The following is a 140309-nucleotide window of genomic DNA, read 5'->3' on the forward strand; positions in this document are numbered from 1 at the left end:
TCCTTTTCCAGCGGGGGATCAAAACAAACACTTGTGTGGGGAAGTGCATTGCAGTGGTGCTCGAAATAAATAACTAATTTCTCCCTACATGATCTCAAGGAGCAGGAGAGGCGTGAATAGCAGGCCCCGGTGTCGGGCTGACTGGACTCCCCGGTGCGGTAATTCAGAGGATGACAAACATAAGCCAAAGAAAAATGTTGAAAAATGGGCACTTCCCGCAGCCCTGAGCAAAGGAGCTATTGCAGGGTTTGGAAATAACGAAGGCAAAGAGAGGGAGAGAGGGGAATTTTCTCATTGAGACCAAGTGAAGTGCCAAACAAGCTGCTATTATGGTGGCTTTGAGAGGCACAGGGAGGGGGTGGTGGGGAGGAGAGTAGGGGGAAGGAGAGGAGGGAGGTGGGGGAGAAGAGAAGGAGAGAGGGCTGGAGGAAGGGAGAAGAGTGGGGGCCGTGGGGAAGAAGGAGATGTGAGGAGCCAAAGGTGTGAGGTGACACAGGGCAGATGGAGAGAGCACCAAGGTGTGTGATGGTGGCAGGGCCACCACATGCCAGCACCCCACCCCTCACCCCGGGTCCCCCACATCTCCCCATCCTCATTCCCAGTCACCTTCTACCCCCCACAACCACCACCACCACAAGGGAGAGGAAAAAAAAAAAAAAAAAGGAAGAAAAAAAGATGGAAAGAAGGAAAACAAAATATCTACAGTTGTCGAGACAAGGGGAGAAAAATAGAGGCAAACATCCATAATTTTCTCTGTGGGGCTTTGCAGTAATTGAGCCATTTGGATAAAAATAAAGGCAGCAGGCCCTTTAGGTAAGAGGAGCTTTTGCAATCCAAGAAGCCTGAATTATGCGTCTTGTATCACTTGAAACCCCCCACCACATCACCCCCCTCTGCCTCCCCCGTGCGACACCAAACCACTTTCCCTTTTCTTCTTCTTCTCCATCTTATATTTTTTTTTCCTTCCCTCCTCCTTTTTTAAGTACCCTGTCAAACAGCATCCGATGAGTGGAGAATTTCAGCTGTCACAACTAATTTCAGCGCGTGTGTGTGCAAAGGTGTGTGTGTGCCTCGGGGGGAGCCGGGGGATGGAGGCGTAGAATCACTCCCTTGCTTTTTTTTTCTTTTTTTTTTTTTTTTTTTTTTTTTATTCCTCAAAAGGAAGATTTACATCAGAAATTTGTTTCTGAACGTGTTTAAGGCCTGTAATTTCCCTCTTTTCAATCGCTGCCTGATGTCTTCTTCTTGCCAGCTCCAGCACTGAGGCTGGCTGTCACCCTCCCAGCAGCCTGGTCCCTCAGCTAGTTCCTCCCCAGTGCCAAGGAAGCTTTTCTGTTTCTTGCCAGGGCTTGAGGCTTCCAAAATGCAGCTCCCACAGCCCTGAGCACCACGCTGGGTCTGGTAGGGAAGGTTGCAGCTTCACCCTGCCCTTGTCCCTGCACTGGTTTTAGGCTCCAGGTTTGGTCGGTCACCTTTGCAGCCACTTTGAGACTGACATTGGTTGGAGCATCTTGGGGTGGATCCTGCTCAGAACAGGGCACCCCTGAGGGCCGAGTGAGGCAGCTGGGGTGACCCCCCAGCCAGAATAAGTCTGGGGAAAGGGGCAGCTGGAGAGAGGCTGGTGCTGAGCACATTGAATCTTCACAGCCAGAGTTAGGAGGGGAAAATTCCCTGAATCCAAAGTCTCTGGGCTGTTTCCAAGAGAAGAAGAAGCAAAGCCCTGGGCCTGGCTGGGGATGTTGCCTCCATCATGTTTGGGAGATGATGGGATGGCTGTGGTGATACAGATCATCTTAGGTAATGAGGTGTTCCAGGCCAGGCTGGATGGAGCTCTGAACAACCTGATCTAAAGGAAGATGTCCCTGCCTGAGACAGGGAGGTGGAACCAGCAGAGCTTTAAAGTCCCTCCAACCCAAAGAGTCTCTGATTCTGTGGTTAAAATCCTTCCCCCATGGGCTGTGTCCCTTTTCCTAAAAAAAAAATGGACTTTCTGCTTATGAAAATGATCCCAGGTTCTGAGAGGAGGAAAGGCTGGGGATCAGCCAGCCCATTGGTGTAACTGAGGTGACCAGCAGCAGACTGCACTCCAGTGAAGAAGGTGTTCCCTGCTCTTGGAAAGCCACCAGATAATTCCCTCTGCTCAGCAATTCCTGCCGACTCACGTAGGCACAAATGAGATGCACAGAACTGGAAAGAGCAAGAACCAGCCGAGGAGGAGCACAGAGCTACCTGGGACATCACCCAGGTTTTGGGTTTCATACTCAGGGCTTTGGGAAACAAGCTATGGGATCAGTGAGGCTTGGACTACTCCAGGTTCAGTGTGCAAACCCAGCCAGGCCAGGAGCTGGGTGCAGGCTGCATTTTGGCAGGTATCACTCAGAAATGACACTCAGAAAAAGCAGCAGGAGGGGCTGTGTAGGGCCCTGCTCAAGGAACAAGGTTTGCATATTCTTTGCATTAATCCTTGACTAACTGGTCCTTGCATCATCCCTGGGTCTCCTGCTGTTCCACTGTGGCAGGAGCGATGTGACTGGGGGCTGGACCAGACCTGGGGGCACCTTCCTGGCACAGCTCCCCAGAGCACTCCAGGCCCAGAAGCTTTGTGAAAAGTTTCACCAACACCATGGCTGGATCCAACCATGGCCATGTGAGTCAGGAACATGGTCCTCAAACTCATGGACCAAACCAGGCAGGGAATGGGAACTATGAGAGCTGTACTCCAGGGAGGGGTTAAGTCAGGGTTCTGATGGGACCCCACAGCAGGGATAGAGGGGATGGTACAGCCTGGCATGGGGTGGCACAGGCAGGGATGGGATGGCAGGGATGGAATGGCATGGGCAGGGATGGGACAGAACAAGCAGGAATGGGATGGAATAGACAGTGATGGGATGCAACAGGCACGGATAGGATGGAACCGGCCAAGACACGGCAGGAATGGGACAGAACAAGTGTGGATGCGATGGCACGGTGAGGAATGGCACAGAACAGGTGTGGATGGGATGGCACGGTGAGGAATGGGACAGAACAGGTGTGGATGGGATGGCACGGTGAGGAATGGGACAGAAGAGGTGCGGATGGGATGGCACGGTCAGGAATGGGACAGAAGAGGTGTGGATGAGATGGCACTGCCAGGAATGGCACAGAACAGGTGTGGATGGGATGGCACGGTCAGGAATGGCACAGAACAGGTGCGGATGGGATGGCAGGGTCAGGAATGGGACAGAAGAGGTGTGGATGGGATGGCACTGCCAGGAATGGCACAGAACAGGTGTGGATGGGACGGCACGGTCAGGAATGGGACAGAAGAGGTGCGGATGGGATGGCACTGCCAGGAATGGCACAGAACAGGTGTGGATGGGACGGCACGGTCAGGAATGGGACAGAACAGGTGCGGATGGGATGGCACGGTCAGGAATGGGATGTCGGAGGCGGGGAGGGGTTGGCAGGAGCAGAGCACGGTCCGGGACAGCGGTGCTGCCGACCCCCGCCGTGTCCCCAAGCCCGTCCCGGGGGCGGGCACGGGGGCCCTGGGGGCGTGGCCTGTCCTGGCCCCGCCCCTCGCCCCCATCCCCACCCCACGGCGCGCGAGCGGCCCCGCCCCGCGGCGCGAGCCCCCAGCCCCGCCCCTCCGGGGCACTTCCGGCGGAAGCGGGGGGCTCCTTCCCTTTCCGGGCGCGGGCCCCGGGCGGAGCGGCGGGACGGGCGCGGGCCATGGCGGAGCTGGCGCAGGGGCAGAGCCAGAGCGCGGCGCCCGTGGGGATCAAGCCCGAGGGTTTCGTGGACGCTCTGCACCGGGCCCGGCAGGTGAGGTGCCGGCCGGCGGGCCGGGGGCGGGCGGGAGGAGGCCGCGGGGCGCCGCTAGGCCGCGGAGTGGAGGCGAGGCAGGGCCGCGGCCCCGCTGCCCCTCTGCCGGGACACCGGAGCTCCGGGGCTGCGCCCTGAGGAGGCGGCGGGGCTCTGACGGTCGCGGCCGTGGTTGGTGACAGCGCAGCAGCGCTGCTGTGCGGGAGGGGGCGGCCCGCAGGCATCTGGCCCTGGGCACTGGGTGGGTGTGAGCTGGTGGTGCCAGTTCGTGTTTCAGACGGGGCCTTGTGCGTGGGCTGAGCGATGGAGCAGCCAGAGATCGGCAGCGAAGCTGGGGAAGGGTCTGCGGTGTGTGTGTCCTGTGAAGAGCAGCTGAGGGAGCTGGGGCTGCTCAGCCTGGAGAGGAGGAGGCTCGGGGGGATTTTACACAGTGTACAGCTACCTGAAAGCAGAGTGTAGCCAGGTGGGGGTCGGACTCGTCTCCCAGGCAACCAGCGACAGGATAAGAGCACTCAGTCTTAAGCTATGCCAGGGGAGGTTTAGGTTGGACACTGCGAGGAATTTCTTCACAGAAAGGGTAGTTAGACATTGGAATGGGCTGCCCAGGGAGGTGGTGGTGTCACCGTCCTTGGAGGTGTTTAAGGGAACACTGGATGTGGCACTCAGTGCCATCCTCTGATTGACAAGGTGGTGATCAGTCACTCTTTGGACTCGATGACTTCAGAGATCTTTTCCAAGCTGATTGATTCTGTGAACACAAACCTTGGCAGAGCAGGAGCTTGGCATTCCCCCTAGGGAGAGAGAGAGAGGGGGGAGCGAGGTGCTTCCCAGAGGAATCCATGAACTTACAGAATGCTAAAATGGGAAGTTTCAGTGGAAGTGCCCAGACCTGCAGGAATTAACACCCTTGACTTCAGTACAGGATATTCCAGGTGTTTGTGCTCCTCTCTTTGGCAGAACAAGAAGCTGCTGCTCACATCATGGATGCTGTGGCTGTTGTTCCCATCTCTTGTTCCACATCTGTCACAGGTGTTTGTTCCATCTCTGAACAGGTTGCTCTTGTGCTCAGGAGCTGTAACACAGCTGAGTGCCAGAACCAGGGCCCACCTGGTGCTCAAAGACCCTGACTTTATTCTCTCCAGTTTTACAGGCCAGGTGGGAGAAATCCCCTTCTGTTGCACAGACTTTGTCATTTCACTGACAAACTTCTGAGGAAACTAAGCTGGACCCTGAGACCTCTCAAGTGCTCTGTGTGGTGGAACTGAGGTGCTCTCCCCTCACTCTCAGCTTGCCTGGGAACCAGTGTGGCAGCCAGTCCACGTTCTGTGCAGTCTGCAGTGACCTGCACAGAGGCACCTGGTGGTGTAGGTCCACACCCTGCACCTCCCACAGCACCAGGAGCTGCTCTGGGGCCATTGATTTCCCTCTCAGCACAGGTTGGTGGGGTGTGAGCTGCTCCAGGGTGAGCCAGGCCGTGCTTCTTTCAGTCACTGTGGGAAGAGCAGTGTCCTTGAAATGTCTGAGCACCCAGACAGGGTTGTGTGCTTGATGCAGTTAAATGGAGAGGTGCTGCAGCTGTGTTTGTCCTGACCTGGGTGTATCTTTCTGAAGGCCTCTCACTGCAAAAACATCTTATTTAAACATCTGATCGTGCTACCAGCTGTTAGCAGTTGAATAACCCATTTATGTAAAATAGAATAATTATTTGCTGTTGTGCAGCTTGTTGAAATTACATTGTGGGTATTTCAAGTCCCGAAGAGGCCATGAAGTTGATCTGGAGCACCTGCCCTGTGGAGACAGACTGAGAGAGCTGGGGCTGTTCAGCCTGGAGAAGAGAAGGCTGAATGGAGACACCACAGCATCTTCCAGGATCTGAAGGGGCTGCAGGGAAGCTGGAGCGGGACTGGACTCTTCATCAGGAACCGTAGTGTCAGGACAAGGGAGAATGGGTTCAAACTGAAAGAGAGGACATTTAGGTTGGATATGGGGAAAAAATCTTCCCTGTAGGGCTGGGCAGGCCCTGTCACAGGGTTCCCAGAGAAGCTGTGGCTGCCCCATCCCTGGAGGTGTCCAAGGCCAGGTTGGACAAGGCTTGGAGCAGCCTGGGATAGTGGGAAGTGTCCCTGCCCATGGCAGGGGGTGGAACGAGACAATCTTTGAGGTCCCTCCCACCCCAAACCCTTCCGTGTTGAAGGTGCAGCTGTGTGTGCCACTTGTGATCAGTAACAGGTTAAAGTGTAATTCCTCAGAGGATCCTGGGCTCCAACACAGCACTGACGGCACATGGAGCTGCCTGATTGTTGTCATCATGTTTGCAGGGTGAATCTGTGAGGCCTCAGCCCAAGCATGAGGGAGATGGAATAAATAATAAACAATTCTGTACTCTGGCTGTGGTCACTTACTTCATTTTGTTCTTAAGTTCCTGCTGCAATGATTCTGTACCTGCTGGATTTCCATAAAACTTGAATTAGTCTTGATTCCTGCAGCAACCTTCTGGCTTTCTCCCAGCCTGGAAACAAGTGTGCTGTGTGTATTTGTGGGAGAGCAGTGTCCTGCATTTTTGTGCAGTGACTTGTTTGCTGCCTGTTGAATATGATTTTTTTTCTCTTAGTGTTTGTGGGATGAAAAGAGCTGTTGGAGGGTTAAAATATTTCCTTCCCCTTGGAAGTACTTGATTTAATCGAGGTCTGTAGTTAAGAGAGCGGATGGTCTTCTCTTGCACAGAACTGAATTGTCACTAGTGATTTGTTGCCAAAAGTCACTGAAAATGCTCTGCATTGCTCAGGTGATGGGTATTTGCCTCACCACCCAAGCAATCTGTGATGGAACTTCCTGGCTGAGAATCAGGGGCAAATGCAAAGGCAGCTACATCCAATATTTCTCTGGAGGTAAAGGCAGAGCTTTCACCAAGGGTGTTTGGTGTTGTATTTGCCTGAGCTGTACTGATCTGGTACAGCTTTTCTTCTGGTTTTGGCCTTTTTGGAGTATTCCTTTTGCTCTAAGGGAATGAGGGAGTGAAAATTCAGCCGTAGTTCTTCCATTATGGGTTGGTCATCCCTGGCTGGATGTTTGAATCTTTCAAGGTTTTGTGTCACATGTAAGACCAGTAATCAAATTTACTAAATTCAGATCTCATGAGAGCCATAATGTAGTAATCAGGCTGTAGAATACAGTGCTTGGTTCTGAATATCTAAACAAGGACATAACTTCAGGACAAAGAAGATTTCCCTGAGTGAAGGAAAGTAGCTGCCTTCCTCAGAGTCTCTGGGATGTGAGATGATTATAGGAATATAAAATAGAAACCTGGAATATATTTGAAAGAAATTACTTTACATGGTTTTCAATGTTTGTGCTGGACTTGCCTGAATATTTTTTTGGACTGTGAAATATTTAGGATTTATGAATAATTACTTTCTCAAGGCAGTGCTGGAGCTTTGAGCTGCTCTGTCCTGCATCTTCTACACCACATCTCAAGTGGATTGGTGGCTCTTAGGGGTGGGCTGATCTGTCCAACTGCTTCCAGGCAGGGTGGCTTTTCTGTGGCATTTTGGGTGGGTGAGAGAGAGGATGTTTGCTCTCTTTTTGAATTGTGGAGTCAGAAAATAAGCAGAGCTCCTTGTACTCACATTTTGGCTAAAATGGATTTCTCTCAGGCCATCCTTAAGTTTTGTTCTTATTGAGCAAACAGTGTCTTGCTGGGTGTCCTGGGAATGCTGTGGAGAGGAAAGGCTGAGGCTTGGTGAGCCTGTGATGTTCCATCCTGGCTGCCTCAAAAATGGGGAATATCCTGAGACTGACTGGGAATCAGCAGGCTGTGTGTTTGAAATCCCTTTCTGTATCAGGCTCTAATTTCCATGGTGATGGAGGGGTCTTGGGCAAACTTTTCTTTACCCCCTTGCAGAGTCCTTTTGCAGGTCATCCTCAAATAGATTTAGGCTTTGCCAGATACTCTGGTGTTTAGGAAAACCACCTGTGATGTGAAGCTTAAATGGTTGTGGATGGTTTTATTGCTTTCTGCAGAGCTCTGGAGAAATGTCTGTCACCTCCAACTCAAGTGTTCTGCTGAGTGCACAAAGGCAGCACAAGGACCAGAATAGTCTGAAGGGTCAGATGACAGTGCCTTATTGGGTTTTTTAATCTTGCAAATACCTAGAATTGGTGATTTTATCTGTTGCAGCTTTGCAGGGCACTATGGAGAGGTTTTTCTTAGAAGCTGGGCCTGTTCTCTTGAAAGCTGAGTTCTGCAAATGTTGGTGTTTGAGTGTGCCTAGCAAAGAGGCTTCATGTTTAGAGGTGGTTTTGTATTACTTTGTATTTTGTATTTTTGTTTTTCTGGCTGTTAAAGGTATAGGAGAACAGAATTGCAAGGTATAGGAAAACTTGTATCTCTCACACAATTTAGTGGATTCATTTGTTTTCTTGGCTTTACAATTGCAATTTTTCACTGGGGCTTGTGTTGTGTCCATTAAAGTCTTCGTTGGAGAGCTTTATTTTGGGAATTTAGTTGCAGAAACAGTGATGCTTTTTCACCATTGTGTTTCAGAGCTTGATAAAATGGTTGTATTTGGTTTGGGGGTCATAAATAGAGAAAAAAACCCTAAGGCTGACATAGAGCAGGAGAAAAGCAGTGGCTAACAGCAGTACATTTCTCAAGGTCATTTAGGCAGATAAGGGCTAGGTCTGCTTGTTTTTGCCATGTCCTAATTTTTGTGCTACCTCCCTGCTGAACCTGTCATGGAAACTGAGCTTCCCATATTGAATTGAATATGAGATGTTAAAACGTATTTTAGCTGCTACATGTACTTTAAAAGCTCAGCTCTTCATTTTGCAGGGTGCATTTTCCTGCTGTGGTGAGGTGCCACTGTTGTCTGCCTGCAATCCACTGGCAGCTGGAAGGCTGTAGAGATAAGGGTGCAAGTTTAAATAAAGAAGGCAGGGGGGAAGGAAAATATCCTAAAAGCTGATAATGTAAAAATTGCTTTAACACTCTTGCTTTGCCCTTTACTCGGAGGATTCTGTGCCAGGGTGATTGATCACTGTGTGCTCTGTGTGAGCAGGGGTTCACAAAGCTCCCCTGAGTTGGGAGTAGGCAGCCTTGGTGCCAGCAAGGTCCTGAGCACCTTTGTACTTCAGGTTGCCTTCCTTCCCTCAGCCAGCTTCTGCTATCCACAGACTGGTTTTTTCTTTTCCTGGAATTTGTGCTGAGTGATTTTTACCTCTAAAGGATTGTCCATAACTTTTAAGTCATGGTAAATAACTACTTAGAGAAACAGAGTTCTGGGAGGGGATGTTAAAATCAAATGCCCCAAAATAGGTCAGGGTATGTTATATTTGACACTGTTCCTTTTGGTTTATGTTGTAAGTTACTGTATGAAAGGAGTTAATAGATTGCTGTAAAATGTATTTTAAAATTTATATTTCAGCTTTGAAGTAGTCAGAAAACATCTCTGCTCTTTGTATTTCATTAAAATTCTCTTCATCCCAAACATAAGGGGAAGGTATGTGAGGACAAAGGGCTGAATCCATGGATGCAGTACAACATTTAACAAGAGAGTAAAGCATCACCTGACCCTCCCTCCTGGAGAGGACAAGGTGTGTTAATGCTTTCAGAACCAGCTTTCTGGGGACTTACTGGAGATGTTGATGTACAAAATGTTTGTCATGAAAGCTTCACTACGGGATTGCAGCTGGTCCCAGTAGAAGATTTTATCCTCTAGCTCTGACATTTCTGACACAATGAAGTTACTGGCTTTCCAAAAGGAGACAGGACAGAATGGACTGTAAGGAGAAAATGGTCCAAACTTGGAGCCCTTTTCATGGAAGGCATTGAACAGAATGTTTCCTATTCTCTTTCTAAAAGCATTGCCCTCAATCTTTCAAGATTATTTCAAATAGCTTTTTTCCAGTACCCTGTGGTTCTGCATCTTGGGCAGTTGTTTGTTCCTCTGCAGCAGAAGATAGTGTCAACAACCAGAGTTACTGTAGATGTCTTCCTGTTGCAGAGAAACACAAACTTTAGAAATCTTTGGATATATTGGTCATTTTAAACATATCTGTGTAAAATGCACTTTCATCTGCTCCTGTTGCTTATTCTCTGGTGAAATCCAGTTATAATGGAATGAGATGAGTCTCTTGGTAAAGAGTCCATTCAATGATTTTCTTTTTGCAGGAAAAGGCAGCAAATCCTGTAGCATACCATGTACTTTACATTTGTTCTGTAACTACTTTGTTCTGCACTTGCTTATTACAGCAAAATACCTTATGTAGGCACGGGGAGCTGTGAGACTGCAGTTTGCCTGTCCCTGGGAAGGTGTTAACTGGGGTGCAGCACCCAGGGAATGCACCTGGGTGTTTCTAGGGTGGGTTTCCTCCAGTGAGCTCAGTGAGCAGCTGGGAGAGCTCATGTCAGCACTCACCTGTACACTGTCCCCCAAATGTCACTAGAGATGAGCTTAACTTTTCATTTGTATTAAGTGATCTTTAGGTGTGTGTGTGTGTCTCAGTTTATTTGCTTACCTTAGTTGATACCTGACTGTCTCCTCTTTCCTGTGAATAAGCTCCTTTTATCCTGGCTCAGCAGGGAATGGCAGTTTCCCCTCTGGAAGGGTTGGAAGCAGAGGCTCAGGCAGCATTAGATGTGTTTGTGCTGTACTGACCACTGCAGGAAATGGGAACTAGTTCTGGACTGATAATTTGCCCACTGGCTTATTCCTCACACAGTAAACAAATGTGATCCAGTCTCTTTGGCAGGGAGTTCCCAAACCTGTCCTTGGTGCTGTGTGTTTTCACTCTGTCCCTCTGCTCCCCCATGGATGTGTGAGTGTGTATTTCTGTGTGTCTGGGTCTGCAGGGGTGCAGGAGGAGGCACATGTCCTCCCACACACACCTCTGGTGGTGGCAGCTTCTCCAGGACAATGTTGGTGGGTTAGTTTGAACCCTTCTCTTAGCAAGATTTATCTTGTCAGCTATCCACTGAGCAAATAATCCTGAATATAATGTTCCAGGGAGTAAACGTCTACTTATGATCAGGAAGAGGAACTGGGTGAATGTGATCTTTAATTAAGCAAATATTAAAAGCAAGCAGAAAATTGTTTGCTTTACAAATGAAGCACCTTGTTACAAATCCACCTATATAGTGAATACCTGAGAGAAGATTGGCCTGGGCTCCGTGCTTTATTGGGAGGAAGAGTGTTTAGTTGTGGTGGCTGAAACTTCAGCTGTGCTAATAATGCTTTTATCTCATTTTTATAGATTGCTGCTAAAATTGGAGATATTCCTCACTTGAATAATTCTACAACACTTGTGGACCCGTCAGTCTACGGTTATGGAGTGCAGAAACGGCCCCTGGATGATGGAGGTAAGCTGCCTGTGGTTAGTCACTCTGGTGGATGCAGCTCCTGAAATTCATCCATGGAGGCAGCTGTCTGTTTTCAGGATGGAAAAACGCAGCTTTCTGTGTGTAGACATTTTATACAAGATGCCCTGTGCTGTTTACTCTTACCTAGATTGCACCAATGCTTGGGCATTGGTATTAACGTGAAGCAATTCTTTGTTAGTTCATGACCTTTGGGAATTAGCAAACAAACGATGTCATTTAAATCTTGGTCTGTGGTAGTGGAGAGAGGGAGGAGGATTTGCTTATTGGGCCTGTGCTGGAGCCCACATACAGAGCACCAGGAGTACACAGGACATGTTCTTCCTGGTGGCCCTGATTTTCTGAGAGCAGGCAGTGTGTGGGGCCAGTGTTATACGTGTTCTTTCCATCTGTGACAATAGTCACAGCCCAGGAGCTGAGTTGCTGTCAACTTCTGGTTGCTTTGTACGTGAATTCTAAGGAGAAAAGTTATTTATGGAAGATGATGCATGTTGGAAGGAAACTTCTGTATTAGCTTAAGCTTTCTCCATTATTATTTGAGAATTTTAAAATCTCTGAAGAATTTAGAATTGGCCATAACCAAAGGATAGTTCATTGCATGGATCATAACTATAGTAAAATATTGTATGAATTGTTACAATTTAAAATTAAGCCACTGGTTTCTTGTCTTTGGTGGAACCAAATGTTAGAACAAACAAAAATGTTAGAACAAGAGTTTTTTAGGTTTTATAAGTCTAATGATATGGATTGTTACAAGAAGTGTTTAAACTGTATTATCTGCTGCTGTATAGATGCAAAGAGCTCACATTTTCTTGTGAAGAAATAAAAAGCATGGCTATGTCTTCCTTTCTGCTATTCCCTCTGTTATTTTTCCTGACACTCATAGCCCTGCAGGGTGATTCTCTCTCCCCTGGATGTGTTCAGGAGTACTGAGGAGATAAGCCAAGCTGCTGCCTAGCACTTCACTTAAAAAAAAAAATTCTGTCTGATACAAAGGCTGAAAATAACTGCACGTCTGCTCCTCAGTCTGAAAAAACATGCTGGTGCACGGGGAGAAGTTTTTTTCATGTGGAGCTTCTGGCTTGCTACCATTACTGTTTTCTGAACAGATGCCACCACCCACTTCTGTTCTCTGCTCTTGGCTCTCTTTGAGCAACAGGTTGCTGCTGCTCCTTTGGTTTGGGATTTCAGGAGAGAATGGATTTTTCTGAGTGAGCCCTCACACTTTGTATCTTGGACAGGAGCATCCTTTTGTTGAGAAGCCGGAGGTGTGGCATTGCTGGTGTGTTGGGGAATGCTGAACAGCTCTGAGCTTGGTCTGAGTAGCTTAGGGACATGGCTGTGTGTGAAAAGGAATAAAAATAGCCTTCTGGGAAGCAGTCATTCACAACATTCACCCTGCGTGTGTTTTTCATTGATTCGTCAGACTGAGCTCGAGATCTGGCCTCTTGACAAAATGGGTTTTGTGAAATGGTCGTGGTGCTTTAGTGACAGGTTGGACTTTGTTCTTAAACGTGTACTGACGAGCCCTAGAACTTGGTGATCCTTGTTTGTGTTGACACAGACCGTGTCAATACAGTAGCAGTCTGGGCAGTAAAAGTGCATTACTGCTGGTTTCTTGTGCTGTGTAGATATCTCCATGGAGTGGGTATTGTTCCTGGGAGGACCTCCCAGGGTGGCTATTCCTGACTCCTGGATCAGGAGTTGTTCTGCTCCCCCTGTCCTCACCACTGGACCTTGTCTGTAATTGTTTTTAAAGTAGCTCCAATGCTGTGTTTACCCTTGGGTTGTTCCTATACATTTGTATATAACTCTGTCCAACTCTCCTCCCAAAAATTTGGTCTGTGAGATCTTTGAGGAGAAGAGAAATGACAGAAGTAATGTTTTAAAGGGCTGGGATGTGACAAAGAAGGAATTGTCAGAGTAGGGATAAGGTTGTAGCACTTCTTTCAGCTTGGGTCACATTGGGTTTTATTTGCAATGGTATTAGCAGGTCCTGTACTGAAAGCAGCCTTGTGGTGAGTTCCCCCCTGCATGTGGGATCCTCCTGGGCTGTTCTTCACCTGCAGCCTGGCAAAGCAACTCCTGAAGCTGTGGGTGCTTCTTGCTCTGTTGTGGTGTGATCCATATCTTAGTCTTGGGCTACCTGCTCTTGCTGCCATGTAATTAAGTGTCTGTAGTGCAGCTTTAGCTTTAAACGTCTGGGAGATGGAAGTTGCTTTTAATAGGACACTTAAATTAGGAAAGCATTTCCTATTCGGGTGGTTCTTTAGTTCTCTGTTAGCTGCAAACAAGGGGTGTTGGAATTGCATGCCCACACTTTCCTCCATTTTCTGCTTGTCTGTGAACCCCAGTTTGGAGATGATGTTGTCGAGAAGGGATTATGTTGTTACACGTGCTCTAGAAATGTTTCAGTGTATGGATTTGGATACATTCTACTGCTCTGGATGGGCTGGAAACAAATCTGGTGGGAAATTTCCCCCTGTATACTGCAGGCTCACATCTGGGTGCAGGTCTCATTGCTTCCTTATCCCCACGCAGCTCTGGGGAAATTAATGCTGTTCCTAATACTGCTGAAAAAAATGTCTCCAGGGGAAGCATTTAAGGTGACAGGAGAACTGTCTGTCTCTCAGGACAATCTAATTCTTCCCATCTGGTTTTGTAAACAGCTGCTGCTGTGGCCCGATGCCACCTGAGGAAGTGGTCTTAAGGCAGGTGTCAATGTGTTGATCAAAACAAATTCAGCTGCTTTTAAAACATTTCCAGGAAAAAGAGATTTATTGTAGTGTCAGAAACCAGGATGTGTGAGTGTTTTTTGCACTTCCCTTAACATCACCCTCATCTGAACTGAGGATCAGCAGGATCAACCCTGGTAACCTGGTTCGTTGGTGTTAGATGGAGCTCGAGACTGATTATTTCTCTTTTTCCTTGCTTCTTTTTTTGCCTTTTCTGGAAACAACTTGAAAGTAATCCTGCAAACAGCTGTAGTGCAGGGAAGAGATCAAGTTTATTTGTACTTCTCCTGGGAAGTCACAGCTGGCATTTCTGTGGCCACTTGCAGAGGTTAATGTTTCTCAGGGAAGGGGAGCACTAGGGACAGGTGAGTCTGAACTGCAGAGAGACTTGGTGGCACCTTGCCTGTGGCTGCTGCTGAGGACAGACCCCCAGCTCTCCTGTTAAGGGCCAACTGCTGCCCCATGCCTCTATTTTAATTAAAAAGTCCCTCAAATTATCAGCACAGATTAAGTAGTTTGTTAAATGCTAAATAACCTTTAAAGAAGCAGACTCCTTTTGTTCAAAGGAAGCAGGGCTCTAGTATGCTGCAGAGACTGATGGACAGAGCATTACCCTTTGTTTGCCCTGCTCTGGGCTGCTTTAAAGGAGTGTCCTGTGAGATCCATAGGATTAAGCAGCAGCATTTACAGCTGAAGGCTGGGGCATCCTTTGAGTCTGGGAAAACAAAGGTGAGAGACCTTGGAGAAGCCTCACATCCCCCTCTCTCCACTCCTCTCTCCTCCTGAAGCTCCTTTGGTACATCCAGATCTGAAGATGACCTGTTCTGATGTAATAAAACTTGATTGTAGTAGAACCAAGGGCTCAAAAAGGACATGATCCTGCTGTACAGAGTACTTTATTCCGTTCCTCCAATGCGTTTTCTATGAAAATAGCAGTGGGCAGAAGAGAATTTTGTTCCTGTCTTACTGCTGATGAAAGTCAGTACTGATGCTCTTTGACATATCTGCAGCAGTAGTAGGATCAGGGCAAAAGTCCAGATCTCATGGCAAAAGATTTTGTTTAATGCACAAAATACCACTGTTCTTCACAATTGTAACTTTACAGATGGTCACTTTTTAAAATAAGATGGTTTAAGGGAGGGGAAAAATCCTCCAAAGATTTGCAGTGAAGTCAGACACAAAAAAATTAGGATCTGACTATTTAATTAAAGAAAAACCTATTGATATTTAATGATGGAGAATTAGGGTAACTAACTTTGTAGCTTTCTAAAAATTACAGTGATCCTAATTTGGCTCTAAAGTATGAAAAGCAGCCCTTTTCCACTGCTCTCAAGGAGATGTGTTGCTCTGATTTTATTCTAGCCATGAAGATATTCCTGAAGAGATTGTATATTCCCATCATGCACATTAATTTAGTGGGAAGCACTGCTCTGTTTTATGGGGTGGAAGAAAAATCCGCATTTGTTTTGAGTGTCTGTTAGGTAGAATTCAGTTAAGGTGAAGCGTAAAGCAGAATGAAGAGTTATCAACCAGCAGGTGCCATTAATAGGAAATTGTGCTGGTTTTATTCAGTGTTTTTCCTTATTTGCAGTGAAATGACTGCAGTTACAGTTAAATTGTACTGAATAGATGTAAAAGGGGGAAGTATGTATGTGGCTTGTCAGAGTTCAGCTCCCTCCTTGGTGTGGAGGGAGGCAGTGGAATGATGCATCAGCTTCCAGTATTGTGGCTGCCCCAGCCCTGCCTCTCTATTAGTCCCTGTTTTTCAGAGAAAAAGGGGCATGTTGGAGAAGGAATGGACCTTTAAGTTGCTGGAATTGGGAGCCACATCACTTTCCCCCCCAAAAAACGGGGAGATCATAACTGACTTGAAGTAAATAATTTCCATTTCTCTCCATCTGCCTTCAATCTCAGTTTTGTGAGATGTTATCGGTGAACTGTGGAAGGAATGGTCTCTCACATGAGTTATTGTGGTGTAATTTCTCCACACTAATCTGTACAATGAACATACATTAAGGCTGATATCTCCTTGTGGGGGTGAATGGCTTACCGTGTTTGGATAGTACTCAGAAAGGGTTGGAGAGACATTGTTGCCTACATTTAAAGTATTAATTCCCTGGCTGATTTAACTTCCTGTGCTCATACAGGTTTTCCCTCGGAAGTTGTCTTTTTGAAGTGTAGGATTGTGTTACAAAATGCAGGCTCTTCCCTTCGGTGCGTGAACTGGGGAAGTTGATTATAGGATGTGTATCTGTCTCATAATTTGTGGGCAGCGGCTGCAGCGGAACAGATTGCTAAGAGAGCTGTTCTGGTGAATTGAAATGCGAAGTGGAGATTTAAATACAGCCTTTGCAGAGTTAAGACCACTCTTTCTGGCATCTTGATAATGAGTGGCTTGTCTGTGGCAACCTTACACTGCACCGATACCACCAGACCTGCTGTGTGGAGTTGAAATATTCTGAGTGCAGTTCAGAGGAAGATTCCGAGTTTGGTTGTATTTGCTCAGCTCTGTGGTAGAAGCTTATCAGCTGAAGCAAATATTCCCCATTACATCACCCACCTTTTTCAACTGCAGTATTCATAGTTATCAAATTAGAGCTTTTCATGTTCAGGGTGAGAATATGCAAAGACAAATCTAAGGGAGTCAATTAACACAGCAGTTGTCTTATCGCTGAGCTGGGGAGAGTAATAAAATAGATACGCTGTCGATATTTTGGTCCTGAGCTCTCCTGGAGGTATTGACACACAGCAGAAATATGCTGTTGGCTTTCTTTGTCTGTTTTCTTGGAGTAAAGTGTTTGGTCACAAACTTGATGCATTTTTCTACCAGATTTACAGAGTGTTGGATGCATCCACTTTCTATCCCTGCCGACTGATTGCCAATTTATTTCAGGTCAAAGAATGTGCAGCTTGCTGCAAGGTAGTTTGAAACAGCATCTTTATTATCACAGCTCACATGTTGGCCAGTTTCATTTGTTTTGTTCCGTGCCCTCCAGGCATGCAATATAATCTTTCAACTGGTTGTTAGCACCAAATGGTCTGGTTTTTAGCTGGTTTGCTGCAGGCAGAGTCCAGTAGGAAGCCCAGCAGGGCTCGTGTTCCCACTTTGCATGAGTTGGTCTAATGATATTTTCCCTATTAACATTTGGAAGAAAGATCTAATCTGTTGGGGCTGGGGGGAGAAGTCTGTCTCAGGGTTGTCAGTAGGGAGATAATTGCTAATCATAGATGGACCACCAGCTAACATGGCAGAAATGCCTGGAATGTGTTCAAGAACATGTGTTTTGTTGGGTTGAAACACTGTTTGGGTGCCACGAGGTTACTTAACAGCCCTATTCCTTTAACAGGTCTCCGTGTAAGTGGGCTCCATGGAGCACAGATCAGAGACACAGAGAGAAGTATGTGCCAGCCGTGTCTAATGCTTGGACTGAGGGAATCTCTGAGGCTGCTTGGCTTTTATTCTTGTTTTTTTAATACACACTGGTCTCCTTCAAATTTCTCTCCCTCCTCCTGCCTCCCCCCTTTTCCCTTTTTTTTTTTTTTTTACTACTTTGGGCTTAATTTGGGAATGGGGGAGGTTAGTTGCAGGGATTTGGATTTGGGCAGGCAGGATTTTCTCCCATGACTCTCAGCATGGGGAGACGTGGATCAATTCCCTATCCTGTGTTCAGCTGGACACTGGGCTGTGGTGTGTGTTGATCAAGAAATCCCCTCCTGTTTTGTACCACATAACGCATTCATTTCAGCCACTGAACCTAAATTACTGTTTTGCTTTTCTTTCTTTTTTGATGAAACGGTAAGAACTCTCTTTCTATAGGGATGAAGTTAGTTTATCCGTGCTAATGCTTTGATTTTTTTCCCTTTTTTCTCTCTCTGCCACAGTAGGTAACCAGTTAGGGGCCCTGGTACATCAAAGGTAAGCAGTGGGTTATGTTTTATTATTTATTGATCAATTCTAATTGTTTATTGATCCACCATCTGTAGTAGTGTTAGGAAGTCAGAGGTTGAGAATGTGGAAAAACTGTCAGCTTGGGTTTTCTCCAGCCTGGGTTGTTTGTTCTGGTGAAAAAAAAGAGGAGTTGATGTGAAACTTGGGGTCTCTGCAAATCTGCAGGACCAAAAAAAATAAATTCTCTTTCCTTTCCCTTCCCCTGCCCTGGCAGGGGCAGGAGAGAAAAAAAAAAGTAAAAAGATCTGGCATTTTGGCAAAAGGTGGAAGTATCAAACAGACACATATTACTGTTGTTATTATTTAGGTTTTTTTGGTGTAATATGACCTGGGATGACTCCTTTGTCAAAGATGGTTTGGGAAGACTGAAGCAAGTATGAGTTGTCATCCAGCATGTCTCAGCATCCAATAAAAATGTAAAATTCTCAGTTCTTCTCAAATCCTGCTCTTGAGGAGTTTTCTGTGTTGTTTTGAAGGGAAGACCATTTCTAAAGCTGGATTAGCCTGAAGGTGAATAGTAGTGCATTTCCATCCTAACCAGCTGTTTGGGGCCTCAGCAGAAGGGACAAACAATGTGCATGAAGGCTGTACAACTTTAAATTTTTAATGGTTAAGTTAAAGCTAATGTCCTACTAGAGCATCTTAGAAAGGGGTAGGCAGTGTTAGTACTTTATCTGCAACTTAGCTAGTCAAGTCTAGTGTGTATTTTATACCTTTTCTAACTGATCTAAAGCAAAAAGAAAAAAAAAAAGGGAAGATTTTAATGTTCCTCCACACAAAATCTGCATTGAACTTACTGTGCAGGTATTTTATTGCTTTTGAGATTGCTGAACAAATTGTATATAATGCATATTTGCCAATTCCATATTCATGCTGCTGTATTTTTTACAAGGAAGAAACAGCTAAACAAAAAAATAATGCAAGTTAATTCCTTTCTACTTGACTGTGGTCAGGTTTTAAGAAACTGCTTTGAGTGATTTGTTTTGAAGCAGACAAATTGAAAATATCCAAAGAGCAGTAGTTATGGAAGTCTTGAGATAATAAGAATTCAGAGGATAATTGAAGACAATTTTTAATTCCAAGGAAAAGAATGATAAGGACAAGCAGATGAAAAAAAGAGTCCCAAAACACCAAACCTGTGAATATCAGAAGGCAGATTTCATGTCAGGCCTGGCTTTGGTTGGTGTCTCCTGGGAAGAGAATATCCAAAAGCACTGGGCAGACACTGCTGCTTGGAAGGTCCAGGCTCAATGATAAAGAAACTTTGTGGTTTTTTTGGTTAAATCTGTCTGGAGCAAGAATGACAAAAAGAGCTGCTTCCATCAGCTCCATTCAAGATACCAGAGATAGACTGGAAATGGATCCAGCACAGGAGAAATTGTTGTGACCATGAGAGGTCCCTTCCAAAACAAATGATTTTGACAATGATGTGCTTTTATGTGTGCAGAATCCCTGTGCTGAGCCCAGGCTCCATGGCAGGGGTGTAGTTTCTTCCAAATTGTTCTTTGTAATGACTTTGATGGGGTTTTCTTCCATTTTTTTTTTTTTTTCCCCTTTAGGGCTGTAATAACAGAAGAGTTCAAAGTGCCTGATAAAATGGTTGGATTTAGTAAGTACCTTGGATGCTTTTGATGCTTCTTGATGTGTTTTCTGTGCGGGAATGCTGTTAATTCTGACACGAGTTTTTGTGCTTATTAGCCTTGGATAAGCCTTATTTAATGCTGTCTCCTTGAGGAACAGAGGATGAGTGTTTAAAATCCAGATGCAAACTTTGTGTAAAAGCTTGGTGTCCCAGTAATAAGAACAAGAATGTTTGGTATAGGTTACTGAGCATTTTAGTGGTTTTCTCTTTTGAATTCCCATTAGCACAGTACATAAACAAGTCAAAAGTTAATTTATTTCCCTTCATTGCATCATTTTACTTTAAGTATGCAAAACTGTGAGAATGGAGGAAGGAAAACAACATTTCAATGTTAAAATATGAGTTGACTAAAGGCAAGTTAAACAGAATTTTAAATTTCTCACACATTTGCTGCAGGGAAACTCAACCAGATGAGAGTTTTTCCTAGATTTGCATTCCTGATACTGTTCTCTTTCAAGCTTGATCCTAATTTCTCTCTTCCTCTTAATGATCATTACTCTGGCTTTCAATGGCACCTCCTGCTGATGTGTTACTGCAGTGATTGCATAGACTCTTCCACTGCTGGGTCTCTGTGTATCCCTTCCAATTTGATATATGGAGAGTAAAGAGGAAAATAACAGCCCGTGGTAATTACCCCATAGAGCGCCAAGTTTTGTCCCGACTCTAAAGACTCTGTAAGACTGTAACTCAAACTCCTGCAAAGGAAAGGCTCCCTCCTCTCCTGCCACACCTCTTCATTTACCAGTCCTGGTGCTACACATGGAGGATGTTGGCCCTGGGAGAGGGGAGCTTACAGGCATCATCTGTGTCTCACCCTGGTTCAGGGGCAGACAGATATGAGGGGATGCAATCCCACAGCTGAGATGCTTCTTTGGGAGCATCCTGAGCCAGGAATACCTGGTTGACCTGACAACTTTGCTGTTTTTGCAGTCTGGGAAAGGTAGGAATGATGATTGGCACAGTCTGTGCTCTGGGTGTCTTGTTGTGAAACAGTGATGTGTCAACTCTGAGAGTAAAGGGAGAGGAGTATTTGTGTTCCCTGGAGGTTGATAGAGCATTTCAGGATGTGCTTCTGTCTGAGTGCAGACAGCCAAATAGGATGTCCATTCAAAAATGGCAGTAAAATAGGAATTATAAAGAAGCTTTTTTTTAGTACCCTAAGTAACTGGCTTATTGGTTCAGGCTGAACAAGATGTACTTAAATAACTCTCTTGGCATCACCCAGACTAGTGCCTTGTCTCTTCCATACTTACTTCTTTCCATTCCTGTGCAAGACAGGCTTTTTAGTTTTGTTTTTCAAAGCAAAGAGAATAATGTTCAGCAGTATTTTAATGTTTTTCTGCTTTGATAAATTTGGTCATGCTGTGGATGCTTCTTCTGCAATCCTGGAGTCAAACTGTTCCTTTATAGTTGCAGCAGAGTAAAAGGGGAAGGTGCTCTGCAGTTTCCAGGAAAAACAGTTTGTTCTGATGCTTGTTGAACTCATTTCAGTAATCGGCAGGGGAGGAGAACAGATCTCACGGATTCAGATGGAGTCTGGCTGCAAAATTCAGATTGCTCCAGGTAAGCTCCTCTTTGTGTGGTGTATGAACAGGTTTTAATGTCAAAGGATGCTGTGTCCATTAGATCAGGCACTTCCCATGCTCACGGTGTGTTGTCACCATTAACGTGGATACAGACAGCCATGGGAGAGCTGTTGTGGGACCCACCTCCCAACCAGGGTAGAAAACAGGTTTGTCAGGTGGTTTGGGGAATGGGACAGTGAGGGAACTGGCTTTAAGCAGCAGATGGTTGCAGAGCAAATGAACAATCCGTGCTGTGCTTAGACCTGAAGCTTTTGAGGTTTCTCACTTTGCTCAGCTCTGTGGTTTGACTGGTCTGGTCAGCTGCAGCTCCTGGCAGAAGACATTTCAGAAGGGTTGGCAGCAGCTCTTTACACAGCTTGCTTTGCATCATAAAAAAATGAGACCATTTGTCCAAATGGGATCATTTGGTGCCAGTTTGCTTTGGGTACAGCAGTGTACAGCACTGTGCTGCAGTGCTGTACAGGGAACTGTTGATCAGTGTTATCTGAGTTTTTACCCCTCCCTTTAATTGGTGGGAAAGGCCTTAAAAGAATGCAGACATCCAGTAAATAATTTAAAATATGTTGATCCTGGATGTCTTTGAATTTTTTAGCATGCTGTGTGTGCAGGTGGGTGGTGCTTCCATTGGTGCTTCATGGTCACTGAAATAGCTGCCACATTTTTAATTCCATGTATCACAGGTTTTCTCTGTGTTTTCTTTGCAGACAGTGGTGGGATGCCTGAGAGACCCTGTGTACTCACTGGGACACCAGAGAGCATTGAGTGAGTTCTGATTTCATTTCTCTCCTTTTTCCTTCTTTCTCTTCTCCCTAATGCTGTGCTCTGTCAGTGATGCTACTTGGTTATTAGCCACACCAGCAAATGTTGGCCTAGAGAAACTTGAGGGTCTCTGGAGCATAGAACCTCTTGGTCTGATGCTTTAAACTGTGCACCTCAAAGGCTTTTTTTTTTTTTTTTTTTTTTTTTTTTTTTCCACTTGCAGTTTGAATCCTCTGCAGAAATTTCTTTGGAATTCCCCTCCGCAGGGTGAGGTTGCTCTTAGGGCACCTAGGATGCAGTTTTGTAACTGCAGCTTTCCAGGGTACTGAGCTAAGCTGTTGAAGGGCACTTCTCTTCTCCCCTTCGCTTCCCTACTCCTATTGAGACGAGCATCCTTCCAGCTGAAGAAGGGCTGCATGAGGCCTCTAAAGCCTGTGGGTGCCACTCCAGGATACCCTGGAGGTGTTGGTGTTGTTGCAGAGCAGCATGAGGCCCACTGGGTGCTTGTCTCTGCATCGCTGCCAACAAGAAGCAAAGGACTGAACCCAAGTCTTGATTCTGCTCCTTGCATGGTAGAGACACGTGGCCAGCCAGCAGGGATTTCTATCTTTAGACCTATAGAAACTTTAGGGACAGTGTTTCCTCCCTCCCCCTTCCCAGGAGCTGAGTTTGAGACTCTCACAAACCAGTTGAGGACCTCCTGCTGGAACTGGATCCAGGATCCTCAGGCTTACAGGAACACACTTAACATATGGAGCTGCTCTTTCTCTCCCCAGCCTTTGGGTAGGTGGGTTTTTTAAAATCCATCTGGAAATCTTTGAGTTGCGTTTGAAAATACATTGGTGCAAAGACTGTCTCTCTAAAGAGAAGACACACTCATCATTCTTCCATTCCTAAAGAGATCTAAGGGTACTTACATCTCCTTATTCTACCATAATACTGCAAGCAGTGAGACAGAATAAATATATTGGCAAACTCACATTATAGGGCAGGCAGTGTATTCTCGCTGATATTGAAGTGGTTTTCCCTCTTTAGCAAAGGATATTTAAGAACAAGAGCAAAACAGTAAAAAGCTGGGCTGCCTCAGGAGATGCAGTTGTGGGAAAATGGGGGACAGGTTTAGTTAAGACTTTGTGGTTCTGAAATCAGCAGTTAAATGTACTTGTGTTCAAGGCTGTCTTTAAATAAAATGTGAGTAAATTTTAAAAGTGAGACTATTAAATTTGAAAAACAGAACATGGACATGGAATTGAGTTCAATTTAATTTACTTTTGTGGTAAAATTCTTGACCAATTGGTTGTTTGAACTGTTTTTTTCAGGCTACTTGTAGAAAAAGGAAGTGAAGTAAGGAAACCAGTCTAGGTGTCAGACTTCTTTGAGAAAGGTTTTGTGAAGAATGTTTTCATTAGTTATATCCAATGACACACTAATAGGGTTAATTTCCAAGTGACCTCTTCTCATCTGAAATATGTTGTGTATTAACTGTTGTGGTCTCTATATTGTCACTAAAAGAGCTTTGCACAAAATAGAAAGGCAGGTGAATAAAACTTCCTAAGATTTTTCTAGAATATTTGAAGTGGGCTTCCAGAAATTCCATCTTTTCCCTTTTGTTGTGAGAAAGTCAAGGGCAAGCAGTGCTCTGCTCTGAGTGCAGCCTCAGAGCACCACCCTCTGAGCTGCCTTGGGGGAATGTCTGCTTACAGGGATGACTTTTTACTGGTTCTTCAAATCTCCAGAGAGAATTCAGTCATTCTTAGGGTGCCTGATACGGCTTGGTGTGAAGTGGAGAGAGGGGAAGATGCTACATTAGGCTGTACATGGAACCAGTGAACTTCTGCTTTCAGAAGGGTTGTGGGACAAGGGCAGGAATGGGATGTGCTGATATAGGAGTCTTGAAGATGAAGGAAAAGCCTGCCAGTTACCTCTGACATGCTAAAGATTTTAGAGAAGGGGTCTTTAATCTCCCAAATGCTTCTTTGTGTGTCTCTTCTCACCAGGAGTAGAAGAACCCAGTCTTTCACTGGTGGCTGCTGCAGTATCCCTGCCTCACTTCGTGGTGTAGCTTCAGCACCTACTGCTTGGAGCAGAGGCTGTGTTAGGACAGTGTTCTGGTGCTGCTGGTAAGAGCAGGTAGAGAAGAGCAAGGCAGTTGCCTGTGACTGATCAGAGAATGGTTAATCCATGGGCTGCGGCAGTATCAGAGCAGTTTCTGTCTTTTTGTCTTGACTGAGGAGGACAGAGCTTGAGTTTTATTATTGTATATGTGTTAGAAAAGTTAAAAACCTAGAGCGTCTTCATTCAAAGTAAGCACCCCAAATGCTGTAGTTCTACTATTGTCCTTAACTTCCTAAGAGGTCAGAGCATGCTGCTGCTCTTCCTTTTCTCTTCCCTTCAAAAATCAAACTGCTTATAAGTAATCATGATAGGGGAAAACAGACATCAGAGAGTTTATTTAAAAAAAAAAAAAGGCAAACATTGTGCTGACTATGGTTTCCTCCATCTTTCCACTTCTCCTCTCCCCGATCGCTCTCCATTCCGATGGTTCCTGGTCTCTTGGTCGCGTGGAGCAATGTTGTCTAATGGTTGTTTCCCTCGATTCTTTTCCAAAGACAAGCAAAACGGCTACTGGGGCAGATTGTAGATCGCTGTCGGAACGGACCTGGTTTTCACAACGATGTTGATGGCAACAGTACCGTTCAGGAGATTTTGATTCCGGCATCCAAAGTGGGTCTAGTCATCGGCAAAGGAGGTGAAACAATAAAACAGTTGCAGGTGCGCAAGATGCATTTCCTTCAGGGCTCTCTTCCCTACTGCAGCTTCTCTAGATCCACTGGAACAGGCTGAAATGGAGAGCCTTGAATGCTCTAACCTTCTCCAGCAGGGACTACTCTTCTGCCTTCGGAGATTGGACGCCAATCCAATCCTGTGTTACAAAATCAGCGTGGCCCCAGCTACACAAGTAGTGGAGTTTTGCTAGAACTGTGACAGAAACCCTTGTGCTGTAGATAACACTTGGTGTGTGCTGTTTAGGAGGGGATCCCTGTAGCCAAGGAAGGGCCATGTCTGCTCTGCTCTGCAGTATTTTTAATGCCAGCCATGCTCTTGTAGAGTGCTCTGCTTCTCTTTTGTTGCTGATCTGTGGTAAAGCTGCCATGTGTCATCTTTTTTCCTCATCCCACCCCTTTCTAATTAAGTGTTGTGTTATGTATAAACTGTGTTCCTGGATATTCTTTATTCCTCCATCTGGTACAAGTTTTTAAAGAATAGAAGGTTCCAGCAAAACCTGTAGGGTCAAAAATGGAGGGGTGTTGAGTGCCCTGATTAGACCTCTGTCATATAGTTTGGAGGCTGTTAATAACTGTTCCATGCAGACAGCTACAGATTTTGGAAATGGCTGGAAGGTCAGTAGTTGAGGTGGAGGAGGTTTTTCTTGCAAGGATTTCAGCTGTTTGAGAACCTCAGGAGCAGCACAATTTCTGGCACTCCTTTACACTCGAGGACTGTTCCTGAATTTGTGCATTCTGAAATGGTGCTGGTTTGACCTTCATAATGTTTAGTCACCAAAATCTAGTCCCTTGTTTTAGGGACTCTGCTTAGAAAATTGCTCTGTGCTTTTTCTTCAGGAGCGAACAGGTGTGAAAATGATTATGATCCAAGATGGTCCTTTGCCTACTGGAGCAGATAAACCTCTCCGTATTACTGGAGATGCATTTAAAGTACAGGTATGTAACAAAAGCAAACTGGTTGCCCAAGAGAACTGAGGAGAAATTTAAAACCTGAGTGTATTTGTGAACATCTAATGGAGTCAAATCCAACTATAAATGTAATAATCTTTCCTTCTTTTGTTTGTTCTGTAAGGTTGAGTAGAGCAAGTTAAAACACCAGAGTAGTTTGTTATACAGCATGACTTAGGAGCTGTCACTCCACATAAATACTGCACATGGGTAGGAGTAGAGATGAGGAGAGGAGGGTTTGGAGAAAGTAGTTTTGAAATGCTTTCCAGTCTGTGTGACAAAAAATGAGAGCTCTGTCACTCGAGCAAATGGTTTCTTAGTGACTGACTGAGTCACACGTTTGAGACAGCGAACCTTTCACAAAACTGCCTCAGACAGCCAATCGACGCAGGTAATTAAAAAACAATCCCACAACAACTCCTGAAACCAAGGGGTTTGCTTAATATTGGTGCCTCAGTCTCCTTGTGTGAGGGTTCTGCAGATGTGGATGTACCTGCAGTACAGAGAACAACCCCCATCAGCTGAGGCTGGGGGATTACAGCATGATGGGAGTGCCTGAATTAGAGCATTAAAGTTTAGCCACGGCGTGTTCCACTTCTCAGCAAGTGCCTTTCATACCTTGCTAAGTACTTAAATCTAGCTTAGCATTCCTGTCTCCAATAAAAGTAGTTCTGTTTCATAGGGTCTCCCTAATCATAAATTGCTGCAACAGTTGATGTTGCTCAGGCACAGTGTTTGGGTAGTATTTTTCAAAGCTCTTATTGCAAGTTTCAGAGTTTCTCCCCCCTCAAAATTCTTACTTTAAAGGTATAGCTGTGCAAAAGGAGTTTAAATCCAGTCTGGCTACTTTTAACCAAATCATACTCCCAGTGCTGCCATGTGGCTTCTGTTTTGCAAGATTTGCTGTTGTCACATCTTCCATTCAAGAAGACATGAAGACTGCAGAGGCTGGAAGATGTTTGAGACACTTAAAGCTGAGCACACTTAGGAAGTGTTAAGGAAGTGTGATGAATCCTTGGGTTTGGTGGGATTCTGTGGATCCTGCAACAGTGTTTCTTAACTCTCTCAAATCCCTAGGAAATCTCTCCATCACCCGTATTTCTGTCTTGGCGTCTCTGAAATGTCTTGGAGTTGTTTCTTTCTGTTAAAAATACCTTGAGGACATGGAAAATACGTAAAAAATGAAAGGAGAGAGATTCACCACTGTCCTCAAGCTTGGAAATAAAACCAAGATGTCAAAGGCTTGACTGGTAGTGGAGAGAAACAAATGCTTGGGTTTGACATGTAGGCATTTTTTATTTTGTTGGTGACTACTGTTGGTTGATTTGCAGGGTACACTTCCACTACCTGGCTACATGTAGGCTTGTGAATGGCCTTGAGTGCTGCCAGTAGATAGGAAGAATGTATTCATTTGTCTCAGAAAATGTCTTGCTGGATTGCTGCAGACTTGGGCTTCACTTCTCAGAGTCAATAAGCTCAGTGCAGCCCAGCTACCAACAGCTTTACCTATATTGGTTTCAGTTCCATCAGTAGGAAAGGGCCTTCACTTCCTTTAATTTAAAAACAAAACAAAAAAAACCCAAACATATTTTAAAAGTTAAAGAGCTTTTCTGAAAGACTGGAGGAAGCAATTGCACCCAAGAAACTGCCATCTTGTGCAGCTGGCAGGTTTTGTCAGGCGTGGAAGATGCCATCAAGAACAGACTGGTAAAAGAAGTCCTAAATCAGACTGCTGTTCCCATTCAGCACATGGAGATCCCTCTGCCTGAAGCCTGACCATTACCCACTGTTGAGGCCCTAACACCAGGAGGGCAAGCAGAAGAATTTGAAGCTAACTGTAACTTCTTTCCTCATGTAGCAAGCGAGGGAAATGGTACTGGAGATCATCCGAGAGAAAGATCAGGCAGACTTCCGAGGCGTACGCAGTGATTTCAGTGCTAGAATGGGAGGAGGCAGCATAGAGGTACGTTTCCTTTACAGTACTCTGCTAACCTCCCTGTGGGATGGGTAGTGGGGGGACTCATCCAACTGCACTTGTAACCTGTAAGCTCTTTTTTTAATGTGTTGTGTTCTTTTGCCAGAAGAATTGAGTCTGGCTCTGCAAAGAGGAGGAGTTCTTGTGGACTCCCAGATGGCAGTTCATAATTGTCTTTTTTTTAAGCTGCATTCTTGTAGTGCAGAGTTCATTTAGTGGGGAAGGAATTTGTGGCCACGTGTTTGTTTTTCTCAAGCGATGCAGTTCTGTAGCCTGGAGCTGCCTAACATGGCCCGTCCTCAAAGTTAAGGGCATCTCCTTGTAAAATCAGAGTCGTTCAGTCTAGTTCTCTGCACTTTCATACTCCTTTGCCTTTCCCATCAGGTCTCTGTGCCCAGGTTTGCTGTTGGAATTGTGATAGGAAGAAATGGAGAAATGATCAAAAAGATTCAGAATGATGCTGGAGTTAGGATTCAATTTAAACCAGGTTTGTGTGAGGATGGAGAGCCGTTGCTTTCTGACCAGTGTTCCACTTTTGGGTTCCAGCAGCCAGGCTTTCCTCATTTACAGGTGCATTGTGTCTCTTTCTGAAACCCATTTAAATATGATGTGCTGCCTCCTCATGCACTTCCTGGTTTTCAGAGAGTAAGATTATACTCAGCTCATTTGCAAACATTAGATGTCACAACAGTCATGTCTTGAGTGGTAATTATACAGATAAATAAAATAACAAAAATCTTTTATTTCCTGTTAAAGAATTCTCCTTCAGGACATTAAAGCCTTTGGGGATCAGGAGTTGATTAATTCTGAGTAACTTTCTCTGGGTCCTTGGCTGTCTGATCACCTATCAAAGCTGCTTTTTTCCTCTTAAAATTATATCAGTCTCTTTCATGGCTTTTTGACATTTGAAAGTGTTTTCTTTTGAGTGTTGTTCCCTCTACAGTGTGGGCTGGGTTTTGTCTTCTTTCAGTCCAGGGAAGAGGGGCTGAAGGTGGAGGGAAGCAGTAGCTCCTGGGATAGTTCTGTGGTGTGCAAATGCTGCCAGCAGTGGTGGTGCTGGAAGGAAGCTTTTGTTGATGAGTGGATGTTTTCTGCTTTTAATTTAGTCTTTGCCCCTCTCTCCACAGATGATGGGATTAGCAGTGAAAGAGTGGCGCAGGTCATGGGGCTCCCCGATCGGTGTCAGCACGCAGCACACATCATCAGTGAGCTCATCCTCACGGCACAGGTGGGTTCTGGAAGGGCTTTTGGGGAAGGTAGGCTGCATGCAGGCAGCTGGATGGAGGGATGGAGGCCATCTTCTGAAAAGCAGCAGCGTTCTGTTTTCCCCTGGTAGGCCACACATGCTGCTGCACAGAGCTGCTGGATTTGAGATTGGTTTGTTTATGGTGGAAGTCCTTTTAGTGTAATGTGGGATAACTGAGCTGTGGGAAGGTCTTTATTCCCAGCTCTATGAAGCCTCATTATAGCTCCACATCTATCTCCTGTTCAATTGATAAGTTTGGAAACAGTGACCTGATGGAATGGAGTCCATCAGCATCAGACTGTGACTGGAGGATCTGCTGGGACAGCAGAACATTGCCAGTGCTCAGTGGTGCCTCATCTTCAGACTCCAGCCCTTTGGTCTGGTGGAGGCACAGGAAGGTGCTGAATTGTGTCACTGTGCTCTAAGACACACCAACATATTGCATTACACAAGAGCAAGAAGTACAAAGGTGGGTGAAGTACTAGGGCAGACTTTGGAAGGAGGTTCTATATTCCCTTTGTATTATGAGGAATTAAAACTTTAAGCCATTTCAGAAGCCTGAACATAATCTGTGCAACAAGGTCCAAAACTTGTCCATCTTGATATCTCTTCCAGCCCCAATACCTTCTGAATACTTCATAATTTGCTGTAGTGATTCACTTAAATGTTGAGATCTGCCATGATAGCCTCTGACTGCCCATGGCATTTGCTTTTGGAAAATCACTTACCCAAAATAGGTATGTCCTTTAAGTGTCTTTGAACTTAAAAGCTTCCTTTGGAAGTTTTGGAAAGTGTGCATTTCTGCTGAGTAATTGCAGCAAGGTGACACTTGAAAGGGTTTGAAAGCAACTTTTGTGTGTGTCAGTGCCAAGATCCATTGTTTGCTCTAAAGAGACCCCCCCATCACAAACTCAAAGTCCTTAAGTAGTTGATGCTTATTTATAGATTTACTTCAGCAGATGTAAAGGCATGCATTTAAAAATAAAAATACCTTCATGAATCAGAAAGGCAACTGTAACCTACATTACTTGGCATTTTTCTAAAGTGCTTCAAAATCTTGAATGTGAAACTGAGGTCCAGAAATATCTCCTTTCAATGCCGTTGATGATGAGGCAGTTTAACTGACCTGGCTTTATTTTGTTTTTCACGTGCATTTGGGCCAGCATAAAAACACTGATGCACATGTTTTGCCTTCTAAGGAACGAGATGGCTTTGGAAGCATGGCTGTAGCCCGAGGACGAGGTCGTGGCCGTGGGGACTGGAGTGTTGGAACACCTGGGGGCATGCAGGAAATCACCTACACTGTTCCAGCTGACAAATGTGGCCTCGTTATAGGCAAAGGTGGGTTTGGTTTCCAGATACCGCAGCTTGCAATCCTTCTCTCAGGGTGGTCGTGTTCTGACAGTGAAGCTTTGGGGTTTTCTGTGATTGTAGGTGTTTAGTGCCTGGTGAATGCAGCATAGGAATAAGCTGTAAGTGCTTTGTGGTTGTTTTCTTTGTGGTGTTCCCACTCATAACTGTATTCTCCAGGCCCTTGTTCACAAGCTCTAAGAGAGGCTCTTAATGCAGAGCTGTCAAATAAGCTTGTTATAACAAGCAGCTGGCAGAGAAAAAGGCAGGTTCATTTGTGGATCCTTTTTACAGAGAATTCCTTTGAAAGACGGTTTATCAGGGACAAGCAGAAGCGTCATTTCATCGTGCTGGATTTGTGTGAGTGCTGTGTGAGGAAATGGAAGGTCTCTGAGTGTGGTAATAACAGTAGCTGCTTCCAGCCCTGTACCTGAAGTGTGTGATGAGTGAAGTAGGAGGATTTCTCTGCCTCTCTGTGGGCACCTGACCTGGCACAGAAGCCTGGTGCACCTTGTGCCACTTGGATGAGCGTGTTCACTGCCATGGAGGCCCCTTGGCAGCTTGGCCAGTGGATTTCTCCATGCTAAGGAGATGGATGAGGAGTCCTCCTCTCCACTAGAACAACCCTGTGATGGTTATGAAACTGAGCATCAGCAGCACACTCAGTTTGTCACAGAGCAAGTCAGTTTGCACGTGGGGCAGTGGCAGGACTTAGTGTAGAGCCAGGAGCAGACAAACTCTAGCTCTGAACTGCTGAGATGTGTCTGAGCTAATGCACTGACCTATCTAAGGCAGTGTTTCATTTTTCTATCTGCTGATTTCAGAAAGAATGACATATGCCTGAACTGGTATTTAAGTAATCACAGCTGGCTTTTAGCCTCAGCAGAGAATAGCCTAGAAATAGATAAGCTACAGCAGAAAAGGAGGCAGAGGCTTGAGGGCATTAGGCCAAGTTTCAGTGGCTTTGAATGTTCCCGGCAGGAGGGAGCTTGTGGTGAGACTTGTTGTGGCCTCTTTTCCCTCCTGCACATCCCTGCTGTTCCCTGCCATGGGCCTGTCCCCACAGCACCCTGAGCTCCTGCCCTGTTGGATGACCAGGGACACGGGCAGGTCAGCCCTATAGCTGCAATTAGTTTTAGATGTTGTTTTCTGCCACAAACCCATTGACAAACCTGAAAACTTTTTTTTTCAGTATGAAAAACCACCTGCTTTCCCCATTATACAGAAATTGCAGTGATTATGCTTGTCCTCACTGAACAGACCAGTTGGCCAAAAGATCAAGCAAAGTAAATTTTAAGCCCACGAGTGAGACTTGTATGTATGGAAAAATCAAATTATAATGAAACTTTATTGCTGTATCCATTAGTCATCTTTAATAAAGGATCAGAAAAGGTCACTTGTTGTTCAGCGGTGCACTGAAGTGGAGCATTTGTGACTACAGAGAGCAGTGTGTGCTGAAAAGATAAATGCAGGTAGTGGAGTGAATGTCCCAGCATTCAAGTGCAGGCCTGGCAAAGCCTCACTGGGGGGTGAAGGGTGGCTTTTTACCTTTGTTTCCACAACAGCAAAATAGGGATTCTTACTTGGCCAGATCAGAAGCTTTCTGGAGTGACTAATTACTAGTTGTATGGTGATTTGAGTGCTGGTAGCATTGTAATACCACCTTGTAATCGGTGTTCTCACAGTGCCTGTGCTCTTAGGCTGTTGTAGCCTTCACTTCTGTCAAGTGAGTGATGGCTGTAGCGTTGCCTTTTTGGGTCTGGACCAGCATGGATGTGCTACACACTCCACACATTGATGCAAGACAGGCAATTCTTGTTATTTCCTCCCCTGCTGCCTGTGGGGCAGTGCAGGGCAGGGGGAATCTTAGTGGGGTTTTCTTAACAGTGACCAATTACAAAAGCTCTGTGCTCCCTGACAGTTTTTGAGCAGTTTCCAGCTGCTGGGTGTTTTTCCTTGCTGTGATACAGGATGGGGCTGTTGGCCTTCTCTGTAAAATGTAGCTGAGGACTCTGAGCCATCAGCCTTGTCTCGAGATCAGCACCCGGGTAAAGGGTGCTGACCCAAGTGCCCTGGGCACCCAGGTGTGGTGTGTGTGATCTCCTGTGCTCCCAGCTCCATGTGACCACTCGAGAAGCAGAAAAAAGAGGGAGGCTGGGAAGTTTCTCAGCTCAATTCCTGCAGCATATGTGACAGAAGATCTGGTGCCCTTTTCTTGTGGTCGTCTCTTCTCGGCTTGTCAGCATGAGCCTTTAGGAGCTGGCAGGGCTCCCTGCCGATCCTGCACGTGGCTTTTTCCCCTAGAGCCTGGATAGGTGCAGCTTTTCTTTCCCAAAGGCCCTGAGGAAGGGTGGAGGCGAGCACCATACACATGTCAAAGTCTGTCTGTGTTTGGTGGTGCTTGGAAACAGCCGCCGCCTCCCTGGGCCCCCCTGGATTTCCATGATAAATACGGCAATCCTGACAGATACCGCGCCCGGCCTGGCTCTTGTCAGCTCGGCCTTTGAGCAGGTTTGATTAATTGCTTTAGGATTTCACGTCCAGCCGGGAGGCCGCTCCTGGATCGCTCCTGCCCCCCATCAGGTGGAAGAATGGAGCGGGATGAATGCTCTATAGACAGCCACCATGTGCCGAGCGGGTCACCTCGCCGTGGGGATCGCGATTCCTTCCGGCACCTCGCTGCCTCCCGGCATTTGCACGCTCCGGAGGCTGATGGGGTAGCTTGGGTGGGAGGGAGCACTTTGCCATCTACCAGGCTGCAGGGTGAAGAGGACAGGGGCACTGAGCCCTTCTGGTGTTGGGGTAGGAGCTTGCAGGCTCCCACTGAACCTGGAGAGGCAGCTAACTTAATTCCGCTGTGTGATGTAGGAGGGAGCTGCTGTAGAAACAGGCCCAACAACCCACGGGGTTGGTGCTGAATGCTAAATGGGGCAATGATTTGAAATCTGTATTCTCCTTGCTTCCAGTTTGAGAATGCTTCGATTTTTAATCCTCTTTTGGAAGGAGAAACTAGTCTGCAGTGCAAGTAGCAACCTCTGGTTGTGCTTCTGTCACCCAGTAAAGAAGTTGTGCCACTCCTTCAAATTGTGTTGCCTGAAAGGATCCTCTGTTTTCACTAAGCAGATGAAATGGCTGTTGATTCAGATCTCACCTCGATATATAAAAACCAGAGCTTCAAACAAATCTGCATCAGACAAAAGCATGACACAAAAAAAAAAAACCTTCTTGGTTTTGAAACTTCATCTTACTCCTTTCCCATGCTTGACTGAAAGTAAGTGGGTTGGCTTTTGGCTGCACAGTACAATCCCTGTTGTCTGCCCAGGGATGTGACATGATTATCTTTTGTTAAATGCATCTTCAAAAATTCATTTAGAAAGAGTTAATTGCCCTTTGGCAACTTTTCCTCCTCCCTTCCCCAAGAAGGCTTTAAAATGTTAAAAAGGTCACGAGTCCATTACAATGAAATGAACAAGTGTCTGCAACATCCACAGTTTGTTTTGAAGTTGTGCTGGATGTATAGAGATGGAAATGCGAGCAAAATTGAGGCCTTTATTTTTGGAGATTCTTTTTAATGAAAACCAGACAAAAATCTCTGGTTAGTTTCCTTTGCTCTCCATCCTGCTTGCTGTCTGTCCTTTGAGCTGGTGATTTTTTGGTGTGTGATTTTAAAGTTGTAAAACCCCTTCCTTCCCCACACCCTTTAATTTCTCCAGTTGAGTGGAGCTGGTCTGTAAGTTGTGTGAGCTTCCAAAAGAAGAATTGAACCATTGTAACATTGGCTGAGGCTTTTGTTAAGCAAATTTTATGAAGAGACCAGGACCTAGCAGGTCTTGAGGAAATCAGATACACTTTGACTGGCCCTGCTGCATCCTGCTGGAAGCACTCCTGTGCTCTTGTGCATCCAGATGGCAAACGAGCCAGACATGTTCACTGCATGCACAGCTAACTCTGAAATAGCAGGAGACAGACTGGGATCGTGTGCTGCTGTGGCTGTGGAGGGATGTGTGGCTGCAGGGTGAATAGGAAACCTTGTAAGCAGAAGCTGCTTTAAGGCAATAACCTCTCAAACAGCTCATGTTTGGGAGAAGGCTTAAGTTTTGTTATGTAGCTGGTGGCTTTTTGCCTTAGTGATGGAAAAAAAGAAGAAAAAAAACACATCATGTTTAGGTTGCAGGTGACCTTCATTTCCTGGAGGATTTTAACAGCTGTGCAAAAACAGTGGCATTCAGTCAGTGCAGGTTTTGCATCTGTTTTGTCAAAGTGTGTCCCAGTCGTGCTGCATCTTGTTGGGAGTCTGGCAGTGGGCACTTGGCAGGGCTTGTGTGTTCTTTAAGCAGCATCATCCATGACCCCAAAAACTGTTAGAGTAGCTCAAGGTTTCAGGTTATTTCTGTGAGGTAGGTTAAAGGAGCAGCATGAGCTCAGGTGCTGCAGTTTCTTTTGCTGTTGCCATCCTCAGCCCACCTCTCCTGAGGCACAAAACCTGACTTTGATATGATCTTACGGAAAGAGAGGCTGAATATCCCTCCTTATGTCTTGCCTTTCTTCTCTTCAGGTGGTGAGAACATCAAGAGCATAAATCAGCAGTCGGGAGCACACGTGGAGCTGCAGAGAAACCCACCCCCAAACACAGACCCTGGCGTCAGAATATTCACAATCAGAGGGGTCCCCCAGCAAATTGAGCTCGCTAGACATCTCATAGATGAGAAAGTTGGTGTAAGTTCCACCTCTGCTCTCTTGCTCTGTCCCTTTCAGTCGTGCTGTTGTCACTCTTGGGTACATATAGGCGTGGACTCACAGGATGGCACAGAATGCACGTGCTTGCATTACTCAGCTTCAAAACCATTTGCCTCTAGCAGCTTGAACTTGCTGGCCCTCCAGCATCCATTTGGTTAGTTTTTGCCATGGTCCCGGAAGGATTTGACTGTTGACATAATCCTGGGTAGTGTACACAGCTACATGAGAGGGAAGAACAGCAATAAGAAGGTATGAAAAGGCTGTCAAAGGAGTTTTTCGAAAGGAAGACCATAGTGTCACTGTGTGAGAATGACACAGTGCTGGCAGCATTGTCCTGAAAGTGAAACTCTCAGCTCCTTGCTCAGTAAAATCAGGATGACTTATCTTACACTTAGTGCAGTGCTGTGGTACTGAAGCTTAATCGAGTCAGGCTGCAGTACTACTGAATGGGGAGACTTTGTTAAAAAAGTGTGGAAAATACTGAACTGGAGCATGGCAAAGCTGAAAAGCTGCCTTCATGCTGAGAGGAGAAGGCTTGACACCAACCTCAGGATCCATGTGTCCCAGGCTGTCTTCTCTTCTTTCTTACTACTCATAGTAGCTGCCTCCACCCTGTACTTGGAGCTGGCATTAAATATTTGTGGATTCTGTGACAGGGTACCAGCATGGGTGGACCTGGAGGATTTGGTCAAAGTCCGTTCAGTCAAGCACCTGCTACACCTCATCAAAAGTAAGCTGCTGCATCTCCTCACCCATGGGCTGGGGGGAATGGCTGGGAGCTAGAAAGTGCTGGGAGAATGGTGGAGGGCCCTGAAGGGGTGGGGTATGAGTGGAGCCTTTTAAAGATTGGGCATTCAGAAGCAACAGCAAGTGAGCTCAATCCTTTGAGCTTGACTACAGGAAAGATTTCATCTCTTAAATGATGCACCAGGTAGGTATTGGCATCTCTAAAATTCCTGTCTGTAGTGCAGTGAGAGCATGGGAAGAAGCCTGAACTGTGAGAGCACAAGGAGTGCTGTTCAGTGTGATGTATTTTCACCTTGGCTTCATGAACAGACTGACGCCAAGGCAGGACACAGCAGTTCACACCTGCACAGCTTTCCTTTTGCTCCCGTGTTGACCTGTTTGTTCAGCAGCTTCTGACTATAAGTGACAACTTCTCTTCTCTGGGCAGTTTCATGTCTGTGGCCTGGTAAGTATTTTATTGTCTACTTGAGCATGGCTTTTTGTCCTCTGCAGTGGTCCTCAGGCGTTCATGACGCAGGGCTGGGGCAGTACCTACCAGACGTGGCAGCAGCCTGGACAGCAAGTCCCAAGTAAGTGCCAGGACCTGGGCTGGAGAAGGGTTGGTGTTCCCTTGTTCCTTTGCAGTCTCTGCTTCGTGCCTGCAAAAGGCAGGTTCACCCATGAGACCACGTGTGTGAAAACAGCAGAGTGATTTCCTGAGCAGAAGAGGTGTGGTGGTGGTTGAGCTCAGGACAAGCTGAAGGCCAATGGAAAACTTCTGCTTTTTGTGTGCTTAACTGCTTATTGCCTCTTTCTGCTCTTTGGGTTGAAACTTGGTCCTTGATGTCTGGTCCTCTCTAACAAAAACATTCCTGCCTCTTGCTCTCCCAGGATTCTCCAGGCAAACACTTACCAACCACACTTTCCCCTAACAGGCACATGTTGGTGCTGAGCCGTCCCATCCCTTTGTTCTTGACCTTATAATTTCTTGCTTATTTTCTTATTTAATTGCTCCTTATAAGCTTTTCTCACTGTTCCAATTCCAGATTGATGAAATGACAGGGGAGAAGGATGCAGGAAATGGAAGGAAGGTTAGGCAGTGCTCCTGTCTGTCATTTTTTCCTGAAAGCCTGCTGAGTAAAATTGAGCAGTTTGGAATGCAGAGTCACTTTTTTGGAATAATTTAAGTAGGAACTGCCGGCGGTGATGCTGTAGCTTCATCATCCTGTGTCTCCAGCAGCCAGAGGAATGGTTTGCCCTGGACAGAGCAGATTCATGTCTGCTTGGTAATCTCAAAGCTCATGTGATGGTGGCAATGTCCAAAGGACTCTTGCAGTCACAAATTTTAAAGAAATACGAGTTTTTGAATGGTCTAGTCTTACTAAACTAAAGCTAAGCACCAAAAGGGAGCTTGGGGGGCGGGGGGTGGAATTTTAAGGGGTTTTAATGGCAGATGCTTTTCACTGCTAAGGCTGATTTAGCAATGAAGTAGATTACAAACTTTGGTATAAATTCCCACCCTTTGAAGTAGAGGAATCATTGGAGAGACAATGCCTGCAACTGCACTTGCAATTCCCTGTAACACTGATCACCTTTGAGTATGTATAAAATGGTGAATATGTGAAATTTGGAAATCTCAGTGCTGCTTTGTTAACTTGGTGCACTTCTGAAATGTGTGCTGTGGTGGCACATGGCAATCCTGCATGGGAAGTGTGTGTTAAACTCTGTATCAGTCCTGCCTCTTAGCAATTACAGTCTAGAAATGATGACTTTCCCTTTGAGCTCTAGGGTCTTGGAGAAGGTCAGCAGTTGTTCTGGTTTCAGCACATTAAAATGCAGTGGTGGGCTTCAATGGACTTTTCTTCTGTACAGGAGTGAAATAATATGGTACTGAAGAAGAGTCTTTTCTCATTAACTTGTTTTACAGGAAAAATTGTTATTCCTTTGTACCCTCAAGGGCTCTAAACTTCCCTGAGCTCACCCCTCCTGGCTTTGGATCCTGGTGCAGGAAGCACAGCCCCCTTGAGCCCTCTGATGACCAATAATGCAGCTCATACCCCAGTGATGACAGTTTTACACTGTCACATTTCAGGTGGCTCCCAAAACCCCTGGAGCTTCCTGCCTTGCCATTGTCCTTCCCCGTGTGGGTTTAGTCTCACACTGCTGTGTTTTGGAGGCAGGTGTTTTATTTCTGGTGTAGAGCCTGATGGAAAATATTTGCTCCCTAGTTCCTTGTTGTGCTTAGGATGCTCCTTGTTCCTGTTTGAAGGCAGGCTGGGAGAGGAGAGGAAAGAGGAAACACACATAATGCTTTAAGAACCTCCACCACTCTCCTCTGCTGCAGTGGTGCCCAGGTGGAGCTCACCAAGGCATAGGAGGGGTATTGTAAGAAATAGGTAAATACCTGCTTTTGCACTTTTTAATTTGAAAACAGCCTCGTGCAGGGTCCCTTGCCCGAGTGCTGCAGCCTGTGTGTCACGGCTCTGACAGCCCTGTCACAGCGTCCTGGGGACAGCCTCGAGTGCCCTCCTTGTGGGAGGAGGGGCAGACCCCCACCCCCTACACATGTATTTAGATTTTAATTACTTCCCCCATCTTAAATAAATTAACTGGCCGGGGAAACATTTTGCTGTGAAATGCATTTAGCTGCGTGTCCTTTCAGCCTGCTGCGGACTGTAATTCTCCGAGAAGAAAAGGCATTGAAGGAGGTCCTTTGTTGGCATTAGCAGGTGGACAGTTGAGGCAGCCTTGACCTCTGCCAGAAAAGGTCCTGACTTGTAGCGTTGGTCAAGTCTTTTAACCCGCTTTTATGCCCCTGGACAGGACACTGCTGCCCTGTTCCCTCCACCCACTTCACCCTTGCAGTGTATTATTTTCCCCCTTCCCCCCTCTTCAAACCCCGGCGTCGGGGCTGGGCTGTGCATGGAGCTGGGCTGGGATGGGCAGGGCTCTGCTCCACGCGTGTCCTCTGTCCTTGCTGCTCTCCTTGTCCACAGTGGCTCGTGCTCCCCACTCCTGCTGTGCCTCTCTGCAGCTCCCAGTTGCTGTTTGCTGTTTGTTTGTCCCGTGTCTCACTGAGGTCTCTGTGCTCCCACTGGGATCCAGGGAAGTGTGGGAAGGGCAGGTATCCTTCCTCTGTCTCAGCTGGCCAGCCTCTCCCTGCTGTAACACTTAGATGTGCTAGGTTGAAGGTTTCTTAGTGCCTCAGAGATGGGGAGTCTGTGCTGGGTGGAGCCCAAGGTGTGGGATCTGTGAGGAGATCCTCATTGGAGCAGTGTAGGAGCCTGGAGATGAGCTGTGGCTGTTTAGGGATGTCATGGCTGCCTGTTCAGTGATGCCTGGGCTGTGCCCTGTGGGCAGAGCTGGCTGTGCCCTGTGCAGGGCTCCTGGCACCTTGAGGAGCTGAGTGGCTCCCTCAGAGCTGTGCAGGTCCTGTGCTGGAGGCTCGTGTGTGTGCAGGGTGTATGGAGGGGGCATTCCCCACAGGGGTCTCTCAGCTCTGCTCCACTGAGAAGAGCAGAAGTAAAGGATGCAGCCCCTGAGAAACAAGTGAGGTGACTCAAAACACGGCCATTCCCTTGGCAGCTCTGTGGAGGTGACAGGTCTCAGCTGTGTCAGGTGTCTCAGCTCTCCTGCACTGAGTGCAAGCAGACTGGGAGCCCAGGGTGGCTGATTGCAGGCTGGGCAGCTCCCAGCCACGTGCTTTGGCTTGAGCAGGTCCCAGCAGAGTGACATTTGGCTTCATGCCCTTCAGCAGATGAGGTAGATCAGGAGCTCAAGCTTTTCCTCAGCTTCCTCTGAACTGAAGATGCCCAACACTGTAGAGGAGTGGAAACTGAAGTGTCAAGTCTGGGCAACTGGAGTAGACCCAGGGCCTGTCTAGTGGAGAGGTGGATGTCACTGGCTGGAAACTGTCACCTGTTCCATACTGACATGCCCCTTGTTGTCATCTTTGCACAGGCCAACAGAGCCAGCAGCAGAACAGCCATCCCGATTACAGCAAAGCATGGGAGGAGTATTTCAAAAAACAGAGTGAGTGAAACAGGCTTACTGGAGATGAATCAGCTCGTTACAAGGAGTTTAATCTGATGACTTGCGTCTCCATCCCTGCTATTTTTAGCTTCCAGTCCTTTCCAGATGCCCTTTGTTTCTGTCCTGTTGGTGATGGTGCATGTAGTGCTGCCATGGAAAGCTCTTGGTTGTGCTGTCTGGGGAGAGCTGCTCCCCCTGACCTCCAGTCCCCTCGTGCCCACGCTTGCAGCCAGCCTGAGAAACACGGAGCACGCAGGAACTGATGCTGGCAAACTCCAGAAAGCTGGAGCTGGGTTGTGAGAGGGTAGGAGAGCTCCTGGAAAGTCACAGGCCTGGCTCTCTCCACTGTCTTACAGAGTGCATGATCGCGACCTCTGGACTTGCTTTGACACGGAGCTGCTGCAGGCTTTGTGCCTTTGAGGATGAGGGGTGTGCAGGCTGTCAGCCTGTCCCTGCAGCTGCAGGAACGCTCTGGGTGCTTTCTGCCTGCTCTTGGCTTGTCCCTCACAGTCCAGCTTGGAGCCCGTCCTGCCATCCCACACAGCGGAGTGTCGCTCTGTCAGGTGTCTGCAGCAGCTGCAAGGGGGCTGGCTCTTCTTTAAGCTTGACAGAAGGAGATCCTAAGACTGAGCTTGGACTTCTGCAATTGCTTATCTCTCCCTTTTTTCTTCTTTCCCTCCAGGTCATGCTGCCAGTGCTGCTTCTCAGGCAAGTTCCCAGCCGGACTACACGATGGCTTGGGCAGAGTATTACCGACAGCAGGCTGCCTACTACGGGCAGACACTAGGGCAGGCTCAGGCCCACAGCCAGGTCTGTATTCACCTTCCCCAAACCCCTCTGCTCCTTCTCTTGGGCAATTTGGTATATTGTATTCACCTTCCCCAAACCCCTCTGCTCCTTCTCTTGGGCAGTTTGGTATATTGGTCTTGCCTTAGTGTAGGGACTCCCCTTCAGGTGTGGATGGTGGAGCAGGGATGCTTTGTGGCTGAGGAAGTGATGACAGAAGCGTTGCCTCAACATCAGTCTTATTTTCCTGTACAGGGTGGGTGAGGGATTTTTAGGAGAGGACTGTGAGGTTATTTGTTTCTCCTGGGAGCCTTTCCTTATAGTCCCCAGGCAGCTGTTTGACTTTGGGGAATTAAAAAGGATGATGAGGCCAGGCTGGTGAGGCAGCACAGCACTGATACATCCCAGAACTGTGAGCGTGGCTGCTGCCTTTTCTCTCATGCTGGGACAGGAGCTGCGTGCTCACCAGCTCCCTGTCCTGAAAGAGACCAAAAAAGAGACTGTTGAAAAATAAATTTGTATTAACCTGCTTTTGAGTAAAATCTCCTCTCAGCTGTCACTCAGCCCACCGGAGAGTTGTGTGAGATTTATCCTGATCACGCTCGGTGCTTTCCCACGCACCGGCTTCACGGAGCAAACAAAGCAGCAAAAAGTTTGTGCAAAGCACAGGGGCACATTGCTGCGGTCTGCCACTTGTCCCCAGGGCTCCACGTTTATCTCTGGCTCCCGGGAGCAGAGGCTGCTGTGGCTGCTGGCCCCCAGCAGCTGCTCTCCCCGCTCACACCGGCGAGGTGGAGCCGGGTGCCGGCGCTCGCCGCGGGCGCTGGCCAAGTGTGACCTGCACACGGTGATAAAAGGGCTTCTCTTCATTCCTCCCAAGTCTGCCCTGCTGGAAAGAGAGATCGTGTTTGGTGAGGGGCAGGAGAGCTCTGGGACAGCGTTAGGGCAGAGGGCTCTGGTGGCAGCTCTGAGCATCCTTTGAGCTGTTCCCGCTCGGCTGCAGCGGGGACAGACCTGTGCCGGGGGAGGAGGGCTCGGCAGCTTTGATAATTTGCTGCTGCTCAGTAACTTTTCTTTTTCTCCCCTCTCTTTTTTCTTTCCAGGAGCAGTAGAACAAGGTCCTCGTGGCAATTTTTTTTCCTTGGAATCGTTGTGGAAGAAAACCTTTTTGTAACAGAGGTTTCTAGATTTGCAACATTTTGATGAAGACTTTTCTGTTTGTGAAACACTAGCTGTAGGATAATCTATACTGAACTTTTCTAAGAATCAGGAACAATTAGTAATGTACTAAACGTATGGACATGCTGGTAATTTCGTTTCCAAATTTATATTAAAAAACAAACCTCCGGGATTCTTTTTGGAGAGAAGCCAGAGAATTTGCAGGCACCAAAACGCACCCCAGAGCTGTGACATTTCAACATGTGGGTTTTTTTGTGTGGTTTTTTTTTTTTTCCTTTTAATTTTCGATCTTTTCTGTTGGAACAGAAAGAGTGGCTTGGAAGTCTTAGGTGGTATGTAACAAATCTTAAAAAGAAAAAAAAATTTAAACAGTATTTAAATATTCTTAAATATGTAAATTCATTAAATGTTTTACTTCTAATTTCTTGTATCTTGGCTGTCTTTGATTTTATTGCATTTTTAAAAAACTGAACTATGGTATGTATTGTAATTAATGATATGATTTCTGTATTTGAAACAGTTACTGTTTGCAAGTTCGGGGGGGGCATTTTGTAGGGTTTGTATAATTTCTAGAGTCTAAAGGGGTAATATAAAAACGTGTTAATTTTTTTAGCAATACATGTTTTCATGTTTTCATTGCTAGTTGCATTTATGTATCTAAGACCTCCAAGCTTGTTAAAAAAAAAGAAAAGACAAAAAAAAGAAAAGAAAAAAAAACTTCTTCTATGCTCTCAGAAATATAAATACTGTTATTTTTAATATTAAAATGAATCTGCTATTAGTACCTTTAACAAACACTGTGGAACATAAAACCGTATAAAAGGTAGTAACTATTTTTTAATTCCAAGGTGTTTTCTGCTTTTTCGTTTCTTTTAAATATTTTCTTATCTAATATTTGTCAAATTACCTAGAGAAATAAATGAATCTAGTATTAACCACAGTATGCGCTAAATAATTTTGATTTAATAAAAGGGATAATATGATTTCTGATGTTTACTGTAGTGTTTCTTGTACAGATAACAGTGTATTTTTAAAGGAAAAACGGAATTGAAGCTATTTTTTCTTGCATTTTTAATTGCCCTGCGGGACATTCCGTTTTTAAATGTACTGAATTTACTGTTCTTGGGTTCTTTCCTTATTTTTCCTTATGCTTGAAATGTCTAACTATAAAGAACTGCAATTGGATAATGTTGAGCATGGTGTTAAAAAAAAAAAAAAAGTGTTCTTTTTATTTGACTGACAGTTGCATTTTACACTCTATATAATAAAATTTCCACAAGGTGTCTTGTGGGCAAAGTATTTCCCGTCTGTTGGACTCCGTTGTTCCCTCCCCACGCCGCATCCCGGGGAGTTTGGGGTGGCCACTGAGGGCAGCAGCAGCCTTAATTCTGGAGGAACTCTGTCACTGTCACCTTCTCCTGGCGCTGTGACACCGAGGATTCCCATGGAAATTTCTGTCATTGTCACTGTTTGGGCCGGAAGGATCCCAGGAGGATCTGTGTTAATAACACCGGTTTCCTCGGCAGCCCTGGAAAGGTTTTAATACTCTAAACTTGTTGCTCTTCCCCAACTTTGTGGCTGAATCCATGCAGCATCCATCCATGGAAGGGGGTTGCTGGAGCAGCACGGACTGGGAGGGATGTGGCTGCAGCCATTATCGGGTGTGTTAAGGGCATCAACCTGTAGTTGTGCCCAGGCCAAGTTTGGCAATAACCGTAGCCCCTTCAGGAATCTCTTTCTTGTAAAATGTGAGATTTGAGCTCCTCCAAGCCGAGGCAGCTCCGTCCCCTGTTCCCAGGCAGCCGTGGGGGTTTGTGACGGGGGAAGGGAGGAAAGAAGATCCCATCTGCAAAGCCGGGAGCGGGAGGCACATTGAGAGCCGGAAGAAAAGGAGATGTAGCATCTCTAAATATACCTCCAGAGAATCAAGAGAGACAGTGAAAGATGGGATAGTAAAAGCCACTTGGAAAGAGGGGAGAGGGGGGAAAAAATGACTAGAGGAGGGCATAAAGGCTGCTGATGGGAATTGGGAGCGGGCATTACCGAGAAGACTTCCTTCTAATTCATCTTCCAAGCTCTGTGCCAAAACAGCATTTGGCATGGTTCACAGGGAGCAATTGTGTGATAATGAACCCTAAGGTGTCCCTTAATTGAAGACTGAGGATTACAGATTGTGCCAATAGTCGTAAATGGCGCAGGATTGTGGGAGGATGCATTTTCTTAAATGTATCTGTAAGTACAGATGAGTGAGTCTCCCCAGTGAAATGCCCGTACTATAAATTATGGAAATATCTCTTTCTGATGCAACCTTTTATTGAGGGGGTGGGGCAGCACCACAAGAAATAGTTTGCAAGCCTTTGAAATTTGGCCTGTCATTAAGATGGTGCCTGCAAAGCTGGGGTTTCATCAGCAGTCTGGTGTCCTGGAAGGATGAACTGCTTGAAACGTTCCCAAGTTCACCAATTTGTTTTCCATTATTGCTGCCTGCTCTGGGCAGAGAGGCCACGGATGTCGAACTGTTGCGAGTCCATGATGGGCTGGAGAGGGGCAGGGTTTGAGACAGAGATGCCTCAGCACTTCATGAGGAGCTGGTGGCCTCTGGGTTCCTCCAGCCCTGCTGCTTTCCTGGTCTCTGTCCATCCAGGGGGCTCTGGGACTTGTCTGATGGTCAGTCCCCCCAAGGCTGGCCAGGGCCCTTCACCTTTCACTCTGGGGTCTGCAGGCAGCTCCTCAGGCCCCCTGGCTCAGGTGTGTGGTGCAGCCCAGAAGCTGCTGTGGTGCCTTCGAAGCCAAGTCTTGATGTCCAGGAGAGGAACCAAATTCTCCTGCTCAGCTCGGGGTAAATTTAACTCCCAGTGATGTGGATTAAGCCCTGGCTGAGCTGGGTTTTGAGGCAGGGAGGGTTTGTCTGTCCCTTTGGCAGGAACTGGATGCTGCGTGGAGCAGGAGCAGTCCCTGAGGGCTGGGCAGGAGCTGGCAGGTGGGACACATTTGGGACTTTGGGGTCCATGAATGGTGATGGGGATGGTGCAGCCTTTTCCTCCTCACAGGGAGCCAGAGCCCAGCATGGGCCGTGCCAGGACAGTATCCTGAGGGGCACTGAGGTGATCCCATCAGGAGACCTTCAGTTTGGAGAAGGCTCAGCTCCAGAGTGGAGCGTTTGGGAAGAGTGGGACTGGAGTCAGTGGCCTGGCAGGAGGTGCCCAGCCCTGTCCTTCCCTACCTTGGACAAAAATTCTCCTTCCCTCAATGCCTTTCCAGAGCCCTTGGCTGAGGCACACGATGTCTCTGCTCCCCCCAGAATGAATCCATCTCACTTTTCCCCAGCAGCACAGCTTTGCTGGGTGTCTGTGGGTGTCTGGGCATGTCCCACAGGAGCCCTCGAGCTGGCAGCCCCCACCCTACTCTGCAGGCAGAGCCTGGATCCTGAGCAGACATTAACTGCGGTCCTTCTGCAAACCCTTTCTGAGCAGCAGCCCAAAAACCCTGCCACTAAAGCATCTCACCGAGTCCAGGATGACCCTGCTGCTCTCCCGTGCTCTGTACTCAGTGAGCCTCAACAGGAATGGCTCTTTAAGGAGTGGCAGACTTTGAGATAGTCTAAAATACTTCCTTTAATTTTGCATGATTTGAGAACAAACTACATTATGGCCATTGCAAGTTACACTAAAATGACTGTTGAAAGAGACAAGAAGATGTGGGACCTGTTTTTTCCCCTTCTCCAAGTATTAAATATTTAATTGCATTAAAGGAACGCTGTATTTACAGTAATGGGCAGAGTGGTCAGAGCGAGAGCTCCTGCTGTTTAACATGGAGCTTTCCAACAGGATATGAATGTTCACAAGGTCCCACCTGCACTGCTGCTTCTCCCCTAAACTCACCTGGTTCCTCCCACTCTCAGGGGGGTTTTCTGGGCTGTTGGTGTTTGTAGGACTGTGGCACAGGGCAAGGAATTGCGATCTTGCAGTGTCAGTGTATCCTGTCAAGCAGCACGTGGGTGTTTATTCCATGCAGGAAGCTGTTTATCCTTCGTTTGGCTGGTTTGGAGGGTTTTTTTGCTGGATTTGCTGTGGGTAGCAGCAGTGCAGAATGCCCATGGCAGGCAGTGTTTCTCTGCTCTCATAAGACTGAAAAAGACACAAAAGAAACCTTCCAGCGTTTTAACGGTGGAAATGAGCAGAAACTGGTGTTAGGTGATGTGAAGATGAGTTGAAAGAGCCAAGAGCCACAGCTCCTGGGTCAGGAGGAGATAGTGGCCCCTGGAGCTGAGAGCAGTGGGAGGGCAGCATGTCTGGTCAGCTCCTCAGTGGTGCTGGGTGTGGAGGAATGGCAGAGGGTAACCAGCCATCTCTGGGATGAAGGATTTGGGACAGTGGATGCCCAGATCTGCCCTCACACTTCCCTCCAGGTCTGGGGCACCACGTTCAAGGCAGGTGACCCAAAAGAGCATCTCTGGGGGTGATGAGGGGGCAGCTACCAACACCCCCCAGATCATCTTCCCACCCTGCCCTTATCACTTGAGGAAAATCCTATTTCAAGGCCGCTCTGATGAAGCCTCTGATCTTTGCAGAGGCCGGTTTGCTCCCCTTTAATCCCGGCCGGGCCGGGGTGCAGGTGCCGCGGGCCCGGGGATTAGACGGTCCGTGCCCTTTGTGGGAGCCGTCACTCAGCGCAGCCTCCTTGTCCGCACCATTCGCCAGGGAATATTCAACCTCGCTGCCGTGGAGTCCTCACACGGGGAGGCTGGAGCTGCTGCTCTGTTTGTTTGGTGGGGGAATAGGTGAAGGGCAGGAGCTGCCGGAGGACCCCTCAGCCTCACTCCGGGGTCACCTGTCTGCCGTCCCTGTCACCCAGCACTGTCCTCCTCCTCGCCTCGTCCAGCCCCGCGGGCCTGGGGACACTGCCCGGCCGTGGATCGGGGGAGCTGTGGCTGAGATCCCGGTCCTGCCCAGCCTCAGCCCGGCCGTGGATCGGGGGAGATGTGGCTGTGAGATCCCGGTCCTGCCCAGCCTCAGCCCGGCCGTGGGTCAGGGGAGCTGTGGCTGAGATCCCGGTCCTGCCCAGCCTCAGCCCGGCCGTGGGTCAGGGGAGCTGTGGCTGAGATCCCGGTCCTGCCCAGCCTCAGCCCGGCCGTGGGTCAGAGAAGCTGTGGCTGAGATCCCGGTCCTGCCCAGCCTCAGCCCGGCCGTGGATCGGGGGAGCTGTGGCTGTGAGATCCCGGTCCTGCCCAGCCTCAGCCCGGCCGTGGATCGGGGGAGATGTGGCTGTGAGATCCCGGTCCTGCCCAGCCTCAGCCCGGCCGTGGATCGGGGAAGCTGTGGCTGTGAGATCCCGGTCCTGCCCAGCCTCAGCCCGGCCGTGGATCGGGGGAGCTGTGGCTGAGATCCCGGTCCTGCCCAGCCTCAGCCCGGCCGTGGGTCAGGGGAGCTGTGGCTGTGAGATCCCGGTCCTGCCCAGCCTCAGCTGTCCTCTCCCAGAGCCGGCTCCTGCAGCTCCCCTGGTGCAGCCGGCCCGTGGGTTTGGCAGCTCCCGGAGAGGCACGGCCGGCGTGGCCCCGGCTGTGGGCAGCAGAGCAGGGCAGGGCGAGCAGTGAGGCTCACTCACAGCCCCACACACTGTCCCCTTGGCACCTCTCCCGGCTGATGTCGCAGTCCTCACTCTGGGTCACAGCCCGGCAGCTGGATTGGAGCTGATGCTGCAGGAGGGATGTGGGACAGACATCGGTGGGATGTGACTGTCCCATCCCCAGGTCACTGCCAGGAGGGAGGGAAAGGCGCAGAGGTTTTCCTGTCTTTGCAGTCCACATCCCCCTTTCCCCCTCCGGCCAGCCCGTGCCACCGACCCCCGGTGCCGAGCCGCGGAGGTGGCCGAGGAGTCGCCACCGCGATTCGCCACAACCGAGTTCCCTTTCGAGACTGCTTGAGCTCGGACGTAGCTGGGAAAGTGATTTTCCTCCTCTTGCTCTTGCGTGCCGTGACACCCTCGCCGAAACCGTCCTGCAAATAATACTTAAAAGAAAGGACGGGGGGAAAGAAAGGCAAGGAAGCGAGCGAGAGCGGAGCGGAGAGCACTCAGCATCCCTCTCGGCTCCGCGGCCTCCCGCGGAGTGAAATGGAGGCAAATAATGCCCTAAAGCTCCTTCCCCGAGCACCGCAATCAGCCCGCGGCTCCGAGGGGCTGCCGTGCCCTGTGCCGGAGCCTTTGCCGGGAGGATCGCGGCTTCCCCGCACCAAACCTCCGTGCCCGGAGCCGCTGGGCACCGCCGAGGGGCCGGCGCCGCTCGGAGCACCCGAACCCTCCCCACTGCTCCCAGCCCCCTCGGAGGGCAGCGGGGACGGGTTAGCAGCACACGGTTTGGAGGGAAACAAGGGGCCGTTCAGCTCCATCCATGGATGTGGCACCTCGGGGACGGTCACTCTCTTTTTGCCCCCGGGGAGGTGGCAGCGCATCCTCCTCACCACGCACCTGCGTGTGCCGTGTCGGCACTGGGATGGGGGTGCCGGGGGCTGCTCTGAAGAGAGGGGTGCACCCATGGGGACCCCTCCTCGGTGTCCCAGCCCAGCCACGGCCCCTCCGTGATGAAGCTCCCCAAGTGCTGATGCTGCGTGGGGTGGGTGAAGGCACAGGTGGGAAGCCCCACCCTGCAGAGGGAACATGCGAAGGATGCACCGGCCCCCCTCAGCCCAGGCTCCCCCTGCGCATCGCCTCGTCCTCCTGCACTCCCTGCTCCGCTGGTGGGAGCGTTCCCGGGCGCAGGTAACATTTGGGCACATTCCCATAACCGAGTGTCACCAACTGCTGCGGCGGCAGGGCCGGAGCCCCTCTCCAGCGCTGCTGTTTGCTTTGCAGCCTCCTTAGCCCCCATTGAGGCTTTTCAGCTCCAGCCCCTTCAGGGGGTTTAAGTAGGTAAAACCTGAGGAAGAGGCTATTTTCCTCCCTCCCTTTTGAGCCCTGCCTTGTGCCCAAAAGGCCCCCTTGTTTCACGCGTGCCAGTCACCTGGCTGGGCCCCCAGCCCCTTTCTCTCCTAGCCTCCCTTTTCTTTCTCCTTTCTCTCTTTTGACTTTTCCAGGAGCCCTCGCTCTCCAAACGAGCTTCAGATTGGATCCAGATTGAGGTCTCTTTGTCTTTCAAGGGTTGTACTAAGCTAATTAAATGTGATCCCAACAAATAAACGCAGATCTCCCCATTACATTCAGGCCTGCCTTTCAGGCAGCACCGGGCGGCCCCTCGCCCCCGCCCGCTCCGCGCAGGGTCCCCCTCATTGAGTCCTGGCCATTGAAAGCACTGCCAGGATTTCTTTGTGCCGGGGTCTCCGAGCCCTTTTTCCATCAGAAAAGACCCCCAAACAGCAGCTCGGCCTTTGTGAGTTTGCAAGCAAACGCCAAAGAAAAGCCCCCTGAATGCTTTAATAAATGGCACATTTAGCAACTTCGGAGGCGCCTGGCTCCTGCGGCAGCCGCAGGGGTGCGATGATCCCTCCTGCCCCGGCTCCCCCGGCTCCCGCAGGGGTGCGATGATCCCTCCTGCCCCCCTTTCCCTCCGGCTCCCGGGGCATTTGCAGCCCGTGGAGGCGCAGAGGTTGCGGCCGGAGCAGCTGACCGCCTCGGCTCCCAGCCCGGCTCTCCGCCGTGCCCCTTTCTCGGCGCTCGGGGGTCGCACGGAGCAGGTGATGGGGTCGGCCCGGCCGCCCTGAGCCGGCACCGGGCACCGGGGCAGCGGGCAGCGGGCAGGGCGCGGCGGGGCGGCCGGGGCCGGGGGGCTTTTCAACTCGGACCCCGTGGTCCCTTCGCCTCGTATTAGCGCCGGCAAATCCAAAATCGGTTTTAATTACACATACCACCCCCTCCACCCCAGCCCGGATCGGGGGCTGCGCTGGACTTTTCTCAGCTCAACTAATATCTTTTTAATGACTTTGGGAGGGGGCAGAGCCCGGCTCTGCCCTAGAGCCTGGATTGCTCCAAACAGATGTTAGGGTAGAGGGAGGGGGATGCTCTTCCCTGCTAGGGACTTTCTTCTAAAGTTCAAACGAGAGGAGAGCTTTCAATCACCGCTAAAAATGTATTTCTCCCCATTGAACAATGGGCTCCTTTCTGCGCCCGAGGGGACTCGGCAGCGATCGCGTTTCTGCTGCCGGAGAGGAGAAACCTCCGGGTTTAGGGCAAGAAAAACTCAGCTTCGAAAAGGGCTCTTCCCTGAGCCGGTTATTTTCGTAGCTCTGCATCCCTCCTGCATTCATCCTCTATTGAAAAAAAAAAAATAAAATACAAAATTGTACTAACGAAGCACTAATCCTCCTTCCGCGCTGCAGCCCTTCCCCGCCGCACAGGAGCCGCCGCAGATCTTTGCAGTGAAGCCGGGCAGTGAATGCGGGGTTTGAGGAGAGAATCGCGGCTGCACCGGCCCGGGGCAGCGGCGGCTCCGTCCCCGCATCCCGGCTCCATCCCCGGCGGCCCCACAAGAGTTAAATTTTAAAGCAAATCAAATTCCCATTGGCCACTGTATATTATCTCAGCAGTCTTCATTTGATACCTCTTTAATACAGAAAGGAGCTTTTCAAACCCCTTTTCTCTCTTTTCTCCCGCCACTCTTTAAGAGCAATAAATGTTCAACTGCAATAACTATAAATCAATCTCCGCTCTGTTCAAATCCTATTCATGCGAAGGGCTGGAAGAGGGGAGAGAGCTCCCCCCTCCCCCCCCGCCCCCAAAAAGCAGCTGCTGGGCTCTAATCTCCTTTCTTGCACTGTCATTCACCCTCATTTTTCCTCCATCACCCCATCCCTGCAATCTTTTCTTGTTTTGCTTTTCTTTTCTCTCTTTGCTGCATTATGATCCCATGTCTCCCCTCATCAGACCCCAACCTTGTCCAGATCCTGACCATCCCCTTGTAGGCTGTGAAAGAAAAGAAGAGTCCATGGATGTCAAATTGGTCTCAAAAAGACCATGAAAGATTGATTTGCTCCACTTTTCTTCTGCCTGACATTATTTCTGAGGGTCCTGAATGGGAAACCAGAAAGTCTGGGACTGGAATAAGATGTTCTCTCTGTAAGGGGGAGACGGGGGGGAAAAATGCCCATTTACCTCCTGGCCCATCAACCCTGCAAAACAGAGCAAAAGAAAAGAGGACTGTGGCTATTCAGAGTCAGACCAATATGTACACCTCCCAACAATATGCCAATATACTGAGGGCTTCTCTATTAACACCCATGAATATTAAAGTGCTCACTAAACGCTCAGAAGGAACTTTGGGAATATACACATGAAAATACAAGCAGCATTGTGCGGGGCTCAGAACAATGGGGCGGCGATAATGGCCCTTCTCTATTAACAGCCATGAATATTAAACTTGTTTCCTCTTAAATGTTAAAAAGGAGGGATAGCTGCGATATTAAAAAGAGAAGTGAGTAGGGGGTGTGTGTGGGGGGAACACACAGCAAAGCACCTTCCTAGGACCGGGAAGAAGCTTTGGGAAACAGCTGGGGATATTTAAAACCCCGCAGAAAATGGAAGGATTTTTTTGTATTTTCCACCTTTTTCTGTCACTCCTCCCCCGCACCGCGGAGCCCCCCGCAGCCAGGAGCGGGGTTCAGCGCAGCCCGCACCGGAGCCACAGGGGGTTCAAGAGCATCTTATTATTTTTTTTTTTTGTCCCGGGATAACTTGAAGGTTGAAGGGTTTTCCTGGGGGAAAAAAAAAAAAAAAAAAAAAAAAAAAAAAAAAAAAAAAAAAAAAAAAAAAAAAAAAAAAAAAAAAGGCAATCCGATGGCTGGCTTGTCTCGGCGGCTGAAGGGAGCCGGTGTTGGGAACCTTCCACCTGATGCGTTATGTTTAGCAAGGCTGAAATATCCTGACGGCTCCTCTAGCCGAAGTCCAGAAAACAAAATAAACTTATTTTTTACGCTCATTAAACCCCAAACCAATCCCTAGAAGGTTGTTAACCTCCCCTTTCCAGGACAGCGCTGCCTCTCGCCGGGCAAAGCCGAAGTAAGCGCAGGTTTGGGTGGGTTCCTGACATCTGCGTTGCCTCTTGATTGGATTAACAGAAATAATTGCACATGGGTTGTAGCATCATTTCACCCAGGCCAGAAGACACCCCACAGCTTCACCCCATAAAACACCCACCCAGGGGGTAGAGTGGGGGTTTGGGCTCTGCTCGGCTGCTGCCCCGCGCACGGTGAGACCCGGCGGGGCTTCCCCGACTCCGGGGTGCGGGAACCGGCCTTTGAGCGCCTGAGGATCTTGGGGGCCCAGCCTTCTCCCCGCGGCCCTTTACAGCCCCTCGTCCCCATGAAAATCAAAAGAACAAGGCTAAGGAGAGGGCTCTAAGCTCCGACACAGCAGGACTGGGTTTAAATCCGGGAAAGATTAACCCTTTGCTGAGCCGCCAAAGCTCGGGCCCGGAGGGGAGCGCTGGCTTTGGAGGCACCGCTCTGATGCCACCTTGCTGGGGAGCAGAGGTGGCTGCGGAGCTCCTGGGCTCGGCAGGGCGGGGACCGGCGCAGTGTCTGGCCGGGGAATGCCTTCGGGTGCGGGGACGGGGGCGATGCGGCAGCAGAGCCCCGGAGATACTGCAGCCTCCCCGGGGTCGGGGTCCGGCCCTGGGGGGACACGGCAGGACATGGTTGCTATTGCAGGAGACGGGGGATACACGAGCGGTCTCCGATCCACACCTGGGCACAATTCCCACGGGGATGTGAGCCTGGGGCCGGCCGGGCTGGTGGCGGCAGCCGGGTGAGCGCTGCCTTGCAGTCGAGCGGGGATCAGCCCCGGGAGCGTGTCCCACCCGCCCCGTGCTTGGGGACCCTGTCCCGGCATTTGGGGGAGCAGCGCCGGAGCCTCTGGGTGCCGCCGGTGCCAGGCGGGGAGGCGGGGGGCAGCGGGGAGCCCAGCAGGGCCGGGGCCAACTGCGGGAGCCTCAGCCCGTTTCCCCGGGGCTGCGAGGGCCAAACGCCGCACAGCGCCGGGAGCTGTCGGGCTCGGGGCCGCTGATTTCGTTGTGGTGCTCAATGACCCCAAAGCGCGGCGTTTCAGTCCCAAAACGAGCGCGGGGGCCAGGTGGGCAGCGGGACCGTGCCCGAGGGTGCGCCCCGTCCGTGGGACATCGGCGGGGACATTTCTGCCCGTTTCGCTGCTGTTGTGCCGTGCCCGGGGACAGGTGCCCGGGTTCGGGTTTGCCCGGGCCGGGAGGTGCGGGGGGCCGAGGCGGTGCGTGTATCCGTGTGTATATGTGCGTGTGTATCCTGCGTGTATGTATCCTGTGTGTGTGTTTGTGTGTGTGTGTGCTCGCCGTGTCCCTCCCTCCAGCCACCCCACCCCCGGGAGGGGAGGGAAGGAGGAGATGGGAAGGGGGGGCTCCGACGGCTCGCCTCGCTCCGGCAGCCCCAGTCTCTCCGCCAACGTCAGGGAGGTCATTAATAACCAATTAGGAGGGTCAATGAAGCTCATATATAGCCGGGCGGGAGCCGCCGAGCCGAACGGAGCCCAGCCCGCCGCCCACCGCCCGCCGCGCCCGGCCCCGTCGCGCTCGGCCCCGCCGCCTCGCCCCCATGATGGGCTCGGTGCTGCCCGCCGAGGCCCTGGTCCTCAAGCCTGGGCTGAAGCCGCAGGGGCTCTCGCTGGCCGAGGTGATCACCTCCGACATCCTGCACAGCTTCCTCTACGGCCGCTGGAGAAACGTCCTGGGCGAGCAGCTCTTCGAGGAGAAGAGCAGCCCCAAGACCGCCTTCACGGCCGAAGTCCTGGCTCAGTCCTTCTCCGGAGGTGAGAGACCCCCCCCCGGACCCTCCCCGATCCCCCCGGGTTCCCCCACGGGCCCCGGGCCGGCTCCCGGTGCCTGGCGGCGGGATGCGGTCCCGGCGCCCCGCTCTCCCCAGGCGTGGGACTGGGAAAAAAGGGCTTTAAATTCATTTGGTTAACTTGGGCTTGACCTGAGAAAGTTCCCACTTAAACCGCGGGCTGGGGGGGGCCGGGGCCGTCCCGCATTCAGCAGCCCGGGACAATATCTTTTCTCTCGCCCCGGCATCGCCGGGGCGTCCCAGCTCCCTTTTCCCCCTCTCGGATTTCTGTTCCTCTCTTAATTTACCATGAAGGCTAATTCCATTTCCATTCACGATATGTCAACCATCTCATCTCCCCATTTTGTAAGAGGAATTCCTGGGCCCTTTTAAACAAGCCCTCGCGCCATTCAGGCACAATGTACCGCTACAGCATTCCTAAAGGACTAATGAATTTAGAATTAGCAATTTCTTTCTAGTTGAGTTTAATGAATGCAGATCACTTTAACAGCATGACAAATTGCTGGATGGGCCGAAATAGACACCATTTAACCTCCTTTCCCAGCCCCGCTCCCTCGCCCAGCCCGGGATGCTTTTCCCAGGTACCTCCTCAATGCCCCGGGGGAACCTTGTACCGCTTTGTGGGAGCCCGGCTGGGCGTTTAAAAGGCTCAGCCCCGGGCTCTGGGCTGGGGCCGGGGTTGGGCGGGGTCCCCTTCGCCGCCGGTTTCCCCCCTCTCCCCTACCCCTGTCCCTTTCTGAGCCATCTCCCCCCTCGCAGAGGTGCAGAAGCTCTCCAGCCTGGTGCTGCCGTCGGAAGTGATAATCGCCCAGAGCTCCATTCCCGGGGAAGGGCTAGGCATCTTCTCCAAGACTTGGATCAAGGCTGGCACCGAGATGGGGCCGTTCACGGGCAGGGTCATCTCCCCCGAACATGTGGACCTGTGCAAGAACAACAACCTCATGTGGGAGGTAACGACCCCCCTGAACCCTGAGCCCGGACTGGTCTGGGGAGAAGCAGGGACGGGGTGCTGGGACTGTGTCCCGTGCTTGGGCACCATCCTTGTGCCTCAGTTTCCCCGTCCATGCAAATATCTGGGCAGGTGGGTTAGGAACCAGTCGCAGGAGTAGGATGAGGTTTCCTCAGCCCTCGCGGTGCAGCCAGCCGCCGGAGGAGCTCTGAAATGCTGTTGCTCATGTCCTGAGCAGCCAGATCATATCCTGCCCTGCCCATCCCATCCTGGTGGAACACCCAACTGGTTGCTGCCTGCACTGGCCACAGTGGGCAAAACCAGCTCTGCCCTGTCCTCTCCTCCATGCTTTGCCCCAGCCTTGGTGAAGTTAATCCTAAATGAAACTGTGGAGTTTGGGGGATCTGAGATTCCAGGACATTGTGCATTAATGCACAGCCAATAGAGAGGGTATTTCCAATTTTTTTATTTGTTTGACTCAGACTTGCACTTCTTAATTATTGTTAATTATTATTGTAATTTTATGCCTATCAGAAACTTGCCTCATCTTTCCTGGCACCCTGCCAAGCATCTTTCCTGGCCTGGCATGCACTTTCCCCATCCACCCAGGGATTCTCCCGCCCCCACGGCAGCTGTAGGATGCTGAACAGCCCCTTCCCCTGGGGCTGAGCTGCTGGTAGGGCTCTGATGGGAAGGGAGATGGAGGAAAGGAGCTGGATTATCCAGGGAGATAGGGGCTGGCAGGATTATGTCAGTGAGAGCAGGGCACATTTCTCAGCCCCGCCGAAGTCCAGCACCACAAAGCAAGGAAGGGTTTGGCATCTCCCGGCTGCTGTCAGGATCTCAGCCCCGATGCTGTGCTGGCTTTGAGCTTGTCCCTGTCCAGAGGCTTTACCTCAGAGGCAGGAGGTGGAGGGGCTCAGCCCACAGTGGCAGCATCCCCACCAAAGTGCTCTGTCCCCTCGCAGGTCTTCAACGAGGACGGCACAGTGCGGTACTTCATCGACGCCAGCCAGGAGGATCACCGCAGCTGGATGACCTACATCAAATGTGCCCGGAACGAGCAGGAGCAGAACCTCGAGGTGGTCCAGATAGGGAACAGCATCTTCTACAAGGCCATTGAGGTAAGTGGGGCTGAAGGCAACCAGGCATCTGTAATTGAGGAGCAGGGCGGTGAGACTCTCCCTTGTTCTTTGGGTTGTTGGTGGGGTGTCCATGGAAGGACATGGCAGCTTTTCCATCCTTGATGTTCAGATCCACCAGCAGAGGCAGAAACCACAGGGAAGGCCCATTGCATTGGCTTCAGGGAGTAGTAAAGGTCCCTTCTCCTCTCTGCCCCCTTTCTGTGGGCTCATGGAGTGATGTGTGTTGAACAGGAGAGTAGATCCTTCTTTGGGGTATAAAGCATGAAAAGAGCCGCAATTCTGGCCCGTATGGGGCTTTGGGCAAGGACAGGGCTTGCATGCTCTATTGAAAAAGTGGGGGTTTGTGCAGAACCTGCACAGAAGGTAAAGTATCTGCACAGCAGGGTAAAGTCTGGGGAGTTCTGCTGAGCACAGGGTGTGCCTGACTCTGCCCTACTTTGCCTGGGCATCACACTCTGGTTGTGTAGGGAACAGGGAGCCACGGAGAAGGCAAGGAGTGGTGCTGGTGCAGTTGGGCTTTACACTGTGGGGAAGGGGCTCTTCCTGCCCCCTCATCCCTGTGCTCCTGTATGAGGTGCTGGTCTGTGCTGGTGTGGCACAGCAGCAGGGTCCCAGGGGTGGCACAGGCTGCTGTGCAGTGGGGTGAAGGCTGAAGGGTACCCATAGCTCCCTACAGGAGACTCTGGGATGGAGGTGGGTGTCTGTCTCCCTGGCATTATTGATGACATATTCATACAAATCACAGTGCCAGAGTGGGGTGGTGGTGGGGATCAGCCCTGCTTATGTGTAGTGTCCCTATAACCCAACTCTATGGAAGGTGGAGAAAGGTGGTGGCTTGGGGAGATGGCCCTGTGCAGTAGCTTTGTCTTATAGAAGGGACATGTCCCAATCCATCCCAGACCAGCACGGTGGGATTGTCACCCCTAGTATTGGGTTCAGAGCCTCACCTGAGGAGTGTTTGCAGCTGTGAGAGGGTCTCAGCCAGAAATGACTGGGAATGCCTGCAGGTTCTGTGGGCACAGGCAGCTCTCCAGATCCATCCAGGCTCCTGCACTGGTTTGAGCGTGCTCCATGGCTTATGGAAATTCTCCATGGCACAGGACCACAGCCCAGCAGGGCTGGGTTAGGGATTGCTGCTGTGAGGTGGCAGAGCAGAATGGGTGGGTAGAAAGAGGATCAGATATTCTCTCCTGCTGCAGGAGAGTCCCGTGTGCCCCCCTGGGCTCTGCCACCTTTACCAAGAGCTCCAAGAACTTCCCTGTTGTTCTCATGTCAGACACCTCTCCGCAGGCTTTGGCTGTTTCTAGTTTTAAGACCTGATATTTCTGTGGGCAGCTGTGCCTGTTGAGCTTTTTTACTATTTTACTTTAAGTGCTTTTTACTATTGTTCTTAAATTATGTAAATAAGTAAAATAATTCCAGGTAGCTATGGTGAAATTTGGAAAGCAGCTGTGGTTTTTACATATTGTGCAGGCACGGACGAGAGGATGGGTGAGTGAATATTTGGGTATAGCCATGATCTAGCTGTGGACTTGTTCCTGGGGCTGGAGCAGTGGAGCAGGATGAGTTTAATTCTCCTGGCACAAGCAGTGAATTTGAGATGCTGAGAGTGCTGAACCCCAAGTGATGCGTGGGAGGAGGCAGGCATGAAGGGTCTCTGCTGTGACACTGCTCCCCAAGCTTGGCAGGACACTCACACACTGACATGAACTTAAGTGCTGCCCTGCTCAGCACCACAGGTGTGTGTGGCCATTGTCACCCTCCATCCCCTACCAGCCCTGGTGGCTTCCCCACCTCCTGTTCCCCTGCACAGCCTCCTGCTCATGTCTGCTGTGCCCCTGTAGCTGGTAGCACGGTGAGCTGCCCAGTTCCTATTGCTCTGCACCCACCCCTGCGGCACCAGGGCTCCAAAAGCATCTCTTCGGATGCCTTTCTCACCTACATGTCAGAAAATCAGATTTATCTGGTGCTTTTTTTTCCCTATTTATATTTGATATTTTAATGCGTTTTGCCCGTTCCTGCCCTTATTTGCCGTTTTGTTTTTCCCATCCTCTTTCTCAGTAATACCAAGTTGCTGCTGCTGGAAAATAAAATGAAGGCAGAAAGTTCTGGCCTTTGATCTGAATGCTACAAGATTCCTGGGGGGCAATTTGAATTTACTTTGGGGTGTATGCACATGGGTGCTCACCTGCTGCTGGCGTGGCTGCAGCAGTTTCAGCAGAATAAAACACACACCCATGTATGCACCCATGCAGATTGCTTTATCCTTTCAGCAATATTTTATTTGCTAGAATTAAAATTTACTAATTTTCTCTTAAGAGTAAATAATGCCAAGAAACAGTGTCTTCAATTTGGGATGCAAAACGATAGCGGCTTTCTCTGCCTCCCAAATTCCTCCTCTGCAGCCCAGTGAGGTCTTTATGCAGATGGACAAAGATATAAAATCAAATTCCTATCGATTTCAGATGTTTAAAATTCAACATATTTTCAGTGTTGAAGGGATTGAACTTAGGATCTGTGTTTCATGTGGATGATGCTTTACTTGGATGCAACACACTCAGCATACAAAAAACCATCCTCCAAAATGCCGGACGTTCCTATTTCTAAATTAGGTTGACAGTAGGGACTGCTAGGGAAAATAAGTATTTTTTTATAAAGTGATATTGTTATCAGTGTTGTTTGAACTGGTCTGAGAGGATCTATCTTCCCAGCCACGGCTGCTGCAGGAGTGGAGCCTTGAGCCAGGCATTTCCTGGCTGCTGGCCCCGGCCACGCGGGAACATGACAGGGATCAGCAGGGACAGGAGAAGTGCCATCACTTCAGAGAAATGGGAGCGTGGGTGATGCAAAACCCCAGTCCATGTCCTGTCCTGTCCTTGGGCTGTTGCAGGTACTGCAGCTTTGGTGGAGGATATAAGCAGCGTTTCACACCTGAGCCATGGTTTCTTATAGCAGCCCCGAGCTCTCCTCTGCTGCGCAGGCTGATGAGCCCTTTGCTGGCAGATCTGCATTTCCACCTTCTAAAATCAGTCCCGGCAGGGATGGGTGGGAGGTGCTGCCTGTGCCCTGCAGCTGGAGGGTGCTTGATGTCTCTGTCCAAAGACAAAATGCTCTGCTGGAGCCCTGAGCCAGGGCTCAGCTTCCTGCTTTGGTCTCTGTCATTCCACAAATGGTTTATTTCTCCATGTCTGTGTTTCACCCTGTCCTGGTCTTGCATTGCTGGGACCTCTGGGTCCTGCACTCTGGAGACTCAGGTCTGTCCCTGTGCCCTGTAGTTGTATATTTGCCCATAACCCCATTTGTGTCCCAGCCCGGGGGAGAGTCTGGAGTGGGTTTGTGCTGGTGCTGAGTGGTGCTGAGCTGTGCCATCACCTCCAGTGCAGCATCCTGGGCTGTTCCATGCCTGCCTGTAGGCGTTGGGGACGGCTGGCACATCCCAGGTGGCAGCAGGGTCTCACAGAAATGAGGCATAGCCAGGGTAGGTCCAAATGGATCAGCGCAGGGATGGATGTTCATTGCCCCTCTCAACAACACTTTCTTTATCTCTCTAGATGATTCCTCCAGACCAAGAGCTGCTGGTCTGGTACGGGAACTCCCACAACACCTTCCTGGGCATCCCAGGTGTGCCAGGGCTGGAAGAGGAGCAGAAGAAGAACAAACATGGTAGGTAACGTCCCTGCCTGATTATCCTGTGCCCAGCTCTGAGGCCGTTGGGTGGGCACAAGGCAGGGACATCCCAGGGGTATGTCAGATATCCCAGTTCTCTGTGGACAAGCACAGGGACTATGATCCTTACAGCTTGAGCAGGTCCTCAGTAATTCAGGGCAGTGCCTCCGGGCCGGTTTGCCTGGGCTGTTGCTGATGGAGTGTCTGGCAGTCGCTGCCTGACTCAGCCAGGCAGGGAGGAGCAGTGCAGGGTGTGAGTGCAAGGCAGCCCCAACACTCCGTGAAACACCAAGTGGATGCAGCCTCTACATCCCCACTCTGCATTTAAGGGATCTTAATCACCAACACAGGAGGCTTTTCTCTCCTTGGGCTTTTGCTCTCAGCTTGTCTCAGTGGCTCCCTGAGACACTTCTCTGTGGCACAGCAGAGCTCAGGCTGTGTTTGGAGCCACTTCTGCCCTCCCTGGCTCTGTTCCCCACTCTGAGAGAGCCATGCTTGAGCCCAGCAGAGCGAGGGGAGAAGCTGGGACTGGGGCAGGGGCTGGACAGTGTACTTGGGGGTTCCTGAGAGCTCCTGCACCCACCCCCTCCAGCTCTGCTGCAGCCCAGGGAGGGGAAAATTTGTTTCATGTCCATCTAGAAGGGATTCATTCAGCTCAGCTTGAATGTTTCCCTTACCTAAATCTGGCTGAGCCCATTCCCAGCACTGGCTGCATCCCAAAATCCTAAGAGCCAGCCTGGATGCCAGTCTGCCCAGGATAGGTGACTTCAGCAGCAGGGAGCCAGCAAGAGGGCACTGGGGACTTTCCAGGGCACCCAGCACCCGGGGGACTTGGGGTGGGGTGAGCTGCTGTGCTGGAGGGCAGCCTCTGAGTGTCCCCTGTCGTCCCCAGAGGATTTCCACGCGGTGGAGACGGGGGCCAGCACGACGGGCCGTATGCGCTGCGTCATCTGCCACCGCGGCTTCAACTCCCGCAGCAACCTGCGCTCCCACATGCGCATCCACACCCTGGACAAGCCCTTCGTGTGCCGCTTCTGCAACCGCCGCTTCAGCCAGTCCTCCACCCTCCGCAACCACGTCCGCTTGCACACGGGCGAGCGGCCCTACAAGTGCCAGGTTTGCCAAAGTGCCTATTCCCAGCTCGCGGGGCTGCGGGCGCACCAGAAAAGCGCCCGCCACCGGCCCCCCAACGCCTCCCTGCAGGCTCACTCACCCGCCCTGCCCGTGCCCCACCCCGCCGCCCTGGCACACCACATCCCCACCATGGTGCTGTGAAGCCCCGGTGCGGCGGCGGCATTTGGGACAGCAGAGACTGATGCTGAGACATGCGATGAACTGGGGGGGTGGCCCTTGGCTGAGCTGCTTTGTGTCTCGGAGGAGTGTTGGGCTGGTTTTGGGCGTCGCTGACTGCGGGGGTTCGGCAGGAGGGGAACTCCCAGCTCCGCAGCTGAATCGTGTGGGATCATCCCCAGAGAGATGTGGCACAGGGTGGGCTGGTGGCCCCTGGCATTGGCAGGGGAGAAGGGATGGAGTGGAATGTCCTGTGTGGGTTTGACAGCGCACTGAGGAGGACTGAGGGAGCTGGAAAGCTGGGCCTGGCTGAGTCATGCCTGGGTTTTACAGATAATTTGGTAGAAAGAAAAATTCCTGTTGTCCGTCCTCCTCTGCTCTAGCAGACGTGTGCCCCATTGAAAGTTTGGCACAACCCTGATGCAGCCACCCCGGTCATGCCTGTTTGCCCCGGGAGTGGCTTTGGCCCCGGTGGCTCCTTCCAAGGGACGCCTTTTCCTCCTTGGAAGCTGAGTTATTGGACGTTTGCGTTTTCCCGCACCTGAGCCCCCGTTGCCCGCCCCGCTCCAGCCCGAGCCCTGTGCTGGGATCTGTCACCGCTCCAAGTGACGCTGCGGGCACAGGGGACAGGCCACGTGCCGCGGGGACATCGTGCCAGCTGGGAATGCCCATCCACAGGCAGGTTTTGGGGGGGACCCTGAGCTCTGCCGGGCTCTGCCTGTTCCAGCCCTGGCAGCTCTTCTCCCCATCCTCTTCCCAGCTGTGAAGGAACATTTTGGCTGGAACTGCTACTGCCCTCTGGGGACAGAGAAAACCTGTCCCCGGGCCAGCTCTGTCCCCAAGGACAACTCTAAGCGCCCTCTGGAGTCCCCACACTGCGGAGGAGGGCTGTGTATCATAAACCTTAAAAGAAGGTATTCTAATATTAATTATAAGTCTAAGATGTATAAAGTTCTCACAAACCGTGTTTCATTTCCAGAAGAAAAATAAGCAAAAACAAAAGAAAAAATACCCAAACGACTGTCACTTTAACTTTGTAAATATTTATGTAAACATTATTTACAAGACTTTGATATTATATATTATTTGATTGTATATTTACACAGTGTAAATACATTTGTACCTCTCTTATATTCTAAATAAAAATTACTTGAAACATTTATCATTTAGAAGAGGGACAGCATGGAGAGCATTATTTTACGTGCCAGGGGAAGGATGTGGGTATTGGGATGAGCGAAGGTCTTAACTAACACAACAATCTGCGAGTGAAGAGACATGGAGTCATCTGCTGGACCAAGAAGGGCATCGGGGAGGGGAAAAAACACAGGTTTTGGCCAAAGAAGCCCCTTTTTGGATCTGGGCGCTGGGGTAAGGGCTGGATCACACCGGAGCGGGTGCTATCTACTGCTTCCACCCAGCCAGTCCCTCTTTGAAGCTACCGCTATCCTTTGATACCTCCCATGAATTAGTGCCCCTGTTTTGGCCGTGATGGGATACAGGTGCAAGCCCCGCTGGAAGGAGGCGACATTTGCTGACGGTCACCGCGGGCTTCTCCCGTGGCAACTCCCTCCGCAGCTCTGAGAGCCGAATCGGTGCTTGAATGGATAAAACTTTTCCACGGCCGGATCAGCTCCTGCTGGCACAGCTCGGCCGAGGGGAAGGGGTCAGTCCCGAGTCCCGCGGCGACATTTGAGCCCAGCGTGAGCACGGGCCAGCTGGGGAGGGCATTGCCCTCACGGGGACACCAATGTGTGAGGGGTACCCCAACTGCGGGCGCCGCTCTCCGCCTCGGCCCGCAGCACTGCGGCCCAGCCCGGGCTGTGGGGCGCGGTGAGCCCCGGGGGAGGCAGTGGTGTCCCCCCGGTTCGCCGGGAGGGTTCTGGTGGAGCGGGTCACTGCTGAGGGCTGCCCGAAGAGCGGCACATCCTGCCCGCACTAAAGATGGCCGCGGCCCCCCTTAGGCTCCCCCGGGGCGAAGCCCAAGAGTCGCTTCGCTGCCAGGAACAAACGTGGCTGCCCAGTCACCGCCCCTGCCGCCCTCACTCAAGATGGCAGCGCCCGTGCCCTCAGGGGCGCGCTTGCCAGCAGCCATGATGGCGGGCGGAAGCCGCGTGTGGCGGGGCCAAGATGGCGGCGGTCAGCATGAGGCTGCCGGCGCTCCGTGCGCCTCTGGAGTCCAGCGCTCGCCGGGGCGGTGAGAAGCACCTGGTGGCACCGGGAGACACCATCACCACGGACACGGGATACATGAGGTGCGGGCAGCGGCGGAGGGGAGGCGGCGGCGGCGGGGTGGCGCGGTTTCGGGCTGCCCTTAGGTAGCCTCTCTCTCCCTCTCCTCAGGGGCCACGGTACTTATGTGGAGGACGAGAAGCTGATCGCCTCGGTGGCCGGCGTGGTGGAGAGGGTGAACAAGCTGGTGTGTGTCAGGGCGCTGAAGGCCAGGTGAGCGCGGCCGCGGCGGGGGCGGGCCGGCGGCGGGGCCTGGCTCGGCGGGGCCAGTGAGGTGTGTGACCGCCGCTCTCTGTGCCAGGTACAACGGCGAGATCGGCGACATCGTGGTCGGCAGGATTACCGAGGTAAAACCACGTATTTGCCGCGGTGCCGAGGAGGAGGAGGAAAAGGAGGGTGGTCGTGGCTCAGTCCGACTCTTAAGTGCTTCCTGGGATCCTTAAACAGTGATACACATCAGTGTCCCTGCGCAGGGTACTGGGAATGTGCGGATTTTAACCGGGATGAGGCTGGAAGAGACCAGCAGAGCTGTTCTCTCCTGCAGGTTGGGGAGCTGCAGCTCCCATTCAATGTTTGAGTGTGTACCTATAAGTTTGGATGGGTTTTTTTCCCCTTAGGTTCAGCAGAAGCGATGGAAAGTGGAAACAAATTCCAGGCTGGATTCAGTCCTGTTGCTGTCGTCTATAAATTTACCTGGTGGGGAGCTGGTGAGTGTAGCTGGTTTTGTTTCGCATGACATTCTGAGGTCCCCCACAATGAGCTACTGATGGATGTTTTCTCATTCTCAGCTATATGTAACTTTTCTTGTGATATTTCAGAGAAGGAAATCAGCAGAAGACGAGCTTGCCATGAGGGACTACTTGCAGGAAGGAGATCTCATCAGTGTATCCTTCTGCTGCTCCCATTGTCACAAGAGCCAAGGGCATGGGAAAAACAGGGGGAGCCTGGGTGGGGGTGAGAGCTATACTGGGGTGGCACTGGGCAGCCTTAGGGACCCTGTTTCCTTAAGTGGCACTGACAGGCAGAGGTCCAGTCTATATTTTCTGATGGTGCTGTATCGCTGCACACTCGGAGCCTGAAGTATGGAAAGGTGAGCTATTCCAAAACCCTCAGTCCTGGGTTAATTCTGCTGACTTGTATAAAGCCTTTTGGAGGTTTTTTTTCAGGAAAGAGCTCTGGACTAGAGCAGGATGTTGTTGTGACCCATTCCTACAGGACAGGAAGACTTTGAACTTCTACATAGGAGCACCATGTAGGGTTTCCCCAAAGCAGAGGTGTCCTTGAGTTGCCCTTTGATCCACTGCTCTCCCTGTCCACAGTTTCAGCCTGCTAGTTCTGTTTCCCCCACTAGCCACTTGGGAATTAAATCCTGGGGAGAGATCTTCTCACTCCTCTTCCGCTGGCTGTTGCCCCTGTGACTTGTTCCTCTCCCCAGGGCTCTGTTTGAGGCTTTACGCAGTTGGCATTTATCTCTGGTTTTGTGCATTGAAATAAGCCAAGGGGCCATTGGAGCATAGGCTGCAGTTTGGGATTACCAGACCAAGAGTATTAGCACTTAAAAGATGAAAGGGAAGCGTGCTTATTGCACAAAGGGTGAAGCACAGTGATTGGATTACGAGGGAAAGTGTTCTGCTAAATTGGGCCTCTGACTCCTCATTTTTTCTGCAGGGATGGTTGATGTGTAGTTACGATCAAGATATTATTAACATTTGTGCTAAGCACTTAGAGTATTCTTCATCTTCAAAGGACTGCACAGGCATTAGCTAATCCTCCCAGTGCTGCCAGAGGCAGGCAGGTTTTATATTCAGTTTCACAGGGAAAGGTGTTAAAACAGAGTTGTTCCTAGGCCAGGAATGGAGTGAGTTTCAGTGACTTGGTGCTATCTGTGGTGGCTCATGATGTCTCTCATGCTGAGCCTTACGGTCTGCTCTCCAGCTTGCCCAGGGTGTGCTGGTGCAGGTCTCTCCCTCCCTTGTGAAACGCCAGAAGACTCATTTCCATGACCTGCCCTGTGGTGCATCCGTGATCCTTGGCAACAATGGCTTCATCTGGATCTACCCAACTCCGGAGCAGAAGAATGACGAGGCTGGAGGCTACACTGCCAACTTGGAGGTGAGTTCAGGGAAAGTGAGCCTTCTACCAGTGATGGTGTTTGGTCTGACATAGTCAGAAGCACGTGACTAGCCTGAGACTTTCAGGATCTTGTGTTAGGTTCACAGCAAGGCTTTTTTACTCGCATTATTTCCCTGTGCATTCATCCCTTCTCCTCTGTCCTTCCTCAGCCAGTTCCCTTGTCTGACCGGGAGGTGATCTCACGGCTCCGAAACTGCATCATGGCTCTGGTTACTCACAAGATGATGCTCTTTGACACCAGCATCCTGTATTGCTATGAAGCATCCCTTCCTCATCAGGTACAGGAACCAGTAGTGTTTATTCCACACTGAGGGGAGGGAGCAGAAAGGCTGCATCAGTTGCTGCTGAAGTCAGTTTCCTTTCAGCTTACCAAAGCATCCTGTAGTGAGTGACAGTATGAACTCTCCCCTTCTGCATAATGTAAGTTGCCTTGCCCAATTTCAGGGATAGTTTGAAGGGTTCTGCCTCTGGCAAAGTCTAACTATTCTTAAAGACGGATCAGTCCCTTTTTTAATGTTGTGTATCCCTCACTGGGATTATGGACCCTTTAATTCTTGTGAAAACAGTTTTAAATTTGGCATTGTGTGAGGGTACAGTGCATTTTATGAAGCAATGAAAAAGTAAATGTCATGCATTGTACAGAGAGCAGTCTTATGTCTGTATCTACATCCTGCACTGCTGAAAAGCTGCCTCCATTTGACCTCTTGCTGTACAGCTTTTCACTGTGATTCTTGCCAGCACAATCATGGGCAATTCTCTTCCCATAAATAAATGAGATCTGAATTGTCTTCTGCTTTCATTCCCAGTGAGGTGTTCTTTTGAAGTATAACTGTGTTTAAGTCATCTCTGCCCTTCCCAAATACAGTGTGTCTTTCAGGGAAGATGAGGAAGATTAGTAGCCTCTTCTTTTGATTTCCTCTGGTCTCTGTAAGGGTTCCCAACTGGCAAAGTTAAATTTGCCTTGAACCCTCTGCCGTGGGTCTTTTTTCACCACAACCCTGTATACTTCCTTGCTGGTTGCTGCCATGTGTGAGAGACCTTTGTCTCTCCACAGAATACAAAAGCAGTAGTTGATCCTGGTGCTCATGTTGGTCTTCTTTCCACTGCAGATCAAGGACATTCTCAAGCCAGAGGTGACAGAGGAGATCGTTCTGGAAGCTCGACAGAGGTTGCTGGATTCAGAGGGATAGGGCACATGGCCAGAAGCAGTCATTTGAAATCCCAGCATGGCAGCTTTGAGTCTCAGTATTATGTGTTTTTTTCAGTGTTCTAGTTCCCAACATTCATTCCACACTTCAGAAACCACCAAAATTCCTCACTCCTGCGATATCTCCTGTGTCCTTTTAGTACAAAGTAGTACTTAAGTACAATAGCCTTTTAGTGCAACAGCCTGAAAAATTGATATCTGACCTTTATAAAGATGGAGATGCAACTGGGACATGTCTCCTAGCACCTGTTGCTGTGTCTAATGCCCCAGAACTTTGTGCAGAATGACAGAGAGGAAGGGATATGTTTTGTGATGTTTCCCCAGAAGATGATTTGGATTTTAATTTACTTGTGATACAGATCTGCCAGTCTGTCCCCTGACTGAGAGCCCTCATTTTTAAGAATGTAAATCCAGGCACATGTGTTTAGAAAACAGGAGTATCCACACCCTTGCTAACCACGGTTTGGGTCTGGCTGTTCATGGCTTGAATGTCTCAGGGGTATGAGATGGGATGTGGCTGTTGCTGTCCATATGAGCCAGGAGCTGTGGACAGGCAGTGTCCTGGTTTGTGTGTATCCTGCTGGTCTTTTTTTTATGCCTGAGTGGTGAGCTCCTCTTCTGAGGAGGCACCAGTATGGTTTTGTATTAAGTATTTTGCATTTCAATAAATTTTTTGAAACAAATCAGTCCTGCAGCAGTGTGTGCATTGGTTTGTTTTTAGTCTAGCATGAGAGCTGTGGTTGACTTAAGTTTCCTTCTGCCAGGACACTTGGAATGGTTACACTGTCTTATCTTCCCTTCAGCTGCTACCCTTCATCCCAGCAGGACTTGACCTTCCTCTTCAGCCCTTACAGGGTTCCTCTGTAAGGATTGCCTGGTGTTCACAGTGGCTTTCCAAGCGTTGCCTCCCTGCAGGATCCCTTGGAGAGGTGAGTCAAGCAGAGGTGACTGGGGGATGACAGGGAGCCCAGTATGACACTGGTGAAGATCTTCAGGCCAGTGGTTAGAGGTGGCCATGTGGAGCCAGGTGTTGGCAGGCAGTCAGTCACGTTCTTTGTGCAGAATGTGATCCTTTCCCTGCAGAAGCCTCTCAGCTCCAGGTGCTATATTAGAACTGTTTTATTATATATGTATTCTGTCTATTTGTGATAGAATGATAAGGATGATAAAACATCTGTCCCAATTGTCCCTGAATCCAATTGCGTGTTGCAGATCCGCACTCTTGCCTCAGGTACAAGGGAAAATTCTTTGCTCGGTGTTTTCCTGGGAACTAGAAATTCCCCTTGTTGCTGTCCCTCCAGCTCGGGCTGCTTTCCCTGTGGTCCCAAGCAGGCACTAGATGGCACCTTTGGATCGTGTTTGTGGCACTTCCCTTCGCCAGCAGCTCCGCCTCGCTGCCCTGCCAAACAGCAGGGCCTGGATGGCTGCCACCAGCGCTGCTGCCCAAATCCTAAAGCATAATGGGGCTAAGGACAAGCAAGGACATGGCTAATCCGTTCTGCTGCTGCACAACTGCCCGTGCTGCCTCTGAAAATAGTACTGAACTTGTTGGGGGTATCCATGGAATGATCCACAGAAGATCTGGGAATTGTTACTTTTAAGATGATTCCCTAATAAGTGTTGCAACAATCACATCCTCAAGATGGCTGAGGAAATTTGGAAACCAAGGCTTGATGGTGACACTTTGAGGTCTCCATAAGGCTGCTGGTAGCCACATAACACACACCTGCATAGACAAGACTGGTTCAAAAAAGCTAAAAAGGCTTTGGCAGTCTGCATCTTTTACTTAGAGAAGTACTCTTTCCCCCCCTTACCCAATTGCTGTAGTTTAGCAGCTGTTTATCTTATTATCACAGGGGGAGATTCAGGGATTTCTGCTAAAAAATATCTCAAGATCTGGACTACTTCAGCTCTGAGCTGTCTGATTCCTCCTGCTTGCTGCAGGATTCCTGATAATTTGGCATTAATAATGTGTTAAACTGGGGAGGCATGTGACTCATCCAGTTCCCTTAGTTCTGAATACCTGGCACTTTTGTTTTTAAACCCAAGAAGAACACCAGCTGGTGAGGTTTGGTTGTGGATCTTTCCTGATGGTATGGAACCAAAGGTCTCAGTATTTTCCCCTGTGACCATGCACATTCAGCCAGTGCTTTGCCAAGACCTAAATTCTGTAACAAGACTTCAGCAAGGTCATTGCTGGCAGTTCCTGCAAACTCATCCAGCACAGTGCTGCAAACCAGCAGGTAACAACAAGCCAGCAACAGCAGTGTCCCCTTAGATTCTTGAAATAGTCTGTGGGATTTTGCTGGGCAACTTCTAAGCAGGAAGGGTGAAAAGGAAGAAACTTTAGCTTCTCTGGTTTAAGAAAAAAAAAGTAGTTGAAAATAGGATGGGAAAAACCTAGTAAGTGTTCATTTTTGTATGGGGAACTAAAAGGCCCATGCAGGCATTAAAACAGCTCAAACCAACCTGGTTTCTTCATTCACCAGTGTCTGACACTGTAAAGCAGCTGTAGCACCTCCTGTGCTGCTTAATACATGGTGCAGTTGTGCTCAGAAGTGGAGTTGGTAGCTAGTTCCCTTGCTGGTGAGTGTTGCCTGTAGGAATGAGAACACAACATCACTCATCTGCAAAAACAATTTTCTTGTTTCTTGGTCCCAGTGTTCATGTACTATTAGGAAGAATTCCTTTACTCATAGGAATAACCACTGAGATTTTAAATTTGTGCTAATGGGTTATTAATCCAATTACTGTTGCTTATTGCATTACTTCTGTACTATCCATGTACAGTTTTGCTGTTCAGCTGAGAGTGGTACAAATAAAAAGCTTTGTGTAGACCTGAGAAGAAACTGAAATTCCACTGAGATTAGAGACATCTTGAAATGGTTCTCTCAGGTTCCTGAGGACTGTAAATTAACATGCTAAGTTATATTATTTGGTGAAGAGGTTGAAGCTTTTAAGATATTGTTATGGAGGAAACATCACTGCAGCTGTTGGGTGAGAACCCACACTTAATGGGAGGTAAACAGAGAAAGTACTGAAGTATCTCTTAGGAAAAAAATAAATGGTAGGATGTACATGGGCTTGATGGAAAAAAACACTCTAGCTTTTTTTTTAACTTATTCTGTATTCGCATAACTTTTTTGTCTCTATCTTGTCTAACAATTTCTAAATCTACTGGACAACTTCCAAGTTTAACCTGAGAATCTTGTTCACAAAAACTGGCAGCAGGGTTGGGGGCAGAAAATGTAATACCCTTCAGGAAGGGGAAGTAGGCAGGTACCTCACTGTGACATTTGGGAGTGACCAGCTGACTCATCTGCCTGTCTATTGTCCCACATTAACTACAGCAGTGCTCTGGGAAACAGGAAATGCTTTTGCAGAAACTGCTGAGTGGAAAGAGGCTGGGAACTGCTGGCAGAGAACATACCCCACTTTGCTGCTTATGATTGCACAGCATTAGAAGGAATAACTGCCTGTTGGCCTGAGTGATAAACTCACCTGGTCTATTTACTTTTTTAAATAAAAACTCACCTGGTTTATTTACTTCTTATTTAAAAAAATAAGTGCACAGATTCATCTGTATAGATCTCAGGCAAGGCAGGGAAGAGCATATTTACAGTCTGTGCTGCCTACAGCACGTCCCTGGAAGTGTTGAAGGACAGGTTGGATGGGGCTTGGAGCAAGTTGTCTAGTGGAAGATGTCCCTGCCTGTGGCAGGGTGGTGGAACATGATGGCTCAAACCTAAACAAACTAAACTTAAACAGTTCTGTGATTCTACGAGGTCCTGCATGTTTGTGATTATTTTTACTTAATTTAGTGAAGATTTTTCTGACTATCATGGATGCATGGTTGTCTTCTGGAGTTTACTCTGCTTCAGCTGTGCCTTGGTAGGAGAGATTATCCAGGATGCTCCAGTCAGACCCAGAAGAGAGTAACTTTTTCAGTGAAGAATGGTTGGTATTGCGTTTTGTAACAAATTTCTCTTGGGCTGTTTGGCCTGTGCTGACAGCTTCATTTCCTCACTTTCCTGCAATCCATGGGAGCTGAGCAGGGTTGTATCACCTCGGTGAGAAGCTGATCTCCATTACTGAGATAAACCTGGAGAAATTCTGCAGAGTTCAAGAGATGTGACCCTCGATTTATCTCAGCATGATGTACCTGAATTTCTCTCTCCTGCATGGGTGTGTGTGCAGCACAACCAGCCTCAGTACCTGCAAATTGAGTCATTGATGGAGAAATCCAATAGAAATGTTTTGAGCTCAGTCTCCTGACTAAGAATTAGTGATGTAGGAGCAGCCTGGCACAGCAGAGATGGAGGACCCCGCAGGGCTGCATGAAGTGCTACATTTTGGATGCTATTGTTAGAAGATGAAAAACACAGGTCTGTCAGAGACCTTGAATATGGCGTAGGAGATATGGAGTGTGTTTGGATTTGTCACAAGGGAGGAGTCAGTATAAACAAGCTGCTCTGTGTCCAGATGGTTGCCCTGAGCAGGAGGCTACAGCACAGAATTGCAGTTGTGTGTTCTCCTGTTGTCAAGTGGGAGCAACCACAGACCTTTGACCAAAACATCCTGACCTCAAGCTGCTGCCTTGACCCTCTTCTATCCCAAGGTGAACTGGAGAATGTATGAAAAACTAAATATCTCCAGCACTGCAGTCTGCTCTTTAGCTCTTCTCAGTGCCTGCTGAAGAATTTGGGGGTTTAACTCCATCTTTGTACCAAATGGTGCACAAAAATAGGTCAATAAAATATTTCTTTCATTTGTCACTGGCCTCTATGGCTGGTTTTGGTATCAAGTTCTGTGTATGCCGAGAGCATTCATAAGGAAGTGAAGTCCTTTGTGCAAGCAGGGTGACAGATTCCTGCCTGTCACAGCTGTCACAGTATAAGGATCTCTTCCTCCCTGCCCCTCTCTGCAAGCATCCAGGATCCTGAGACCCCTGCAGAGTCAGAGATGTGGGAAAACAACTTGGGTGGCCCTTCTAAGGAGGTAAGTGATTTCACATGAGCTTTTTTGGGCCCTTTTCACAGTTTTTCTTTCACAGAAACACAGATTAGTTTGGGTCGGAAGGGATCTCTGGAGATCATCCTGTTCAATCCTCCTGCCAGGGGAGGGTGACCTGGAGCAGGTGACACAGGAATGTCCCCGGGTGGGTTTGGAGTGTCTCTAGAGTGGGAGACTCCACACCCTCCCTGGGCACCTGTTCCAGAGCTCTGCCACCCAAAACCTACAGAAATTCTTCTTCATGTTAAAGGGAAACTTTTTGTCTTTTAGTCTATGCCTCATCCTGTCACCAGCCACCACTGAGGAGAGTCTAGCACAATCTTCGGGCACACCGGGGAGACATTTACATGAATTGCTGAGATGCCTCTCCGCTTTCCCCTCTCCAGACTAACCCGGCTCCCGCAGTGTCCCCTCATCAGAGGGATTCTCCAGCCCCCAAATCCTCCCTGCGGCCTCCTCAGGACCCTCTCCAGCAGCTCTTTGCCCATTTAATCCTGTGTGCAGCGCTGGGCACAGCACTCCGCTCCACACGTGTCTCACCAGGGCCGAGCAAAGGGAGGCTCCCCTCTCTGGCCCTGCCGCCCTCGCCGCGCAGAGGCCTGTCCCCGGGAGCCGCCTGTCCCCGGGAGCCGCCTGTCCCCGGGAGCCGCCTGTCCCCGGGAGCCGCCTGTCCCCGGGAGCCGCCCCTTCCCCGGCCGGTCCCTGGCGCCGGCGGCGGCCCGGGCTCGGCCAGCGGCGGGCGGGAGGCGGCGGCGGCGGCGGAGGAGGAGGGGCCGGAAGGGGATGTGACCGCCCGCCCGCCGGCCCGGGGGTTCCGGGATCTCCCTGGCCGCCCCCCGCCGCTCCCGCAGCCCCGGGCTCCCCTCGCCGCTCTCCGCCCGCCCGGCCCCGCTGCCGCCGGGCCCCGCTGCCGCCGGGGGATGCGGCCGGCGCGGTTCTCCCCGCCTGCCCTGGCCCGGCCGCTGGGCAGGAACCGGCCTCCCGGAGCTCCCCGGCCTCGCAGCCCAGCGCCCGGCTCCGCCTGAGGCAGCGGGCACGGGGCGCCGGCCCAGCGCTGCTCCGACCCGCCATGGCCCCGCCGGGCCCCCGGCCCCGAGGTAGCGGCGGTGCGAGGAGCCGAATCCCGGTGACCGAGGAGCCCCCGTCCCGTCCCTGAGCCCCGGGGAGCGTGCGGAACCCGCCCGGAGCTGCTGCTGCCTTCTCCCGGAGAGCTGACATGGTTCCGGCGCACCTGACCCTGCTGGGCTTCAGCGAGACTTGAAGCCGAACCCGTGGCTCTTTTGGCCTTTGCTAACTCAATGCTATGCAAAAGAAAAGGAGGAAAAAAAAAAAAGAAACCTTGACAGTAGTTGTGGTTGGAATGGCTGTTTCTTGCCCTGGGTGAGCCCATGTGTGGTTTTCTTGCTTGTGAGATGAACTAATAATTCTCTTCGACTTGGTGGAAGACACACTACATATGGCAACCTGAAACTCTGGTAATGCTCGGTCATTGCTGAGCGGTTGGAACTTTTACTCGTTTGTTTGTTTTTTTGCATAAAGTCACCTAAGGAGCCTTGTTGCTGCCTTCAGGAGCACTGGAGGAATTTGTCTTAATTCTTCACCTCAAGTGACTTTATCCCACTGTGAGTGCAGCCAGTGCACCCACCTCAATACCTTCTCCTTCCAAACTCCTTCCCAGCCTGAAAGATCAGGGATCTTCAAAAACTTCTCGTCCTGGGAAAGGCTGTCCATAGTTGCTTTATGGGGCAGCAGCCTGGAAAAGTTCTTGGGGACCAAAGAAGGCCAAGTCTGCCTGCCCTGCACTTCATCAAAGGAGCAGGGAAGAAGGAGTCATCGAGGCATGCGGGCCCACACTGCAACGTCTTCGTGGAACATGGTGAGAAGCTTCTCTTGGTATTTGGTTTAATTTTGGTTTGCTGAGCTAGGTACAGTATGGATTTATTCAAGACCATGGAGCAGATGCAGCCATGTACTTTATGGAAGTCTGGTTTTCTTTCCGTTGCTGCTTAATGCAAATCTTCTGTGATTGTTTATTAAGAAAATACTTGGGTCAGATTGCTTGAAACTTGAGGAGAGGCTATTGTACAGCTAAAGGTGAAATGCGAGGAAATAACTTTTTAACGTTGTACAGGTTTCTCATTTCTGCCTTGGTTATGTTCTGGTTTGCAGTCTGGGCAAGTGTTTGATCCTTTTTGAGTTGTGTGTGTCATGGTACAGACCAGCCTCAGCCAGTGGTGATGCTGTGGTCAGTGACAGGTGCTCTTTAATTATCTTTACTGAAGGAACTTTGCTACTTGGAAGGGAAAAAAAAAACCTTATTTTGAAACGTTTGTGAACTTACTGCTGTTGTGAAAAGAATTTCGTGGTGCTTTAAGAACACTTTTGCTTAGTGGTTTCTCACAGCTGGTTAAACCTTTATCCTGTGCTGTGACTGAACTGCTAGAGGCCAAAAGTTTGGGGTAGAACAACCTTGTGACTTGCTGGCCTTCTGCAAAGTGTGGGGGGAGTTCAGAATCTCAGGAAAGAAGCCACATGAAAAACTCAGAGGCAGATTTGGTGACTGCATCATGTTCTTCTTTAAACAACAAAAACTGACCGACCAAACCAACCCCTCCCACCAAAACCAAAGAAACTGTAAACTGAAGGCATCTCTATAGAAGTGAGGTTCAAAAATGCATTGTTTTGCTTAAACTCATTGGAGTAATCCTTGCTTTTTCACAACCCTTTTAAAATTCTGGTATTCTTTGAGATGGTGTGCTGCTGGCTGCTGTCTTTGGCTGGAGAATGTGACTCTGACAAAGCTTCTGTAACAGTTTTGTCCTGTAGAGGAAGTTTATCTGTGAACAAAACAAAACTGCATCTGTATTCTTCATATAACTAAAAGCTGAAACATTTACTGTGTCTGAGGATGCAATCTAGTTAGAGAAAAAGTTTTGATTTGTTCTTATTTTTAAGGGCTTTGCTTTCAAACTTTTTCTTATTCTGTGCTTCTAGAAGGGCCCAAGAAATTCTCTGCAGTGTTCAACAAACACACAGAGATCCCATGTTTGTACTGCTCTGCTGAAATACTGGTTTGAGTTATTTCAGTGTTTTATTTTGCCATACAATATTTGTGCACTGAAGAAACCTGAGGTAATTAAGGGAAGGTTAGAAAATATCAGGGCTAACTTGGCCCTCTGATGTTAAGCCTGCTGCTGGATTTTTCCTGTGATATACCCACTCCTCCACCGCCAGTTTGGTTCCTGCTTTTACTACTTTGGACAGAGTTTCAAGGTCAGATGAGACACAGCCAGAGCACTTGCTGCAAGCAATACAATATTCTTAGTCCCTTTGGTGTTTTGCTGTAGCAGAAAAGCAAGAAACGTTCTTTTTTCATCGTCTAACAGCAATAGGCAGATGGTAACTTCTTGCCAGTGTGACCTGAGGTCAGCAGATCCCAGCACATTCATGAGGAAAAATGGCATCTCTAATGTCCGTGTGCCATATGTCCACAAGAGACCTTGGTGTCTTGATTTAGAGAAGAATAAACTTGAAAGAAGACATCAAGGCTAGGACATCTGTTAAGAGAACTGCAAAAGATCAGCCTCACTTATACACATGAGGAAAACTTTCTTCCTTTGAGTGAATGAAAAGGTTCTTCCAAGTCCTGGCAGTAGAAGGCAGTACCACCGTTGTTTATTCACCTCTCTCCTCAGTTTGGGCTTCTCCTGTCCTGAAAAATGCTATGTTAAAAATCTGGACAAATTAAGAGGGAATAAAGTTCATCTTAGAAAATTCTTCCTTTCCCTTTCAGTAATTTACCTTTGAAATACACAGACTGACATACTTCATAATTAATGAACATATCAGTATTTAATACCTTCAGTCCTAATCACTTATTGTGCCATGGGCTGTAGTTCCTAAAATTAAGATGGGTGTTTTTTCAGGGCTTAAATGTTTGCATGTTTCCCTTTCAGTGCTGTCATTACACAGTTTCTTCTAAATACCAAACATTGTATCTGGTTTCTCTGTCCCACTGTGGGAACTAGTTTGTCCCAGGAAAATCATGTTTCTGGCTTTTCAAACTAAGAAATGCTTAAGGAGAAATTCCATGTTGGGCCACTTAAACCCCTAGAGACAGGTGAATTCTTAAATGTACTTGTCCAAAGTTCTTGTATATTAAAGCCCGTGATAAAACAATCAAAAGAAGTGGAACTTTTGGTAGCAGGGCTCTCCTTTTAGGGTTGTATTTTTATAAAGGTATTCATGATCCTGTTTTGGTGGGACCATTACCTGCAAAGTTCTACTGAGGTTCATTCAGCCAGCACTCAGTGGAAGATCTGGATTGCTTCAGTGGTATCAGATTCTGGCTGAAAGGGTTGGTGAATATTATCAGATGCTAACGGTGTAAGGCAAAATAACTTTGAGGAAAGGAATTCCATTTCTCGGTCGTCGCACTCTCCGCAGCGCCCAAAGCAACACATCGAGAGGCTTCTGAAAAGCCAAGGAGGCAACTGGCCAGAAATCAGCTCTGCTGGTGCTCAAATGTTCTGTGAGAATAATGCAGAAAGGCTCTAAATTTTGTCATGAGCTGACAATTGAGGAGTGCCTTAAGGGGAAAAAAAGTAATCTATGGGCAAGTTTTGGGCTTCTCTCTTTGTGCTGTTGCTTTCCCCACGGAGGGTGTTTGACAAGCTGGAGTTCATGCTCGTGTCGTTACCCTGGGCAGCAGAGTAGCCCTTGCTGGGATTTTACAAACTTCACCCTGATGCAGATTACTCCAGCTCACAGTTTGCTTGCGAGCTTGAACTTGAGAGGAATTATAAAGGCAAAGTTTGTTTCTTTCTCTTTGCTCTTCTTGGTGAGAAATGAGTCTGTAGTCACTGCTTTTTGGGGATATCCAGCTGAGAAAAAAGTGTGGTCAGTAGACAGTTAAGGGGAAAGACATTGTCAGGGCACCGTGAAATTAGCACACTAGTGTATCTTGTGCCTTACCAGAACGTTAATTTTGGCAAAACTCAAACTTCTGAGAAAAAAGGTGTGTTCTCAGAGGGCTCAGCTCTGATCCCTGAGTTGGCAGGAGTTGACTGGAGCTGTTAGCAAACACCACACCTTCTCTGACTGTCTCATGGAGGTGTTGCTGTGCTGAATGATGAGCAGATCCCCTGAAGCACGTTGGTAGAACAGTATCTCCAAGCAAATGCAGCACTAGAGGGCTTTAAAAATGAATTCTAATCATTACATACGTGATGCTGAGATGAGGAAGAGATTGATAAAGCACTCAGACAAAAATGGCCTTTTCATAGTCTTTCATAGTGATAAAATGTGGTCTCAGAGTTTCTCTTCCAGCAGGTGAGTGATAGGGAAGCTTAAATGAGCTGTTTACCTCACTGTAAAGAGAGATAAACTGCAGAACTGGATCCATTTTTCTTATACATTTAGTGCTGAATATAACTAAAGTCAGCCTACTAGAGTCTCTGTCATATTAGATCTGAATTCTTTTTCTTACAAGGGTGCTGAAAGTTTTATTGCTTTAATTAGGAAGCAATTGTGCAAAGTGGATCTATAGCACCAGCTTGTCACAGCTGCCAGTTGGAGATGTGCCCTATACTGTTCACTGTGAGCAAAAATCCCAACAATTAAAAGTACCATTTCCTACGTTATTGATTAAAAATAAATTTTAAGGGTCTTTATGTTTAATAATCTGTTTCATTTTATGCTGTTAAGTTTCGTGTTTCAAGTATACTTCAGTTGTGAAAATGAATAAATTGCATTGTAATCAGCTCTAAGCATATCCTGGGCTCATCCCACAGTGTGGGCAGCAGGGTAAGGGGGGAGATTCTCCCCCCTCCACTGTGCTGAGACCCCACGTGCAGTGCTGTCTCCAGCATGGGAAGGACCTGGAGCTGTTGGAAGGAGTCCAGAGAAGGCCATGGAGATGCTCCAAGGGCTGGAGCCCCTCTGCTCTGGAGCCAGCTGGGAGAGCTGGGGGTGTTCAGCTCAGAGGAGGCTCCAGGGAGGCATCAGAGCTCCTTCCAGTGCCCAAAGGAGCTCCAGGAGAGCTGGAGAGGGACTTGGGACAAGGGTCTGGAGTGACAGGACACGGGGAATGGCTTCAAACTGACTGAGGATAGAGTGGATATGCAGAAGAAATTCTTCCCTGTGAGGGTGGTGAGGCCCTGGCACAGGTGCCCAGAGGAGCTGTGGCTGCCCCTGGATCCCTGAAAGTGTCCAAGGCCAGGCTGGATGGGGCTTGGAGCAACCTGCAATTGTAGAAGATGTCCCTGCCCATGGCAGGGTTTTGGAACAAGATTATCTTCAAGGTCTGATTTTTGTACTCATTATCCTTTATCCTACAGTTGAGCTCAATGTGTCTTCCTTCTATGCAATATACATTTATTAGATAGTCAATTGCCCATACATGGAAATGATTTAAATTAGACTCCTTCCATACTAGAACTGTTTCTCCAAACCCATGTACTTAGACCTCCTGCATTTATCTCTTTCCATTGTACCTCAGGGCATTTTTATACTCCGTCTCTGCTTCACCAACTACAAAACCTGAGACTTCAAAGAAACTGCTTTACTACTTCTGACTCCACTTTAGACCATTCACCTGAAATTGGATCATTAGCACCCGCCTAATTGGAAGCCATTTTTTAGAGTCTGCCTTCAGTATTTCAGGTTTTCATTCTGAACTGACAAAGACTGGAGATTTGGCAGCTCCCAAATTTCAATTTCCATCTCTATTAGGAGAGACTTATCCCCAGCTTTTGGGATCATTGCTTATGTATCCAACTTGACTGTGCCTTGATATTAGCCTGGTTAATGCTGACATCTGCTGCATGAGGAATGCAGATTTGTTTACTGCCTCTGACTGTATCCCTTTTCATCATAAAAATCACTTGCTGTATTTTATCCTGCTCCAATTATTAAATACCACTCGGTTTTGCTAAGAAGCTCTTGCACAAAACTTGATCTATGGTTGGAAATATGTTTGCAAAGAGACCTAAGACTTCCTAAACAGCTTTCTCACAGGCCGAGGTGGATGGTGATGATGATGGGGAAGGGCTAATCCCTTTCCTGGGCAAAAGCAGTTCTGTTTTGTGCACTGACTAATCTTTGATAACTTGCCGTATTTAAGCAGTTGATCTCCTTCATGACAAATAGGTAGCAGTTGCTCGTATGCCAGACTTTCATTATCAGATTATGCTAGTTCTGCATTCTTATTTACAAATTTTAATAGGAAGGCTGTGGTAGGAAATGAGGACAGGGAGGCAAGAGAAAGCTGCAGGGTATTAGCATAGAAATCTTTCCTTGTAGGCAATCATCTCTTTCAGCACACTTCAACATTTGCCATCAAACTCGCAGTATTTTACATTGGAAAGTTTAAATCTTAGGCTTGAAAGTGAGGAGTTTACACAGTCCTGTTGCTGAGAGCCCTAAGTTTCATCCTGGTGCTCTCAGTGTCAGGCTCTGTGGCATGTGGTAAGTCATGAGGGTACAGAAAGGTGAAAATGGCCTGGGAAAGTCTTGTCCTGGTGACTGTCACTTTAGGGTGGGGATGCTGTTGGGTTGTGCCTTGGACCAACAGAGATGTGTTTCCAGCTGTGCTTGTAGGATCTGTGATAAAGCAGACAAGAAATCATTTGGAGAGTGTTTTGATAGCCCTGGTGTGGATGGGACCGTAACCAATGCCTTGGCAGGTGCCAAGTGAGGAATGCTCTTAGCTGACACCAGGCAGAGGGAATGCAGAGCTGCAGGGGTTAGTCCAGCTCTTAACACCCAACTGAAACCAGTGTTGTGTTCAGTAAAGGTTCACAGCACTCTGCCGTGAGTTTTGGCCCTGTTTGGAGTGTTTCAGCATCGCCAGGACATTCCTGCAGCTCCATCAGCGTATTTGAGCCACCCTGTAAAGTTTAAAACCTGGATGGCTCTGGTACTGTGTGGGTGGACATTGGGTGTGTTGCAGGTGCTGTCTCTTTCAGCTGCATAAAACACTCTGATTTGCATTTACAAAGAGTGAAGGAAGTGTTTGAAACACTAGTGACCTTCTGGAGTATTTTTGCAGATGGATTTGCTTTCCTTTTTCTTTGCCAGGGTGAAGGGGCTGCCTTCTCTCTGCAGTGTCTGTCAAGAGCCGTGTGAGGAGCACCAGTGTCTGCACCCAGCAGCAGACACTTCATTTCTTCACACAGACCTGCATTTCTGTATGAAGTAGTCTCCTTAGAAAGGCCTGTTGTGAATCCCACAAGTCCTTTGCTGTAGGAACACCCAGAGCAGTTCCAGTAGAAGTGAGAGGAACTCTTGCTTCTTTGCTTCTGCGACTCTCTTATCAGTCAGCTCTTTCTCTGCTTTGTGTTGATTGAAGATCAATCCAAACAATCTGTAGAGGCTATTAATCTGCTTGCCAGAGTGTCCATTTAATTGGTTTAAGGAGGATTCTTGGGCAAAAAGGTAATGAACGTTCAATTTTAGTGAGTAAAGTTGCCTAAGGCAATGTCTCTCCTTAGTTCTTAACTAAATTAGTTCTTGCTTAGTTCTTAACTTTGGTCTTTCTTTAAACTTCTGTGTTTTTAATGCCAGTGTTGCACTTAGATATTAAGGATGGTTTTTTGTGAGATGGCTGGAAATTTCATTACGCTTGTGGCAAAATTTGATATAATTCTGCTAAAATGGTGTGTTGTGCTCTGGGAGGAGTCCCTTTCCACACATCTTGTAATGCTGAGGCAAGTGTGTCCTGAATACCAGCTTGCTTTAGTTTTTGCTTAAGTACTTTCTGAAATCAGTGTCAAAATTAGATTTAGGGGGTTTTTTTGTGTGTTTTCTTTTTCCCCAGCAATTTTTCCTGGCTGTTACCAGCTGGGTTGTGAAAAGCAGGAGCTTGCTTTTATGCAGAGTGATTGCTGCTAATTTACATGGATGTGAGCAAGCTCATCATTCTTTCATGAGTGAGGAGACTGCCTGATTTATGTTGTGTCATCTCTGAGCACTGTTTTTACCTAATGAATAGAGTTTCACAACAGATTATTAATCATTAAGACTTTGGTTTCATTGTGTGTATTAAAGAATCAATATTGCTACATGTTGCCTGCCTTGAGAAGCTGCTTATCCATTAGTGCCGCTTTTCTAAGGCATTCTGGTGCATTTATCATTTTGGCTGACTTCAGTTCCTACCTTATTCCTGCCACGTCTTCCCAGGGCATGAGCTGTGTCCAGTCTGCCTCTCTGTAGATTCCTCCTTTGAAGTGCTGTCTGAGCAGTAGCAAATGTTGTTTGGTCCAGTCTCTCCTTAGAGCTCATGAAATAGTAAAAGGCTGAACCTTCCTCTGCTGTGGTTTGCACTCCACATTTGCATCAAAGAGGGAGTGATGGCCTCAGAAACTGGGAATACTGTGTGATGAGGACTATATTGAGTTACATCCTCTGCTGCCTGTTTAATGCCTGGGGTTTGGATGGCCAGGCTTGCTGGAGGACAGGATTCCCCCGTTGTCCGACCTGCTGTTTGTTCCCTGTCCAGTGTCCATCTCTGCTGGAAGTACAGAGTGACCTGGGCATGTTCCCTGTGTTTCCTGTCATGCTGATGCTGTAGGGGAGGAAATTTCACTTGCTCTGCTCATCCAGGATCCAAAACACGCTCCCATGAGCTCTGTAGGTTTTGTAGTGACCAGAGCTGATCTCCTGCCAATCCACACCTGGAGGAACTGATGGCTATTCCATGGCCTTTTCTTTGTGTGTGCCTTCCCAGAATAAACAAGGTTGTTTTTGTCCAGACACTGAATGTGTGAATGGTAGTGGGATAAGGGCATGGAAACTTTAAATAGGAAATTCTTTGGGTTTTCAGGAAATGTTTGCTCTGTCATTCGTGTTCAAGTTGCCCAAATTCAAAGGCTGCTTGTTAGGTTCTGTTTCATTTAACATACCTGGTGAAGGGTTGTTCCCAAGTTGTCAGTTCCTGGCCTGACCACAGAGGGTTATCACAGGGCTGTCATGCAGTAAACACAACTGTTTGCACCTTGGGTTTTGTGAATAAAATTATTTAATTAATTTAAAGTGTTTAAAATTATTTACTTAATTAAAATTTAAGCTTTATTACAAAGCTGTAAAGCAAGTGAAATTGTCATTTGGGGCACTGGCCACCAGATGTCTTCTGTGACTCTTCACTAACTTGCTGTGATTAAAACAATCTCTGCAGTGAGAATCCTCTTGGAAATGAGCGAAAGTTTAATGGTGAGAACCAGGGTCAGAAGTGACAACTGTGAATTTCAGAAATAGTGGCTGTCAAGTCTTTTTAGATCCTGTTAGAACCTGTAATCTTTGTGTGCTTGCTTGCTGATATAAAAAAGGTTGGTAGGTGATGTTTGCTTTCACTGTTAATGGGAAAATCTTGCTCCCTCATCTCAAGCTCCATTTCTGCCCATTCTTTGTTTAAAAAATAAAAGAAACTGTTTTCAGTTCTGCATCCCTTTTCACTTATTGATGTCTTCTGCATTTGGTCTAATTCCCCTACTTCTTTTATTATACTGCACTGACTTTTTAAAAAATATAAATATTTCCTTAATATTAATATTAAATATTAGATTCCTCTCAGTATAGAAATTGATTTGGTAAATCCTCTTTTAGCATTGAGTTCAACATTTGTGAACATGAGATTTTTATGGCAAGGATGCTCAGGGAATATCTGCAAACAAAATCAGCCTGTGACACTTATTTACACAGTTAGTGTTGTCTGAATATCAGAATTGCTCTCACAGAGCTAATTGTGGAGTTGAATTGTTAGGAAGTCATAAAAAGCAAAGCTGTAATCTAGTAATACTCTACTTTATTCAAATCTCTTTTGGGTGGGAGAATTTTATAATAACGAAGAAGATTTAGTGCATCTAACAAAATAGTTTAGGCTATAAATATGTATGTGTGGATGGGGTTTTATTTTTATTGGCCCTAAGTTCTTTTTATTCCTGATATAAGTCTGGCAACACACAATGTTCATTTAAAAATGACATCCCATTTTAGCCTGAATAACTGGAACAGCTATTAGAGCTATTGTTGTCTGGCTACACCTCATGTTTGCAAATAACTTAGGAAAGCTCAAATGAAAAGTTTTGAATAAATGCCAAGCTGTTATTTCTTCTTTAATATATTTAGCTGGATGGATAAGAAGCTGCATTTATAAAAGTCTTTGCAATCAAACTGTTATTTCTTAAAAGACTTATTGATGGATTGCACTAAATGTGTTTGCTATATACATTATTATTTTTTTTCCCTCAATGTGCAGCTGTTTAATAGAAAATAGATGTCCTTTACAGGAAATGATCTGGAGGGAAGACAAAGCTCTTCCCATTATTTGATAGTGTTGATGTTCATACAGAAGCTGTAATTTCCCTGGGCTCTGCAGATTGTCTGTTATGTCTAAATAGTGTCTCCCACACAGAGGCTTGGATGTAAAGGTGCTATCATGTTTCAGGTATTAAGCAGTAATTGTTGTTATGAGGTGATCACATAAGACAGTTGTAAGTGTTGCTCAACCTTTCAAATTCCATGTCATTAGGAAAAAAAAAATGTGTTGAGGAAACTTCAGTCTAAGTCAGCCCTTACTGTGAGAACTGCTGGTGGTTTTTTTACCTTGTCCTTGCTGAAAAGTGGGATTAAAAAAGGCTTTTCATTATCACAGGTACACCACCAGGTGTGGTGTGGGTTGTTGTGGTTGCAAAATACAACTTGGAGACATAATCTGGGAGTTAATTGTGGATTTGCTGCAGCAGTGGGTCTGGAGAGGGCCAAATCCTGAAGGTTGTGGCTGCTTAGCAAAATGTACTGAGCTACCTCTTAAGTAGGTAATATTTTGAGCCAAGCAAAAGGAAGAATTAGAATAATAAAGGTTGGATTTTTGGAGGCAAATGCTAGCTTGAAATGCTAATATAATCATCTTGGTGACTGCAGTTTTGCCTCTGCAAAGCAAAGGCAGTGCATGACATTTCATTGAAGACCTGCTGCAGTGTTGATAAGCCGACCTCTCCTGAGAGAAACCCTGAACTTCACTGAGCAGCAGCGTGGCTTTGTAATTGTGGTTAAAAACACAGGATTTGAAAATATTAAATGAAAATAGATCAGTGCTGCATTTATTATCAGGTAAAGATTCAAAGAACCACGAAATGTTAACTTGAAACATTTGCATTCCACTCATAGGAATAAGTAGCACAAATCCAGCGAGGTGTTTTTCTTCTAATTTGTTAACTCGGGCTGCTTTTTCCCCAGTAAAGTGAGTATTGCATTGTGTTGGCCGTGTCCACATCATTTAGTCCTGCCTAATTACAGAGGCATTAAAACCATCGAGGTGAAAGTCACAGACACCAACAGAGCAGTGCCTTTCCAGCTCAGACATCCCTGTCATCCGCAGCGTTCCCAAATTAGGAAGCGGTGGGCTTCAGCAGGACTCGGGAGCGGGATGATGTGCAGCCCCTGGAATGAGACACATTTCATGGCCTTGGACAGCCTTGAATCACCCGGTGCTGAGGGTGTCTCGTCACCCCAGTGCCCTGAGTCATGATGGCTGCAGCAGAATTTTGTCTGTCAGGAGATAAAGGGTGGATGCTGTGGCTGAAATGGGGAGATCGCCAGCGAGCCGCTCTGAAATAACCACACCTTGGGCTGAAATATCTTGGCACTGTCCTGTCCTTAAATTGCTGCGTGGATGTCACAGGTTTTTTTTAATTCCAGGTTTAGAAGGAAGGTGGCTCTTCTGTGATTATGAGGCTTTCATCTGCTGAAGCTGTATTTCGGAAAGTTCATGTGCTGCTTGTGAAATGCTCCCCTAAGGCAAACAAGCCCTTTGGGGGGGGGGACTAAGGGCTGAGTGAATCAAACAGGCATTTTACGTTTCAATTATTTATACAGTACTTTTTATGATTCTCAAATTGGAATTGCTAGCAGCTGAATTTTAAAAATGTACTAACTTCTAAAATTTTTAGGAGTAGAACTCATCCTGTGCAAGTAAAGGTGCTGTCTTCTACTCCAAGACCTCTTTACTACAGTCTTGCACAATCACACTTGGATTTGAGTTCTCTTTGTCTTGCTGCAGTGTGTTCTATCCATGTGGAGATGTCCATAAGGGATGAGTTAAGGGGAGCTCTGCAGCCTCCTCTGGAGAGTAAGGTCTTACCTGTGAGGATTCACACTCAAAAGGTAATTGCAGGGTGTATTCCTGACTTTGAATCAAACTCTGATTTATTGAAAAGGGATTGAAATAAGCAGTGCTATTATAAATTATTATCACAAGGATGCTGAAGGCAAAGCTGAGCAAATAGATTTCTTGAGACTACAACAAATTGGATTAGAGTATGTTGGATGCTTCCCCTTGTGCCTCTCTCCCCATCAAAAAGGGTATTTAAAAAACCAATCTGAGTTCAATACTTTAGGCAAAAAAGGGAGAGAGGATGAGATCTGTGAGAGGATTTTTGCTGAGAAGTTCTGTCAGTGCCCCTACACCTTGACTCTGTGTTGTGTGAATGCAGCTCCTGCCCAAACAAAGCCCCACAGGAGCCAGGGATGTTGGAATTCACCTCCTTGTGCCGTGCAGCACTTCTGACTCCTCTGGAGCACACCCGTCCTGACTCCAGATTTCAGAGGCTGACATGTCAATCTGAGCATCCAAGGTCTGCAGCCGTGGGGAGGGAATTGCTTTTAGCCTGGGATCATACCTGGGACGTTCTGTGCAGCTTTGGCTTGAGGAGCTGGCCTTGCCAGGGGTTGGCCTGGGGGTGTTTTATGTGATGCACAAGTAAAAGCAGATAACAGGGATATGGGGGAGGAGAGCCGTGGAAATGTTCACGGCTTCTCCAGGGCTCTTCTGCCGCTTCCTGCTGCGGGGGTGGCTGCGAGCCAGCCTGGGTGACAGAGCTCCTGGTACTGTGACACCACGGATAAACCGCCACAGGGACTTTGTATCCTGCTTTTCCTGCTGCCACCTCCGCTTTTCCTCCCACATCTGGCCCTTGCACACAGTAGTTATGTGTTCCCAAAAGCAGACCAAATAATACAGAAGGAAAAGCAGCTTTTTGTTGGCACCTGACATCAGTGTTATGTTGCAAAGAATAATTTAGAATTTTTTTTTTCCAAATAATTTCTCCTCCCTGTTGGGGTTGTCCTTGGATAAGTAAAATGTATATTTTCAGGCTGGGTAATTGAGGTTTGTGTAGGCAGTGATTCCAGGGATGCACTGGTGCTGAGGCAGATGAAGTCCTGTATTATTGTAGCAGGTAACAGCATCACAGATAGTAAACACGTACCTGCTTGGATTGTTCCTAAGTCAAAACCAGATCCTTTATCTTTATGTTCTTTATCATCATAAAGCTGCTACTTCTTGCTCTATAACCCGTATAAATCAGTAATAAGATTTCTTCTTAGAAGGGGTAGAAGGTTGAAAGTGTGGAAGTGCTTGAAGGTCCTCAGAGATGGAATAGTTTGTGTTCGCTGGTTTGAACTGGAAGCTCTGCCTTTTGTACAGGTACTGATGCCAAAATGGAATGCTCTGTACATTTATTTGGCTTTGATTTATTCATTGGGGAGGGGGAAGATTAAACTCTTCCTGGATAATGCCTCTAGGAGGTGCCTATCCTATAGCCACCCAAATTTCACCCTTTTTGATCCTTTAAAATTCTGTGCTGTATATCCCTGATATTTCACACTCATCTTGTAGCTGCTCATCTTTTGTCTTCCAGTGTGCTAAAGCAGTTTATTTCTATTTGTTTTGATTATTTTGGGGTTGTTTGTCATTGGCTTTCTTTGTCTCTATCAAATTGTTGCTTTTTCTCTTGGAGAAACAACTGTCCATTTTCAAATTAGATGCTCTTGCAGGTTGAGTGATTGCTTTGTATTGTGTAAGACTGTGGAAATCCTGCTGTTGAGCTGAAGCAACTGAAATCCTTGTTTAGAAAGGAAGTCGTAATTTCTTACTGCCTGCTAGAAAAGCTTTTGGCCTGCCCCTGCAGGTGACCTGCCAAGGATTTAAGAAAGAAAAATTGGATTTTATCCTCTTTCTTCCTGGTTTTAAGATGGTCAAAGCTGGCATGAAAAATGGTGGTTTTCAGAGAGGGGCTTTGTCTGCCCAATGCAACAAAAAAGAGCAAGCCTAATCTTGTTTTTCTTCTCAGGTCAGCTTTTAAGTTCTTGGATATATTAGCTTGCTACTGAAAATAGTATTTCTTTCTTACTACCCTTTTAAGTAAAGGGAGATGGCTGCTTTGCCCACTCAAATTGATATTTTAGCATCTTTCTATTCTTGTTCCTTCTTGCTGCATTTTGAGAAGATAGTCCTTAGAGACTGGAAGTGTTCTTTTTGGGACTTGAAAGGTTGGTGGCATTTGGATAAGGTGACATCCAGACATCCCTGACATCGCTGCTCTCCTCTCCCACCACAGCCTGTGACCCTTGAGCTATTGATCGTTGTTTCTGTAATTAAACATGCCAGTTGATGTAACTCTTGAACAGCCTGATGGTAGAGAACGCTTTAGCAGTCTCTGAGGTGCAAAGTACCACCTCCAGCAGCTCAGAGGAACCAGAAAATCAGACATGTTCTTGGTTTTTAGCTTTCATGATGAGATGGATCAGAGCTTTTTAGCCAAACTCAGCTGTATGACTGGATCAAGCTGTCTGAACAAAGCCTGAAGGATTATATGGACAGGAGGCTGTTGTGAGTTATAACAAGAAGCTTTGTTTGAAAACCTGTGTTTTTTCTCCTACATTGCAATTACAGGGGGATAGGGCTTAGATTTCCACTTCGTTCTTGCCAGTTGTTGAGGCCTGACCTGGAGCTTGCTGGAGGTTGGCAGTGTGATTACATCACTTTGGAGCAGGACAGACACTTGGGACTTCCAGTTCAGACACTTGTTCTCATCCAGCCTGCAGATTTTTATCTCTTTTAACAAACAGCTGCAGAAATTGAAGAAACAATGCACAGGTTCACATCTCAGCTATTTCTCTGCTCCCATGAACCTTGACCAACACTGCAATGGGAAAGAAGGAACATAATTGTAGCAAAATGTTATGTGTGTCTCCTTCATTCTGCAAAGCCTGTATTTTAAGGAAGATTGTATTGCTGGACTCAATAGTCCAGAAACATTGTCCTTCCATTTCCTCTACATTGTCTCTTTCCTACAAATATTATTTTCGTAAGATGCAGTCTGAATTAATGCCTTTTTTAAAATATATTTCTTTTCTGTGTCATAAAATAACCATTCCAGCTGAGATCAAGTTCATCCTTCAGCATCCATATTCAAAGGAAAAGTCTTAAGGATTATCAAAAAGCTAAAGCTGGAGGAGACCATCTTGATTTCGTGATCCTTTGGGCTTTGAGATTTTGGTTGGGAGCATTTGCTATTTTTTTTTTTACCTCATGTCTGGGGACATTTTATCATCCTCCTCTTTCCTGTTCCAAGCAATTACCATTTATTTTATCTTCAAGCAGCAGCCTGTGGCAATAAATTTTAGGAAATTCCTTCCCGCCCTTTATTAAGCCCTACATAATAGCTTCCTCTACTCACTCATACATTCATTAGGAAGAATTAAACGAGTGCTGGCGCCCATTAGCAGAGCGTTTAATAACCTCTCCAAGGGAAGGTGCAGCAGATTGGAATAAATGAACAGGAGCAAAAACAAATGGAATAACTTCAGAGAATATGCTCAACTAATTTGTTCTTAGAAAAACTACTTATTTACATGAACGTAGCGCTTTAAAAGGTGTCAGTTTGAAACCCCTGGTGGAAGAGTCCCTGCAGATCAGTGAGAGTGACAGTGACAGTGAGAGTGTGGCTATGGTGCCTGGAGGAAGGAGTTTTGGGCATTTTAGGGAGAGAAAGGGCATTTTAGTGTGTCCTGCCCACTTCCCCAGCTGCTGATGCTGTCAGCAAGGCTGATGGCCGTGCTTATGGGCTGCAGGGAGGACATCTGTCCTGTAGGAGCTGGGCCATAACTAATAGCTCATCTCATCTGGTAGCAGCCACACCACAGTCCTTGGATGCCTGTGATGGCTGATCACTGCCAGGATGGGCTATGGGGAAAACACAGACCTGGTACCAGTAAGGAAATGACCCCTCCTCCACTGGTCCTTAACTATTGCTTTAGAGGAGATTCATGCTCAGCTGACAGCTGGCATAGGAGAGATCAGAGTCTGAATGCCCGTAAGTGGCTTTTCCAGAATAAAGGTAATATTGGAGGCATTGCTGTAGGGAATTTCCTTAGGAAATCTCAACTTGTAAAGCACTGGCACTACAGATAGACCTGGACCTGCACATAACAGGAAGAGTTTTGCCACTAGTCCTAGTACTTTCCATTATTTGACGGTATTTTAATTTTTATGTGCACAATCCGATCCATGCAGATGAAGGAAAGTTGCTGGGGCTCATGTGGATTCAAATGCTCTTTTGCTGGGTGTGCATTTCTTCTTGTCTTGGTGGAAAACAAGCAGAGCTTTAATATCTACTGCTGTGTATAACTCGTGATAGCTCTGTACCGTGGTGTAAAACAAACAGTGTACCCACGGTGGCCTTCCAGTGTCACAGAAAGTGTCTCTCAGCCGCCCTTCCTCCTCCAGGATCTGATACTGACACGTTGTTTTCACACACTTCAAAGCTTCAGACTGATTCTCTCTTGGAAAAAAAAAGAAAATTTCTAGTAAATAAAGCAAATGAAAACTCTACGGTAGCAGTTTTTATGGCTAACGTTTCATAATGGCAGTGTTGACAACCTTATTTTCATTTTGCTGTTACCTGTTTTGGAGACAAAAATGTCATTGTTCAAATGTAATTCAGGTCTTGTGGATGACAGATTTTTTTTTTTTTTTGAGATATTGTGTTGGGTTTTTTTTCTGTAGTAATTTCTGATCTCATTTGAGGAGCTCAGCGAGTTGAGAACAAGTGACACAATAATTGCTGTTATTGAACCAGAGATGCAGTTTAAGACTTTTACCTGGATCACTACATTTGATTGATATTTTAATTTGGTTTTCTGGCAGATGAAAGCTAATGAGAATCAGTTTGCAGTTGGAAATATTTGCACTGGAGAATTCCTAATTTTTTTTTTTTAATTATTGCTTTTTCTCTGCTTACAGAGAAACATGTGCAAGTTTTCTGTTTGAGAACCCCTCATTATATTTCAAGCATCAACAGTATCTGAATGGAAGGAATCTGCACAGATCATTTCAATATGCTGCTAATATACTCAGAATATCTTTTCCTAGTCTCTGTGCTGGATAATAGCTTGGATAACAGCTTCCAGACACGTAAATAACATTGCAGAGACATGGTGCAGACTCCTTAATGGATAAACGTATTTATGAACCTGGTTATTTGCATTGCTTTTTAAATGGCCTGATCACCCTTCCTCTGAGTGAAGAAGTAACTCGGGTAAATTTTGAGCAAATTGGTTTTGGCTCTGTCTCCTGCTGTGATAGGTGGACAATGAAGTGTTTGAGCAGGACTGAGCCTGCAGAAGAGCAGGGTGAAACGCTGCTGATGAGCTGATTTATTCCTCTGGGGTCACTCCCCTGCTAGTAAATAGCAGCGTTGGTAATTCTCGCTATTTTCTTGCAAGTTCGCAGTATTTCCTAGCTGAGCCCTGGCTGCTGGATAGAGGCAGCGAAAGCACTGATCAGAACCCTCCACCTCCAGCTTTTCCTTCTCCCCACTCTCTGCTTTCCTTGTGGTGCCACTTGGTGCTACTGGAGGAGATCTCTTTCCCTTTTAATTACTCTGGAAGCTTTTATCCCGCATCGGAGAAATTTGCTTAAAGGCACAACGTAGATTGCAAATGGTTGCCCTCGTGCTAATATAAGCTAAAAAAATTGTAATAATATCTTTATCGCCTCGGAACAATTCCCTGTTCCTTCCGTCCTCTGGAGCATCAGCAGCCATTCAGCGCTGTGACATTTGATCAGGAGTTCAGGCGGAGCAGCAGCTTGCTAATGGATTTCTGATTGTTCTCCGGGTCCATTCTCCTGATGAATGGGGCTCTGGCAGTCTGGGGAGCCGATAGAAACGCTCTGCCATCGTGTCACTGCCTTTCCCTGGGAGAGGACAGGAGCAGGATTCCTCTCCTGTGCCCGTGGCTTGCTCTCCTGCTCAATTACAGAGATAGAGAGGAGCCCGGCTCCCTGTTTGAAGCTGAAATGAGTTTTACAGCTTATATTAGCTCTTTCCTGGGTGTCTGGTGGAATCTCGTTTTGCTCTGGGGAGGCTCAGGCAGGCTTTCCTATGGCTGTATCACTCTGTGAATGCCTTAAAGCACTGCTCTTACAGAGCTGCCTGGTGTAGAGCTGTTTGTGGGAGGTGTGTTTTGGGTGGGGGGGTTTCTCTGCCTCCTGGACAAAACACCTTTTTATTCCAGACCTCTCATTTCAGGCCGAGGAAGCCACATCTGCCTGGGGTCAACATGCAGGAGTCCCCCTGCAGAACTGCCTTCAATAAGGCTTTTATGCAAGGAGTTCTTCAATGTGCCGTGGCTGTTGGTTTAATGACTCAGGGTGTATGGTTTGGGATACCTGCTTCAGGGCTTTTGGGTGCTAGTGGGAAAATTCAGGGTGATCTCTTTATTTCAGTCATTACAGGACAGCAAACGTCCTTAAAATAAAATGACATCGTCAAAGGAAAAACTTGTTCTTAGGGATGATTAATGAAAATGGTTTTATCAATTTAAAGTCAGCATTTGTGGCTCCTTTACCATCTCCAAGAACCTGAATCAGCTCATTCCTTTCCCTTGGAGGATTGATTCCCTTCCGAGAACTCCCAGAGAGCCACGAAAGTGAATTTTGGGCTTTGTAATTAAGATACCTTGAGTTATTTCTGATTTGTCAACATGACTGATGAAAGAGATGATGCATTTCTTTTCCTTTCACTGATAAACTCCTGCATGTGGAGACATTCTGGGGGCTTTGTGGGCGTCAGTCTGCAGAGAGCCAGCTCACAGACTTCACTGCTGGAGCTGTGGCACAGCTCTGCCTGGGGAGATCCCCTTCAGCCTGTGCATCCACGTGTTTTGTTTTCTGGAAAACTCCAGGCTAATTCAGCCTGGGGTGTTGAGCCTGTTGAAAATAGCTGGTGATAAACAGTGTTGTACCAGACCTACATAATAAACATTAATAATACCTTGCAGGATGTTTTATTTCCCATGCATCTGAGAAGTACCTGCTGAGTGATCTAGCTCACATTTCAGTAGATATTCATCCCCCCACCGCCAGTTGTAGAAAAAGTAACTAATGAATCGTGGCTTAGGTCTGTTTTGTGGCTTAGAAGTTCAGACTGTGCATTTCTCCCCGTCACAATCTCATTATATCCCACAGCTGCCTCTGGCCTAGTTCAGATACACAGTGTTAACTTGTATTTAACCCCAAACCCTGTGTGCATAGACTGTGCTGCCTTTCCCTTGCACAGGTGAATTTACCAAGGTAAATCCTTTCCCTGTCTGTAGCTGTCCCTTGGGAGAGCTGATGGGCACTGTAGGAGTGCCCCAGGATCCCTGGATTTTCAGGAGCAGTTTTGAGTGGACTCATCTCCTTGTGAGGACAGCATCATTTTCTCAGGACATGCTGCCTTTGGGTAGGATTTTGAAATGGTGCTCCCATAGCTCTAAGAAGCTTTTCACCAAGATCTTCCTGCTTCTGTAGGAAGGAGAAGGCCAGTTTATTCTCCTCTCTTTCTATTGCTCACTTGTTTTGACTGGTATTATGGCTCTTCCTGATATTTTTTTTCCTGTTTCCATGATCTTTCTGCCTCTTTGATTTCCTGCAAACCTAGCAGAGCTTATGGATCAGTTTCAAAGCCATCAAATAGGGACCTCCTGGGCTCCTCACAGGAGGGCCAGTGTTCAAACCACAATACCTGATGGTGTCACATTGCCCACTCCTGTCCCTGCTGAGATGTGCAGCTGGAGCTCCCCTCTCTGCCCTTTTGTTTGCCTCCTCCATCAAAGCAAGTTGATTATTTCAACTTGTAATAGTTATACCCGTGTCCTGTGGACAGGCTAATACCAGGTATCTGTACAGGCTTCCATTATCTCTTCATTCATAGTGCAGAAAATGGGAAGAAATGTGTGGGGTTTTTTTCCCTGTCAATCTGTAGTGCTTTGGTTTAGTAACTGGTTTGAGACCTTGTTTGCTGTTTGAAGTACTCCATTTGGGGTTTTAGTGTTTTTTCTTTGAAAGCATGCCATCAGAACGGTGTAGTCAAGTGTTTCCAAACTTTCCCAATTACTTAGAGAATAATCACTGTGCCGAACCACCAGGCATCTTTCTTATCATACATGTGTTTTTTTCCTTTGATTACAGTCTTGCTGAAAGACAGCGTTTAGGCAAACATTCCTCTTTGTGTTCCCTGGGATGGGCTGTCAGTCTGTTAGGCTTCCAGCAGTCCTGTTTATTCACGTGTGTCTTTGGAAGAGTTGCGACACAGCAGGCCCATTTTGCCTTTGTTCACTGCTAAACAATTAGAAAATAATTTATGGCTTTGCTTTGGCTTTTGAATCTCCCAAGAAAATGATGGCATATTCTTACCCCATGAGCTACAGCTCTGAGCCCTTTGCATCAGAGAGAAGCTGTTCCTCATCTGTGTTGGCACAGCATTGGGGCACTCTGCTGATGGTTGGGCCATTTGGCTGTTACTTAGAATTAAATGAATAATGAACTTTCCCATTCATCCAGAACCGGGTAAGTGTTAGAAGTGATGTATGTGTTAGATGCCTGCCTGGGAGCAGCAGTGTGACTGAAGAATTGAATGCAGTTCAGGGAGGCTGGAGTATCCATGAGTGTGTGGGATCATTAGTACTTCAGGGTCCATCTGCCTCTCACTAGCAGGCAGCTGTGTCTGACAAGCAACTGAGGTTTTATCCTGACGCAGGAAAACATTTGTGTTGTGTGTGTGGAATTAGCACCTGGGTTTATTGATCATCTAATAGCGTTTTCTTGGGCCGTTTAAATTGTTCAAGGTTAATTAAAAAAAGGAACGGCCAGCATAGGGACCTGATTGTTAATCTGAGTATGACTGTGCAGAAGTAACTTCTTTATGCACTGAAATTGGTTTATAAGCCTTTTCTAGATTGCTTTCCCTCCACCCCCTGCTCTGTGCCTGGCATTTTTTTCCCAGCTTGACATAAATATTTGGCTAAGGCTAAAGGGATGAACAGAATTACATACTATCAGCAGAATTAGAGGGGGAAAAAAGGTTATTCTGCCAATCACATCATGCGCTGGGTAGAGCAAAGACTTGACTTAATGCATCTTATTGTATTTGGCATATGCTAAGCAGGATGAGGATCCAGTGGGTGCAGGTCATCGCCCACTGCCACTTTCCCAGGCTTTGGGAGAGCCCTCCATCCAGGAGTTTCAGCGAGCTGCGAGCTGGAACGAGCGGCATGTGTCGGTACCCGCTCTGCAATGTGACCTCTGCTGCATTCCCCGGGCTCATTCCTGGCATAACTTGGCTTCTCCATCCCCACCCCCTTGTCCTGGCTGGTTCATGGTCAGGCTGGAGAACCGTGGTAACCCCAGAGCCCGACCTGAGGCCTGCTAACTGTGTGCCTGGAGAGCAGCTCAGGGTCTGAGCCCACCAGGGCACAGCAGGACTGCTGTGACAGGAGGGGATGGCACCTAGAACAGACTCATCCTGTGACTGATGTGCCAAACCAGCCAGCCAGCACTGCCGAGCTTTAGACATCAGCAGTCTTTCCTGTGCAAAGACACTTAACCTTGTTAAGGGTAGGGTAACCTCTTCCAGAGTAATTTAAACAGAAAAAAGAAATCTGTACCGCTGGAGTAAGTGTAAATTACTGCCTTACGTGTCTGTAAGTGTGACCTTTGGGTTGTAGCAAAGTGTCTAACAGGCAAGACCTTTCGCCTTGGGTTTTCTTCTAGAGTGTGCTCATCAGCCTGAGAACAGCTGCTGGTAGGAGATATAATTAAGGTTTAATTGGAGATGTCCATTAGGAGAATAGAGTGAGGAATGCTGGGAGAAAATAAAGAGAATAAACTGTGACAGTTGAAAAGAAGAAGAAAGTTTAAAGAATACTAAACTGAGAAATGGGAGCTGATGCAATATTGGAGCAATGGAGGAGGAAAAGAAAGGGCCGAGGAGCCACACTAGAGCCAGAGGGCATTACCACAGCTGGGCTGGAAGAGCAGATCTCAGAAGTGCAACTGCCTGAATTATTCTGGGATGAGAGAACGGGAGCTGAGGAACATCAGGGCACGAATTTGAAGAGCTTGGAAGTGAGAAAAAGTGGGTGTTAGATGGCAGAAGTATAAATGTTGAAGGGCAGGAGGCCTTTTGGGGTGAAATGATAAAGTGGAAGGTCTTTTGCTGGAGGGCCCTGCAGTTCTTGGAGAATGGATTGTAATGGTTCTGCCCCAGTGGATGGGAGTGGCTGTTGAATTACTAGCAAAATGCCTTTTCTTCAAAATATCATCGTTAATCTCTGTTAGTGTCAGTGCTGTGTTCCAATAGGAGTTTACAGCCCTTGCTTTTGTCTTGTCAGTGTTTCTGAGGGGGTTGTTTATGTCAAGCACATGGCACAAGAGAGGTGAATTGCTCTTCCAGTGGTTGGTGTCCCTGGTGCTGCTCTGGGACAGCACCACCAAACATCTCAACTCAACAGCTCTGCAGCCTCTCCAGTGCTCCAGAGCCCTGCTTAGCAGAGCAGTTTATCCAGGTGGAACTGCAGGGATGAGAAAACCTCAGGGTGTACACCCTACCTTCCTTGTGCCTCTGCAGGATCAGGGGCATCAGGGAATGCCTTGGATTGTCCTTGGCTGTGCAGGAAGTCCAGACTGGGATGAACTGAAGGCCACTGGCCATTATGGATTGCCTGGGATGTTTCGTCCTATAAATTCTAGCCAAAATGAAAATAGTTCCTTTAAACAAAATATTTAGGCAGGCTCTATTTAAACATCCCCTGCAGTTTCCTTTCTTTTATATTGCTTGCCTAAGTAAGTTTGAAATTCTGCTGTTGAAAATGGAAAACTCCACATTGGCAGTTTCCACTGAATTTTCTCAATATGAGCACGTGAACTCGGTGCCTTCAGATTTTCATCGTGCCCTTTCGCAGGGTTGCTTCAAGCTCTTTATGGAGGGAAGTGCCTTTTCCTAAGAACGGGGGAATGTTTGAAATGTTGAGAACAGATTTAGTATCTTTTGATGAGAAGGTTAGCCTGGTGCTTAGAGCAAAGTCCTGGGAGCTGTAAAAGTGCAGGGCTATTACGCCAGAGGAGCCAACTGACTTTCCTCTCTGTATGACCTCCAGCAAGTCCTCAGACCTCTTTGCATATCATTCAACTCAGCTGGAAAACCTAAGTAAACAGCAGGAGCCTTGCTTCAAGCCAGAAGCCTCAACAGACTGGGTTATTCTGGGGAAATGGACTAAGTCGTGAATTAGAATCAGGTAAACAACATGTAGATTGGATTGCTTTAAAGAGAAAATAATTTTGTAAACGTCCAAAACCGCTTTAATTTGGCTTACTTTGAATGGGTGGAGTGATTGCTTTGTCCTACTTTACAGTAAAGGGAAAAAAGATCTACTTACAGTTTCTGTTTCCATCAGACTGTTTACAGAGTCTGTAGAGATAGAGTTAATCAATATTTCTATTAGACACATCTTTGGGCCCTATGCCACATGCACACATTTTTAAACCCTTCAATCTTGTATCATTTATGGAGATGGTTTTGTCAGAAATAGTACTGTAAATAATTTATTCTGCTGCCAGTGCTTTTCTAAAGGTCTCTAGGCATGAGACAAGATTTCCTCCAGGAGCTGTAAAGCTTCCAGATCAGTTTGCTATGGCAGAAGGATTTATTTTTTTGAGAGAGACAAGAAGGATGGTGGAAATGATGGGTTATTTTAGGGAGTGGCTGGCGACTGTTTCTTTTTTGTCATTTTTAGGATCTAGAGTAGAGCAATTAGTAAAGTGGAGTCATTGTTTTGTGGCTTCTGTGGGATGAGTTGTGTTTCCTTGGTGCTCCCAACCTCCTGCAGATCCGTCTGTGTCAATGCCCTGCAGTGTGGGTCTGATGGGTTCCCTGTAGCTGTGCCAGCCAACTCTGGTGCTGGAAGCAGCCAAGGGGCAGCTAAATCGACGTGTCCTCAGCCCTGGCATGAAGGTGTGCTGTGCTGTCACAAACACCAGGCTGCAGCCTGGCACACTCTGGTTTTCACTGCGCTGCACAGAGACTCCGGTTTGCAGAGCCGATGTTTTCCTCTCTCAGGTGATGCTGTTTGGAACTACACTGTCAGTGGCAGAGGAAATGTGGCACTGTCTTCCCTTTGTACTGTTCAGAGCAATTCCTTCGTGGGTGGCTGGTGAATCCAGGCCCATTGCAGCTGGACCTGCCAGCCTGGAACAGGAGATGGAAATCTGTCAAACTTCTGTAACTTCTGGGAGACGGGAAACTTTGTTGATTGAAGAGAAAACCCTATAGCAGGCCTGAGTAAACGTCAGCTGTGTGCTGGGAGGCTTGCAAGAAAGTCACTACCTCCAATTTACTCTTGAAAATCTTCCCAGGTCATTAACACTGTTTTGGAATTCCGAGTAATGAATAGAGAGTGCAAAGAAAATTCCATGTAAACTCATTGGTTTACTCCTCAAATAAACTAGAAGGCAAGTTTCTAACAGGAAAACAGGCACAGGTAGCCTAAATTATTTCCAAGCTTCAGGGCTTAATGACCCTTATGGGTCCCTTCCAATTCAGAATACTCTGTCATTCTGTGATTTACTGCAAGTTTAGACCCAGAGAGCTGATGTAGCTTTAATGATGGTGCATCAAAGCTCTTTTTAAAGCACTGACAGCAGTTGTCAAGAGACTACTTGGGTATCACGTGCTCCATCATTGTGCTCTGTTCTCTCTATATAGTCTGTATATAAGCAGTAACCCACAAAGATTGGTGCTTGTTGTTGATGTAAATCTTGGTGGTTCCTGGCAATGCCCTTCCCTGTCTTTCCTCACCTTCAGTTACATGTAGAGAAATCAACATCTTTGAATGAATTAAGATCACAAGCAATTTCAAAGAGAAACTGTGGCGTTTTGCTTGGAGGAGTAACAAAAAGAACACCCTGGCTACTGTTGTAGTGCAGAAGGCTACTTACAGCTATGGGATGAAACAAATCGATCCTGTACTTCTTATATGGATCACAATGTGCCTGATGCACCTGAGGAGTCTCCCATCCCTGTGGGTGCAATGGTAATGCAGTTTGCTAACAGCTTCACCAGCCAGGCTCCAGCTTGATTAATAGATGAATCCTCAAATGCCTGTTTTGTGTAGATGTATGTACTCTTAAAAAATTGCCTTTTTGTAGTGCTTTGGGAAAACTAGTAATAATAGTTAAAAATAACTTGTATCACTTCATGTCAGGTATAAAACATTACATTTCGACTCAAACTGCAGATTAAAGTGGGAGGCTGTGTCTTTCCTTCTTTTTTGTTTTACAGCCCCCAAGGTGGCTGTTTTCACATGAAACAGTGTCATCAGGCTTTGTTGTCAGTGATTTTTGTGCTTCAAAGGAAAGAATCAGAAGCTGAATCTGCCAGTTTTTATACTGACAGAAGAAACCTTGCAGTATTTGAAGTTTCCTTCCGAGATATTTTTTTTTTCCATGGCTCAGTTTGGTTTAGTTGCACGATTTATCCCGGCATTTCCCTCAGTGTGCTGAGATATCTTGGGACAGTGGATTTTCGGTTGTTTTGCTCCAGCTGATGGTGGGTTTGCAGCTTTGCTGACCTCGTGCAGCCGTTCGGAGCTCTGCCACTTGGTGACAGTCTTTTAAAATAAAACCATCACCACTAAAGGGAAGGTTTGAACTCTACTGACCAGTGTGTGTTTCTCCACAGCAAATCTCAGAGTAAAGAAGGCTGGGCTACAGGGATTTATCTGCACCTGAAGTAGAGTGCAGGGATTCAGCTCCTCAATGCCAGTTTGCTCTAAATACCAGATTATCACTTCTCATTAAGTCACTCCTTGGAATATCACCTGCTGGTAGGACTTTTTTTGTGGAGCAGTCGAATGCAGTAAATGGCAAGTCTCCATCACTGCAGTGTATCTCAGGTTGTCACCAGAGGTGACACATATCCACACGTTCACACCTTGTGAGCAGCCTTTTAAAGGCTGTTCAGGCTATGCTGCTCATCTTTCTGTGGAAAGGCACAATCCTGGTGCTGGTGAGGTTTTTGCTAATTTATTCTAGACAGTGAATCTGTTAGCTGGACTTTTTTCAAGTGAAGAAAATATGTTTCAGGCAGGTTTCCTGCGTAGTGTCTGCGTGGTAGCTGGTCCATACCTAATAACTTGCAGCCAAATTTAATCCAGGAATAGAGAGAGAAGCAGGGAAAGCTCTGTCAATCTTCCTGCATAGTAGAAGCTGGTCAGACAAGCATTTATGTTGTACTGGATTAACCACAGAATATCTTCATTGAATCATTCCACTCTATCTTCTCTTTCCATTCAAATCTGGCAAAATTTTCCCAATATGTCAGAGCAGTAGAATAAAATAAAAAATTAAGTTTGCTCTTTTTGTGCTGCTCTATGGCAACACTTTGCCTGTTGAAACATTCATAAGCCCATCTAGTATTATGCTATTTTAGGGGATTTCATGCTGCTGGTGCCAGGAGAACCTTTCTAGTAGCTGTAGTCCTGAAGCAAATCAGTAATCTCAAGAATTTGGGGTCAGTTTTCTTGGGTTCTGAAATCTGGTGTGCTGCAAAGTGAGATAATTTGTGCCGTGTTCAGTTCAGTGCAGAATTGTCAGGTACCTAGTAAAGTCAAAGCACTAGTGCTTTTCACAGAATTATGGAATTGTTGAGGTCAGAAAAGCCCTCCAAGATCCAGTACAACTGTTAACCCTGCGCTGCTCAGGCCACAACTAAACCATGTCCCTTTTAGTGGTTCTTTCATTAATTTGAAGCTATATCCCAAGATTATAAAACAGACAGAAAGAAAACCTGGTAAGGGCCAATTTCCTCTAGAATAAACCCACTTAATGGAGTTGCTGAAGGCAACAGAGAGATTTTGACATTGGCCTGCTCCTCACCGAATGCAAACTACGATTAAAACGTTACAGTGGAAGTTTACTTGTTGTATTTTGCTTGTTTCTTAAATTCCCAGAGTGGGAACACTGGTGTTACAGAAAATGATTTTCCATTTTCAGTATCATGATACCACAGAGCTGTTTCTGAGCTGTGTGACCGGGGACTGCAGGTACTTGCACAGCACTGGCTGGGTGAGTGAGATTTCCCTTAGCTGAGGGCAGGTGAGCAGGAGAAATCCGGTTTCTGGAACCACAACAGCAATCCCCTTATATTTCCATCTTGCTCAGTTCCAGACAAAAAGTCATTCCCACGACAAACTCTGAGGGATTCTTGTTTTTGTGCAACCTGAGCTGCAGCAGCCTGTCCGGGTGGTGCGGGTGTCTGCTGGCTGTCTCGGACACAGGAGGACAGCAGGCTCTCTAAGCCGTCTTTCTGTCTCCAGCAGCAGTAGAGCCTCTGTCTGGGCAGAGGATCCTGTCTGCAGTGCTGCCTCAGCTGCTGCTTTCAGACAGTGTCAGCTCTCACCTTCTGATTCTTAATGGTCTGGAAAGGATAGAAGTGGGAGGAGGGGGCAGAAATCGTCTATATTCACAATTTCGACATGGCAGCAGTGGTAGAGCCTGGTTTTTATGCTCTGTGTTTAAGGCAGGGCATGGTTCCCTTCTGTAAATTCTCTGATGTAAAGAGAAACACTCAGAAAACACATCTTTCTTACTGCAGGTGTGGGATTCTTTAGGGTTACCTTGTTAAGCTCTGAGTTTCCTACACAATACAGTGTATTTCTGAGAGCCGTGGATCAGCAGCACCAAGGACTGACCCTCTTGCAGTAGGCTGGTACCTTGTTTTGGATTGTGTAACTAATTGGTTTGGGACACATGGCACAGAACCATAGCCAGAGGACAATATACTGGATTATTTAAATAGCTTGATGTGCCAGGGAGATGAATTTTGACTCCATTCCTTTCAATCTCACTCATACACTGGAGGAGCAGGGGGAGCAGCTTCAGCAGCTCAGAGCTGGCCTGTTCCAGCTGCCCCAAAAGAGCTCTTGGTTGTGTCAACACTGGAAACTCAACTCTCTTGGAGCCCAGGTCATGAAGGATAGCATGAGGCCGTTTTTCTCTGAGTTCTTTCCCTTTTCTGCAATTCCTGAAATATTAATCAGCCTTTTTGAAATAACTGCCATCGTTTTCCAGCCAGGGCTGTCCATGAAGCAGCGCTCCATCGCTGGCCACGATGACACTGCTTGGCACAAGTGGCTGCCAGGTGAGTGAAAGTTGATCTGGAGCTGTGGAGCGAGTGGAAATAATGTGGCCCGGGACATGTGTATGCAATTTGTGCAGATGATTCAAGTGAGAGCCATGGCAACTGAGATAAACAGAGGGAAAAGATACTGGAAAACCAGCAGCGGCTTCATTTTAATAGCGCAGCCTTGATTCCAGACAGCTCAGATGTTTACTAGAAGAGCTCCATCTTCCTGCATCTCTTCCTCCCCACCACCCCCATTGCTCTGCATGCACTTAGTCATGAGATCAGATGGCTGCTGGATGAAGCACTGCAGGCCAAATTCCACTGTCCCTACTCGAGCAAAAAACGCCATCGCCTGTCTTTAAATACGGACTGCAGAATTTCTCTCCGTTAGCACACTCGTGATTCAAAGCGCCCTGATAAAAACGCATCTTAAAGCTTCCCATGGAACAAAATGAACTTTCTGAAGGCGTTGTGGATTATTTGGCCTAGTGCTGAGCTTGGGATGTGCTTTTTGCTAGAGGTAAAACTATTGGGCAAGAGCTCAAAGCCTGTGCTTGTCTCAAGGTAATGTGTAGAATAGAAAGAGTGGAGTGAGGCACACCAGGATTGACGCACACCACCGCTGCTCTTCCCGTGTGAAGTCAGAGTGAAGCTGGCTGATCTGTGGCTGTTGAATAACAAACAGCTCTTGAGAAGATCAAGTCCAACTTCCATGCCAGGGCTCCATCGCGTGCTTGGCAGCGGGGCCGTGCTGGTGTGTGGGCTTTGGGCAAGAGAAACCTCAGGCTGCAAGTGGAAACAACCCAGCGAGAGCAGCAGGCGCCTCGCGCTGTTCCGCCGGGAGAGGACTGGGAACGAGGAGCTCAGTTCTGTCTCCAAGTCAACGATCCTGTGCTCAGTGCCTGTGGTTGTGTAATCTGGCGTGGGGCTGCACTTTGGGTACGCTGGTCCCAAATCCACCCCCCAGGGGAGCTGCTGGTGATTCACCCCTCTGCACCATAATTCCTGACGCTTTTCTGATCGCTGTCCTTACTGTGTCCTTGCTCCACGGGCTGCCAATCCAGTCTGATTGGAAGAAAAGAGCTTTCAAGCAGTTTTAAAAGTTTGCCAATTTCCTACGCCAATGCATTAATCCCGCATCAGGACTTAGTGGCTCATTTCTTTTCTCTGTTGCTCTAAGAGTGAACCAGAAGACACAAAAAATTAGCAAAAGGAATTTAGTTAGCTGTAGAAATGTGATAAATGACCAGTAATTTGACTGTGAGCGAAAGCATTCCTTGTATGCAGTTTTCAGTTCACAGTTTGTAAAACAGAGTGTGTTTGTCTGTTTAGAAAATCTGCTCTTTTTGTTAAGAACTGGCAGGATCCTTAATCCTCTGTCTTTCCAAGACAGTGCAAATACTGATTTAAAAGTCTATATCTAAATAAAGTTGTTTGCATATATTAACACTAGATATCTTTTTCACATATGGTTCAGCATAAAACTCCCAAGTCTGTACGGAGAATGTGAAGCTTTGTATGCCCTTTTATTTTTTTCTTTTGAATGAATGACTGAAAATAAGGATTAAAGCAAGTTCTGCAGGTACCCTCCAAGTCCTTGTTTTGCAGTATGAATGGAGCCAGGGCATTGATTTCTGAACTCTTGGCCCCTGTGAAGCCGTCCTGCATTTCTTAGCATGAACATGCTTCAGTCCTGCTGCCTGCTTTTCTCCTGGTGGCTCCAAGCTCCTCATGTGCTCCATATTCTTGGTCTCAGATATTGCAGTGTTTGTGACAACGCACCACTCTGCAGTGAGAGGAAATGAATGTTAGGTGCTGCCTGTGAGGCAGGAATCAGGAACCCTCTGCTAGCAAAAGGTTTTTGCCTTTCTGCTCTAGAGAGTGGAGTGTGAACAGGTTTGTCTTAGACACTTATCTTCCTTAACTTGGCTTGAATGGAATGAGCAGGCTCTCCAGCAAGGAGGCCTTTTCCCTAGGATGTGTGTTACCAACGTTAGTGGAGATGATAAAACAAGACACTCATCTTTCTCTCTGAATTTGTTCTCCACTTCATTATTCAGTTTTACATTTTTATGTCACTTCCAGTTCTCTTATCATGGTGAAATCTTTCAGAGTGGATAAAAGCTGAAGGCTACAAGCAGAAACCAGAATTTTTCAGCTGCCTTTGCTATCAAGCTGCAAACATCAGTCAGAAGCCCAGTGTTTATTTTGCTTTTGTTACCATTCCTGTATGAAAAAAAATGTACATAAAAGGGCTGTTTGCTGACTTGCAGTAATTGGGAGAACACAAAGAGCTGAGTGCAGGGATTCAGAAGGAAGAGAAACAGAGTTCAGTCTTGAGTCATGGAAAACGCTTTTCCCAATCCAGGTTTTTTTGCATGCATCTCTCCCCATGGTGGTTTCAGGTCTCTTCACAGAGTCCACCCACAAGCATCTGTGCTTAACCTGTTGGAGTATTCCCTAAACATTCCCTCCTGGAATAGATTTTCTCTTCTTTTACCTGCCTGCCCTTGCTGGGAAGATAGATCTGAGAAACTGGGAATCAGCTTGGAAAGTTTCGTGTGAATTTGAATTTTCAGGGTGCTTTGAAAAGCAGAGAGCAGAGGTTTGCTCTCAATAATAGAGCTGGAATTACAATCCCATGGGAGTAGGGGCAGAGTCAGAGGAAGTGATGGACCAATGTTTGTAGGTGTTCTGTCAGGACCAAAATATTTTCCACAGGATTCAGACTGGAAACTTAAGTTTCCTAGAAATATTCCCGGGGAGAAGAAGTGTGAGTGATTAATCTGTTTGCAATAAGGATAGGAACCAAAGTTTACCCCCTGCTTCATGGGGTGATGCCTGCTCAGGAAGAACACCTAATTTCCATGGTTCTTTTGTGGCCACTTTCTGCCTGGAACTGTTTGGAGCCTGTTTTGAAGCTGTGCAGAAGAGCATGCTTGCGTCATCCAGAAAATGCAGTGAGTCAGTGGAGTCCTGAGGGAGCTGTAACGGCTCAAACAGAAACTTGGAGAATGAAATGGGGATGGATTTAAAGATACAGCATTTGTGACTGCTGCTCTGTTTAGACATGGTCTGCGTTCATCAGAGGCATTGGTGAGGAAGGGGTTCAGAGAGGACTTTGCTGTTATAAAATACAAGTGGAGCTTTATGAGTGATCCACCTGGGACAGGGTGTGGGACTGGAAGAGGGTGTTAAGCAAGTTCTCCTTGTCATTATACTCAGTAATTTGGTATTCAGGGAATCTCCATGAATTCTTCATTGATAAGTGTATTTTGGTATGTTAATGAATAACTTATGGGGATGGACAGGAAGGAAGGTGGGGGCAGCCTCTTGGTTTGGCCCTCACTCCTCCTTTTTCCTTAACGTTTTCAACCGCCTTCAGATTTGGGATGGTTTCCACAGCATTACGAGCTGTGTGTTGCTGCAGTACAGCTGTGTTGGGATTGCTCTTGGCCCAGCACATCTGGCCCAGGAGATGCCCCAGGTCCTGTCACGGAACCCAGTGGTTTGTAAGGACGTGCCCAGGTCCTCACTGGGCTGTGTCACCATCATGGGGAGGTTTGCTGCCACAGGATGCTGCTCTTTCTCTTTGTGTCCACCCACAGCTAGACAAAGTGGGATCCCTCCTTCCTCCAAACCCAGCAGTGAGCCACAGCAGGACATTTCAGAGATTAGAACTCTCCTTAAAATGCTTTCAGTAGATGAATAGTTAAGGTCTGTCATGATACTGTTGGTGTGTTGGTTGTTTTATTTGAAAGCTTTCAGGGGTGTGAACCACTCTAGTGTTTGGGTGCCTCATACCCACAGATGAAATCATCTTTATGGTCTGTTTCTAGAGGGAAAAAGCACAAAGACAAGAAGGAATAGTGGCCTAGCAGTGAAGTCAAAGACAGTGTCTTGTGCTTATACATTTCTTATTGGTTCTGCTTCAGAATCGAGAGCTCGTTTTCCTCATTTAGCAGACCAGCAGTACGAGGCTGTTCCTCCCAGCAGATGTAGTAGAACACAGTAAAAAATCCTGAAAAATCTCCCTCCAGGTTGGCTCTTTCCTGCTGGGACAGAGTAACTCGAGGTGCTGAACTTACTTGGTTTATCTGAGCAGGGCAGGGTAAGAGGCATCAAAGCGAGCTGGCCCTTTACAGGTAAGATGAACCTCCAGAGTGACTTTTCTGTAAATAAAAGAACGAGTTTCTAGAGAGCCAATAATGAAGAAAAATGAGAAAACTTGGCTTTTCCCATTCATTTGGGGTTTTTTTGAGCAGGGGCAGCTCAGTCCCTGGGCTCCCTCAGAGCTATTCTGACACTTTATTGTCAAGAATATAAAAGCATTTTGTGACTGTAATGTGTATGCACCTCAGCACTACAGTTTAGCTGTTTTATTCAGACCAGGAAAGCTTCATTAGTTCATGCAGATTGAAGAGTGATATGGTCCCCAGCCATACTAATGCAAATTGATGACTCATTTATATCTTTAGAGTTGAATTTAAATTTCTATAAAATTTTAGGCTTAGGCAAGTAATTGCATTGCAGTTTTGTGGCTTCTGTGAAAAATCTATATTTTTTTTTTTTTACACCTAAGGCCGTATTTCAAACCTGTGACCTCATTCCCATAAAGCAAAGCTATTTCATTACATCATAGCTGTGCAATTTGCCTTCTGATAACTGGCATATACGTTTATGTTGGATCCATTAAATACTTGTCCACCTAAAAAGCTGGCAGGCATTAACGTGTTAGCATGTAAATATTAATTTAAAAAAATTAGAAATTGGTATTCTTCTGGCCTTCTTGCTGGCAGTTTTGTTGAAAACAAATGAATTGCAGTTTTCCCTTCCATCATCACCATCCTTCTTGGTTTCCAGAAAAAAATGATTAATGAGCTTTAGCCTTTGCAGCTGCAACATTTGATTGCAGTCTGACTTCACTAGTGATGAATAAGGAAATATTTCTGCAGTTAATTGGATGTTATCAAATCCATAGCAGGTGACTAAGACCGTACTCAGATGTAGTTGTTGCAATGAGCAGGATCTTGGAGGGCAGGTTTCCCTCTGTGACACTTTACCCCTTTGTATAGTGATACCAGTTCACACTTTATATCAAATAAATACTTGAGGGGCTTAGTGTCCAAGATTTGCTCCATTCCCTTTGCTTTGAGGCACTGAGGTTCCCCTGCTGCTCTGATTAAAGTTGAGTTTCAGGTAAGTTGGATGGATTTAGGGTGGGAAAGGATCAACATGTATTTGAAACAATACAATGTGTCAGTCTCATACAAGATGCCCATTTATAGGCTCCATTTATAAATGTCAAATATTTTAGCTTAGTATTTATCCTTAGCAATGGTCAACCATCTTTGAATCCCCCTGAGTTCCAGCACTAGTGCTCTGGGCTGAAATGACTTAAAACACATATTTTGTGGCTCTGCAGCTTTAAATTGCCCTTTTTTTTTTTTTTCCCCTTCTCCGAGCCTCTTCTGTCACCTCTATTTTGCCAGCAAGTCTTGTGAAAGCAGCATCCCTTGTGATTCAGATCAAATGACTGTCTGGCAGCAGGACAGGACCCTCCTGTGGGGAGCAATCCAAGGCCAGACCCCCACCCTGGACCCCTCACTGCTTGGGGAGAGGATGCTCTGTCCATGGGATTGAGCAAACCTTCCTCCCAGCACACTGGGAGAGGGGAGCACCAACATTAACAGGAATATTTTCTTGGCACAGTCAGCTTGGGAGCTGTGGAGTTAAATTCCTTCCTCAAGCTTTGCCCCCTTGCTAACACCTCCAACACACTGATTATTCATGTTAAAAACAAAAACAACAAAGGGATAATTGCCCAAATTTTGTAAAATGGCTATTTCTGCACATTCAGCCTCAGATGGCGTTTGACCCTTAATACAGATGGTTTCACTTAATGTATTTTGTTTAAACAATCCTCGTTCCTGGAAGTGGTTTCAGAATAGGCTGTTCCTCATTGCTGTTCATGTTTGCTTTTTCTTATGATATTATAAGAAGCTTGAAGAGAGTGGATTCAGAAAAGGGCGGTAATCAGTGTTCACAGGCATTTGTGGAAGCTTTTGTATTTTCCAATTAATACGACGTTGACTCCTCGAGCTTTCAAGACTGAAGTGGTTTGGAGTACTTCTGTCCTCAGGCTGTCGAGCTCCCTTGTGTTATTATTCTGTCTGTGCTAAGAGACCCCAGGGAGTCCCAGCACATTTCTGTGGAACAGCTTTTCATCTGGGATACCTCTTTTCCTCCCAGGATAGACTTCTTGGTGCTCCACCACACAGAAACCTCCTTTCTCTTGGATGCAAACAAAGTGTTTCTGTGCAAGGGGAGAAAAAATTGTCTGTTGTGCTTGGAACTATCTCCTTTTCATGTCTGTTAGAATTTCTGCATGTGCAGACATTTCACAGGTGGTGCAGGGTGTGTTGGTGACACTGAGCACACCCTGGGCGAGCTGTGAAAAGCCTCCCTCAAATTCAGCGTCAGGAATCTTAAAATCCTGCCCTGTGCCACAGCCACGAGAAGCAGCCCCTCTTGATGGAAAGAATGTGAGTGCCCTTGCAGTACATGGGAAATGTGGTTTCTAAGCTGGAAGTTGGTGTGTTGGGCGTGTTACTGAATGTTTCACATTCGTGTAGTACCTTCTAGTGGTGGGTCCCAAGGCCTGATTTTTAGTTTGAAGGTTTGTAGTAGTTACATTTGGAAAAAGAAATTGAGATGCCAAGTCAGGTAATTGTTTATCCACAGTGATTGGTGAAATCTAAAGAAGAGTTGGAAATAAAATTATGGCATGTCTGTTCATATGATGAAGCAGAATAGTTAATTTTCCCTTATTTTATTTCTTTATTTTTCCTGAAATTATTTTTTTCTTAAAATCCAGGCCCTGTTTGAGGGGTTGACAGTGTAAGCAAAAGTGACCCAAGCTATCATCCTGTCTTTCCTAAACAATAACCTGCTAATCCTCCCAGTGACCTTGTGATGTCCAGTAGAATTAAAAAATGAGAGATCACATGGTCTCTGAGGTTTCTCCATTTTATTAATGATGTGTTACATGGCTTAAAATCCTTTTGTGTCACCTCCTCAATATCCTCTATTGTCCATGCAATGCCATTGCTCCATCCCCCTTGAGTCCAGGGCTGCTGAAGGTTTCTAGTCCTGATTCTTTCTATGGCTGTTCCTCTGCTTTAAGATTAATTTTAAAATAGGTTCTCCTGGCACCCTGACTGCTGTATGTGTGGGAGGGAGGATTAGGAGAACACAGCAGCCCTTTCACCACCTGAAAATCCTCTGGTCACTGTGAACTTGCAAAGGCTGAGCTGAACCAAGGAAAGGAGGAAACCAGGACGTGTGGCCTAACAAAAACCGGTTCGTTGACTTTTGCTCTGGGTATTCCCACCTGATGTCAGCTCAAACCAGAGCCTTCCTTCTCCAATGTTCCAGGCTGCTTTTGTTAGTTTATTGTTTTTTGGTCTTTATTCTTGTAGTAATCCAATATGACATCTCTGACTTGGCTGGGCAAGCAGAGGAGTTTGCATACCACTGGCTTGAGACTGCCAATGGTTGGCAATCAATGAGAAATCAATGAGAATTGCCAGTTTGGACTGGCAATCAATGAGAAATAGGAAGAGCTGTGAGTTAAATTACAGAGTTGTGGTATCTTGTGTCTGGAACTCCATGGAACAACCCCAGAATCAGGAGAGGCTTAGAGTGGAGCTGCAGAGGAATTTGTTACTCCAGAAGGTTTCTCACCAAGCTGTGTTTCCTGGTACTGTATTGCAGCCCTGCTGCATATCTGGGTATCTGTCAGCTCTCTAGGAATTTGAGGCATTGCATTCCCTAGATCTAGATTGGAGTGCAGCCAGTTCCTCGAGGCTGGATGAAGTACTCCCATTTCAGGTGGAAGCACGTCTCCCAGCACGGAATAACTGTGGTCTGTTTGAGGGTCTCTGAATGATTGATGAAGTCCATCTACAGCTGGTCCAGTTCTATATCCACATTTATTTCTTTGGGATTTGTTTGAAGCTCTCTCAGTAGGAGAGGTTGGTAAGATTAAGCTGTTTATACAACTTGTCAATACAGATGGTTTACTCAGTATTCTGAATTAAGCAACAGCTCTGCTGGCCCCCTCATGATGCCAGCACTATTAATTGTGTGAACATACACTGGTGAGACTCTTCACATCCTTGAACCGGGTCACCACATGGTTGTGTGAGAACCAGTGCCAGCAGGAGGGAGAAGATGGGAAAGGTGGGATTCAGACACTTTGTGTTTAGATGGGGTTAATTGGCTGAAGACCCTCACTCTGTGTCAGCAGGATTTCTTCCCAACTCATCTCAGTGTTTGTCTGTGCACTTTCCTGCTTCCTGCCCTGCTGCTCCATTGTCCAAGTTTTCAGAGCAGTCACAGGTATTTTCGTTTTGTGTTTGTTTGTTTAAATATTTGTGCACATCATCAAGATCCTCTTCTCTCTTTGAACAGTGAAGTGACTCAGCTGAGCCTGACATGAAAGAAGTGTCTAGCTCAGCCTTTGGAGCAGGGTGGGATGGCTTGGAGGGTGCCAGTGGTTGTTATTCCTTGATACTTGGCACTTCTCCCTATTTTCTCTCTGGTGTGTGGGCAGACAGAATCAGCTGAAAACCTCAAGACCACATGTAACATATCTGCTCTGGGAATGGCTCTGATTAATGATGGGCAGGTAAAGAGAGAGTGAATACAGAGGATCTTTTGGGGTTACTGGAGATCAGTAGCACTGATTTCTTTTTTACTCCTTCCTTTATCTTTCCACTTTCTGCCTGGAAAGGCAGAAAACATGCAGAGGAATTGCACAGTCTTGTGCCATTTTCTAAATCTGTAGTCAGATATGACATGCATGATTAAGCATACCAAAAAACCTCATCCTGAAAGAGCTTAGCTTAATTTTCCCCTTACAAATTCAGCATCAGTCTTTTGCTTTGTCTTAATGGTGCAACCTAGGCAGAATGTTCCCTAACATTTCAAAAATATTCCAAATTAAAATGCTTCTTTCAATGCCTTTTTATGTTTAGGAATTGGAAAAGGGTGTTCAGCCTTTGTGAGAGTTTAGCACTTGAACTGCATCTGTCTATGCTCAGCAGTGCATGAGTGAATTAGAGATCCTTTTCCTGCATCCCTTCTCCAGCTGGACCAGGACAGAGGTGTATATATACATTTTGCTTTTGTCTTTCCTCATGGTGAAGTAGCTTATTTCTGTCTGAAGTTTCATCCTGTTGGCCCCAGCCTTCACAGGAAAAAATACTGGTCTTGCCTTTACGTCATAGTCCCAGCAGGACTCTCAAAACTTCTTAGATTGTGTCCTGACAACAAAATGAAATGTTGAAGTGTTTGGAGGGAACCATTGCTGCGGGCAGTTCTAATTAACTGGAAGCTTTTCCTTTCTAGGAGCATATATTTACTTTCTTACACTGGGAATAATAAGCAATTAGTGCTATGGAGCACCAGGCACTTACCTGCACATCTGAGAGAGGCTGAGAGTAGATCCTGAGGGTGGATAAGTAGAGTAATTCAAATCAAGTGACTGTAGATGGCTTTATATAGTGGGTTTTGTGCTTATATGGATGCTTTTTTATTTCTATAGTTACAAAGGCCTTCTACTACTTTCTCAAAATAATATGTATTCCCCTGTGGATGAATTAGTGACGTCTGGAATTCCTGAGCAGAAGGCACTGGAGTTTGGGGCTTTGGGTTGGGTTTTTGAGTTTTTTTTTTTTCCTTGGTTTAAAAAAAATATTTAATTTCAAAGAAGAGAAAAAAAGCACACTCATTGCAGTGTCAAAATATCTGTATGTTGGAAAGGTTTCTGCCCACTGATATTGATATTGTTCAAAGGCACTAACTGTCTAGGATTAGATGCCTAGAGAAAAATTATCTCTGCAATTGAATTTATCCTATTCTCTTGTGGCTTTGTGCGTGTTACTTGAATTTTTCTGCATTTCAGTAAATTAGGATAATCTTTGCTGAATTCAGTGCTGAAAAAGCTTAGGTGAGTACAGAAATGATGTATGGCTGGGAAGGGAACCTTCACCTGCCCTGAAATGGCTGTGAAAATGTTAATACTGCCAGGAGACCTCCTTTGTGTGATCAGCTTCAGGGCAAAGGAATTGAACTGCTCCCAGGTTTGATGGATTATTTGTTTATTTGTGCGTCATTATTTGTGCTCTGCGTGGCTTTTATCCCTTTGCTTTTCCAGTCCTTTGGTGATTCCCACCTGTGGCAGCAGCAGGACACATCCACAGATCCCAGCCCCAGTCTAAACTCTCCAGCCAGGAGAGAAAATACAGCACAACCGCTTGGCCTGGGTGGGGAGAACCAGCGGGAGAAAGGAGCTCCAGCTGCTCCCATCCCTGTCTCATAAATGCCTATTATAAACTTGGCTTTTCGCAAGATGCGTGCTATATGATTAATAACTTTGTGGTAAGGATATAAGTTCCTATTTCTGCTGTTAGCAAAGAAAATTAGGCATAGTGGTAGTATTGATAAAGAAGACTCTGCTATTGACACACCAACTATCAGCATCTCCCATCTGAAGAAAGCACGGACCAAGGCCCAAACTGGAGGTGATGATGAAGGTGATGATGAAGACACAGCCCAGAAACACCCAGCTCTAAAAAGGCAAACTCAAGGAGGAGCCATGCAAAACAGTCCCTGGAATATGGAAACTAGTTTATGGAAAAATATGAATTTTCAACAGACTGATACAATAGAAAGGGCATTTAAATGTGAAATAGCAGTTTGTGGACTTGGCTAAATGCCAAGTCACACGGCCGGCCGTACTTTGCTTTTTTTTCCTTATCTCCTAATTGTCTTATCTTTTGTTAAATCTCGTTTTTCACACCTGGAATGCCATAGCTGATGCACAGGAGGTTTTCCACGTTGGCCCAGGGGCTCAGGACAGGTCGGTGTTCCCGCAGAGGGCCAGGCATGGATCAGGAGTGTGTTTCCAGCCAGCCCTGGATAAACCTCTCCTCCTCCATGTTCCTCCTAATCCCCGCTGGGTCTCATGCGGCAGTGGTTCAGTAATACTTGTTTTCTTTTCTTCGTCTCCCCTTTCAGCCCCTCCTCATGTGTAATTTGATCTCCGAGGCCTGCTCTTCTGCTTTGGCAGATTTTGCAGCTCTTGAATGGAAGAAATTAACCACTTAGTGACTGCCAGGACTAACCCCTGTTCACTGGTCCCTCTGCCTCTTCCTGCGGTTGTGCTTAGAGTGAGACAAGAAAAGCCAACAAAGTCATCAATTCTGAGCTCCCCGTTTTAACCTCTTCTCTTACCTTTACTTTTCCATCTGCATTTCCCTGCCTTTTCATTTAAAAGAAATACGGAAATGCTCCCACTCAAGCTCTGAGTCAGTATTTGGCAAAGACACTTCTCTAAAATTTGTTTGCTGATCCTTTCCAAGCATGTATGTTTTCTGATTGTGTCCTGGCTGTCTGTGATTCCTCCCTTCCCTGGGCTGGCAGAAAATACTGAACTTCAGCAGGATCCCTAAACTGATGGAATTCTACCTAATGCACAGGAACTTCCAGTCCCTGCTGCTTCTTTCGCAACATTAATAAACTGCCTGGACGATGGAAGTTCAGTCATTAATAGTCAGCAGGAATTTATGCAATTTTTGTGTCTTTAAGGTATGCTGCTATTTTTTCTCTATTCTGAAAAGTGCAAAAAGCTGCTTTTTTCCCCCTCCTTTTTTTCTTTTCTTTGCCTGCAGATGTTTCAAAAAGCATTCAGTGGAAGAGGCCCAAAACCTTTTCAGTGATGGGTGATGAGCCCCTTTGGACTTGAATTTAACCTTGCAGGCTTCAAATGATAATACTCCAAGCAATTCCCTGTGGAGCTCATGACCCGTCTCATGTTTTTACATGAGTACAGTGAATACAGATCACCATTGCAGGAATTTAGTAGTTTGTAAAGACATATCACCACTAAAAGAATTTAGTAGTACCTTCTGCCTTGTTACTACCTTAAAAAAATAAGGATTCTGCTCTGTTGCTTGAAAGGAATTTCAAATAGTTGAACATTCCATCTCTGAAATCCCACCACTTCCCAGCCATCTCCTTCACTCATGAAAATTGCAAATAACAAACATCTGTTAAATCAAGGAGAAAAACCAACAAATGCACATGCTTTATTGCAAAATCCTTGGCTTTTCCATTGATGTGTACAGTGGACTCTTTGTAACCTGGCTTTTCTTGGTTTTTTGAAGTTTCTACTGATGAGAGTGGAACTTAGTAAGTCCAAGTACCAGAAGTGTTTAATATCTCCCTGTAAGTGCAGATACCTCTCTGTGCTCTTGCAGGGCTATTCTAGCTGTGCTGGATGGTGACTGAAGGAAGAAAAACACTCTTTGCCCTCAGGTGCTAACTTGCCTTTGTTCAAATTCATGTGTGGTTTTATTTTAATTTTATTTACAGTAATAACCTATTGTAGAATGGTCAGAGTAGTAGCAAGAGGCTTTTGTTTTTAACACACTGTTTTAACTAGCTGTTGTAAACATGTCAGCTGGATCTGGAGAAGAGCTTAAACAGGAAGGTAGAAAAAATGGTTTGTGTGTGAATTGGAAAAGGAGAGGCAGAGGTTTCTACATAAAAAGATGGAAGAGAGACATTGGCAGCACTGGTGGAGGGGTTCCAAGTTAGGGCAGTGGTGGAGAAAGGCTGGCATTTACACACACCTCTGGCACAAAGGTTCATCTGGGCAGAGTGGTAAAACCACTGCAGCCCTGTTTATCTGGGTGTGCATTCATTCCTAATGCCAGTGGTATTATGGATTTCTAGAGCTCACCAAATAAGTGGTAGCTGTAGATCCCTCAGATCCTGGTCGCTTGGGCTTTCTCCTGTGGTGTGTGAACACACTTAGAGATTTTACCAGGCTGATGTAGAGCACATTCTGTGTGAAAATACCAGCAAGGACTTTTCTCACTCTCTTCTCATTACATGGTAGATATTACAAATAAATCCCACATGTCATTGCCTTCTTGTATAGTGCTGTCATAGCCACGGAAGTGAGGAACCTTGGAGTAACCTGGAAGACTTGTTTTCACTTGTCCTTTGGAGTTGCTACAAGGTGTCTGAACAATCACTTGAGACTAAGAAGTGATGGACTCAGGAGACAGTTGTTTAAATCTGAGCTGGCTTTTAACTGGCTGGGCGTGGGACGTGCACTCACCTCCAACCCTGCCAACCTTGGGCTCACCTTCTGCCATGCTTTCTTTGGCAGAAAGAATTTCTCTACCATAAAAAAACTCTCATGACTCAATGTGCTTGGCTCACTGAAGTTGTTGTATTCACTGCAAACAGCTCTACAAGACTCCACCAGAGTTGTGCTGCACGTGCCAAGAAGGTAGAGTTGAGTAACCAGCATTTGAAAGCTGCTAGTCCTCTCTATCTGATAGACAGCACTGTCTTCCCAAACGTTTGGCACTTTGTGTCTAAGAGTGGATGAAGTTGTTTAACGATGGAGGATCTGAAAATCCAAAGGAAAACTGGAACCTGACAGACAGAGCAGGACTAACCCCCAGAAAACAGGGAATGCTGCATTTGCTGTCGGATCAAAGCCCAGCTTTGTTACAGCTGCATCTATAGCACATGCTGTGGTCATTCATGGATTTCAACATAGGTTTCTTTGATTATTTGCATGTACACATACACATACACTTTTTTTAAATCAGGTAACAGTGTTAGGATGTGTTATTCCAGTGTGTGAAAAATGCCATCAGAAGAGAGCTGTGTGGCATGGGAGTGTTCTGTGGCATGGATATATTTTTAATCCTAAAGACAGTGACCTGTGAATGCCCCAAATCACATGTAATCTTAGCCACTTACTAAGAAAAAGGCATCTTATAAATGACATGATTCTACATTTTGCTCCAGAGACAAAAAAACTGTTTTACAGCTGGCAATGAATTAGTCTTTATCACCTGTGGGAAAATTCTCAACTGCATTTATAGAAGAGAAAGATAAGGCACAGGTAACTTTACCTGTAAGCAAGAATTTGCTCTTTCTGTGGCAGGCTTCTTTACTCCTCTGCTTTAACCACTAGCTCGTGATACTTCTGTTTCAAGTGACTTTTTTCCATCCCATATCAGCTGAATGTGCCTATCAAAAAATGCCCAGACTTTGGGACTGGAAACTCTGTTAACTTTCCATGTTTCAGAAGAGGATCTTAAAATTAAGCTCAGATTTTAAATGGGTGACAAACACTCAAGCTGTTTTTAACGGTATCGCAACAAAATTCACTCCAGCTGCTAATATGTGAGATCATGCCAAAACTCACTTTCTGTTCATGGAGTCCAGTCCTTTCACTGCTGCTGTTGTGTGTGTGTGTGTGATCATTCTCTTTTGGACAAAAATCTGTCCTCAAGTTCTAGGTAGCATTAAAAGCGTAAAGAATAAATATCTGTCTGCTAGAAGCAGCTCAAACAAAGGCCGTTGGCTAAATAGGTTTATGCTCTTGTAGGAGCACGAACAATAAAGGCTAATGGATACTGGATTGCATTAATGAGAGCAGAGCCAGCAGGTCGAGGGAAGTGATTATTTCCCTCTTTTTGGCTCTTGTGAAGCCACATCTGGAGCTCCTTCCCCTGCAGCAGATGCCGAGACCCTGGAGGGAGCCTGGCGGGGGCTGGAGCCAGCGTTGCCCCCAGGGCCGAGGGAGAGAGGGGATGGAAGGGGTCCCAGAGCTTTCATAACCACCCAACTGGTGGCTGGAAAGACTCTTCCTCAGTGGTGCACAGCAAAAGGAGGAGAAGCAACACCTAAAACTTGCAACAAGGGAAAGCTGGGTAGGTATGAGAGGATAAAAAGTGTTTAACTGCCCAGCAGACTCGGTTAAAGTTTAGCTGCATAGAGCCTGGAAAATCCTGATGCAGGGAGATAGCCTCCCTCAGAGCAGGAGCTGGAACTGGAGCCCTTCTGAGCCTGCTCCCAACCAAATTGTTTTGCCGTTCTGCAGCAGAGAGCCTGAGTTGAAGGTTGCATCAGTCACTGTAGTCCAGAAATCTGCAAATATTTCATGACTGATCTTGTTCTAAGATGTGTATATGACAAACAAATGTGAGAGGGATTAATAGCTGACTGCAGTAAGAGTGGCAGAGGTTGTGTGACACTACCAGTAAGGCTTTTATTTCTGTATCACAAGTTAATTTCATGGCATTCAGGAATGGCAGAGGGTATTTGCTCAAAGTATTTACAGCCCAGTTTGCCATGACACAAAAGAGGAAACGTTGAAGGATGATGTTTGTAGCCCAGGGACCACACAAGCGTGTCTGCCTGGAAGCGTAAAGGGAATTAATTTGTTTATCTACAGAGGAAGCTATCCCGGATAGCTCTTTGTGTTTAACTCCCCAAGTGGATGTGTTTCTCCTACAGTGAGGTTCTTCTGCAAGGGGGTTAATTTAATTTGAGATGAGGCATTCTTCTTGGGGAATAGGAACCCCAGGAGTTCATCAGAAATGTAATCCGCATTAATTCTGCTGGCACTCATTGTATTAACCTTAATTGTCGTGGCTGGGTGGTGTTCATGGGGGGGCAGCCTTTGTAATGAAGGGAATGCTTTGGGGATTCTGTGTTCCTACAGCTGCAGGAGAAGTGGGATAGGGATGAGGATGCTCATCTCATGGAAAAGAAGTTGTGTGCAGGGTGCTTGGTCTGCTCTTAAAACCTCCTTTCATCCCAGTTCCCTAAACATGACACTGGGCTGAAATATGTGAGGACTGAGCTCCTCCTGTGATTTATGTAACCTTTCTCCTCCAGATCTGTGTTTAACTACTTTTTTTTTTTCCTGTTTTTTTTTTTTTCCTCTCCCCCAGTGCAGTTGCACACAAGCTCCCCGTTAGGCAGGCAAGGAACAAGTAGATAGGTGTTGGTTTGTCTTAAAACTCTGGTGCTTCCACAAAATAGAAATTCTCCAGAAGTGGAGAGAGAATGGGATAGAGTGGGGAAAACTGTATTGTTGTTTTCCCAATGGCCATGCAGGCTGCCAGCAGTGGGGATGGGAGCCTCAGCTCTTTGCTGAACTATCTGAATCGAGGAAATGTTGAAGTTCTGTACCTGCTTTCTGGTGTATTAAATGGGGAATATCCATGTTTATGTTTTCTGAGAAAAAGGTGAGAGCACTTTGAACATCACACTGTTCTTAGTGTTATTTCTTTGCTAGAAATGTGACTTGAGGTATTAAAAAAAAAAAAAAAGAAAAAGAAAAAAAGGCAAACACTCTTATTGCAGTTCAGTGTGGGTTGAGAGATCAAGGATTTTTTTTCCCAGCTGTCTTTCATGTTTTCACCCCATGGAACAGAAGACTGAGGCAAAGTGATGCTGTAAAATAATGTTTAAAGAGTCTGAGCAATGTTTGCTGTTTCGGAGGCACAGACCTCAGATGCTGGAAGCATGCAGAGTTTCCCCTAAAGTATTCAATGTTTGAAAACGTTGGGAGGGCAAAAGAGCACAAGCACTAGTCAGAAACCATGCCAAAATAAACTGTCAGATGTGAAGGCAAGTTTTCAGGGACAAAAACAAAGATATGCTGCTCTGTTGACTCCATGTGTGACACACCGAGGGCTGCACACATTGTGGTGTGGTTTATGCTGGGATCAGCTTCCCAGGCCGTTTTCCCCAAGCTCAGTGGTGTTCTGCACCCCTAATGAACTCTGCCCCTTTGAGCACCTCTTGCTCCAAGCAGCAAAAGCACCCCAAGCTTTTGGAGGTGAAAGGGTATTTCTGAGTGGAAATAATGCAGTTGTGTACATACCTAATATGCTATCTCCTTTAGAGAGAGACATAAGTAGGAAGGTAGATAGATAATATATATTATAACAAAAACGATGCTTGTTTAAATGGAACACACACAATAATGCCAGAAAACACTATAAAAATGCATAAGCAGAGAGCATTTATTGGTGTGTAGCCTTGAGAAACACGCAGGGAAAGGGCACAGTTTGCAGGGAAAAAAGACTCCTAGACAGTGGGAGAGTGAAAACTTTCGGACCCTCGTGCCGGAGGAGCAGCAGTACCCACGTTACCCGAAACCTGAATCCCCTGAATTAGCGCAGAGACGCTGAGACAAGGCTCCCCGGGCAGAGCTGCAGCTCCCCCGCCGTTTTCACGCCGGGTTACAAAGGGGCATCGCTGTGGGGCTGCGTGTCCCGGCCGCCGGGAGCAGCCCCTCTCCGGGAGCTCCGAAAAGCGCTGTGCCGCCTCCGCGGAGCCCCGGGCGGCACGGAGCGCCTACAGCCCCGCCTTGTCTCCGCTTCCCCGAGCCTTTCGGGCTCCCCGCGGCGCTGCGAGAGGCGCGGCCAGGAGGAGGTTAAGGAGCGAGGGCGTTGCTCGGTGCCTGATGTCACGGAGGCCGGCGGCGGAGTGAGGGGCCCTTTGTTGGCAGCCGAGCCCCAGCAGCGCCCGGCGGCTGCCGCGCACGGCCGGCACCGCTGACTCTGCCCAACTTGGTTGGCTTTTTTTTTTTTTTTCTTTTCTTACTGCTTTTATTATTTTTTTTTCTTTTATTTCCCGCCTTCCTCCCTTTCCCTTCCTCTCTCTCCCGCCAAAAGAGTTGGGGAAGGAGGGAAGATGGCTGGAGTTAACTCCCCGGGAGAGGAGGTGCGCGGCCCCTGCATTTTCCGCCTCTCGGGCTCGCCCTTGTAAATGCTTTTCGGAGCGCTGGATTTCGTCGAGTTTTCTTGGATATTTTGTTTTAGGCTTCTCCTGGATACGTTGTTTTAGTTCTCCTGGACTTTTTTTAGACTTTTACCGGATCTTTGTAGACTTTTTGTTTTAGACTTCTAACGGATAATTCCACATAGAAGAAGCCGAAGGAGGAGGAGGAGGGGGAAGGGAAAACAAACAGCCGAAGCCAAACTCTAACAAATGAAAATGTTGGAGATTTGCTTGAAATTGGTGGGTTGCAAATCGAAGAAGGGGCTTTCCTCCTCCTCCAGCTGCTACCTGGAAGGTGAGTACCCACAGGGACCGGGGTTGGGAAGTGCTCCCGGGGGACACAGCCCGATCCCATCACCACCATCCCACATCCCACATGGAGTTTTAGCTGGGGCCACCTTGGGGGATGTTTGGGGGATGTTTGGAGCTGGCCAGGTTCGGGCTGGGCTTTGCCGTGAAGAAGCGAGCGGTGTCGGCGGCGTGCGGCCCCAGGTGCCTTCCATGAATGCGGTTCCAGAGGGAGCGCGGCTCTACCATTTATGGTTGTAAAATGTCAAGTGATCTTATTGCCGAGCCCATAAACAAATCCCTATCTTCAGGCTTCGGCTTTATAAATTTTTTTTTTTCTTCCGGGAGGCGGGGAGGAATCTTCCTTATTTTGGACGTGAAAAAACCCAACTCCATACTCAAGAAGAAAATTCAGATGAGTGCATGGGTGAAATATTTTCAGCGTGCGTTAATACGTAACCCTTCGGTCCATTTTGGTTATCCCCTTTCTAAGCGTGCTTTCCGCAGGCATTCGTTTAACTGAATTTTCTTGCATGTTTGCTTTTAAAAAGTGATTTCTGAGTCACACCCTGGTTACTTATAGACAGTGAGATGTTAAACATATGGACTGGTTTGGATGGAAGGCTTGGGCGACAGAGGCACCGTGCTGAGCAGGGGGGACTTTGGGCTGAGGTCCTCTTTGGTGTGACCTCGAGTAAGATTTTCACCCCGACGTGGCTTCACACCCGTGTGTAGAACAGCGCTGTGCTCCCTCTGTTCAGCCTCTTCGCTGCCTTCCAGCGCTGTGGCCATCCCACAAGCTGCTTCAACTTCTTTTGTGTTGCTGGAGGTTGTTTCAGTGAAAATAATCCTCCTGCCAGGAGGACTGTGCTAACTCATCAAATCAGAGGCACGAAAGGCGGCAGCTGATTTCCAGGGGCCTATCGCAAGTCGTCGTTGCTCAACTCTCAAATATTCAGTGCAAGAAACGGCCCTCGGAAATTCATGGGTTAGGAATCTCAGAATCTACAAATGGCTGCTCGTGGCAAACTCCCTTGAAGAAGTTTTGGATCATGAGGCTGTATTTATTGGATTCGCATTCAGTGACTCTGAGGAATTTTCTGTTCTTTAAAATCAAAGAATAGTTTCCAGAGGACTTTTTCTGCTTATTTAAAGTTTCAGAAACCAAGTGGTGGGCAGATGCATGAATAATTTTGATGTTTTTATGTGACTGATTTCTTCTGCGATCTTTTAAGTATACAAAACCTCTGTCTGCATCCCCTGCCTTTGGTATTGCTCAGGGTGTGTGTGGAGAAGGAGCCCCAAGCTGTGCTGGGCCTCCTGTCTGTGCTGCTGGATCTTTCAACACAGCCCTGGGAGAACAGGCAGAGCACCGGGGGCCTCATTTCCCTCGGCAGAAATGAATGCTGAAGGATGATGTTACAAGGGTGTTGCCCTGACTCTTTTTGCAAGTTTTCTCTTTTGTGTTCATTACAGCCACTCCCCCCCTCCCCAGTTTGCAATGCAGTTTCATAATTGGATTAGGGCATAGTTTGACTTGGCTGTATAGGCAGTATGAGTTAAGAGTGTTGGACACAATTAATATTGTAGTATTTCCACCTTCTGCTTTCCTGAGACTGTGGTTGCATATTTGGTTTTTTATGGTGGCATGGGAAATGCATGCTGAGACAACTTTTACTGCATCCCTCAAGGTAGCTCAGTCTCACTTCTCAGCTCAGTGTGGGGCAAACCCAAAGCCATTGTCAGACTGGATGTTAAAGGTACAAATGTGGCATCTGCAACCTTAATGTGGCAGTCGGGACATAGCCAGCCCAGAACCCCCATAATTGATTGGAGAACTCCTAGGAGCAGGGTGAAATACTCATCTGAGGAAAAAGAAGTTTAAAAAAGCAGAATTTTCTGTTACTCCTTTCTAAAGCTGAATGTATTCCTGGGCAGCTTTCTTATAAACATGATTTTGAGGTTGAAATCAAACAATGGTGGTGGCTTGTCCCAAACTCCTGAATTCCAAGAGCACAAGTGAAATCCATTTACTTGTGTTACCATTAAGAATGTAACAGGTTTTTACATACAGATGTGTTATTTTAAACTTGGCAGATCATGAGAAGGGGGCAGGGTTGTGTCAAGGGTCAGAAACTCCAGATCATTGCTCCTGGATCCCTGTGAACAGCCTGTGATGGCCAGTGCATTTCCATGCACATCCCTCAGCCTCTGTGAAGCTTCTGAAAGAATTAATGAGATGATGGTGGTATCACTGGAGGATTTAACTCTGCTGTTGTTGTTTTAGTTGTATGGAAAGCTGAAATTTACTATAATAGATTAAGAAATCTTAAGCATAACTCCTTAAAGGCTGAAAGCTCCATTAGGTGCTTGGAAAACCAGTTGCAGCCAGGAGGATAGATGAAATTTTACTTCATTCCTTTTTTTTGTATTCATACATTACCAGAAATAATTCAGCTCTTGGTTGATGAATAGCATGGGATATAACAAAATCAAGTCTGTTTGTTGTGTTTTTAAACACACTTTTGGAGAATATTGTGTGAGTCTGGATTTGGTGTCAGGCACATGTGCAGGTGTGTGTGTCCTTTGACCAAGTAATCAGAAACGTGGTTTTCTTTTCATGGTGGTCCCTTCTGAAAGGCCTTTATGCTCTGTTAGTTTGCAGGAACGAGGGTTGTTTGCAGATGCTCTGTGTGTGGTGTGGAGGGCTGGCAGGTGCTGTGGCCCATGTCCCTGTGCTGCTGTGCCAGGGCAGACTGTCCTGCTCCCTGGAAAAGCTGAAATCTCCTCTTAACTTGATCAAAAATGAGTTCAAACTTCTGACAATGACTGAGTTTCCGTATTGATGTTTGAGCTGGGCATTTCTTTGCCCTCATTTCTATTCCCACTAGTAAATATTATTTTAAAATGTGACAGATTTGAATTTCTCGCATCTGCTTTCTCCTTTCTGCCTTTGCCAAAGTGAGTAATTCCTCACCCACTTCACACCAAGAAAGGGTAAAGAGTAGAAGGGAAGAGGCACAGTGAGCATTGCTGCCAATCTGATCAGGAAAACAGAACGTGTCCATGTCCCAAATAGGGGCTGAAATAGTCTTGCTGCCTTTTTGGGCTTGGCTCTACCACTGAAAGGCAGAAGCCTTGTTTAAAACCTGTCAGTGTTCTCTGTGAAGTTTGAAAAAAAAAAAAAAAACCAAACAAAAACAACAACCATTGTGGGGACACTGGTTAAGTCCTTTTGTTTTCTAACAGAAAAAACTCCTGTCCTGCCATCTGTCAGATTGTCTTCCCCCCCAATTTATTTATTGTTTTAGCTTTATTTATTTTTTTTTTAGCTTGTCCTCTTGCAGCTAAAGCCTAGGGAGGAGTGACAGCCTGTACCCATTGCGCTGTTCCTGGAGAGAGATTTTTGTAATGCACTTGGGCATGTATTAAGCCAGACCTAAATTGGCAGCACAGTGACTCATCTGCCCCAGTGTCACTGGGATCAGCAAGGAGGGCTTTGATCACCCTGTTAGGGAGAGCAAATGATTTAACCTGGAGCTGCTGCCTCCCTTCTGTTTGTTTCTTCTCTTCTTGGCTATTTTCTGCCCTTCACCTCATGGCCTCTTATCTACCACACCTCAGCAGAGTTCTTGCTGTTATCCACATTTCTGGCTTTGTAGTGGCTTCCTAGTTATGTGTGTTCCAGTGGTTCTTATTTGTTCCATCCTTGTTAAAATCTGGTTGATGTGCTTGCTACAGTTTCCTATGGGATGTGGTGAGGAAAAGGATTATGGTTTCACAGGAAAAAATTGTAACTGTTATCAGGCCTAAAAGAGATCATCCACAAATATGCCTGTCCTTCCCTGAGCAGTCTGTGGGGCTGCTTAGTAAAACAAGGGAATATAACAGTAAATCTTGATGATTCTTGCTTGGTGCTTTCCCTGCCCAGGGCTCAGAATCGGGCAGATTTCCCTACTTCTGCTCCTTCAGTGAGGAAACAAAACCAAAAGCTGTAAAAATGAAGTTGTCAGAAATACTGAAGTGTCATTGAAGTTCACTTAAGTCTAGTTGCTCTTCTCCCTTCCTCTCCCAGAGGTTATTGTCTAAGGTCAGGCAGAACTTAGTGGCAGATTTGGGAGTAAAGTTCAAATTTCTGCCATGCCCACTGTTCCTGTTCCACTCCATCCATCTACAGCTGTGATTAGCTGGCTGAAGATGGTGTTTGCCATGTCACTAAGGGATTATGAGTGGAATAAACTCAGTGAATGAGCTCAGGTAGAACCTACAGGTCTGTGTAAAAATGAACGTGGACAAATACCCAACAAAACAACCCACAAACAAACCAACAAAACAAAGAGCCAACAGTAAAAGCCCTGAAATTATGGAATAATCTCTTGGAGGAGTGGGAGAGGCTGCATCACCAGAGGTGCTCAGACAAGATCCCACACTGCAATTGACTGTGAGGGTCTGTGTGAGCCTGGACAATGCAGAAGGAGCCATGGATGCCCTTGTTCTTGGGGTTCAGTATTGGAGATTCCTGGTGGCCATGTGGAGGGAGCGCTGCAGAAGGAAGGTGCCTTGCTGGGAGGGGTAATAGGGCAGCACAGCTAGGGAGACTGGTCCAGCTCAGAGGAGTGGGGCTGGATCAGTTTCTGCACTACTTTCATCTTTGTGTATAAGTACACAATGCTTAGAGAGTGGCATTTATCCTCATGCTCGCTCTAAGAAGGTGGGCTTCCCAAATATCAGCCAGGAGCAGGAAAACCAGCAGTTGCCATTGTTGCAGAAGGGTCTGTGAGCTGGGCTTTGCAGTGGGTAACAGGAGAGGCTGAGCCTGATCTCACTAGAGGGATGAGTCTGAAATAAAACATAAATCTTTCCTTATTTTTTGGAAAGATCTGATTTACAGGTTCTTCCATTTTATATTTAAATCCATATTCCATCAGGCATAGGGAATCTGTGAGGGCCACTAAGGAAAAAGACTGAAACAGAGAGGCAGCTGCTTTGTCATATGTGCTCAGAGTTGGAAACATTTGAAAGTATTAAATCTACATTGCTATTCTGCCATTTATCATAGTTTCTTCCAGGGGGAAAAGAAGAGTACAGGGAATGTAGGGAAAGGAGAAGGCTTAGGTGGCATGTGCTGTGCCTCCAAAGAGATTACTAGACGTGTTCTGCATTCCCTTGCTCTACAAACCTTGTGGAAAAAATGCCAGCACAGTTTGTAAGCCCACAGGATGTTTGTTTTGTAGGGAGACAGGAGGTCTCCTCCTTCCCTTGGGACTGCCTCGTGGTCAGCTATGGAGGAGCCAAGAGTAATTCTGTGCTCCTGCCTGTTTTCCAGCCCTTCCCTTACATTGTCAGGGAAATTTGCTTGCGTTGATCTAGACCAGAATTGTTCATATCTGAGAAGTTCTCACACAGCCCCTAACAGCGATTCATGGCTTTGTATGAACAGTAATGAGCAGGAGATAGTTACACTTACGAAACCTTTTAGTGTGCAAGCATAAATACCTTCTGCTAAAAACTTAATTTAGGGGGGAAATGATGACATTCTTACTGCCTCAAAATACAAGCTGCTGTTGTCTTATTTCAAAGTCTGCATTGCTTTAATTAAGAGTCATCATTTAGTTGATGTTAGTGAAGAAGTGAATTACAGTGCTGCTTTAGGACTCCTATCAGGAACCCAGGTGTTATCCAGAGCACGGTATGATCAGAGTAATAAATTGCAGCCTTGCTGGGATGCAGCACAAGACAAAGTGGATGTGTGGAAGGAACGACAGCACAGTGATAACAGATTGAATTACGCTCACTTCCTGCCCCATCAGCGTGCCAGGATGGCCTCCTGTAGGTACAGCAGCCAGGCTGATTTATTAGGAGGAATCTGGCCCACTGAAGATCTCAGCAGTGCTGTAAAATTGCAGTTAAAACCAGCAGTAGGAGGTGAAGAAGCTGTGTGTTGAAAAAGGCCCTCAATATGTAGGAACAGCAACATCTAATTCCTGCTCTGAAGGACTGGAATGTCTGGGCAGATTTGCTGGAGAATCGCTCAGAGGGATAAACGCTGCTGACAGCCGGCTGTACGTGGCTCCCAGATGGACATGTCCTGTCTGCTTCTCTCGCTTCATGGTTTTGTGTCCTCAGTCTGCTGACAGTCTCCTCTTGGGGCCCAGATCTTTAAAAGTGTTTTTTGTCACGGTCTATCAAGCTTTTGCTACACTCGGGTCACCACAGTTCTGCTCTTTCCTTTACGCTCTTCTCCATGTTGACTCAGGGCCTCATCCTCCCTTTCTGGACACTTCAGACTTCATTCACCACCTTCCCCGCCCCAGTTCTTAACTTGGGGTTCCTACATTCTGGAAAAACCAGCCCCATTCAGCCCAAGAGTTGTGTCTGGCATCTTTCCATCGTGCTCTCCTGCACAGCACGTTCACACACAGTCTGCACCTCTGTTGGGGTGCCTGTGGCTGCACAGCAGGGTCAAACTGGGAGAGGCAGAGGCTAGGAGCATCCTCTGATTCCACTGGGAGACTGGTGTGGTTTTCCAGCTTAGCAAATTCTCGTGTGTGTGTTTTAACAGCCCTTGCTCTTGCTGGTCCTTGGTTTTGCAGGCATTATCACTGAGTCAGTGTCTGTAGGAATGTCATGGAGCAAAACCAGCCTTCCCCACCTCCCGTACCGCAGCTCGTGGGTGTTGCTGGCAGCTGGCACGGTGTTGTCTCACAGCTGAATCGAGGCACATACCTTGGCATCTGTGTGCAGTGAGTCAGTCGCAGCCTCGCCACGGCCTGGGCATGAGGCATTCTTGTGGAGTGCTTGGCTTTGCTCCCACATCCCCATCCCTGTCTGTGCCTGAGCTATCCTCTGCTGAGGCTGCAAGGGAGGCTCCTTGGATTTCCTGCCTTCCTGTCAAATCAGTGCCCCGTGTGGGAGGCATTTTCCTTCCTAACAGAGGTTATGGTCCATCCCACGGAGCAGCGAGTGCTGGTTTGCCCCGTATCTGAGGGAGAGCATCACAGCATTGCTGCTTGCTGAGGTTGTGTCTGCCACGTGCAGCTCTGCTGTCTGTCTGTTCCAGGTGTTCACTGATGGTTTAAACTCCTTGGAGTATCTCCCGTCACTGCAGTGCCCTGTGTTTGATAAGGGAGCTTAATGGGCTTGACAGGATCAAAGCATTTTCATGGTAAAATGATTATAGCTTAATTTCTGAAAGTGGGTTTTCTGTTTCTTTTCTCATTGTCACTCTTGAGGGAAACCCAGGCTATAAAAATATATTCTCCTGCAAGACACAGGAAGAGGAAGCCAAGATGTCAAGGTGCTTTAAAATAACCACCCAACACACTACCACTTTTTCTGACTGTGGAATCATTTAGGAAGTGGAATTATTTAGCTGCTCTGATTCACTATGGAAATACATCTCGCTGCAGTTACAGTTTGGCTAGGAAAACAGGCCCAGTGGAGTCTGTATTTGCTATTTTGCTCACATATATCATATACATTTTCCAACAAATACACTGGTATTCATATACATAAATAACCACCCAGAGAGCCTTTACCATGGTCACCTGACCAAGGATGCCAGATTGTCTTTGGGTAAATAGAGGCCACCACTACTATTTACACTTTCACTATCAAAGATAACAGATAATATTGGAAAATAATATGTATTGTTAGGATTTGTAGGGTTGAATTCTGGGGAGTTGGTGGGGATTTTGGGAATGTATTTTGGACACATCTCCATCCTCACTGAACTTCCGTGCCTTTTCTGGTGTCAATTGCATGAGGTTTACTAGCACAGCTTATACTGAATTTCCAGGCCAAGCAAACAGTAGTGTTAAAACAATGTTTTGATGGGCTTGCATCTGTATAGCAGCACAATGCTACTGAGTGTTGCAGGTGTAAAAAGAGAACCGTGCTCCCAGGTGAGCTGACAGTCTGGGAGACACTTGGGATGGGATTTCTCTGTCCAAAGCCGTGTGTGTGCAGAGGAGGGGCTCAGCAGACATGGGCTGATGCTGTGTGATGTGAAGGGCAGTTCCATGGCGCAAGGGGCTGCTGTGACAGTGCCATGTTTCCTGTCCCCAGAGCCGCACTGACGCAATGGTTTGTGTGCAACGCTGTGACCTCGCTCAACAAACTCATCCAGATGGAGAATGACCCTTCAAAATACAACAGTTTCACAACTTATTGTCCAGGCTCTGTGCCAGTAGTCAGGCATGGCGCTGCCAGCACATCTGGGGGTAGCATGTTAAAGAATGAGGGGGCACAATTATCTGGAACATTTCTGCTCCAAATTCTACCGTCATACTCCAAAGTGAAGGAACTTACAGGAATAACTGTAATAATTTCCTTGATGTATTGGGACTTGCCTGATACTTACTGAATATTACATGCCTGATGTGCTGGGGTGTACAAAAAGTTTCGGAGGTTGGTTTTTTCCTCACCTGTAAAGCTGAGTTTTCAGGAATCTCTGTCTTTGGAGGTGTCTCAGGGTTCTTAAAAAATGTAGGAGTATGCTCAACACTGCTCTAGTTTGAGAGTGATGGGCAGGAGAGAGGGCAACAAAAAAGACACTGCCTTGTCATTGAATAAGAGGAGAAATGATTAAAAATATTGTGAAGAGCAGAAAGATCTAACTCCTTCTTAAATACCATGTCTTATAAATCTTGCCCTGCTTGGCTCCATTTGCTGCACGTTCTGGCCATTTCATTTATAGGATAATTAGGGGATTTAGCTTTTAAAGGTCCTGGGTTTGTTTTCAAATCTAACCATTCCAGCAGTTAGGTATGAGCCAAAGGATTTACAGGCAGCAAACAGCCTACGTGAGCTGCATTTACTGGAGGGATGGAGAGGGGCTTTCCCTTTCCTGCATTTCCTGAGAGGCAGGAGCTGGGAAGGGCTCTGGGAAGGCTGGGGACAGCTCTGGGATAAGAGTGTCCTGCCTGTGTGGCAGGAGATCTGCATTAAGGCACTGTCCATATCTGTCCTCTGACGCACGAGGAGCACACGTGTCATGAAACAATTCAACTTAGATAGTCCGAGTGCGTGGGTTGGCCAGATGTCTTTTAGCAGCCAAAATGAACCTGCTTTTTCCTTTGTCTCCCTCTCTCTCCTCCAGAAGCCCTTCAGAGACCGGTAGTGTCAGACTTTGAGCCGCAGGGTCTGAGCGAAGCAGCTCGCTGGAACTCCAAGGAAAACCTTCTCTCCTGCCCTAGTGAAAATGACCCCCATCTCTTCGTTGCACTGTATGATTTTGTGGCAAGTGGGGACAACACTCTCAGCATAACAAAAGGTAAGGTCGTTGGCCAGAATTCCACTGGGAGTGGGGGAGAAGGTGTAGGAAGGAAAGTCACTGTGAAATAATTAAGTTTTGCACCAAACCCTGTGGAATTTTTTATTTTTTTACTGTGGGAAATCATCTTAAATACAAATAATTCACAAAGTCATGACCTTTTTAGAGGTTATAACTGTCTTTTTTACTGCGTTGGGCAAGAAACTGTTTGCCAAAACTGAAGTCTCCATTAGGAGCAAGAATTTGAACTGAGAAATTAAACTAAGCTGATTTTGGAGGCTGGCCTCCTACATTCATAGTTCCCCAAAACACAGTCCCTGAAAAATGACTGTACAGATATAAGGACCAGAAGGCTTGAGTAAGAAAACACTGTATGTACTCCAAGTCACATCTACTTACCTTCCTAATTGAAATTATTTTTTTATTTTTTATCCACTCCAGTTCTTTCCTAGCTCCAACAAGCCAACTCAGTTCAAATAAAATTTGCTGGATTCATTTTTTAAACTCGAGCAGCAATGGAGCTGGTGCAGAACTGCAGGAGAGCCTAAAAATCTGAAGCATGTGACTTTATTTGGCTTGGAGAAGTCCACTCAAGCTTGAAGAGAAACACATGCTCCCTGCTGAGTCAGATACCTATTCTTATAGGAGATCTGTTAGGCAGAAAGAACTTATCTTTGCCCTCAGCTCCCAGGCTTGCCATATCTAAACACATTTTCTTTTTCCCAGAAGTGAAAAGCTCCGTGTGCTGGGCTACACTCACCATGGGGAGTGGTCTAAACACATTTTCTTTCCCCCAAAGATGAAAAGCTTCATATGCTGGGCTACAATCACAATGGGGAGTGGTCTAAACACATTTTCTTTTCCCCAAAGGTGAAAAGCTCCGTGTGCTGGGCTACACTCACGATGGGGAATGGTCTAAACACATTTTCTTTTCCCCAAAGGTGAAAAGCTCCGTGTGCTGGGCTACAATCACAATGGGGAGTGGTGCGAGGCGCAGACCAAGAACGGGCAGGGCTGGGTCCCCAGCAACTACATCACCCCAGTGAACAGCTTGGAGAAGCACTCGTGGTACCACGGGCCGGTGTCGCGGAACGCCGCCGAGTACCTGCTGAGCAGCGGCATCAACGGCAGCTTCCTGGTGCGGGAGAGCGAGAGCAGCCCCGGCCAGAGATCCATCTCCCTGCGCTACGAGGGCAGGGTCTACCACTACAGGATCAACACTGCCTCCGACGGCAAGGTAGGCTCCAGGCTCTGCAAACCCTGCTGGGATGTGCTTGGTGTGCGCCGGGTCGAGCCGTAGCAGTTCTGAGCTCTGGTTGTGGGGCTCACTGTCTGTAGTTACAGTGAGCTGTGAGATTCTGATGTGGCTGGGACAAAGCAGTTTTTATTTCCTTTAGCAAACTGTGTGATACAGATCAGCAGTGAAGCACTTTAAGGGAGAAAATAACAGAGCAGAATCTAATAGATCGTTAATAAGAGATTCTGAGAATTCTTGTCCCTTATGTTCAAAAGATAAGATCTCCTTGACTGTCAAATCAGACAAGTCTGTGCCTGTTGCTAATAATCCTATAAATATTAGGGACAGAGTGCTTTCTGAGGTATTCTGCGGTATTTTTAACTACTGTTTTGATTTCTCTACAGTATTTCAGCGTGATCATTGGAGACGGGTAGGCACTTTCACTTTTATATGGGCTTTGTCCCCAGTTCCTTCATTTTTTCCTTAGATTGTTGTGTGCTGTAGCAGTGTTGCAATGCTGTGCTTTGTGGATGCTGCAGAGAAATGTTAGCATAAAAGTGTAGTTTTCCACGGATTTTTGTTTTAATTTCATGGAAACATTTCTACTGGCATTGGATTTTGGAAAATGTTGTTTTTTAACAAATCTATTTTAAGCAGTGTCTCTTTAGATCCTGTGCAGAAGTTGAACTATGGGTCTGGAGCATGGCTGCTGAGGCTCTTCTTGCCAGCATTTAATAGATGACAGATTCTATGCCATTAAATTTCTTCAAAAGAAAAAAAATAAAAGTAATGAAGTATAATAGCAGCCCACTGTGCCAAATTTTCCTTTGTCCTGTGAGAGCTTTACTCTTCTTACAGCAATGCTGACAGCAAAATCTTTAGTTTGAAAATACAGGGACCCAGTACACAGTGTTTCCTATTTATCAGACTCAGCACTCTGAAGCCTCCAATAGGATAAACAGATTTTATTCAGTGATGAAATACTTTTGGTCTGCTTTAGCAAATGGGTTGTAATTGAGACAATTCTGACCATGTTATTTAAGGCAACATATTTTCAGCTTTATGGCATTTTGATTCTTCCTTCTCCCTCCCATGTAGGCACTCTCTGTGGTCAGCATCAGCTCTGTGAAGTGCTGACATGCAGCTTACTGGAAGGACTACATGGCAGTCTGGAATATTATCCTTCCTTCTGTCTCTGTAGTGGATATTCCTTCTATTCCCATAGATGCTGGCAGATGAGCAGTGCTCACATGTGAACGCTTTGAACTGAGGGCTCTTTGGGTTGGTGTAAATAAGCATGTGTCCATGAGGACATAGCACACGTTCTCCGTTTGAGAGCAGAGTTTGGCATATGAAGGCTTTCATTCCAGCAGAGCTGTTTTTATCCCAGAGAAACAGTGCTGCAGAGCTCCAGTAATCCATTCAGGTCTGTGTTAGCCAGGTTAACTGTTCATTTTCCACAAAGTTGCTTGCATTGGTGTTCTTGAGGAAAAGTGCAGGTTGGAACAATTCACCAAAGCAGATCTGCAGCTCGTGGTACGTGGAAATACGAAATTGAGCAGCAGCAGTGACCAGGACCTGTGGCTTTTGGGCATTGCAGGATCTAGCAAAGAGGTAGCCCCAGTCCTCCTGATGCTGTGCCAAGTGCCAGCATCCCTGCAGAAGGGGCAGTTTGCCATGTCCATGCATCATGTGCTGCAGTTCACAGCCCGCCCTGTTAAACCTCATCGCTTTCAATTTGCGTTAACGAGCTGGGCAGCGAATTGCGACATCTCAGAGGCAGATGTGCTGCTGGGCTGGGGACACTGTGCTCTTCCAGCACCCTGTCCCTGGCTGTCAAAGCTGAGGAGCTGGGAAGAGAGAGAGCCAATATCCCTGTTTGTCCCTCTGCGGAATGGAGGCTGCTGGAGCAGGTCCTGCTCTGAGCTGCTCGTGTCGCACTCTGTTTATTACCATGATCAGATCATGGCCCTGCTGGAGGAAAGCTCTTACCTTCGCTGCCCTGAGCACCTGGGGCCCTCTCAGCCTGCTGTATCATCAGTCAGCCTGTCCAGGGAATTTAATATCTCCCAGTGCTGCAGTAAGGATGAATGGCTTTGGTGGGATCATATCCTGTGCCTGACAGAACACGCTTCGGGAGAAAGAGGTATTAGAGGAACATGTGGAGCAGCTGCTGCTCAGCACAGTGGTGTGTCCTGCATTGCAAAGCCTTTTTCCTGGGGGAAAATTGAAAGGACTAGAGACATCAGAGGTTTATACATCTTAATTTTAGTACAAATGATACTGAGTGCACTGGCATTCAACAAATTTTAAAAAATTCCTCTGGGAATTTTTTCTGTATTTCTCACTTTAATGGGTCGTATTTTTCTGGACCACCCTCTAATGTTTTCTTTTGTTGGTTAAGGTTTTTTTAAGGAAGGTATTAAAAGTGACCTTTCTTGATTTGGTTGGCACAGTGCAACCAGTCATCTGGTAAACCACTTCTGTGGTACAGAGGACTTGGTTTTCCTGACTTGATAGTACTTGAGGGAAAACCTCCTATTGAGTAACCCAACTGAATAAACAGCCTTGTCCAGCCAGTTCTTCAAATCCTGCTGTCCTCAGCAGGAAGGAAGCAGGACTGGGGTCCTGCTTGAGTCTCTTGGATCCTCCAGTGGCTGGATTGGATGCAGGCTTGAACCTTCATGGGTTTTTTGGTGTGGATGTTCAGTTTTGTCTGATGAGTGGGGAGCAGGAATGCCATTGGATTGAGGATGTGCTGAGGTTAGCATGAGCCAGTGTAACCACCTGTATAAAATATTCCAGCCAGGAAAAAGAGTTGTGGGCTGGTGGCGGAAGTGCAGATGAGCAGCCCATTAGTGCAAGCAGAGCCCCTTGGAAGAGGTCTGGTGTTTATGGTTTGTTTGGTGCACAAAAATTTGGACTAATGTCTCAACAACATAGCCAGAAAGCAAACTTGAGTCCCTACAAAACTCAGGTGCTGGGTCTGTCACCTCTGTAAGTGTACAAGTCAGCAGCACCACATGGTTTTCTTGTTGGGTGTCATCAGTGAGAGCTTGGAAAAAAGCTGCCTTCAGAATAAACATGTTTACTGGTGGAAGTTAATCTTAATGTAAATGGAAAACTTAATTAATGTTAAGGCATGGAATGTTGCTTTGTGGCTTGTACACGGTAGTCCTTTTCTGTCCTCATCCTGCTACAGGTTTTCTCTGAAATCTTTGGCCATTTATTTAGCTTCTTTCTCCTTCTATAACAGGATCATACAATCTGTCACACTAAATACAGATATCTCTAATTTTCATGAGATACAAGTTGTCATAAAACCATGGGGGAGCTTCCTTCTCCATGCCTCTCTAATACTTCCAAGTAATCCTGGAGCTCAGCTTTTTCTACATCCATATTTTTAGATTTTAATTCCCAGTGTAACATGGGAACTGCTCATATCCACTGCAAGTACTTCAAATCATTCCCAAACAGGCATGACTTGTTTTAAATTGTGGTTGTATGGCTTATGCTTGGTCACTCACACCAAGCAGCTGTAACAGCTCTTATGTTGTCACTTTTCTGTTCAGAGAACATGTGGTTTTAAGGTGGTTTCACCTGTTTGATCATGAAATGTGTTGTAGGTTTTCATAGGAGCTTTTTTTGTTTGAGGGTTTTTTTTTTTTAGCCAGTGTTGAAATGAGATTTGGTCCAGTTACTTTACCAAAAGAATATCTGATTCATTTTGGTAGAGAGTTGTGAACATGCTCCCCAGGAAGTTGCCATTATTTTCCAGTCTCCATTAAAAAGACTTTAGTGAGGTTTGAAGGTGGTTTTGCCCCTTCCTGCAAACATTTTTTTTCTCTTGCAAATGCAGCTCCCTTTTTTGTTGGTGATACTCTCTTATTACTGGAGCTTCAAAGATGCATTTTCTTCTTCCATCCAAAAATTCTGTCTAGGTGGAAGAAGCAGAATTTCACTTTAAGTCTGGGATTTTTAAATGCCTGGCAGCCCTATCAGCTTCCCAGCTTCCTGAAATCCCAAACAGATGGCCACTGCAAATGCAGAAACTGTTGAGTGTACATCCAGCATGTCAGAAGCATTTGGGAAGTTTGATCATAGCTGTTGGCATGTGATATGAGCAGCAGGAGTACTGTGTGGACTGGGCAGGAATTTGGGTGGCTTAACGTGGTGCTGTTCTTTCTGTGGGCTTGTCCCTTGCCAAACCTTGGCCCTTTGTGAGGAATGGAGCTCTTCCATCTTCTGTCTTGTAGGCTGCACTATGATGCAAAAATGCTTGTTGATGCAAAGATTTCTCCCTGTCCTTCTGGGAGAACTTTTCATATAATCAAATTTCTAGCTTTTTTCACTTTGCCTGGCAGAAGACTGGGCTTGAGGATAAAAACTGGAGACAGCTCTGGTGGGAGGGAGTCAGTTGTCCATTATCTTTAGCAGGATTTTAGGCTTAAAGTGGATCTTCTGTATAAATGTTAAGAAGGTAACAAATATGGGTTATCATGCCTCGCAGCAGGTTTTCATTCAGTGGTAATGATTTTCCTTCTGTGCTATTGATCAGTGCCCATCACAGGAATGGAACAGACCAGCTCCTGACTTCATGCTAAACCTCTGCAGAAGCTCAGGCCTAAAGCAGGGAAAACTCTGGTTTGCCAGTGATTCTTCAAGGAGAATTTAGGCAGGTGAAAGTGTCATAACCCAAATAGTAGTAGTGAAATTGAGACACTGAGTGTGACACCTCTCCAGGAAATGTCCCACTGACCACCTTTTGAAAAAAGACATCCCAAGCAACAGCATGCTATTTGCAGCCATTTTTGCCCTGTTGTTTTGGCAAAGTGCATGTATTTTCTCCTGAATCCATGCCTTTCCCATGTAAGCATTGATTGTTCTGAGCTCTGGAGCTGGTTACAGAGCTTGTGGAGCTCACAGTTCCACGGCTCAAGTAGAAGCAACGCCACACTTTGCTTTCATGACGCAGCTCCTGCCTTTGAGTTCCCCAAGGGGCATTACCTGAACGAGTTTTTCCCTTCCCCTTTGGTTCCCAGCTCTATGTGTCTTCAGAGAGCCGCTTCAACACCTTGGCAGAGCTGGTCCATCACCACTCCACCGTGGCAGATGGGCTCATCACCACGCTGCACTACCCGGCGCCCAAGCGCAACAAGCCCACCATCTACGGCGTGTCCCCCAACTACGACAAGTGGGAGATCGAGCGCACCGACATCACCATGAAGCACAAGCTGGGTGGGGGCCAGTATGGAGAGGTGTATGAAGGAGTCTGGAAGAAGTACAACCTGACAGTGGCCGTGAAGACTCTTAAGGTAGGACTCAATCTCGGAGCGATCGCTGTTCAGCTGGGAGCAAGTTCCAGCTGGCTGGCTGCCCTCAGTTCTAGTTAGGTGTTTGCATTGATGGCAGCCCTCCCTTTGAGTGCTGTAGGCTGGAAACTGACTATTTTTAAAAGAGTTTGATCCTCTTATGGTTTATGTGATACCTATAACACTCGTATCTAAACAAAGGAGGATGTTAACAGCGCAGTTTTTGCTGGAGAATGGATGCAACCTTAGAAAAGTAAACAGTGCTGCAATGTCTCGCATTCAGGGTGTGGTAAAGGTGAGCTGTTCAGGGATGAACACACCAGCACAAGCTGGTGTATTAAGGAAAACTGTAGATTGTGAGTTAGTCAACGTAAAATTCAAAGCCTGTGCTTCAGGGAGGCTTTACATGTTTTGATTTTCTGTCTTATGCGGCGTCTTTCCCAAAAGACAAGCTCCCTGTGTACCTGGAATTCTTAAGCAACTGTTCAGAGCTGCTTCTTATCAAAAGACACAAGAGGAGGAAAAATGGTATGCAAGCTAAGGTATATTAAAATTCATAAGTGGCTTTAATGAAGAACTGGATAATCAGTTCTGTTTCTGGCTCTGCTCCCTGATTTCTGCGTCTTGGTTTCCTTGTCCCTTGAAATGCAAATAGTGCTCTGTGAGTTCATAAGGTCGTTGCTAATTCATCTATGTTTATAAAACTGTCTTGAGATCATCTGGCACCATCTGCACACATTGCATTTGATTGCTTAATAGGAGTTTATGTGAACTTGACACCATGTTCTCTCTCCTCGAATGGGGACGTGGTTTGGTCTTGCAGAAACAAACAGAACCGAGGGTTTCATTTGTTTCTTTTTGGTTTTTTTTTTTTGCAATGGAAATTTTGAAGTGGAGAGAACTCTGTAGACGCTTCAGTGTCGGGGGAAGGACCTTTCCTTGATTTGGGGAAAACATTTCTTCCTTGCTCTCTGAGCAGCGGCTGCCTCAGTACTTCTGGGTTGCCATGGCTGCGGAAAGTATTTTCATTTTGGCCTTTTCTGTACTCTGGAGGTTCCTGCTGCTGCTCCCAGCGGGGGAGTCCAAGTGCTGCTTGCACAGGGAGCGAGTGACATCTAGTGTTGTCCCTGCTCGGGATTGCTCAGAGCGCTGCGGTGCAGGTGAGATGGGATGTGACCAGCTTCAGCAAAACCTGCTCATACTGAGGAGAGCTCAGCTCTTTCCTGGAGCATGGCTTGCAGTAACATTTTCCTGCTGCTGGTTGCAGTGTGAGGATTCCTGATGCTTTCAGGCTTCCCATCTTGCTCCAAACTGAAGTTGTTATTTTTGTTCTCTTCTCCCTAAAACCCATCAACAAAGGTAAATTGCATGTTATCCCATCAAATCTGTTTGTGCAAAGGAGAAACCTTAATACAGACCATGGCTGTTTCAAATAAATAAATATTTAATGAAACATGACTAAAAGTGGTTCATAATGTAGTATGGAGCAGCATGTTCCACTGGGGAGTGTAAGAACAACCAGGAAGAGAGTTGAGAAACACTTCAACCTGCAATTATGCACACTAAAACCATCCTTAAAAGCAAATTTATAATCCACCTTCTTTAAATCCATTAGTCTACTGCCTGACAGGTGGGATTATAGCTTTCTTCAAAGTTTTGGGAAACATTTTAAAAATGCATTTATATCCCAGTTCTACTGGGAAAAACAAGCCTTTTGCAGCTTCTGCCCAAATCTTCGGATGACTCATTTTATTTTCCTTTGAGAGAATGTTTTTCAAAACTTTGTATGATTCTTCTTGCTCCTTCCCCATCTACCTCAGATATCTCTATAAGAAAGATAAAGGAGAGCGAAGACTAAAAGAGAGAGAGAAGGAGAAAAGTCCTTCCAGCATCTTTTTGAATAATGATGCTTACGAACACCCATTTGTTGTTCAGTTTTCTATCAAGTGTCTAAAGATAGCTCATGGCTGGCACAGAACTGGAGAAGAAGCAATCGAAGCAGCACACACTGTTCCTCAGTGTTTAACTGGAGAGGGCAAGACCATGTTTTGGTTAGGAGACATTGCCTGTTAAAATCCATCCCTGGCAGCTCTGTGGGTTGCACAGGACACAGTATTTATCAGGGGCTGTTATAACAGGACATGCTCTGAATTTGTGGTTTTTTACCCCCAAATTGGACAGGAGCACAAGGCAGTGGCTGTGGGGACAAGGAGCTCTGTGACCTGCACTGGACCAAGTGCAGCTGGTCGTGACTCTGGCCACAGCTGGTTCTCCTGAGGGCCATTTAATGGCTGAGCTGCTGTGAGCTGATCAGCTCAGCACATTTCTTACTGTGCACCTCAGCTCTGCTGCCCCTAGGACTGCCTCTGCTTTTTGTGGTTTTTTTTTTTTTTTCCTTTATTTTTCCCCAGCAGAGAAGCCTGTGTTTTAAATTAGCTAACATGTAACCCTGATGTCCCTTAATGCCATGGCATAGCCCTGTGCTGTGCTGAGAAAATGCTGGACAGCCAGAGCTGTTTTATTTCTGCCATGGTTTAGTATAGTGGGAGCTGGGAGCCCGTTAAAGCTTGGTCCTTTCCATGAGACCAGGTTTTCAGAGAGGTCATTGCTACAGTGGTTCTCTGTATGTGTCCTTCCTATTAATATGGTCACTGAGAGGTAAGAAATTTCAAACTGTGGAGCAGCTATGCAAAGGACAAACCTTCCAAGGTTTGTGTAGCATGAATAAGACAAAGGCATATTTAGGATAATTTTGCAACCTGGATTATTAACCCAGTTTCCTTTGCCAAAGAGAACAGTTTAAGGTTCTGCTCACAAGGACCTTTGGACTATTAGTTTTGACAGTGTGTTGAGCAAATCGCAGCTGTCAATCAATCTAATTGGCAATGAATAGTAAATGATTGAATGGAAGTGTTGGAAAAATGTTCTCAGTGCGAAATGCAGAGCAGGGAGCTGGCTGGATCTCACAGTGGCAGCCCACTGTTATCGTTCTCACCAGCAGCAGTAAATCCTTTCCAATCCTTCCCTGAAACACTTTGTCCATGTAGCCTGTCAACATTAATCCATCATTGAAAAAAATATGGATATAGAAAGAAACATTGCTTTAGGAATAGATCTGTATTTTTGCACCACTTTGAAATGACCTTCCGGCCATTTGGGGCATATCTGCTTCAAGAAAAATATGTCTTTTGAGCAAGATTGTATCTTCCTTGGTTTTGTGCTGTGCCAAGTAACTTTATGGCACCCAGCAAATTGGTAGTGACACGTCTGCCCAGAATGGATACGTCATGGGTCAGGCTCTAAACACCAGAAATGAATCTGTGGAACTTTAGGCTTTCAGTCTCACAGTGGCTGCCATCGGTTGTGCCTCCCTGACTGAGAGAGGGGATTTCTTGTTCCTGCCCAGTGAACCCAAGGGCCTGCCTTTCAGCAGCCTCTCAAGCATTTGATTGTGGTGTATCCTTTCTTTTATGTTCATTCTTGTTCCTTTTCTATACTTTTTATTTCATGGTATCTTTTTTTATTCTGTTAGGAACAAGCTTGTTTTTCCTTTTCAGCTCCCGAGCCTTCTGTGAGGGACCCTTCACAAAAGGGATATGGATTTTCTTGTCCCAGACAGCTCAGATAGTATGAAAATGACAAAAATATGTATTTTTAAAATCATACAAAAATTAATGTTTGTAACTCCCTGGCTTTGTGTTGTGGCTACAGGGAAAAATTACTGTGTGGGAACTGTGGCTTAGGTTGTCGGTTTGCAGTTCTTTTTGTGTCCTCATACAAAAATCTGTTCCTCCTTTGTGTACACTTCCTTTGCCAAAGCTTTGCCATTGTTCTGCAGGAGGATACCATGGAGGTGGAAGAGTTCTTGAAAGAAGCTGCAGTAATGAAAGAGATCAAGCATCCTAACTTGGTGCAATTATTAGGTAAGTGATAAATACCAAGCAGAGGGATTTGAACTAAACCCTTGTGCAGTGATATGGATGTTAAGGAGCAGATAAGCTGCTTACCATACCAAGGCTTTAAATACAGACACTTATTGTCTGGCAAAAATTCACAATTTGTACCACTAATACATTATTTTTAATGATCTCGTCTCCCTAATGTTTAATTTGCCAGAGCCTGAAGCAGAAAATTAAACCCCTCTATTAACCACTTCCAAGCAGAATCCATTCTTTCCACGAGCCCCATTTTTCTGACTTCCGGAGGTACAAATTGCCTTTCGAGGATGAAACCTGAAGATTCACTAATTCTGCAACATTTATCGTCAACTTTGTGTTTTCTCCAGGGGTGTGCACACGGGAACCTCCTTTCTACATCATCACAGAGTTTATGACGTATGGGAACCTGCTGGATTACCTGCGGGAGTGTAACAGGCAGGAGGTGAATGCTGTGGTGCTGCTGTACATGGCAACTCAGATCTCCTCAGCCATGGAGTACCTGGAGAAGAAAAACTTCATCCACAGGTAGGAAGGACAGTGAGCATCCTTGAATCTCAAGCAGAGAGCAATCCTTGATGTATTTTCCTCCCTTTTAGGCTATCACAGCGTTGATTGGTGTCGTATATTTAACACACTAGTGCAAATCTGGCACAGTCTATTAACCTGTCCAAAGGATGGCTTTTCTCTTACGGTGTTTCTCTTGCCTTTGAAGCAGATGCAAGTGAAAGACACATCACTACTTAAATATTTTGGGCAAGGCATTAAATGTGAATTTAAGCCCAAAGTAGTAGACTTTTAATGGACCAGACAAGCCACTTCCTTGTTTCTAACAACCTTTCAAACCAGCTGCAGTTGGTGATGTTGGATGTGTGCAGGTCCCCACGGCAGAATCACCCTCCGAGCACTGCCTCATCCCCTGTTCTTTCTTGTTTGCTTCACTTTGTTTTCCACTGCAGGGATTGTTCCATGCTATTGTCCAGATTGTGTATTCACTTTAATAAGCATCTCTGCTGTCTTAAAAGTCTCAGGGACTCTGACCTTTAAAGTGTGCTGCAATTATGGCTGGAGCTTTGCGTTCCTTGTCTGCAGAAATGGGCTCCTGGCAATGTAATGACACATCCTGCACCGGGGCTCGAGAGTGGCTGAGCTTTGTACAAGATTCTCTCGGTGTCGTAGCGTGACCTTTCCTGCCCAATTAACTGGAATATGGAATTAGCACGTGTTTTTTTCATAGAGACAAATATGAAGATCGTGTGTAAAGTTCTAGGCGCTCTTCTAAGCCATGAGCTGCCTTTGCTGCTTGAAAGGCCGGGTTAAATGCTGCTATCAGTCAATAAATTGAACAGTGGTGCTGCCAATTAAAATTGCCAGCCTTTGATTTGCTCTGTTGAAAGGATATTTGTCCCTTCAGCCTGCAGGAAGTAAACTTTAAAAACTCCTTTATGTGAATCTCATTTGTCTTCTCTGCCATTCATTTAATTTCATTTCCTCTTCCTTCTGATGACCCATTTATCTAAAATAAATAGTAGCGTTTTTCCTTATCAGCCACCCCCATTACCACCTACCCAATTATTTGAAGAGTGTTGTCACAATTCACATCCATGGATTCAAATGCTGTGCTCTGACCTCATATAATGAATCAGGAAGGAGGAGGAATTTGATTATGGAGAGGAGCTTTTATTTAGATACACATTGTAGTAATCAGCATTGATAAGAAGGGACATTCAAAAACGCTGTGAAATTTAAATGGGCATCTAGTAAGATGTACTTTTTTCTGTTTTTTTAATTTATTCTGATTGAGCAGAACAAGCAACAGAAACAGCAGTGTCTGCCTCATATCTAAAGATCTCACAGGAGCTTCCTGGTACAATTAATTTTTAGTTCAACGTAACACAATCTGGAAAAGTGTTTTTAACAAAACCTAATATTAGGAGAAATTTACTTATCTGCTTTACATTTTTATCCTCCTGAAGCATTTCCAAGGATGCAAACAGCATGTACAACCCAGGGAAGTGGCAAATGCAACGTGCACACCTCTCACCTGCCAGGGTGGGGCCAGTGGTGAAAAAAAATATGGAGAAAATGTTAAATCTGCTTATTTCCCAGTCCTTTGAAAAGGCCAGCACTGATAACAGAGGCTTCTGCAGGTTTGCAAAGGCCAAATGCTGGTTTGTGAACAAGTTGTGTTGTAAAAGGTGGTACACCTGGGAGCAGAAAGAGCAGGGCTGGGAAGCTCATCCTGGTGCTGAAGCAAGGACTG

At 46.8% G+C, this 140309-nt stretch overlaps 4 protein-coding genes across 8 annotated transcripts in view; all 4 read left to right on the plus strand.

Annotated features, from left to right (window-relative positions):
* The first annotated feature begins 3654 nt into the window (after positions 1-3654).
* FUBP3 (far upstream element binding protein 3) lies at positions 3655-42914 on the plus strand. Of its 4 annotated transcripts, none has more exons than XM_066332765.1 (19): positions 3655-3804; positions 11056-11161; positions 17262-17312; positions 17797-17830; positions 19423-19472; positions 20997-21068; positions 21796-21853; positions 24460-24622; positions 25474-25572; positions 27443-27547; positions 27944-28046; positions 28687-28787; positions 30005-30146; positions 34711-34871; positions 35549-35622; positions 36132-36208; positions 39579-39650; positions 40333-40460; positions 41540-42914. In XM_066332765.1, the coding sequence occupies exons 1-19, from the start codon at positions 3712-3714 to the stop codon at positions 41546-41548; spliced, it is 1698 nt and encodes a 565-aa protein (XP_066188862.1). In that variant the 5' UTR covers positions 3655-3711; the 3' UTR covers positions 41549-42914. The 4 variants fall into 4 exon arrangements, with proteins under 4 accessions (XP_066188862.1, XP_066188864.1, XP_066188866.1 ...); XM_066332767.1 differs by having other exon boundaries at positions 17800-17830; XM_066332769.1 differs by lacking the exon at positions 39579-39650.
* A 10201-nt stretch (positions 42915-53115) lies between these two features.
* On the plus strand, positions 53116-62459 carry PRDM12 (PR/SET domain 12). The gene is made up of 5 exons (XM_066333070.1): positions 53116-53375; positions 54170-54360; positions 55328-55483; positions 59056-59167; positions 60063-62459. Exons 1-5 carry the CDS (start codon positions 53162-53164, stop codon positions 60443-60445), a joined length of 1056 nt encoding a protein of 351 aa, XP_066189167.1. The 5' UTR covers positions 53116-53161; the 3' UTR covers positions 60446-62459.
* An 87-nt stretch (positions 62460-62546) lies between these two features.
* EXOSC2 (exosome component 2) lies at positions 62547-66712 on the plus strand. Its single transcript, XM_066332770.1, has 9 exons — positions 62547-62712; positions 62801-62902; positions 62991-63036; positions 63307-63396; positions 63508-63573; positions 63711-63779; positions 64625-64801; positions 64972-65100; positions 65932-66712. Exons 1-9 carry the CDS (start codon positions 62588-62590, stop codon positions 66010-66012), a joined length of 885 nt encoding a protein of 294 aa, XP_066188867.1. The 5' UTR covers positions 62547-62587; the 3' UTR covers positions 66013-66712.
* Positions 66713-71953: 5241 nt separating this feature from the next.
* ABL1 (ABL proto-oncogene 1, non-receptor tyrosine kinase) overlaps positions 71954-140309 on the plus strand; it is a 78441-nt gene continuing 10085 nt past the window's right edge. Inside the window, exons 1-6 of one of the 2 annotated variants that reach the window (XM_066332771.1) lie at positions 71954-72918; positions 127389-127562; positions 128504-128799; positions 133842-134114; positions 137950-138034; positions 138397-138574. In XM_066332771.1, the coding sequence (XP_066188868.1) occupies positions 72783-72918; positions 127389-127562; positions 128504-128799; positions 133842-134114; positions 137950-138034; positions 138397-138574 (1142 nt within the window). In that variant the 5' untranslated portion in view covers positions 71954-72782. Of the gene's footprint in view, positions 72919-117711; positions 118296-127388; positions 127563-128503; positions 128800-133841; positions 134115-137949; positions 138035-138396; positions 138575-140309 lie in introns of those variants that run through there. The other variant, XM_066332772.1, reaches the window with a different exon arrangement.

The sequence above is a fragment of the Sylvia atricapilla genome, chromosome 19, assembly GCF_009819655.1.
Source record: "Sylvia atricapilla isolate bSylAtr1 chromosome 19, bSylAtr1.pri, whole genome shotgun sequence".
Classification (NCBI taxonomy): Eukaryota; Metazoa; Chordata; class Aves; order Passeriformes; family Sylviidae; genus Sylvia; species Sylvia atricapilla.

Bases quoted from the DNA above. Each gene is read 5' to 3' on its own strand.
- EXOSC2 (XM_066332770.1), top strand. From the start codon at position 62,588: ATGGCGGCGGTCAGCATGAGGCTGCCGGCGCTCCGTGCGCCTCTGGAG. The intron at 63,037-63,306 runs GTAAAACCACGT...TTTTCCCCTTAG, and splicing joins TGGTCGGCAGGATTACCGAG to GTTCAGCAGAAGCGATGGAA. The intron at 63,780-64,624 runs GTGAGCTATTCC...TCTGCTCTCCAG, and splicing joins GGAGCCTGAAGTATGGAAAG to CTTGCCCAGGGTGTGCTGGT.
- PRDM12 (XM_066333070.1), top strand. From the start codon at position 53,162: ATGATGGGCTCGGTGCTGCCCGCCGAGGCCCTGGTCCTCAAGCCTGGG. The intron at 53,376-54,169 runs GTGAGAGACCCC...CCCCCCTCGCAG, and splicing joins GGCTCAGTCCTTCTCCGGAG to AGGTGCAGAAGCTCTCCAGC. The intron at 55,484-59,055 runs GTAAGTGGGGCT...TTATCTCTCTAG, and splicing joins TCTTCTACAAGGCCATTGAG to ATGATTCCTCCAGACCAAGA.
- FUBP3 (XM_066332765.1), top strand. From the start codon at position 3,712: ATGGCGGAGCTGGCGCAGGGGCAGAGCCAGAGCGCGGCGCCCGTGGGG. The intron at 34,872-35,548 runs GTAAGTTCCACC...ATTCTGTGACAG, and splicing joins TCATAGATGAGAAAGTTGGT to GGTACCAGCATGGGTGGACC. The intron at 35,623-36,131 runs GTAAGCTGCTGC...TGTCCTCTGCAG, and splicing joins CCTGCTACACCTCATCAAAA to TGGTCCTCAGGCGTTCATGA.